This window comes from Vitis riparia, chromosome 19 (assembly GCF_004353265.1).
Source record: "Vitis riparia cultivar Riparia Gloire de Montpellier isolate 1030 chromosome 19, EGFV_Vit.rip_1.0, whole genome shotgun sequence".
NCBI lineage: Eukaryota > Viridiplantae > Streptophyta > Magnoliopsida > Vitales > Vitaceae > Vitis > Vitis riparia.
The window spans coordinates 1-140403 of NC_048449.1; the positions used below are offsets into that span (position 1 = coordinate 1).

Genomic DNA, 140403 nt, shown 5'->3' on the forward strand with positions numbered 1-140403 from the left:
GATCTACTTCTGGAATCATTTGTAAGCTTGATATTGAAAAGGCTTATAATCATATTAATTGGAATTTTTTTATGGCAGTTATGAAGAAAATAGGTTTTGGGCAAAAGTGGGTGGGTTGGATGAAGTGATGCATATCTTCAGCTTCTTTCTCAGTTTTAGCTAATGGGACCCCCACTAACTTCTTCCAAAGTTCTACAGTTCAAAGAAAAGGGGACCCACTCTCCCCTTATTCATTTGTTCTGGTGATGGAGGCTTTAAGTTAGTTGCTTGTTAAGGTAAGGAAATGAGGTTTCATCTCTTGTTTCTTGGTGGGTGGGAAGGGTAATTGAGGTGACTCACCTTTTGTATGTTGATAGTAGTATCATTTTCTGTGAGACAAATGAAGAGTAGTTGATGCATTTGAATCCCTTCATGTGGTTTGAAGTGATTTCAAGGTTGAAAGCATGGATTGAAAAATCGGGATATTTCGCCAAAATATTAGCGAAATATCGAATATCGGAGGTGGTTGATACAAAATCGGCCACCAATTATTTGCTAGAAGAAATTTCGAGTAAAAAATCGGTGATTTCGACAAAATATTGTTGATATATCAGTCAATGATTGATTTTTTGTTGAAAAATTGGAAGTGGAGAACACGTGCATTTGGAGGCAGATTTTCGATGAAAAATCGCCGATTTTTTCAAACAATCGGTGATATATCGCCAATAAATCAGCAAATAATCAGTGATTTATTCAAAAATTGTCAATAAATTGGTGATATTTTTAAAATCGTTGATAAATTGGCAATTTTTTTAAAATCGCTAATTTTTTTTAAAAGCCGTGTTTTTTTGTTTTTAAATTTATATTAACCTTTTATTTTATATTATCCTTTTATTTTAAATTATCTTTCATATTTATCTCATTTATCCTATTTTAAAAATTTACTGTCACTTCACTTTTAAATTTTTTTTATTTATCCTTTTAATTTTATTTAATTTTAAATGTTTTTATTTTAAAATCTGAAAAATATAAATTTATTCAAAAATTGTTAAAATATAAAAAAATTTAATGAAGTTCTAATATTTCATAAATTAAAATTAATTTAATAAGATAATTTATTAATATAATTTTTAATAATTTTTATTATTTAAATAAATTAATGTTAATAGCAAAAAGTTGTCACCACAAATTTGTAATAAAATTTTAGAAATTAAATGTTAAATAAAATATTTTATATAAATCGATTTAATTTTTTATTTAAAATATAATAAAACATGTTTTGATAAAAATAGTTTTTAATTTTTAAAATAAAGGAATATAAATATATTAAAGGAATTTAAGCTAATTTTTTCTAAAAAAAATTGATAAATATTATCTTTGATCATACCTATGTTAATTACACTTGCAAAATAACTTCAATATGTGTATTCTTGCTTATTTTATCTTTTTTTAAAAGTTTTTTCCAGCATTTTTATGAATTTTGAACAATTTCTATCTCACTGATATTTTTGTCTAGATATTCATTGATATTTTACCGATATTTCTTATATATTTATAAAATCCAAGTACCATATATCCGCGTTTACCAATATTTTCATCCTTGGTTAAAAGTCAATTTGGATAAGAGTGAGATCATCCCAGTGGGAAGGATTGACAATTTAGAAAAGCTAGCAATTGAGTTGGGTTGTCGGATGGGGAGTCTCCCATCTACTTATCTAGGTCTTCTTTTGGGAGCCTCACTCAAGTCAACAACAGTGTAGGAAGCGGTGGAGGGGAGAGTGCTAAAAAGATTAGCCTTATGGGAAAGGCAGTACTTGTTGAAAAGGGGGAGACTCACTCTCATTGAAAGCATTTTATCTAATCTCCTTATCTACCACATATCCCTCTTAGTGATTCCAAGAAGGGTAAGTTAAGGCTTTCAAAGTTCCAAAGAGATTTTTTGTGGGGTCGAAGTGCTTCAGAGAAAAAACCCCATCTAGTGAATTGTGTTAAAGTGTGTTTAAACAAGAAAATAGGGGGGTTAGGAATTAGGAATCTCACTATTCTTAACAAGGCACTTCTGTGTAAGTGAGTTGGAGATTTGCTTTGAAAATAGACTTTGTGGAGGTGTGTGATTGTTGGGAAGTTTGGGGAGAAAGATGGAGGTTGGACTGTGGGGGTGCTTAGGGAAGGTTATAGTGTAGGCTTTTGGAAAGCCATTAGGAAAAATAAGAAGGTTTTTAAAAGTAGGGTTGGCTTCATTATTGAGAATGGGTGGAGAATCAAGTTTTGGTTGGATAAGTGGTGTGGCAACACCTCACTAAAAGATTTTTTCCCCACCTTATTTGTCATCACCATTTCAAAGGATTTGTAGGTTGTAGACATGTGGAGAATTCAAAAGCATTCAATTAGGCGTGAGATGGAGGATAGAATGACTTGGTTAGCCTCAAGGAACGAAAGTTTTCCGCTAAAGCGTTCTACTCTTTCCTAACTTTAGGTGGTGCAGAGGCTTTTCCAATGAGAGTGGTTTGGAACCTGTGGGTTCCTACAATATTTGGCTTTTCTGCATGGGAAGCATCTTGGGGAACTTTAGATCGCTTGAAAAAAATGGGGGGTTTCTTTAGTAAATAGATGTTTTTTGTGTAAAAGGGAGGAGTCTATCGACCACTTCTACATTGTGTTACAACTGGTTATCTATGGCAGTTGATTTTTTTGTTATTTGGGTTGCAGTGGGTGATGCACTCTTCAGTTAGATTGATGTTGCTAAGTTGGAGTGGGGTGCAGGTAGGAAAAAAACGGAAGAAAGCTTGCCTAGTTGTCCCTTTGTGCCTTTTTTGGGTCATTTGGTGTGAAAGAAATTGGAGGGTTTCTGAAGATGTGGAAACTACGGACCAAGTGCTTAAATTTGCTCTTTTGCTTTCCTTATTGGACCATGTTAGGATTCATTTACAAGGAATTCCTATGTCTTTGATTGATTTTGTAGATTGGTTAGAAGCCCAAGCAGTTATGGCCAGGTGGTTTTATTTCTTTGCCCTTCTTTTTCTTTGTTCTTTCTACTTGGCTTCCTTTGTATATTTCTGGTGTGCATTGGTGAGTTTCAACCTTTCTTCTATCTATAATATTTTCTGCATACTTATAATATATATATATATAGCTGGGTTGCACCCAATTATTAAATACGAGGGTCTGGCTATTAAATGGGTTAAATGAGTTACACAATGTGTTGGTTGTTTAATAATTAGATAATATATGAGTTTATGTTTTTAACACGATTATTCTTCATGTTGTGTTTGGGTTGACCTATATAGTAGAATGCCCAAGTTTTGACATGACATGAACACAACCTACCAATATGAATTGCCACCCCTAAGAAAAACCCCTCCAACCATGGGCAATCCATTCGGGTGGGACTCCCTAACAAATTCAGAATCTTAGCTACCATGTCTGCTGTGATTCACTACTCTCTCTCTCTCTCTCATGCACCAAGAAGTTGGCTGCTCTCTTTGCTGGAAAATCTGCTTCCTCATTCACTGATTCTGAATCCCAACGGAGTTCCAACCTACCATAAACTTCCATGAATGAATCTCCTTTAATAAGCAAATCTAAAGAGTCCCAAATTTGTAGCTTCCCTTAGGCCAAAAAGGAGCACCAAAACCTCAGCCTTAAGAGCATTTCCCCTTTGCTGGTTGGCTGCTAAGACTGTGAACAGCCTCAGCAAAATGTTTCCAAAAGATATGGGCAAGCCTGACCCAAATCTGTCTTGAGTATTCCTTTTCTTCAGAGCTTCTTTAAGTGCAGGTACCTTATGTTGAAAACTACTTAATATTACTTATTGAAGTAGAGTAACTATGTTCTTTTAAACATACAAATCCTACATCAAGTTTTATTAAATAATATAATTGATAACTTCAATTACTACTTAGGAAATAAGTTTGTGTTAAATAACTTATGGCTTCATCAAGTAATTTAAGGTTATGATTTCATCTGGCTAGTGAAGAATGTTAGAACTAAAAATATCCAGATTACTGTAAATGCTGATATATTGGGAAATAGAACCATAGAAGCAAAACCTGATCTCTGGTGTTTGTTGTGATTTATTTTGCAACTAAAATTATGGGTTGTTAATGCATGTTATGGATTGAGTAAATGCATAGATGTAAATGGATATAGATGCTGTAGTGATTTCTCAAAAACTCTAATGTTTTTCTTTTTAATTTGCATTTTATTTGAAATGTAGCTTTCTGTATTTGAAACACTACCACTTTTTTTTACAGAAAACATGGCAACGGTTGAAGAATGTAAGCACAATTCATGATGCAATTCCTCATCCCAGTGATAGAGTGAAGCATCCAATGCATGTCAAGGTAAGGACTTCCTCTTATTAGATGAATGATTTGCAATTATTGGCAGAAGTCATACCACCAAGTCAGTGTGATGAGGTTTTATTTCTTTGTATGGCATTGTGGATTCAATGGATAGTTATGTTTTAAAAATATATTATTTTATAATAAAATTAGGGTTGAGAAAACCTGTATCCTTCTCTCTTTTTTCCTTTTTTCTCTCTTGCCTACATCCAAACCATTTGTTGCTTTTGGATCTCAAAAATATGAGAGAAATGAGACAGGAATGGAAAAAGGAAAGGAAAATAATAAAGTATAGGTTTGTACTCTATAATTTTTTTCTCCAAACTGTCTGCCATATTATTCTCCTTTTAAATAGAGGATGAAGAATTTGATAATGCATTTATTTTTCAAATAAATTTTATTATATTTCATTCCTACAAAATTTTCACCAGAAACCAAACAAGAAACCTTAAGATTTTTTCTTCCTTTTTATCTTTTTATTTCCTTGATGCTTCTGATGTCCAAATGGAGCCTAAAACAAGTTGTATCAAACCACTCGGCTCTTACGAAAGCATATTAAAAACTTGAGCTGGAGTCACTTGACAAATAGCTTAGCCATCAGTCTACTCAACTGCTTCAGCCGCAAAACTCTCTTCTTTAAGCCACATATTCCCAAGTTGAAAGTACCTTCCCATGCCATCATGCAATTGCCACCAATTTAGAGTGAGAATATAATCTGGTGGTGAACAGGGACTTTGATAACTTGCTGATTACCGACTTCCCTCTCATTTGATTCCTACTCACCACATTACTTCTGTTTCTCCTTAGCTTCTGAAAAGGTAGTACACAGTGGTACACAGTGTTGACTTAATTAAAATAGCATGCTTTCTGAGCAGGTGGCACAAAGATGCTTTCAGTCAAAAATGGATTCATCTTCCTTTGGGTGGGTCTATTGTGGGTCACATAACTTCAGTGCAGCTGCTTGGGGACGTCCAATTTCCAATCCTTTTGGAATAAAAACAACTGGAACTCACAAAGCTGACTCTTGCTTCGATCAGAGGCTTCACATTTGTAACTATGAACTTGGGATCATTTTCATTTTCCCCCCATCAGCTACAAAAGGTAACGGCAACCAAAGTAGTACAAACTTGGATGATGTGGTTTTGCCGTTTGTCATGCCTGCCCCAAAATATGGCCCCAGAGATAGACCTGCAACAACTCAAGCCATGACAGAGGCATTAGCTGAACTTACTGAGCAAGAGCATGAAAAACTTGTAGCAGCAACAAATACTGAAGAAATGATAGAAGAGGAGCTCCCAGATGAGGAAGAGGCAGTAGAGGTAACTGACCATGTTGCAGAGGAGAAGGAAGAAGAGAAGGCTTATGCTGAGCTGCTGTGGAGTCAGGTTGAGTCATCTCAAAGCTGTTGAATTCCGAATGAGGAATGCTGGGAGCAGTAGTCAGTCAATTAAGACATTGGCTCCTTTTATCTTAATCACCTGTTGGCGAGCCCTGTAGAGTATGTTGTCCTTGTATTACATTGATTCAGAGGGAGTCGTGTAAATTTGTTTTCATATTTCAAGATGGCAGCTTTGGGCCTGAAATGAATGAGTATTAAGGTCACATTTGGAACATTGAAACATAAAATGGGAATGAAGATCAATTCAACTTCCCTTCATTAATTTATTTGGATAATTTTTTAGAATGAGAATAGAAATAAAAATTTTATTGCTATGGAAACTAAATCCCATTCTCACTACGATTTTGATTCTTGTCTACACGAGATTATGATTCATTCTATTGCCACCCTATTTTCATTATCATTCTGATATACTCTCATTTAATTGTTTTAGACTACGAGCAAGTTTTCATTTGCCACCTGAATTTTCTTCCATCAGAGGAGCAAACAGAGAAGGGCAGAAGGAACACGAGGGCATTGAGATGGTGAGACAAAAGAGCTCAGGAAGTGTGGAATATAACTAACTTGCAGCCTTGAGTGGGACTGAGAGTCTAATTTTAAGATGAGTTAGAAGTGTTTCTTAATGTTTATAAGTTGTTTTATTTTTAATAACATACATCACATAAGTGATTTATCCACTATATGAGAAATAGAACACGTCACTTATCAATTTGAATGCATTCATATAGTTGCGTAAGTTATATTTTTCCATTTTTCTTCATTACTCATAAATATTATGTACAAATTAAACTTTATAATGATGAGATTACAAAAGTAACATCATATTTATATAATTTTTTTTTAATTACCTATTTATAATTTGAGTCTTTCCTACATAAAACTATTGATTGACCAATCAATTAATTCATCTACTTATAATTGATACTCTTAAATAATATTTACATATATAATTATATACGATTATATGGGAGGAAAACTAACAATCAAAAGAGTGAATGACAGTTATATAAAAAGTGTGTTATTTTTTATATCAAAGATGACAGCGATTGGATTTATAAAATTAGGTTGATGTAACCCTTTTAATCTATTAGTTCTAAAAGGAAACAGAGCATATTCCATTCATCATTTGGTACTGTGAGTCGTCCCAAAATTCCCCCACCTTTTCGGAGGAGAGAAATTTAAGAGCAACCTTAGAAATCTTTTCGTGTCACTATTAGAACGAATTACTTTTTAAAAGTTCTTAATTTAATAAAAATAAATAAATAAAATTTATATAGCTTTACAGTTTTCTCCTTTTTCATTTTTACTTGGCAGGACGGACGGGGACGACTTTGCAGTCGTTTGCAAGAAAACGTGGCTTGACGTGTTCTACTTCTCCTACTCCATTCCATTCCTTCCTTCTCCCTCTGTTCTTCCTTTCTTTGTTTTGGTGATTGCGGTCAGAAATAAAGACTCGGACGGAGCAGCAAAACCCAGAACAAGGACACAAAAATTTAACAGAAAATAAAAGGGAATCAATGGAAGTATCATCATCATCGTTGTCATCCTCCTCACCCCTATCAGTTCACTGGAGAAGGGATTTCTCCCCACTACTTGGTCGAGTTTCTCTCGACTGCCATGGCAGCCGCAAGCTCCCAAATCGCCCTTTCTCTTCTTCCACTTGTTCTTGCTTTGGAATTTCAATCTCCCAGCGGCCCCATTCCCATTCCCATTCCTTTGTGTTCAGAAAATCCTCTCCACGCATTTCCGCAGTCTTTGAGCGCTTCACTGAACGAGCCGTTAAGGCTGTCATCTTTTCCCAAAGAGAAGCGAAAGCTTTGGGCAGGAATATGGTATTCACCCAGCATCTTTTATTGGGTTTGGTCGCTGAGGATCGTAGTCTCGATGGCTTTCTTGGATCTGGCATCACCATAGACGATGCACGCGATGCTGTTCGCAGCATTTGGCATGATTATAACGATAGCAGCAGCATTTCTGGAATTCCCAGTTCCCAACCCTCTGTTGCCTCCTCCACTGACGTCCCCTTTTCCATTAGCACAAAGCGAGTGTTTGAAGCCGCAATTGAGTACTCTAGGACTATGGGTTATAATTTCATTGCTCCCGAGCATATCGCTATTGGGTTATTTACAGTTGATGACGGCAGTGCTGGTCGTGTCCTCAAGAGGTGCGTCTTCTTCTTGCTGATTTCATTTGTAGGCAGTGATTTTCTACTGATGCAATCCATTACCATCTTCTTGGTCAATTTCACATGATCCAGAACTTCAACCCTCAATTTTCAGAATCCACGACTACCCATTTTGCCGATCAATCGATATCTCTTTCATTGCAGTGTTAAACTTCAAGGCCACACTTTGGCAGAATCTAAAAGGGCAACAAGGAAAAACTGACCTAGAAAATGACCTTACTTTATAATTCAAGTAACATAAAGCCCCTAAACCATATGTATTATCACGCAAAAGGGAAAAATTGTTACCCTTCACTAGCTTGCCCTTCTAGATTCAAACTCTATATTAGAATCTAATCATCTTGCATGGATTTTTTTTTTTTTTTTTACAGTTTATTTTATGCCTTCCATTACTCATAGATTACCATGTCCTTTTGTGTTATCTCTCTCTCTGTATATATGCCTATTGATAAATGGTAAGAACAATCCATTACGCATGGAGTTGTGAATCTTGTGATGACGTGAAGAAGTCTTTTGTCCTGTCACAAAATAGTGGCTACCAACTCTTAGTTGACCTTAAATGCATGGTTTTGAAATGCCAAACATCATCTGTCACCAGTGAGTAGACGAATGGAATGTTCATATTGTTTGGTAGTTCTCTGGCAAATATGATAGAATATTGGCATTGAAGCATGGAATTCATTGCTCTATCCTTTTCTGGCAATCTTGGAGTGTTCTGTGTAGTATAATTGTGACATTTCTATAGGTTTTGGTTCTTTATGTCTTACCATTGACATGATCTTCTAATTCTATTAAGATTTTGGGATATATAATTCAGTTAAGATTCTCAAAAGATGCAATCTCTCTCAATAATAAACTTTTTTAATTAGAAGATTCAAGAAGTTTGTAACAGGTTAGTTCGGCATGACAGCCTTTTCTATGATTATTTGTTGTTCATGATCTATTGAGTAAAATTGCATCAGGATTTAAAATTGGAACATATACATTGCCAATTTGCCATTCATGGGGCTAGATCAATATGATTTCAGATTGGGGGCAAATGTTAATCACTTGGCAGCTGTGGCAGTCTCCAGGCTTCAAGGAGAGCTTGCCAAAGATGGTAGTGAACCATCTGCTACATTCAAAGGGATGCAGGGAAAATCTTTTTCTGGAAAAGCAGCCATTGTGAAATCCTCAGGAAGAAAGAAGGGTAAGAATTTTCTCAAGTTTTTGATTGTTCAATTGGTTTTCAGTTACAAGAACAGAGAGGACTAAATAGTACTGCAACTCTTTTTGTCAGAGAAAAGTGCTCTGGCTCAATTCTGTGTAGACCTTACTGCTCGTGCTACTGATGGACTCATTGATCCTGTAATTGGCCGAGACATGGAAGTTCAGAGGGTTGTTCAAATACTTTGCCGAAGAACTAAAAATAACCCCATTCTTCTAGGTGAAAGCGGGGTTGGGAAAACAGCTATTGCTGAAGGATTGGCAATTAGTATTGCAGAGGCAGATGTTCCCTCTTTTCTCTTGGTGTGTTACCTCCTTCTTGAGTGATCCTTATGCTACTTGCATATTTATCAGAGCTTAAGCCAAAATCAACCAATTCATGAGAGTGGGTGACTGTGTCACTGTTCAGCTAGTTAACAGAGTATAAGGAATTTGGATATGTTTGGGAGAACTTTTTACATAGATGAAAGTAAGAAATGTTAAATAATTAATGAGTAAAGCTACCACCACAAAAGTGCCATTATTTTAGCGGATGTATTAGCAAAAACCCTGGTCATTAGTCTCTAAATTACAGATTGAATAAGTTTCTGACACATGTAGAAACTACCCGTAATCCAATTGCCCCTGCTGCTAAAAACTGGCCCATTCAGGTGACCCAGATTGTCTATATTGGGCCCTATGTCTGTTTCACTAGTGTGACTCCCCACTCCAATCTAGTTCCCATGACAATCTCTACTCCCCAAACCCTAGGACATGGAACAGATGAATTTTATTTACAGTTTCATACCCTACTGAAAAATGAAGTGTTTATAGAGCATAACATGTTGCAAGGGTACTCACACATATTGAAATGTCCATTTACTAAAGGAGCAGTTAGAGAAAGTATCCTATGACACTTATATCGAAGATGGATGACATCCATCTCTTCCTTTTTCAGATCATGAATGTTGGTTATTTATAGGCTGCCAACACATTTTTACACCCATCTGTACATGTTGTGTGTGTAACAAGTATTTTATGCACTGAACTATCCATTTGTTATAGGTTGTACTACAGTTTCGTCATGTTGCTTCTCTTAAAATGATTGTCTTACCAATTTGATTAACTTTATTATCTTATACACAGACAAAACGCATAATGTCCTTGGATATAGGTCTATTAATGGCAGGCACAAAGGAGAGGGGAGAATTAGAGGCACGTGTTACTACTTTAATAAGTGATATTTTGAAATCAGGTGACAACTTTTTTAAAGTTATATTTTGGAACAAAAGGGGCTCTCTTTCTGGCTCATTCCTGACATGCTACTGTTGTAGGTAATATCATTCTTTTCATTGATGAAGTCCACATGCTTGTTGGGTCTGGCATTGCTGGACGAGGAAACAAGGGGTCAGGTCTAGACATTGCTAGTCTATTGAAGCCCTCTCTTGGGAGGGGACAGTTACAGGTGATGATTTCTTGGATTTACTTCATCATTGGATGGTTGTCAGCCTTGAAGACCTAACACTTAGGCTTGTCCATATTTCCTGTCAATTGAAGGATGGGTCTCAGATGAATTAAGTGTACATTTAACAATTAGGTGAATCCACAATTCAATAGTTATTGCCAATCACTAACTGGTTTCCACCAACTTTCCCTTCCCACTATTTCATTTCCCCTTCCAATTTGTCAAAAATTGTATAATCAGTTCTCATATCACCAGGAGCAGTTTATTGGTGTGGCCACACCATTGCCTCACAATGCTGTTGCAAAATGGATAGGAAGGTGTAGTTACCTAACGAGAATCCACTTTAGTGCACTCTATTTGACTTTTTGTTTTTCAATTGGATAATGGAGTTTGCTTTGGTTTACCATGTCAGAATACTATTTACATTGCTTAATACATCAGGTCTCTTGTTTACTGAAGTTCTTTTCATGCATTTCATAGGTTCTTCATTAAATGCGAAGTGTTCTAACATTCAACTTCTTGCAGTGTTTTGCATCCACTACCATAGATGAGTACGTGAAACTTTTTGAGAAGGATAAAGCATTAGCAAGAAGATTCCAACCTGTGTTGATCAATGAGCCAAGCCAGGTAATTTGTGATTTTTCTTCTTATTGTCTCTGTATGCAGTCATTTTCACTCCTATTTTTAGTCAGATATTGTGTAAAAATTCATAGGAGGAAGCTGTTAGGATACTGTTGGGCCTGCGGGAGAAATATGAGGCCCATCACAAATGCAGATTCACATTGGAGGCCATAAATGCTGCTGTGCACCTATCAGCAAGATATATTCCTGATAGGCGTCTTCCTGATAAAGCAATTGATCTTATTGATGAGGCAGGAAGTAAAGCTCGTATGGAAGCATACAAGAGGAAGAAGGAAAAGCAAACTTCTGTGCTCTTAAAATCACCAGATGATTATTGGCAAGAAATTAGGGCTGTTAAGGCCATGCATGAAATGGTAATGGCTTTGCTTCTATACTACCAATGGCTAGTTTTTAGATTAGCTAATCATATCTGCTCCATATATATATATATATATAATATATGCAGGTCATGGCTAGTAAACTGAAAAATTGTAATGGTGCTTCTTGCATGGAAGATGGTAGCACTGTCCTTTTTGAATCCCCTTTGCCTTCAATGTCAGATGATAATGAGTATGACTCTTAGTCCTTGGATTATGTTTAAAGTTAGAAGCAGTAGGCCTGAATTTTTTAGGTTTCAGGGTGATATTAAACAAAATATTGTGCTGTAATTCTTTTATAGACCTATAGTGGTGGGACCCAATGAAATAGCAGTAGTTGCATCACTCTGGTCAGGGATACCAGTTCAGCAGATCACTGCTGATGAAAGAATGCTCCTGGTGGGTCTTCATGAGCAGCTTAGGAAACGGGTGGTTGGTCAAGATAATGCTATTGCTTCCATTTCTCGTGCTGTTAAGAGATCCCGGGTTGGCTTGAAGGACCCCAACAGACCCATTGCAGCAATGCTTTTTTGTGGCCCAACTGGGGTTGGCAAAACTGAATTGGCAAAAGCTTTAGCGGCATGCTATTTTGGATCAGTAAGGCTTTATACCATATGTATACAAATTTTCCTTCTTTTCACAAAAGCTAATTTTAGAGGCTTTACTGATTAAATTTTTTTATAGAATTTGAATTTTAAAACTAAAGCAATGATAAACCTGTTTTTTGGATCTTCTTACAATATACCATTCATCAAGATCAGAACTTGTTTTAGAGATTTTATAGCTTACCTTGAAGATTCTGCTGAGTTACACACTACATATTAAGTTGCATGAGCACTTTGTGGAATTAATGGCCGTTTTTCTTCATTGTTCATTTATTTAATGTGTCTTATTGCTCTGTACTTATAAATCAATATGTAATTGAGACAATAGCCTTACCCAAGCCAATTATTAATTGGGTAGAAAACGTCAATGAGAATCTAGTCTCACCTAGACGATTCTTTAACTTAGTTTGATTGCATCCTTATACTATCTATATATAGCTTACAGGTTCCTACATGCTTTAGGAAATACTTCTTACTACATATTTGCATTCTGTTGTTCAAAGGGACAATGTCATCCTCTCAGCAGTTTCTCTGTCCTTTTTAGATCCTTCATTAATCTCTTACCCTTAAATTTTCATATTTGTAAAAATCTACAGGGAAAATTTAAAGTTAAAATAGCGGAGAGGTGAGATTTGAAGGCCCAAATTTGATGTAACCATGTTGTTGCAATGTCACAGGGAGGGTTTTGAAATACCTATCTAAAACAGGATAAAATGCCATGTTTTCAATGGTTTTTTACTGGCCCGTTGTGATTTGCATCTCACTAATACATGCATACTAAATTCTTCTTTACAGTGATGCTTATTGTCAATGATCAGTAGCAGGGGCTTCCAACATTGGAATTTAACTCTCATTTCTCTTGATTCTGTTATTGCAGGAGGCAGCAATGGTAAGATTGGACATGAGTGAATATATGGAGCAGCATAGTGTGAGTAAGTTGATAGGATCTCCCCCAGGTTATGTAGGCTATGGAGAGGGAGGCACTCTTACAGAAGCTATCAGAAGGCAACCTTTTACAGTTGTATTGCTTGATGAAATAGAGAAAGCCCATCCCGATATATTCAATATTCTCCTCCAAATGTTTGAAGATGGCCACTTAACAGATTCTCAGGTTTGCCTGTTGTTTTGTAATGCTATGTTTGGTTCTAGGAAAAAATGAAGGGAAAAAAAAATGTTTAGGAAAATGTTTTCTTATTTTAGTTTTACCATGGAAAATATAAAGAGAATAAAATATAATTAAAATTAATTAGATTGTATTTTCAAATTATTTAATCTTTATATAAAAAAGGAAAAATAAGTAATATAAGTTTCAAGAACCATGTAAAAATAATTTATTAACTTCAAATCTATTTTTTATTTTTCTTAACTTTTTTCTTTCCTTATATTTTTCTTCTATTTTTTTCCCTCACATTTTCTCTCAAAGTTTCCAAGAATCAAATACAGCTTAAGAGAAGGAAAAAAAAGGTGCTAAAGAGAAGGAAAAAAAAGTTGATAAAGAAAATGGTTTTCTTGTATTTGGATTACCTTGAAAATACAAAAAAATAAAAAATAAATAAATAAATAAATAAATATAATTACAATAGTTAAATAGAAGAGGAGAAAAAGTGAAATAAATTTTAAAAAATATATAAAAATAATTTATTAACTTCAAATCTATTTTTTTATTATTTTTCATTTTTTCTTTCCTTCTATTTTTCCTAACTTTTTTTTGCCTCAAATTTCCAAAACCAAAGAATCAAAACATTTTATTGATAAAACAATTAACACTGAAGTTCAGCCAACTCAAAGAAAAAAGGAAACTGCCATTTTATCTCATTTTGATTCTCCTTACAATTTTATAATGACTGCTCGATCTCTTATTTTACAAAAACTGGGTTCAACAGGGTCGGAGGGTGTTGTTTAGGAATGCATTGGTTGTCATGACCTCCAATGTGGGTTCTGGTGCCATTGCAAAGGGTAGACAAAGCTCCATTGGTTTCTCAATTGCAGATGATGAACCAACTTCATATGCTGGGATGAAAGCACTGGTAATGGAAGAACTGAAGGCATATTTTCGTCCTGAGTTACTCAACAGATTAGATGAAATAGTTGTGTTCCATCCCCTGGAAAAGGCTCAGGTTTGCTCCCTTCATTGAGGTGAGTCTGTAGGATTGGTGTTGATGAATGTTAACATCATCCATTTATTTCAGATACTGGAGATTCTGAATACCATGCTCCAGGAGGTGAAGGAAAGGCTCAGCTCTCTGGGAATTGGTATGGAAGTGTCAGTGTCGGTTATAGACCTCTTGTGCCAACAAGGCTATGACAAAAACTATGGTGCCCGTCCACTTAGGAGGGCTGTTACCTTAATTATAGAAGATCCCTTGAGTGAAGCACTTCTTACGGAAGAATACCAGCCTGGTGACATTGCTGTTGTTGATTTGGATGCTTCAGGAAACCCATTTGTAAGGAAGCAGTCAAATAGGAGAATCCACCTCTCTGATACAGCCTATGACGAAAAATTGTAAGAATGAAGAAATTTTGCAGTTTAAGCTATTGATTTATATGTAAATAATTTCAAAAAGTATTCACTGTGCCACTGGTAGACCCCAAAATTGGTGGTCTTTTATCCAAAATTTTTAATCCCTTTTTTATTTATAGATGTTGTACAGATTGGATTAGAAACTCTAGGTGGTCTTAAAAAATACAGATTGTATTTTTATTATTTATTTTATTTTATGTTATTTTGTTTTATTTTATTCTACTTTATTTTTTTATTTTGAGGAAAAAGATAGCATTGGAAAGAGGGAAAATCAGCATTTTTTGAGAAAAGAATCAGCATTTCCTCCTAAGCCCTAGAATCCCAATCCCACATCCGTAACAAGAGATCAAAATAAGTGATTCTTTATACAGCCAGCAACCACCCAATAGCTCAATTAAACAGACCATCAGAATTAAAGGACGGTATTAAAGTACTCTCAAATAATAGTTAATCAGTCAAGAAAGCAAGCAGATGTAAAAGTAAACGTGGGACATAGAATACAAGCCATTAGTTTCGGAATAATAATAAAATAAATAAATAAATCAGCCAAGCAACATCCTATCATTGTCGAGATTAATTTTCCTCAAAATTTCCCCTTATTTTATGAAAACCTAACCCTAGAGCGTAATCTAAATGTGAGATTGGGATTTTAGGGCTTAGGAGGAAAAACGAAAGACAAAGGGGAGATGTTGAGGCCTCGTATTCTCAGCAATCCTCGTAGTTGCCAAATGGATAAGCATACGATCTCAACGAACACGAATTCCTGATTCAGCTGCTCCTGCAAAAGGCGTCCGGACGGGGTGTCCGGACACACCCTCCGACGGTTTTGTCAGCCATGGAAAGAGAGATAAAAGTAGATGGCACAGTTGGCCTTTTTCTAGGTATTGAGGAGCTTACCTTCTTCTTTGTGCGAAGGTTCATATATATACCATTTAGAAACTCTCTCTCCTTCATAAATGATGGAAGGCTTTTTGGTTTACCATGATTGCCACTAGGTGGTGGCAGGGACATCCTCATCCTACGAACGGCTGTCAGAGATAACGGGAAGTGACTAGCTGTCACTTCTGTCTTTTCGCTCTGCAGGTATCAGGATATGATTTGTGACAGGATATCAGAATGACGTAGTGAGGCACGCTTAGTCTGGCCAGCGATCAGGATGAACATATCCGGGTGGAACATGAAAGGTCGCCGGATGCGTAATGGCGGTGGTCCGGGATGAACGTATCCGTGTGGGACATGAAAGGTCGCCGGATGAGTGATGGAGGTGGTCCGGATAGGAAAGCGCGCCACGTGTATTCTTGGGGGAATCCGGATGTGGGTATTCCGGGTAGGAACACGTGCCACGTGTCGTCAGGGGACGTGTGCCACGTGTCATCAGGGATGGGTCCCTACAATGCCCCCCTTTTTAAGTTGTCGATTTTGCCCTAGCAAAATGGGCGGGTTAAAAAAGAATGATTGCCTCTTAAAACCGGGGTTCGCTTTTTGTTCTTACTGGGCCACGTGGCGAGCTGGGGCGAAAAGACAGGAGAGCCTTTATGGCGAGCCGCCGTCTCTGGGTATTCCCTAGGCAAATGTGTCGGTTTAATGATAGCGTTTTTCTGAACGCTTGGGATACTGAGGTGCTGTCTCTTATAAATATCAGGCTGTGGACTCCCGTTGCTTTTTCTTACTGCATCTTCCTTGTCATCGCTTCATTTGTCTGCTGTTTTGTCTTTGCTTGTGAGCGTACCGGCAGCATTCAGGTGGTGACGGTGACTGCATTTGCGGTTTTCGACCCTGTTTTCGAGTTTACACTTGGTACGCAACTCTATTCTGATTTCTTTCTTTCTCACATGCTCTTTTCTTGGTTTGCCTTTGATTCGCTTGGGAAGCTCTCTCTTTTTTTTTTTTTTTTTTTTTTTTTTTTTTTTTGTGTATGTTTGGAGTTTCTGCTGCCCCCCTGCGCTTTTTTGCGTTTTGGTGGGGTATGGAATCTCCTGTGGGGTAGGGCTTGAGGTTTTGTGGGGTCGATTTCGCTTGTTTGACTTGCTGGGTTTCTTTCATGCAGATTGTGCTTCATCTTTGTACTGGAAAATGTCTGCTACCAAGGAAGTTACTTCAGCTCGCCCGTCTGGTGACGCTCGTGCTGAAAAGTCTGTAGAAAAGTTGGATGTAAAAGAATTTCGCGATCGGTTTTGCGTTCCTAATGGCGTGTCTGTAGAGCTGTTTGATGGAGAGGGCGTGTTGCCTGAGAAGCCGGAAAATAACGCGATACTCTTTACCAAGGAGCAGTTTAATGCTGGGCTTCGATTCCCTGTCCCGTCTCTGCTCAAGGAATTTCTGCATTTCACCCAGATTCCTCCAGTGTACGTACATCCCAACATGATCCGGGTGCTGATGGGGTGCAGCATCCTGAGCATGCTGTTCAACTTGGACCTCTCATTACTGGAGGTTCTTTTCGTTTACTCGATCAAGAAAGTGAAGAGTAACATCTTCAGCTTCGTCGCCAGCCTTCCATCCCTGCAACTGGTGACAAACCTACCAGATTCGAATAAAAAGGCCGCCAAGGGGCAGGTGCTGGTCAAGGGCGTATGGGCAGGTTTGTCTGAGCATCCGGACAGGCCCTTTGTTCCCAATCAGTCACTGAAGATTCCAGGTATAGCTAAGCTACTTTCTGCCTTTGCATAGTTTGTAAGTCAGCATTGTTTTTAGGTGGCTGACATATTCTGCTTTCTTGGGTGTAGACCAGGATAAGAGAGGAAAACTGGTGGAGTGGGTGGAGAAGGCTTCGTTCGATCGTTTGAACAAGCTTTTGAAATAACTTCAGCCGAGCGGAGATGCGAACTGCTTCTTTCTGCGCAGAACCTCCGCTTGATCGTCCAGCAGCCTCAGGCATACGTGCTGAACATACTTCCCAGGCGGCTGCCTGAAGAAGTGGTAGTCGGGGAGCACTTTATTCTTGAAGACCTTCCTTTCTATGAGGGGGTACGGAAGGCAGATGCCCGGAAACGCAAGGCCCTTCTCAACGATCGGGAGAAGAAAAGACAAGAAGGGCTTCTGCGGAAGGCTCCGGGTGGGAAACGGACTGCGTCCTCTCCGCCTGCTGGTGCTCCAGCAAAAAAGAAGAAGAAGCTGAGTAAAAAAAGTAAGGGTAAGGCAATAAAAATCCCAACTCCTCCAAAAGAGTTTGTACCCCCTCCCATTGGCTATGAAAAAGAATGTAATATTGAAGAGCCGGAAAATCCTCTCCCGTCCTCTGTCTCAACCACTTTCGAATTTATTAGGGGCCTTAATCTTTCAGGGCCCTCGGTGGCGCCAGACGTTCGGATGGCTCTTCTGGCTGAGGAAGCAGCTTCAATAAATCAACCCGGCTCAGCTCACCCGGATGAGGTTGCCGACTTGCCTCCTGTTACACCCCCAACAGGAGAGATGGGGGCAGATAGCCAGGAGTTGCCTGTACATGAGCCAAGCCCTCGTCCTCTTGTGCCTGTGAAGGGGCCAACTAGGAGAAGTTGCGTCTGGTACGCGACTTGAAGTCTGGCCTCGCTGGGCGGCTTCAGGGCCGGTTCACAGAAGGTATCGAAGTCAGCTGTTCATCCGTCCCGGAGGGTCATCCGGAAGGCGATGTAGTGGAGATGACGGAAGAGAGCCCGGCCGTCCAGCGCTGGTGCCGGCTGAGGTTCCAATTCTGGCTCCGGCTGAGGTTCCGGTTCTGGCTCCGGCTGAGGTTCCGGTTCTGGCTCCGGCTGAGGTTCCACCCAGAGAGGCCCAGCCGGTTGAGAATGTTGAAGGTGTGGTTCCGGAGGAGGAATCACTCTCTAATGCCTCCTTGGGAGAGGGTCCTTTTGATGATGCCACTTTCATCCCTGCTAACCCTTTCAGTTATGCGGAGATGGAAGAGAAGCTAAAACAGATTCCCTCTGTTGCAGACGCTGGGGTACCTTCAGCCCTGATGTTCGAGACAGTAGAGATGGTATAATTTACTTTTTAATTCCTTCGTCATGCTGATGCGCTTGTCGTGTGATTTGTAACTTGGTTTTTCTTTGTTTGAGTATTTTCCTACAGCTGGTGAGTGGCCTTCGCGGTATGGCTCTTCAACGCAATCTTCTTTCTGACCTGCTGGAGACTGCTGAGTATACAAAATCTTTTGTGTCTCAGCGAAAAAATGATGAAGAGAAATTGCGCTTGAGAGTGGAGCAGGCTGAAGCCAGTTCATCTACTGCTCGAGAGGAGAACAAGGTTCTTCGGGAGGAGAACGAGGTTCTTCGAGAGAAGAACGAGGTTCTTCGAGAGGAGGTTGCTGAGGTAAAGAGCCGGGAGGATTCTATGGAAGTTCGCCTGTTTGAGGCGGAGGAGGAGATGGCTCTTTTGAGGAGGGAGGTGAGGCACCTCCGGACAGAGGTGTCTATTGAGAGACGGCAGAGAGAAGAGTTGCAGTTGCGTTTGTCAACGCAAAAGGAAGAGCTGGAGGGTGAATTTGCTGCGGAGAGGGGGGAACTTGAAGCGGAGTACCAGAAGCAAGTTGATGAAATGTACTTGTTCGGCTACCGCTGTTGTATGAAGAAACATGGCATCAAACGGGACGTTCCTTCAATTCCTCCGGGTGAATTGGAGAAACTGCACAGCAAACCTGCTCAATGACAGCTTTTCCTTTTTGTGAAAGAAATCTACTATCTTCTTTCTATACCTTTGTAGTCCGGAGGTCTTTTGTGTATGATTCATTCCACAAATATCAATAAAAATACACCTATTCATTTTGTATTTCTATTTTTTGCCTCATCTTTCACTGGTAATACTGCTTTAAATTAGATACATTCCATGGTCGCTGTAATGGGGTTCCATCCAACTTCTGTAGATGATAGGCTCCACTTTCACTTGTTTTAGATACTATGTAGGGGCCTTCCCAATTGGCTTGGAACTTTCCTGCCCCTATGTCAGCAGTATTTTCAAAAACTTTTCTAAGGACTAGCGTACCATTTTTGAAGCTTCTGGGCTTTACTTTGCGATTGTAGTGAGCTGATGCCCTTTGCTGATAGTCTGCCATCCGGATGGCTGCAGTTTCTCTTATTTCGTCCGCCCAGTCCAAATTTCTTCCTAATTCTACATTTGCATCATCCTGCCTTCCTATTTCGGTTCGGATAGTGGGTAGGCCAATTTCGGTGGGAATGATTGCGTCCATTCCGTATGCGAGGGCGAAGGGAGTATTGCCTGTTGGACGTCCGGGTGTGGTTCGATAAGCCCATAGGACGCCGGGTAGCTCCTCCACCCATTTTCCTTTGGCTTGCTCGAGTCTTTTCTTCAAGGCAGTGACTAGAGTCTTGTTTGTGGCCTCCGCTTGCCCATTACTTTGAGGATAGCGTGGTGTAGAATATGAGTTCCGAATATTGAGTTCTGAACAGAACTTTCGGAAAATCTTGCTATCAAACTGTGGACCGTTGTCTGCTATGATTGTTTGGGGAATTCCGAAGCGACAAATGATGTTCTTCCATACGAATTTGGTGACATCCTTGTCTTTGATACTAGCATATGCTTCGGCTTCTACCCACTTACTGAAGTAGTCTGTGGCGACAAGCAGGAATTTCTTCTGGGCAGGTGCGGCTGGTAGAGGTCCTACTATGTCCATGCCCCACTGTGCAAAGGGCCATGGACCTGAGATCGTTTTCAACTCTCCCGATGGCATGTGTAGTATGGGGCGTGCCTTGACATTTGTCGCATTTTTTGACGTATGCTGCCGCGTCTTTTTCATCGTAGGCCAGTAATAACCTTGCGAATGGGCTCTATGTGCCAGTGATCGCCCTCCAGCATGGTTCCCACATACTCCCTCGTGCAACTCAGCTAATACATAAAGTACTTCTGAATGTTTCAAACATCTGAGGTAGGGGCCTGTAAAGGATCGCTTGTACAGGTGCCCTTTAACCAGGGTGAAGCGGGCGGCTTGCACCCGGATCTTGTGTGCTTGCTTAGATTCTTCAGGCAGGGTGCCTGTTCGGAGGTATTCAATGATATCTTTCATCCACCCTTCGTCATCTGTTTCGCCTGCCTTAATGGTGTTGCAAGTGGAGGTTTCCGTGATGGAAGGTTTGGCTTGTAAATATATAGGCAGTAGTATTGCTTCTTTGGTGGGAAGGGAGGCAGCTATACCTGCCAGGGCGTCGGCGCGCGCATTTTCGTTCCGCCTGATTTTTTCAATTGTCCACTCTGTGAATCGTTGCAAAGTATCTTTTACTTTGTTTAAGTATTGTGCCATGCGCTCATCTTTGGCTTCGTATTCGTTTTGAACGTGTCTTACCACGAGTTGGGAATCGCTATAGACTCGAAGCCTGGAGACGGATAAAGCCAGGGCGAGATCCAATCCGGATAGGATGGCCTCATACTCTGCTTCATTGTTAGAGGCTTGGAACCCCAGCCGGATGGCTTGCTCCAGCTGTTCTCCGGTTGGGGATTGTAGGAGGAGCCCTACTCCGGAGCCGGATGATCGTGAGGCTCCATCAACCCGCAATGTCCACCATTGTTTTTCGCTTGATTCGTCATGTTGGATGGGTTTTCGAGAGTATTCCAACACGAAGTCAGCCATTACTTGGCCTTTTATGGACAATCTGGGTTGGAACTCTATTCCAAATTCACTCAACTCTATGGCCCATTGAAGCATTCTCCCGGTTAGGTCCGGCTTGTGTAAGATATTGCGAAGGGGTTGGTCAGTTAATACGACCACTGGGTGTGCTTGAAAATAAGGGCGGAGTTTCTGGGCGGCACTTCGAAGAGCTAAGGCCGTCAATTCTATCTTTGAATATCTGGTTTCAACATCTGCCAACGCTCTGCTGATGTAGTAGATGGGTTTCTGCTCCTTGGGCGATGGGCAGCGGAATAAGACAGCGCTAACTGCCCACTCTGAGACAGCCAGGTACACATACAGTTTTTCTCTGGGGATGGGGCTGCTTAGGATGGGTGGTTGCATGAGGCGTTGCTTGATTTTTTCAAAAGCGTTTTGACAGCTGTCTGTCCATCCGCTGGGTCCTGCTTTACGGATTGCCAGGAAGAAGGGCTGTAGCTCATCGGTGAAACGGGCTATAAAACGTCCTAGAGCGACAAGCTTGCCTGTGAGGCGTTGTAATTCCTTTTTGTTCCTGGGGGGTGACGTCTCTACGACTGCCTTGACTTGTTCTGGGCTCACTTCTATTCCCCTTTGACTGACCATAAAGCCTAGGAATTTCCCAGCACTCACGCCAAAGGCGCATTTGGAAGGGTTCAACTTCATGTCGAACTTCCTTAAGAGGTGGAAAACTTCTTGTAAGTGGAGAACATGCTCTTCACGAGTTTTGCTTTTGACCACGACGTCATCAATATACACTTCCACTGTGCGGCCAATTAGAGGTTTGAATATCTTTGTCATCAGTCTTTGATAAGTGGCGCCAGCGTTTTTGAGACCAAATGGCATGACTTTGTAACAGTAAAGTCCATGTGGCGTTATGAAGGCTGTTTTTTCTTGATCATCTGGGGCCATGGGGATTTGGTGATATCCGGAGAAAGCGTCCAGAAAGGAGAGCATCCCTTGCCCGGCGGTAGAATCCACAATCTGATCTATTCGTGGCAAAGGGAAACTGTCTTTTGGGCATGCTTTATTGAGGTTGGTATAGTCGACGCAGACCCGCCATTTGCCCTCTTTCTTGGGTACGACTACTACATTTGCCAACCAGTCTGGATATTCCACTTCTTTGATGAATCTGGCCTCCAGTAGTTTGTCAATCTCCATCCGGATGACTTTTTGTCTGTCCGGGTGAAAACGTCTGACCTTTTGCCGGATGGGTTTTGCCATTGGTAAAATGTTAAGCTTATGCGAGACTATCGAGGGGTGAATTCCCTTCATATCAGAGTGTGTCCATGCGAAAACGTCATGGTTTTGTCGGAGGATGTCTTGGATGCTCTGGGTTTCTTCGGGCGTTAAAAGGGAACTTATACGAGTAAGATGAGAATCTTCTTCTGAAATTTGTACTGTTTGTAAGGGATCTGCTGCCGGGGGATCTCTGTCCGCCGGATACAGTGACTGCTATTGGTCGAGCGCATGGGTGGATTCGGGGAGGGGTTCATTCTCCCGACTGGTCCCTGCTTCTCTTGCTATCTGGTAGCATTGGCGAGCGGCTAGCTGGCTGCCGTATAGGTTGGTTTGCCCATCTTCAGTGAGAAAGCTCACCATCTGATGATATGTGGAGGGGATGGCCTTCATACAGTGTAGCCATGTACGTCCCAAGATAACATTGAAGGGTGATAGATCTTGGACTACCGAAAATTGAACGTTGAGAGTGACTGGGCCAGCTTGGACTGGTAGCACAATGTCTCCCAATGAGGTAGTTGATGCCCCGTTGAATCCGGACAAAATCCTTCCAGGGTTTTCGAGACCGACTAAGTTGTGTCCCATGTGGCTTATGACTGACGCTTGCACCAGATCAGCTGAGCTACCTGGGTCAATTAAGACGCGCCTTACGTCGAATTTGTCTATCCCCAAGGATAGAATGAGGGCATCACGGTGCGGACGTAATATCCGCGTGGGGTCTACTGGAGGAAAAATGATCGTTCCGTCTATGGGGTGCGGGCCTCCTTCGGTTATCCCAGGTCGGATGGAATTGATACGCTCACGCACCATCGCTTCCCGCAACAACCTCTGCCTCTTTCGCTTGGAATTGAACTCTTCATCCGACGGGCCTCCATTAATGTAATTTATGACGGCTTTGGGGGCGGCCGGAGCCATGGGGGCCCCAGAATCGCGGCCCCGGGAGGCATCTCCATCTCTAGCATCTGTACGGAGGTATTGCCTTAAATGACCCGCCTTTATAAGCCTTTCCACCAAATATTGGAGGCTTCTGCACGTCTCCGTTGTATGGCCGTGCTCCTTATGGTAAGCGCATTTTTTGCTATGGTCTCTCCTGGATGGATCCGATCCGAGGGGTCTGGGCCACCTGAAATCGGACATGCTCTGGATCATAGGGAGAAGCTTCTCATAAGTTATAGAGAGTGGTGTGAGGGGTGGCATTTCCGGGCGGCTTGGTCCTTCTTGCCTTCGATCGGATGGTCTTGGCCTGTCCGGAGGTTTAGTGCTTCCCTCTGTAGTACCCTTGGATGCCTGTCCGGCCACCAATACTTGCTGGGTGGCTGCCCGTACGTCATCTTCAAGCATTGAGTATTTGTTTGCACGTCGAAACAAGTCGTCCATTGTCATAGGAGGCTTTTTTGCTAGTGACTCAAAAAAGGGAGTGCCTGGGCAAATACATCGTTTGAAAATCTGTAGGACAGCGTCCATGCTGCAAGCTTCCACTTGTAGGACAGCCTGGCCAAATCGTTTCACGAACTCCCTCAAGGATTCGTTATCCTTCATTTTTATGTTTTGCAAGGTGCTGATGTTTTGCTTATGTCGGGCGGAGCATAAGTATTGTCCCACGAAAGCTTCTGAAAGGTCTCTGAAATTATCCACCGAATTAGGAGGTAGGCGATGGAACCATGAAAGAGCCTGTCCTTGCAGACTGGCAGGGAATACTTTGCACAGCAGTGGGTCGTTGCCTATGTCGAGGGTCATGAGCTGTCGATAGTGCATGATATGGTCAAAGGGGTCACTGCACCCATCGTATGTGGAAAACTTTGGTACGAGAAATCCCCTTGGGGGTTCGTAATGAATGATATGAGAGCAGAAAGGCGTGGAGAGCATGTCATCCAACCTTTTGCTAATGGAGCCCATGGGTGGCTCGCTCAGGAGATTTTTCCCAATGGTTCGTACCGCTTGGTGCGGTGGAGCGTTCTGCATCATGGGGGTGACCAAGGGGTCACGGTGCGAAAGAGCGTTCTGTGGCATGGGGGTGACCGTAGGATCATGGTGCACTCCCCCTGCGATGGTCGTCGGTGGCTTGGGCCTGCCAGTTTGCTGGGGGCCCAGTCTCGCGCGCATGGCGCCCGACAATTGGGATCTTTTGTCACGTCGTCTTTTTGACGAGAAGTGGGTGGAATCTGAGCTCTCTTCACGGGGAGCTCGAGGCATAGGCGTGTGTGGCTCATGCGGCCTAGCGCTGCGTGTTTCAGGGATTGCTTCCGCTGTTCCAGGGTAAATCGACTCCTGGTGAGCCCTTGAGTTGGCCACCTGGTCCCGGGAGTGTTGACGACGGGGAACTCCTGTCGACGATGCCTGGATACGTAGTATTGCATTTTCTTCTCTTAACCTCGTCGTCTCCTGGAGGAGAGTTTGTAGTTGGCGCTCACTCGCTAACTGCCTTCTTTCGATGGCTTGGCGCCATTCAGAATTATCTTCCTCTCTTCTTCCAGATGAATGGCTTTGGGAAGGCGTAGCCATTTCTGCTATTTACTGAATCAGCGAAAAACGTTTCCCACAGACGGCGCCAATGTTGAGGCCTCGTATTCTCAGCAATCCTCGTAGTTGCCAAATGGATAAGCATACGATCTCAACGAACACGAATTCCTGATTCAGCTGCTCCTGCAAAAGGCGTCCGGACGGGGTGTCCGGACACACCCTCCGACGGTTTTGTCAGCCATGGAAAGAGAGATAAAAGTAGATGGCACAGTTGGCCTTTTTCTAGGTATTGAGGAGCTTACCTTCTTCTTTGTGCGAAGGTTCATATATATACCATTTAGAAACTCTCTCTCCTTCATAAATGATGGAAGGCTTTTTGGTTTACCATGATTGCCACTAGGTGGTGGCAGGGACATCCTCATCCTACGAACGGCTGTCAGAGATAACGGGAAGTGACTAGCTGTCACTTCTGTCTTTTCGCTCTGCAGGTATCAGGATATGATTTGTGACAGGATATCAGAATGACGTAGTGAGGCACGCTTAGTCTGGCCAGCGATCAGGATGAACATATCCGGGTGGAACATGAAAGGTCGCCGGATGCGTAATGGCGGTGGTCCGGGATGAACGTATCCGTGTGGGACATGAAAGGTCGCCGGATGAGTGATGGAGGTGGTCCGGATAGGAAAGCGCGCCACGTGTATTCTTGGGGGAATCCGGATGTGGGTATTCCGGGTAGGAACACGTGCCACGTGTCGTCAGGGGACGTGTGCCACGTGTCATCAGGGATGGGTCCCTACAGGAGAGGAGGGCGGGAAGGGTTTTGGGGGTTTTAAAATGAAAATGACCATTTTATCTTTACTTAAAACGAGTAATACGGAGAACATATGCGTTTTCCATCCAATATAGGTAGCATTGTCATATTCTAAAAATATGCATTGTGTTGTAAAACAAGGACAAATATAATGCAAATCAAAGTAGTAGAAATAAAATATATCTTACTTTGATATATAATATGGAAGAAGGAATCAAGGAAGAGAATTGAGAAAGTGAAAGAAAGAGAGAGAGAAAGAATGAGAGGAAGAATTTTCTTTCTTTTCTCGGGATGTATATTACAGGAGACGGGAAGCCCTTTTATAGGCTTTCCAAATGGCTTCCATTAATATCCCCATTAATGAATATTAATGAAACTCATAAATAACATTAATGACTTCCATTAATGAGTATTAATGGAAGTCATAAATAATACTTAATTAATATTAATGTGGTGGCATTCATTACTACAATTATAACACTCCCCCTTAGATGTCCACCACATTGAAAGAATATGCCTCATTAAAACCTTGCTAGTAAAAAACCCTATAGGAAAAACCTAGCGAAGGAAAAAGAGTACAATATTCTTTTCTTGGCATATTAGGACTGCCTCGTTAAAAACCTTGCTAGTAAAACCTAGTAGGACAAAACCTGGACGAAGGAAAAAAGAGTACAGTACACTAACACCCTTTTACAAGCATACTCCCCCTCATGTCGATATCCTTGAGTTGACGCATTCAAATCCTGTGTATTAACTTCTTGAATGTTGAGGTTGGCAATGATTTTGTGAATAAATCTGCTAGATTATCACTTGAGCGTATTTGTTGCACATCAATTTCACCACTTTTCTGGAGTTCATGTGTATAAAAGAATTTTGGTGAAATGTGTTTAGTTCTATCTCCTTTAATATAACCCCCTGTTATTTGTGCAATGCATGCAGCATTATCTTCAAATAATGTTGTCGGGTCACCTTTGATAGAGGAGGGTCCACATGATTCCCGAATATGCTGGATCATAGATCTTAACCATATACATTCACGACTTGCTTCATGAATTGCCAGTATTTCTGAATGATTTGATGATGTGGCTACCATTGTTTATTTGACAGATCTTCATGAAATAGCAGTACCATTGCAATTAAACACATACCCTGTTTGTGACCTGCCTTTATGTGGATCTGAAAGATATCCTGCATCTGCATATCCAAGCAATTGTTGCTTTGATTCCCTTGAGTAAAATAAACTCATATCAGTAGTTCTGCGAAGATAACACAATATATGTTTGATACCATTCCAATGTCTTCGAGTTTGAGCGGAACTGTATCTTGCTAATAAATTGACAGAAAAAGCAATGTCTAGACGTGTACAATTGGCAAGATACATAAGTGCATTAATAGCACTAAGATATGATACTTCAGGACCAAGTAACTCTTCATCATTTTCGCAAGAACGAAATGGGTCCTTTTTCACATCAAGTGATCGGACAACCATTGAAGAACTTAAAGGATGCGCTTTATCCATATAAAAACGCTTCAAAACTTTCTTAATGTATGTTGATTGATGTACTAAAACTCCATTTGGAAAATACTCGATCTGTAGGCCGAGACAAAATTTTGTTTTTCCAAGATCTTTCATCTCAAATTCCTTTTTCAAGTAATTTGTTGTTCTTGTGAGCTCTTCAGGAGTTCCAACAAGATTTAAGTCATCAACATACACTGCAATAATTGCAAATCCGGTTTCTGATTTCTTAATGAAGATGCATGGGCATATAGGGTTATTCACATACCCTTCTTTTAGCAAGTATTCGCTAAGGCGATTGTACCACATACGTCCAGATTGCTTTAATCCATACAAGGATCGTTGTAACTTGATTGAGTACATGCTACGAGGCTTTGTATTATTTGCATCAGGAAATTTAAATCCTTCGGGGATTTTCATGTATATATCATTATCCATGGATCCGTATAAATATGTTGTAATAACATCCATGAGACGCATATCCAGTCCTTTTGAGACTGCCAAACTAATTAAGAAACGAAATGTGATTGCGTCCATGACGGGAGAATATGTTTCCTCGTAGTCAATACCAAGTCTCTGCGAGAAACCTTGTGCTACTAATCGCGCTTTATATCTTATGATCTCATTATTTTCACCGCGCTTTCGTACAAATACCCATTTGTACCCAACAGGCTTTACATCTTCAGGTGTTTGGACTACAGGTCCAAAAACTTCTCATTTTGTTAATGAGTTTAATTCTGCCCGTATAGCTTCTTTCCATTTTGGCCAATCATTTCTATGTCAACATTCTTCCACATTTCGTGGTTCGGGATCTTCATTATTTCTTATGATATCAGAGGCCACTTGGAAAGCAAAAATATTGTTAATAACAATATATTTCGATCCCATTTTTCTCCCGTTTGTACATAACTTACTGAAATCTCACAATTTTCAGGTACTTGTGCCTCTTCAGGGGCTTCTTGTTCAATATGTGCCTCTTCAAGGGCTTTCTGCATTATTTGTGCCTCTTCTAGGGCTACAAATTTATCAATTTTAAACTGATCAGTCATTTTGATGGTCTCTTCTAGAGTGCCAAGTTTTTCTTGGGTTCTCCTCTTTCGAGGAGTTACATCCTTTGAGCCGACAGGTCTACCACGCTTCAGGCGTATCTTAGATTCATTTGTTAACTGTCCTACATGGACATCAATCCGTGCTGGAGTATTTGCAGCCGGGATATGTGACCTTGTCACTTTCTTGGTATCAATGAATGCATCCGGTAATTGATTTGTAAGATTTTGCAAATGAATGATCCTTTGAACTTCTAGTTCACATTGATTTGTACGAGGATCAAGATGGGTCATAGTAGATGTTTTCCAACTAATTTCTCGTCGTTCTTCAGGAATCAACTTTTCTCCCCCTAATGACGGGAAAACACTCTCATTAAAATGATAATCCGCAAAGCGGGCTGTAAAAACATCGTCTGTCAAAGGTTCAAGATATCTTATGATAGATGGAGAATCAAAACCTACATAAACCCCAAGTTTTCGTTGGGGACCCATTTTAGTGCGTTGTGTAGGTGCAATTGGTACATATACTGCACAACCAAAGATTCGTAAGTGAGAGATATTTTGTTGTTTTCCAAACACAAGTTGTGAAGGAGAGTATTCATGGCAAGCTGTAGGTCGAATACGGACTAAAGCTGCAGCATGCATAATAGCATGACCCCAGGCGGAAGTAGGTAATTTGGTTTTCATTAGTAATGGTCGAGCTATTAACTAGAGACATTTGATGAAGGATTCTGCTAAACTATTTTGGGTATGAGTATGAGCAACAGGATGCTCAATATTTATCCCTACTGACATGCAATAGTCAATGAATGTTTGAGAAGTAAATTCACCAGCATTATCAAGACGTATTGTCTTAATTAGATAATCTGGAAATTGTGCTCGTAATCTGATTATTTGTGCAAGGAGTCTAGCAAAGGTTACGTTACGTGTAGAAAGGAGATAAACATGTGACCACCTAGTAGAAGCATCTATTAAGATCATAAAATAATGGAATGGTCCACATGGTGGATGGATAGGCCCACATATGTCCCCATGTATTTTTTCTAAAAAGAGTGGTGACTCAGATATGACTTTAGTAAATGATGGTCTGATTATCAATTTACCTTGTGAGCAGGCAGCACATGAGTATTCATTGGGCGAAAGAATCTTCTGGTTCTTTAGTGGATGCCCATGTGAGTGTTCGATTATTCGACGCATCATTGAAGACCCTGGGTGACCTAGTCTGTCATGCCAAAGGACAAAAACTTTTGGGTCGTTGAACTTCTGGTTCACGACAACATATAATTCAATAGGCTTTATAGTTGTATGATACAACCCAGAGGAGAAAGTCGGGAGTTTTTCCATTATAAGCTTCTGGCCAGATATAATGGAAGTAATGTAAAGATATTCTACATTATCTTCATTCATAGTTTCAATATGATATCCATTTCTGCGGATATCTTTAAAACTGAGCAATTTTCTTCTGGATTTGCTAGAATATAACGCGTCATTTATATGGAATCTAGTTCCATTTGGCAACGTTATGTTTGGTCTTCCAGAGCCTTCAACTAAGTTTGTAGTACCAGATATGGTACTTACATTAGCTTTTATTAATGTCAATTCGAGGAAATATCTTTTATCTCGAAGAATTGTGTGTGTGGTCGCATAGTTTGCGAGACATACATCATCCTCATTCATCTTGAGACCAAATAACACATGGATTTCAGATATAACAAAAAAAACAGGGCATAATGTAAATAACAAAGTAAATCAGATGTAAATATAAGACATAATAATATATTATTTTATATATAAAGTAACATCAATCAATGTTAATTTTTTTCATCATTTATCAAATGGTCTGTTTTTTCATTGGGACCTCCAAAGAAATCAATGTCATAGTAGTTTAGGTCCAATCCATCACCATCGGTAAAGTTCATCTCTATCTCTTTTCCTTTAGCTTTTATTGATGCTTAGTAAAGGTCGACCAAATGTTTGGGCGTACGACAGGTATGCGACCAATGCCCCTTCATACCACATCTATAACAATTATTCTCATGGTTCTTAGGAGGTTTATCTTGTAAACGCTTCCCATTTTCTTGTATTGTCTCAGTATTGTTCCACTTCTGGTGGTGCAATGAGGCTTTCATTTTCTGAGAATTATTACTATAAGAACCATGGTATCGGGGATTTTTTCCACGACCACAACCACGTCTTCATCCTCGTCCACGTCCACGAGTTTGGGACGATATTACATTCACTTCAGGGAATGGTTCAGATCCAGTTGGACGAGACTGGTGATTTCTCATCAAAAGCTCATTATTTTGTTCAGCAACAAGAAGACATGATATTAATTCAGAATATTTTGTAAATCTACGTTCTCGATATTGCTGTTGTAGGAGCACATTCGAGGCATGAAACGTAGTAAAAGTTTTCTCTAACATGTCTTCCTCTATGATTTTTTCTCCACACAGCTTTAATTGAGAGCTGATTTTGAAAAGTGCAGAGTTGTATTCACTAACAGTTTTAAAATCTTGCAACCTTAGGTGCATCCAATCATATCGAGCTTTTGGAAGAATCACAGTTTTCTGGTGGTCATATCTTTCCTTCAAATTACTCCATAGAGTAAAAGGGTCATTTACCGTAAAATACTCATTTTTTAAACCTTCATGGAGGTGATGGCGAAGGAAAATCAATGCTTTTGCGCGATCCTGCAGGGATGCTTGATTTCCTTGTTTGATCGTAGCTCCAAGGTTCATTGCATCAAGATGTAATTCAACATCAAGGATCCAAGATAAATAGTTTTTTCCTGAAATGTCAAGTGCCACAAATTAGAGTTTTTGTGATATTCGACATTGTCAAATAACTTCATATATATGACAAAACAATATTATTAGAATTAGTTATAATAACTTGATAGCATTGGTATAACTTTGATTATAAACAAAATCAAATAATTTGTTTATAACTTTTAACAATATGTAACAAAACAAATCAATAATAATGTAAATATGTAAAATTTTATTCTATATAAATAACTTCAAATTTAAGATACGAGAATTACCTTCAGAGCAATTCGTGCTGATAATGTGTTGTAAAACAAGGACAAATATAATGCAAATCAAAGTAGTAGAGATAAAATATATCTTACTTTGATATATAATATGGAAGAAGGAATCAAGGAAGAGAATTGAGAAAGTGAAAGAAAGAGAGAGAGAGAGAGAGAATGAGATGAAGAATTTTCTTTATTTTCTTGGGATGTATATTACAGGAGACGGGAAGCCCTTTTATAGGCTTTCCAAATGGCTTCCATTAATATCCCCATTAATGAATATTAATGAAACTCATAAATAACATTAATGGCTTCCATTAATGAGTATTAATGGAAGTCATAAATAATACTTAATTAACATTAATGTGGTGACATTCATTACTACAATTATAACACATTGCATGTAATTATAAAATATTATGATGGACAATGTGAAAAATAATATATAGATTGAGAGGTAAAGTGTAATAAATCTTGTTTTTAAATATAAATACTAATAAATTTATTTTTTATCAAATTATTTTTTCATGATGTTTCTTAAATGATTAAAAAAATATATAATATTAACTTTATTAGTTACTGTCATGCAGGAATACTAATATGTTTTAAAAATAAGGATGTTTTAATTATTGTATTTATTTATTTGTTTATATAATAATTAATAGATTAAAATGGATAAAAATATTTCATTTGTTAATCTGACCCCTTAAGTCTATATGTGTTTTAGAAGAAAAAATTATTTTTACAAGAAAATAATGTTTTTTGTTCATACGATTCTTTTCATTTTATTAAAAATTAAATTTTTTACACATGAAATTTCTTAAAAAAAACTATTTTTTTAAACGTAGCTTTACACTATTCTTCTCCCCATATCATAACCACGTAACCCGTAGCGATAGTGGATCGGGTTACACGTGGGCCTGGTTTAGCTCGAATCAGAGCTCCCAACACCAGGAAGACAACAGATTAGGGTTTTGTTCACACCCACAACCAATTCATCCAACCTCATGGCGAAGACCTCTATGACCCTCACCGTCAAGGAGGGGCAACCGCCTCCACCATTATGTGCGGCAGCAGTGTCAGGGGAAAGTGGTGGGGGCGATCCTATGAGATCCGTGAATGAACTTCGCAACCTCTCTACTGTTCTACACGCATTTAGACGAAGATGGGACGAGTTGCAGAAGCATCTGGATTTCATTCAAGATGCCATTGCCAGCAGGTCCAGAGAGTTGGATGCTTCCCCGCAACATCACCAAGCTCTAGCTTCCAATACCTTGGAAACATCTAGTCCGGAATCAGCTGATCTACATTCAGAACCAATGCCAGCGCAGACATCCGTGTCGGAGCTTGGATTTCTCTGCGGAATGATGCGTAGCCGAGGCCTCCGCAAGTACATCATCTCACATCTCTCGGACGTTGCCAAGCTCCGTGAAGAAGTCCCTGCAGCTTTAAAGGGCGCTCCAAAACCTGCCAAACTTGTACTTGAATGCATTGGGCGCTTTTTCCTCCAGGGAAGCAAGGCATTCGGCAAAGCCACCCACATGGTTCCTTCTCGACAAGCATCACTTCTAATTTTGGAATTTTTTCTACTCTCTGACTGCACCGAGATGGAGCCATCCGTGAAGGAAGAAGCTGATTTAGCTGCAGTTACTTGGAGGAAGAGGCTTATCAATGAAGGTGGAGTTTCCAATGCCAGTGACATTGACGCTCGGGGTTTGCTTCTTCTGGTTGCTTGTTTCGGCATCCCGGCTTTATTTAGGAATGAAGATCTCAGGAATTTGATCCGGCTAAGTTGTCCAAAGGAGATTTCTGATGCCTTGCGACGCTCCCGTTTTCTCCTCGCCAGGGTCCCAGGTAAATGTGATGACAGCCTTTAATGCATACCTATTCATATTTTCTTGATTTTATGTTTTTTATTTTGATCTCCCTAAAGTTTCAATTAGTCTCAGGTATATAATTTTGAATTAGATTATTCCTGCCGGGATGCTAAACACCATAAACTAGTACTTGCTATTTTCTTTTTTCTTTTTTTTTTTTCAAATTTAACTACTAATCTAGTACTGTCACATACTGTTCCCTGCTAAGTTTTGAGTTTAAGATTAATACAAACTAGAGGTTTGGATTGTGAGATAGTTTTATTACCAATGGCTTAATCTTTATGTTGCAATTTTTTTTGGGTCAGAATTAAAGGGCTTATTGTCTTCTTATTGATTGGAAGTGGCAATTTAATGACTCATTTTTTCTCACGCTTTGAGGCTATAGCCTCAAGGCTAATCCTCAAATATCCAAAAGGTTTTTGGTATTTATAGGCTTTTGGTATATATTTTATAAGTGGTTTAAGTTTCAATATTCAATGAGTTGTAATGAGTTCTATCATCTATTGCTTTACCTATCAAAAAAAAAAAAAAAGTTCTATCATCTATTGCTTTTGTGGACTTCTGTTATAAATTTCATGAATTTTGTACTGGGTCCTTACTTGGTTAAACCTTTTACAATACAAGGGCTTACTTGACTTTCAATTCACTTTTTAAATGGAAGGGAAAAAGGGAGACTGAGAAGAATAAGGGAATTGCTATTTGTCCTAGTGGTTGATCTCATATATAATCTAATTATTGATAGATTAAAAAGAAAAATACCACTACAATTGGTAGATGAAGAAGAATAATGGGTGGATATTAACACCATTGGGGAGGATAATATAGCAATTTGATTATATTTATTGGAGGATCCTAGTGATAAAAATAGTAATGTTGAAAATTATTTGATCAAACCATTTGAGAAAACTGATTTTTTTGTTAGAAAACGAGCTAAATTAGAACTATTAACAAATTAATTTTACCATTATGAAGTTTATGTCTTTTTAATATCTCTGTGTCGTTTCCAATCAAAAAAAAAGTTTATGTCTTTTTAATTCTTCAATTTTATTGTGACTTTATGAATAATTTTTTATTATTAATTTGTTTAAGTTGAAGCTTATGCCTCACCTCATTTAGGCAAAACACCTCAAGACTGCCATTAGCCTTTTAAAACTTTGACCCACTCCAAGCTAATCTTGAAGAAAAACTTCTATCTTGAACCCATTTCATCCCAATTTTAGCCCTTAGCTTAAACTTCCCTGTTTTATATGAAGACTGTGGACTGGATTTAGACAACTGTTGTTTAGCAACTGGTTTGATATATGCCATTAACCTTTTTTTTTTTTTTTTTGATAGAATAGGAGAACAATATATTAAAAAGAGGCACCACAAGAGCGACTCAAGGTATGCCATTAACCAAATTATACAAAATTCCTTGTTTTGCTGCTGGGCTAGGAGGGTGAGAAAAGGCTAGATTGAGTTCAGACTGAACTCAAATTGGGTTGGAAAGCTGAGTTTGTTTGTGGCCATGGGGAAGCCATTATTGTGGATTCTTGCTGTGGTTGTTCCATGCTGATTTCAATTTAGTGACTCGTATGTCAGGTTGTTGTTGCTTTTCTTCCTTCTACTCTTTCTCTCCTTTTGAGTTTTCCTCCTCTCCTTTACTTATTTCTTTCAATCAATTTTGATTTCCTTGAGGAAAAGAGGGAGAAAAAAAATCTGAGTGAAACTAAATAATTGATGTTTCCATACTTAGGATGGGAGGGGGAAAGTGTTGGTTTGCGATAGAGTCAAAGACGTATGAAGTTTCATTAGAGGAAGTTAGAGGGAAGCTAAGAGGTACCATTGTGGAGAGGAGTAGAGGTTTCTCCTCCTGGATCAGATTCGAGGTGACAAGTTTGAGAAAGTTTCTGGAAGGTCTTGAAGAATGCTGCAGGGAGGAAAGGAAAGGAAGATTAGTTAAAGTGTGGGAGGAAGAGGGTAGAAAGTTTAGAGTGGAAAGACGTGAAAATGGGGTGGGGAGATACATCCTTTGTTCTGTTGTTGATGTGGAGACAAAGAGATTTTGCTTAGTTGTCCCCAAAGGTAAGGGTTTACTAGGAGGTTGGGCCATTTTTGCTAAGAAACTTCGGGATTTAGGGGTAGTTATGCAAGAGGAAGTAAAGTTTGAAGAAGCTCTACAAGTTGAGTCAAAGCCGAAAGCGGTGACAGTAGAAGGGAAGGATGAACGTTCTTTGGAAAGAAAGTGGAGGGTGAGAAGAAGTCTTTTGTGGATGTGGCTAAGGAGCCGGCTGGAAGGCAAGGAGATGCTTTATGGCTTCAGGTTGGAGGGAGAGGGTTGAGAAATAGGGAGGAAGGACTAGGCCGGTGCCTTGTTGGAAGATGGGATGATGGGTCAGTGGTGGAGACGGAGTTGCTTTCGGTTAGAAAATGGGGGGAGCACAGTCGGAATATAAAAAATGGAATGAAAGTGTTGAGCATGGGAGGACCTTTCATGTTGCTGGAGTTCAAAGATGAAGAGGAGGCAGAGAGAGCGCTAAAGAGGGGGATGCGACGATTTAAAGACAAAGTGATGCTATTAGAGAGATGGAGCAAGGAGGCAGGATGCTTGAAGGTAGGAATCCAAGTAGAAGAAGTTTGGGTAAGAGTGGTGGGACTCCCGTTTCATTGTTGGAGTGAAGAAATGTTAAGAGAATTGGAGACTGTTGTGGAGGCTTTGTTGAGGTGGATGGAGAAACAAAGAATTGCTCTCAGCTCCTGTGGGCCAGAATTTTGGTGAAGAACAGGGGGAATTTTTTTCCAGGAACTATGCATTTAGTGGTTGATGATTATTGCTATGCATTACAGCTGTGGTGAGAGAGGCTGCCATGGATATCTAAGGTGGTGCTGATGAAGAAGTTGCAATGGGGAGAGGAGGCAAAGGCTAGGGAAGATTGGGATATGGGCTCATGCGCAGGGAGTAGCAGTAGCAAAGGGAAGGAGAGGTGGCGTGTAGCAGAGGCTATTGGGGGCAGATTCAATCAGAAAAGTTGGAGGGGAAGAAAAACATGATGGAGACGGGACATCTGGTACAGCTGAAGCTTTTTCAGCTTTTGGGAAGAAGGTCGAAGGCAAAGGGAGTGGAGAGGCGGGCTTAAGTGGTGGGGAGGATGCTAGGCTTGATCAATGCAAGCCCATTCATGTAGTTTCTCAAGCACATCTAGATTGGGCTTTAAAAGAAAGGGGGATTTTCAGTGGGCCAAGGGACTGTTGGGAAGAGGGGCAGTCCAGCAGAGGTTTGGGGCGGGCCTTTTGCGATGGCCATTCAAGCCCTCTTTGGGTCTAGCCGGGTGGGGTGGATAGCAGGCCCAGTTTGGGTTTAAAAGGACAGCCCACTGCAGAAGCTACGTGGGCTTTCTCTCTTTTTAGGTCCACAAAGGAAAGACCTTTGAAAGAAACTAGGGCTTCTTTCGGTCAGTCGCGATCAGAGAGGTGGTTTGACAAAGAGCTCTTGGCCGGTGGGATGGTTTCTTCAACGGAGAGAGGCGAGAAAGGAAGGGTTTCCATTGCGGACATGTGGCTGTTGGAGGAAGATGCCAGGTATTCCACTTTTGAGCCTTCCGTTGTTTGTTTTTGGGGGGGACGGGTCTCTTCTTCTTCTCCTTTCTCTGGGGTGGAGGGGGCTATAATCGAGGTGGAGGAGAGGTGCGGTTTTGATGCCTTGGTGAAGGAAAGTGAAGGGAAGTTAAACTTTAGTCCTATGAGAGTGTGTCCGGCTGTAGGAGGGGTGATCAGAAGGGAGAGGGTGATTTTTTTCTTGTTAGAAGAGGGGAGAGACGACAGGGCTGGGAAAGAGGGAGATGACGAGGAGTCTTGGAGGTATAGTTGCCTGGCAAGATTCTGTCAGTGTTTGGGAATGCCTTCGGAGGGCTTTGAAAGTGAGATCTTGAAACTCCTTAACAGAATAAGAGAAAGAAGGGATTGTTCTGAGAGGGTCACCGGAAAAAAGAGGAAAGGTCAGAGACCTTCGAGATTTGATCACGAGGTGAAGAAACTTGAGTGGTCGGTGAATTATGGTGGAATAGAAGGGGATCAGGGCCATCAAGAGTCTGTTAGATGAAGCTTAGAATTCTGTCGTGGAATGTAAGGGGGGCAAATGATAGAGACAAGAGAAGATTGATAAAGAATGTGATTAAGTCACAGAAGGCGGACTTAGTGTGCCTCCAGGAAACAAAAATCCAGAAGATGTCTAATGGAATGGTAAAAAGCCTTGGAGTTGGAAGAGTGGGGGGCTTTAAATTCCAGGGGGGCGGCGGGGGGAGTTGTGGTGTTTTGAGATAATAGGGTGTTGCAATTAGTGGAGATGGAGGTGGGCAAATTTACAGTTTCTTGTCGATTTAAGAACTTCAAGAATGGGTTATGTTGGTGTTTTTCAGGAGTTTATGGGCCCACAGTAAAAGTGGAGAGAGAAGATTTTTGGAGTGAGCTGGGGGCAATAAGAGGTTTATGGAATGGTCCATGGTGTGTAGCAGGGGATTTCAACATGTTAAGATTCCCTTATGAGAGAAGTAGAGGAGGTCGCTTGTCCCCGACGATGAGGAGATTCTCAGAGGGGTTGAGGGGTTAGAACTACAGGACTTGCCTCTTCATTTGGGGGGGGGGGTGGGGGGTGGGGGGGTGTTCACGTGGTGTGGAAGTCTCAATAATCGGTCAAAGTCAAGAATTGATCGTTTCCTTATTTCTGAGGATTGGGAAGCTCATTTTCAGGGGGCTATCCAAGTTGTACTGGCTAGGCTAGTTTCTGATCACTCTCCAATTCTTCTTGATGGGGGAGGAATGAGGAGAGGGCCCACGCCCTTTAAATTTGAGAATATGTGGCTGAAGGAGGAGGGTTTTAAAGAGGTGCTAAAATAGTGGTGGGAGGGGATTCAAGTGATCGGATCAACTAGCTTCATTTTGACTAAAAAATTGAAGGCTTTAAAACCGTTTTTGAGAAGTTGGAATAAAGAGGTTTTTGGGCAAATTGATTCCAAGAAGCAGAATGCATAGAATTTAATTGGTTACTGGGATAAGGAAGAGAGGGTTCGCTCTTTGTCAATGGAAGAAGAAGAGACCAGGAAGGAGGCAAGGGAGTTATATAAGAAGTGGGTCTTATTAGAAGAAGTGTCTTGGAGGCAGAAGTCTAGGGAAATCTGGTTGAAAGAGGGGTATAGAAACACCAAGTTTTTTCATCAGATGGCTAATGCTCATAGGAAGAGGAATCAGATGAATAGAATAAAGGTGAACGAGAGGTGTTTAACTGAGGAAAGTGAAATCAAAGAGGAGGTGAGCAGAACTTTCCAAGGCCCGTTGATAGATCCTGGTGACTGGAAGCCTAGTATAGATGGGTTAAATTTTGAGAGGCTGGAAGAGGTGAATGTGGAGAGGCTGGAGAAGCCCTTCTCAGAGGAGGAGGTTTTTGAAACGCTGGTAGGTTGTTGCGGAGAGAAAGCGCTAGGCCCGAACGATTTCTCAATGGCCTTCTGGCAGTTTTCTTGGGATTTTGTGAAGGAGGAGGTTATGAATTTTTTCAAACAATTTCATGAGACGGGGAGATTTGTCAGAAGCCTGAATGCAACCTGCTTAGTTATGATTCCTAAGAAAGGGGAAGCTGAGGACCTAAAGGACTTTAGGCCAATAAGCTTGGTGGGAGGGTTTTACAAAAGGTTAGCTAAGTTGTTGGCTAACAGATTAAAAGGAGTGTAAGCCAAGGTGATATCAATGTCTCAAAATGCTTGTGGAGGGGCGGCAGATCATGGACGCAGTGCTGATCGCTAATGTGGCAATAGATTCCATTTTGAAAAGTAATAGAGGGACAATACTTTGCAAATTAGACATTGAGAAAGCCTATGGTCATGTGGATTGTTCGTTTTTGTTAGCGGTGTTGGGGGAAATGGGATTTGGGGGGAAGGTGGTGTAGTTGGATAAAGTGGTGTTTGTCCACTGTTAGATTTTTAGTCCTGGTGAATGGCGGCCCAACAGGTTTTTTCCAAAGCTCAAGGGGTTTAAGACAAGGAGACCCTCTCTCGCCTTATTTATTCGTAGTAGTGATGGAAGCCTTTAGCTATTTGATAAAAAGAGCAGTTGCTGGAGGTTTTTTGACGCTTTGTATGGTTCAGGGAAGAAAGGGTGAAGGGGTCCAGATTTCACGCTTATTGTTTGCTGATGACATGTTGATTTTCTGTGAGGCTAAAGAGGATCAATTGACACATTTGTGCTGGCTGTTAATGTGGTTTGAGGCTTTGTCAGGGTTAAAAGTGAATCTAGTAAAAAGTGAACTGATCCTAGTTGGTAGAGTTGAAATTGTGGAAGAGTTGGCTGATGATTTCGGCTATAAAGTGGGAAATTTGCCCTCCACCTATCTAGGAATGCCTTTGGGTGCTCCTTTTAAATCTGTTGGTGTATGGGATGGGATAGAGGAAAGATTCCGAAAGAGATTGGCTATGTGGAAGCGACAGTACATCTCAAAGTGGGGGAGGATTACCTTGATTCGGAGTACTCTGTCTAACCTACTGATCTATTTCATGTCCATTTTCCAATTGCCTAGGGTGGTTAGGATTAGACTGGAAAAAATACAAAGGGATTTTCTGTGGGGAGGTGGGGCTCTTGAGCATAAACCTCACTTAATAAGGTGGCCGATTGTGTATGAAGACAAAAGTAAAGGCGGTTTGGGGGTTAAGAGCCTTGGTTTGTTCAATAAGGCTCTCCTTGGCATGTGGGTGTGGCGCTTTGCAAACGAAAAAAAGACCCTTTGGAATCAAGTGATTAGAAGGAAATACGGGGAGAAAAGAGGAGGGTGGAGATCTAGTGAGACTAGGGAGGCCTATGGAGTTGGTTTGTGGAAAGTTATAAATAAGATGGGACAGCTTGTGACCCCTTTTTTTGGCTTTGAGGTGGGGGATGACAAGAATGTGAGTTTTTGGAAAGATAAGTGGTGTGGAATTAGCCCTTTATGCGAGGCTTTCCCTTCATTATTTGTTTGTTATAGCAACGTCTAAAGAAGCTTGGGTAAATGAAGTTTGGACAGCCGAGGGGGAAAGGAGGGGAAGTTGGACCCCTACTTTCAATAGGCCCTTTAATGATTAGAAGATGGAAGAAGTGGGAAGGTTACTTTGTTGCTTGGATGGGAAGAAGGTGAGGGTGGATGAGGAGGATAGGGTGAGATGGGTGGAATCAAAGGATGGGGTATTTTCGGTAAAATCCTTGTATAGGGCGTTGCAGCGGGTGTCTTCAACTTCTTTCCCTTCAAAGATTATTTGGATGTCCTATGTTCAACCCAAGATAAGCTTCTTTACGTGGGAGGCTTCGTGGGGTAGAGTTTTAACTTTGGACTGTTTGCAAAAGAGGGGTTGAGCGTTGGCAAATAGGTGTTTTCTGTGCCAAAAGTGTGGGGAGTCGATTGACCACCTCCTCCTTCATTGTGAAAGAACGAGGGAGGTGTGGACGTTGCTCCTCTCTTTTTTTGGAGTTTCTTAGGTTTTTCCGCTTTCGGTTAAGGAAACTCTCATAGGTTGGAGAGGCTCTTTTGTGGGCAAGAAGAGGAAGGTGGCGTGGCTAATGGGTCCGTTATGCTTATTTTGGGTTATTTGGAAGGCTAGGAATTCTATTGCTTTTGAGGACGATGTGCTGTCCATCCAAAAGCTGAAAATTTCTTTTGTGTATTGACTGTGGTCGGAAACCAAATTGTGGATAAAGATGGTCCTTCGACCTTAATAGATTTTATAGAATGGGTGTGTATGCGTTAAGGGAGAGGGTTTTTTGTGCTTTCCTAGTGTCTTGGGTTGTAAGGGGAGGGAGTTGATCTATACTGTAACTCTTTGAGTCGCTTCTTTAGCGCCTCTTTGCTATACATATTATACTTATTGATCAAAAATAAATAAAATAATTGATGTTTCCAACCACTCATTTGTAGGTTGGCAAATCCTTAAAAATCTGGCCAAAGACTAATTCTATCAGAGTTCTAAAGAATTTCATTAAGGCAATTTAATTGGGAATGGATGTGAAAATTGTTCACTTCTTGTATCTGTTCTTATATTAATATATTCTTCTTCGTTTGTGATAAAAAAAAAAAAATTGTTCACTTCTTTATTGTAGAGGTGTCAAATTTCAAAATTCAAGGTTCTCATAAGTGAGAGGGTCATCTTCTAATCATTGAAAGGGTATAATAGATGTGATTAATTAATGAAGTTACAGGGTAACAATTTATAGGGTCACCTTATATAAATTTATAGGCAAACAATATATATAGGCAATCAGCAGTCACAAGGCCTAGCAAATGGGCACTAAATTAGACAAGCAGTATGCATCAGTCTCTAAGAAAAGACAAATAGACTTCCCTCCCTTCGACTGTAGCATGATCGATCAGTGAAGTCTAATACAAAAGATGCCTCGCTGGAGAATTTTGTATACCATAGAAAAAAGGTACAAGGAATGAATTTCTAAGTACATGGTTTTGCTTCACATTTTCAAACAATCAATGATTTGTCTATCTATACAATCCAGGATAAGCGTAATGCAGAAACCCTCCATGCCTACTACCAGTTCTGTCATACAAAACCCCCTTGCCAACTCAATAGAGTCTCTTTTATTGTAGAGGGCAACATTGACTTTGCTTTGAACGGGGAGAATAACCAATGCCACAAAGTTCTTTTTTTTGTGGTGTAAGAGAATGTGGTCAGTTGATTCTTTGGCACCTTGAAATGATAGCAGCTATTCACTATGATTCCTCGCTATTTTTATTTGAAGTCAAAATCCTCCTCCACACCGCATTACAAGCAAAGAACTCCACTTTTATAGGAACCCCAAGTTCCAAACCTCCTTCACTAGTCGCTATTAAGGGTCTCTTTTTGAAGCAACCTCCAACACCATTTGCCAAATTCCAAATAGCCAAAGCTTACAAGATGCTCCAAATGGAAGATCAATATAAGTGGTGGGAAGCTTTCCTATTCCACACATCAGACTCCCCTTTCATAGGAATTAAATTACTCTTTTCCAAGTTGTTTTTCAGCTCTTTCCAAAAACCTCCTTTAGCCCCTTTTATGTAAATAAGCAATATTGCATTTTTCGTGGAACATTCCAAAGTATTCCCATTTCTAGCTTGTCTGGGATGATACGCCAAAATGAAATTTCCTAATTGCGTGATTCAGAACATGGATAAATCTTTATGAATGAATCCTGGAATCACTTGAATTAAAAATTATTCCATCCATGGGCATAAGATATCATTGATATTTTACCGTTGGACTTGGATATCATCACTATTAGGAGCATCTATAAAGTTGGATAAGGTTAGGATGATATCAAGGACTGGGATCTAACTCTTTGTTGGCATCTCAATCTCTATGCTTGGAGGCTTATGAGACTATTTTGTTGCTTGGGTGTTTATTCTGTTTTATCATGAGAGAAAGACTGATATTGTTTATTTGCTTATAATGCTTAAACTTTATAAGATAGGTTTTGTTTGTTGCAGATGTAATTCAGGGGATGATAAAGAATCAAATGAATGTTGAAGCTGTTGACTTTGCTTATACTTTTGGGCTTGAAGAGAAGTTTCCTATTTGGAAAATTTTGACATCGTTCTTGCAAGAGCATAAAGAGGAATGGAAAAGAACAAGAGAAGAGGATTCACCTATTAGACTGGTATTACCCATTTTGCATTTCTCATGTTGAATTATATTACTATTTCCTTTTGTTGATCGTGCAGTTTTATGTTTTTTATCTACAGAAAAAAGCAAATGAAAACTATTTGTCAGCTATGAAATCTGTGACCAAGTGTTTGGAAGATCACAGGGTAGATCCTTCCAAGCTTCTTTCTGGATGGCATATTAATGAAAAGATAATCCAGTTGGAGAAAGAGATGGCTGATCTTGATAAGAAAATGGAAGGCAAGGTGATGCTGAAGAGAAAAGCAGATGAAATTGACTCATTGAAGAAGATGAAAACTCGAGAGATAAAACATTCACCGATTGCTGCACCATCCTCAGTGATTGGGTTGCAAGAGCAGAGGGTTGCTGATAACATGGCTAGCAGGAGCTTTTATGATAGTACAATGCCAATAAACTTCTCAGACAGTGGATTCCCTGGTCATATAAGTACTTATCCTGCTGCTTCAGCCATGCTGCATGGATCTGGTGGTGGGTCCTTGCCTGAAAATATTATTGGCACGATGTCAGGAAGTGGAAGTGGAACCAGGGTGCATGGAACTGGTACTGGACCTGGTATGGCTGGAACTGGTGGTGTTCCGTCGATGGCTTCATTTTCTGGGGCCCATGGGGAGATGCTATTTGATAGGACAGGGCAAATGATGAATAACAATGGTCCACCATATGCAGGGCGCAGGGACATGGGCTTCAATGACAGAGTAATTGGACAAAGTTTTGTAGCACATCCTGCATCCATGGGAGTCAATAGCATTTTTGGGCCATCAACATCCATGGAAAGCTTCCCAGGGATGCCAAACGCCCCATCTATTAATGCGGCTAATGGAAGCTCAGCCTCTGATCTCTATCAGTTTGCTGATGCTGTTTTTGGAAGGTGAGATCTGATGACAGCAATGGTTCTCGCAAGCGTGCCACCTAATTAGATGAATGCCTGATCACTTGATACATCGACCTTAAAACATTAATCATATTATTGCATATAGTAAAAAAAATTAATATACCTAAAATACCTTAATCGTTATTCTCTTCCACTCTGACCTTTTTCTTCCTTCGATTTTTTTTTTCTTAACAACAAATTTGTTTGTTAATAAAAAGCATGAGATAAGTTCAAAGCTAATTACAACTTTTTTATAGATTTTTTTAATCCACCTACGTGAATATATTTTAGAACTTATGATTTATGTAAATTTTGATAAAATTTGTTGTAAAGATGCTTAGAAATAATTTTAAAATGTATTAGAAATTTAAAAGTGAGAAATCTTAAAAAATTTAAAGAATAAATAGATAATGAAGTGAAAGAGAGAAAAAAAAACCTATTTCATGGTGTTGGACCTAGAAGACTAGTTTCAGATACCGTTAAGGATTTCTGGAAATATAGTTCCAGATAATATAAAATTTAAAAGTATTTGGGTTATTTCATTTAAGGTTTTTTATTTTAAAAAAATTCATAGATGTGTAATATTTGTTGAATATAAATATAAACACTCAATTTTTTAATGCATTGAAAGTCTTTTTCTTTTTTCCTTTTTTTGAAAATATGATTGTTATTCTTATCCCTTCTAAACAAAAACTTGGTAGATGAGAGTTGTCTATTCTTGCAAGTTATCAAGGACACTCTTCATTGTCCTCAATAAATAATGGGGAGATATGGAACTCTCAATGGTGTCTAAATCATAAATTCTTAATAAGCATCTTATTGTGAAGATGCAAAACTTTAGGCAAGGAGCAAGAATTATCTACTATCCATGCTGTATTGGAAAAATAGTTTTCTACCTTAAAAAGTATAATTTTTTGATAGAAAAATATTTTAAAAAAAATTATTCTAAGAATATATTGTTTTTCTTGTAACATATTCTAAATAATAATTAAAAGTCCAAAGAATACTTTAATAAGGAATGAAAATGAATATTTTGTTTCCATTCATATTTCTTAGTGGATAGAAATGAATTTGATAATTCCATTTCAAGCATTTGAATAAACTTAGGAATGCAAGATTGAAATGATTATTTGTTTCCATTCCAATGTTTGATAATAATAAGAATGGAAATGAAAAAGAAATAAATTTATAATAATATCCTTCCATATAATTTACAATATTTTTTTATTTAAAAAATAATTAAATTTTGGGAGTGTTTTGTTATTAAATAATAAGACTAAAAAATATATATATACTCAATAAATAAAAAATTAACCATAAAAAATCATATAACCCTAATGTATAAATATTCAATTATCATTTTTATTAAAAATTTGAATAATTTGTCATGCTTAAGTAGTTATAAAATTATATTTTACCAAATATATATATATATATATATATATATATATAATATTTAAATTCTCCAAACTAGCAAATGTTTTTCCTATTTCCAAAAAAGGAAATAAAAGAATTCAAATTTCATTCAAAACCCTAGAAGTTAGAAATTGAAATTTTTTTTTTTAAATGTCGTGAAAGATTTGATTGATTCAATTTGGGAGAATCATTTGTTGCATAGGAGTGGATGATAAATGGGTCTTTAGCAAAGAAAATAAATATGGGCTTGAAGAATGAGATAAGAGGGTAAAATAGTAAATTCAGGCTATTTTGTATTATCAAATAGGTTTAATGAATCAGAATACCACCCACTTTTGATGAATTCAAATCCGACTTATAAATTGAATTTGATTTCTACCTGAATAATTTTTTATTCCATTTCTGTTTTCTTAACATTTATCCAAACATAGGAATAAGGGAGAAAATGAATGAGATGTCTATTCTCACTCCCTATATTCCCGTCTACCAAACACCCACTAAAGACTTTTGGACCATGAGGGCAGATTACCCTTCATGTAAAATAAGTGGAGAAAACAAATTTTTCATATTTAACTTCCCAGGATAATTTTATTCCCCAAAAGTGTTGCCAAATTGATAGTAAATCTCACCATATCTCAAGTTCTTTCAACAGAGGTAGGCAATACTTTTTATTAATTATTTTAAAAATAAATTACATTTCATCTGCTGTCCAATAACTAAACCAACTTAGGCAAAAATAATTTTATAAATATAAAATATTAAAACACTTCAAATAAAAACTAAAGAACAATATTCAAAACATAAAAAACAAGTTAAAAAGATTTTAAATTTTCAAACAGGATTTTGTTTTATAAAACGTTAGAAAACAGTGTTCAAAATTTGTTTTAAAAAACTTATTTTCATAATTGTATTCGAAATTACTTTCCTAACAGAGCTCAAAAACTTCTTCACTGTTACAAAAACTAAAACTCAAATACACTGGTCTCTCCATCTCTGTCTATGAGTGGTAGAGAGATCACTACAACGCCCAAGGAAAAATAAAAAATAACAATAATACTGCTGGACAATATTAATGAATTCCAACAACTTCAAGTTTGGTGTACATCTAGAGTTCAAAAACAGTTTTCTATGCCAATTAGGGAGAAGATTTAAGTGAAACAGAGTATACCTTTTTTTTTTAATCAGAAGTGAAATAGAGTATACTAGGAGCTCAAATGGTAGCTCAGTACCTATTATGAATATACAAGGAATCACAAACAGCTCGTCTTCTGCAGAAGCTCTTGTTGTAGTGTGCAGAGAATGCTTGTTGGTACAATGGAGGCTTCAACTGGGTACCTTCATCCTTACACTTCAAGATTTCTGATCAACAATGGCTAACCATCAAACATAATCTTAAGACCAGAGACATTTCCGCCTAATCAATCCGCTCAAGATTGTATTTTACCATTTTCTCGAGTGCTAACCGAAAGGCACTCTGAGGAAGGCATTGTAGATTCTGGATAGCAAGATCAGCTTTTTGTTTTGCCAAGTCTTGTGCTTTCTCAATGCCACCACAACTCTTCACCAATTTGATGGCTTCATTGAGGGAACCGGTCTCACAGAATTCAGATTCAACTATTTCTCTCAGTTTTGGCTCCTTCTCTAGAGCAAAAATTACTGGGGCAGTCAAGTTCCCTTTTGCCAGGTCACTGCCAGCCGGTTTTCCCAGCTGCTCTGCAGATTGTGTGAAATCCAATATGTCATCAACAATTTGGAAGGATAGACCAAGATTCCTACCATATTCATACATTTGCTCGGCAATGTTGCTGTCAACCCCACTAAAAATTGCAGCTCCTTTGGTACTCGCAGCAATTAAGGATGCCGTCTTATAGAAGCTCTTGAGCAAGTACTCCTCAAGTTCAAGTTCACAGTCAAACAAACTAGATGCCTGCTTTATTTCACCACTTGCAAAATCTTTAATAACCTGTCATAAAAAAATGAATTACAAAAGGGAATCACAAGCTGCCCTTCACTTTCTGATGCTTGAATTTGAAATTATGAATGAAAAGGTCATTTAACTACAATGGAGCATAAGCATCTAAGAGTGGTTTTAAATTACTGTTGGATTTGGAATATTGCCCAGTAGTTCAGATATACCTGACTGATGAGCTTTATGACTTCAAGGTTTTCCAGATTCGCAAGATACCATGATGACTGTGCAAACATGAAGTCCCCAGCCAATACTGCGACTCGTGTACCATAGAGTTGATGAACTGTTTCCTTTCCTGAGAATAAGCAGAAAGCATTTCAAGAGGTTACCTTAAAATAAACAAATAATCAAGAGGGTTGATAAGAGAGGACATAAAGATGAATAGATTTGTTTGCAATAGTTGTCGACCAGGATGTAATTAGTCCTAAAGTAGTCAAGTAAAGCATCTGTCCTGCTTTCATTAATATGAATAAAATTACTGACCAGTCACCCAACGTTTGTTTAAATATTAGGGTGAGCAATGACATCTCATAAGCACAATTAAATAATTGTCACATGTTAAGCATTCATTTCTACGATTTCCTGAATGACACAGTTTAAGTTGCCTCCATTTGCTGTCATGACTCCAATTGGTAAAATGCAGTTGGTTTCTTTTACTCCTGCAGAAACAAAATGGAAGGACTCCATTCTTTTATTCCCACACAATTAAGTTGCCTCCATTTCACGTTTTGCAGGCTTACTAGGGTATGCAAAAAACCAGAGTTGGTCATTCATCATCCCGTTAGCTTACTGACACTCTTGCAGCCAGGTTATCAGTGTGTACAATTGCACATTTTAGCACAAAAAGCTATTTGTATGGCCAAGACAGATTACAAGTGGAATATGATGAAGAGAGTTCTTGATAGATTTGAAACTCAATGAATGAGAGGCCCAGGTACTTTTGCATGTTGAAACCTCTTCATCAAGCTCTCATGGATCTAGGACATGTCCAGATTCAAGCATTGGAGCAACCCATTATAAATTCATAAAGATCATCTGTTTGCAAAAGATCACTGTTATCAAACAGTCTCTCTAGAGTATTAAGTTATATCTATTCAATGTGATTTGATACAGTAAAGGGATTCATGGAATTTCTGAATTGCAAAGGATAAGGATGGTGTATACAGAAGAGGAGGAAAGAACAAGAAAAATGTAGATTTCCAGCACTTGTCTCTATAGCCATTGAAAAAGGCTTGAATAGTATAAATGTAGGAACAAGTTGGAGAAGGGAGACAGTGGAATCCCTGGTTTCACGGACAGTTGCATGATTGGGAATTGGAAGGAGTGGAGGCTTTTTTCAAAAGATAGCAATTAGCCTCAATTAGAAGGGACAAGGAGGATAGATTGGGTTGGAACTTGGAAAGAAAGAAAGTGCGGAAAATTTTCTATTAAATCTTACTACTCTTCATTATCATAGGGAATAAGTGAGGCTTTACCTTTAAGCATAGTGTGAAATCCTTGGGTTCCTATGAAGGTGAACTTCTTTGCTTGGGAATCCATAGGGGGAAGGATTTTAACAGTTGATCAACTCATAAGGAGGCATGCAATTTGCTGAATAGGTGCTACATGTATAAAGTGGAAGAAGAAACAACTAATCATTTGCTCCTACACTATTCCAAAGCGAAAATTCTATGACAATTAGTCTTTTCTCTTTTTGGAGCAACCTAGGTAATGAACTCTTCAAGAAGAGGTACCCTTCTAAGTTGGCATGGTTTTTTTTTTTTTTTATGGGAAAGAAGTGGAAGAAAGCTTAGAAGGCCACTCCTTTGTGTATATTTTGAATGCTACGGATGAAAAGATCATTTAAAGACACTAAATAGTCATATCAAGCAATCAAATCTTCCTTCATGTATATATTTTTTTATTGGGTTAGAGTATATATAAGTGACTAGTTGTCACAGGCGCAAAAACTCCCGTATAATCTTTCGCGTCCTTGTGGCAGTTAGACATCCCTCTAAACCAGCCTTATCAAAACCCACATGAAATTAAATCAAAGCAACCACACAAGCACACACCAAATTGCAAGGCATCAACCTTACCTTGTATTTTATTACTACACTAAATAAAAATACAAGACACAAATTAGCAAAACTCCCACAATAGCACTGGTGAGCTCATCATAAAATGGGCTTTCTAGAGATCCCCAATGACCAATCCTCGCGTGAATTGCTAAGGATCCAATAAGTCCAACATTGATTCCTTCAGACGTGTCAATTGGGCAAATGCGTCCATAGTGACTAGGATGGATATCTCGTATCCGAAAACTGGCAGTTCGCCCTGTCAATCCACCGGGGCCCAAATAACTCGATTTTCGCCCATGAACTATTTGTGTCAATGGATTAGTTCGATCCAAAACTTGAGATAATGGGTGTAAGCCGAAAAAAGATTCATAAGTAGTTGTTACTGGAGTTGAAGTTACCAAATTCTGAGGAGTCGGTATTAATTTATGCCTAATTGCTCCACATATAGTTCCTCGAACCACGTTTTCTAAACGAATTAGAGCCAGTCCGAATTGATCTTGTAAGAGATCCGCTACAGAACGAATACGTTTATTTTTCAAATGATTCATATCGTCAAGTATACCCATTCCAAATTTCATTCCAATCAAATGATCCGCAGCTGCCAATATATCTTGCGGTAACAAAAATGTATTGTTTTGAGGTATATCAAGATTCAATCTCCGGTTTATATTTCGTCGACCAATCCTTCCTAATTCACATCTTTGTTGAAAGAATTTCTTTTGAAATTCATAATGATTCAAAAAATACCAGATCCCCACCTACACAAGCAAATTGTTGCTAAAACTCCAAAATGACACTTTCTTTTGACCCAATTTTTTTTTTTTTCTCCTTATCATTCAGGAAAGACAAAAAAAATCTTAGGATAGCAAACATTCTCTAGAATTTCTCTTAGATTCAAACCCATAGCTGATGATAGAACTAGAATGGATATTTTTTGTTTCCTACTCACACGAGCCCATATCCTTGCTTTTCTATCAATCCCTAATTCTAATCTTCCTCCCCAATTTGACCATGGCGTCAGTATAGACCGAAATTCCGTTATGGTCCAATTTTGACTGGTAATAAATGTCGCATTCTCTATAAATCTCCCTCTCTAGATTCCTCTATATGTGTGTGTCAAGGAGGCTCACCTGTCCCTCTTTTGTAGAGTGCCAACCACCCTCTCCTTGTTAGACTAGGACTCCTCATCCTATTTCTACTAGGACTCTTCCTAATAGGTGTGGCACCAACCACTCCTACTAGGACTCTGAGTCCTACTCAAACTACAATTACAATAGGAATAAGACCCCTATTCATGTTGGGCTCACAATCCCACTTTGAGTCCAACTCTTCATGCCGCTGCCACATGCATCTATATATAGCTTGTGAACCTTCCAAGCTCTCTTTTGGTCCACACATCCTAATCACATCCATGCCAAGGCTACATGCTCTTGCACTCTTTGTGTTAGAGTTGCGTGCGCCCATGTGAGTAGCTCTTGTGTGTGCCAAGCCCTCTTCTTGGTCCACACGTCTAAGTCTCATCCAAGTCAAGGCAACCATTTGTCTTAATGCCCATGCCCCATTTCATTGTGCCCATGGGTCACATCACATCCTGGCTCCTTGTCCATGGCTGCATATGCTTTAACAAGGGTCACTACAACCCTTTGCTCATGTCTAAAGCCCACACATCTTCATGTTGCTGCTATGGCACCATGCCACGTTCCTTCCTTCTCTTGGTGCAGCAATGATTCATGGCATTGCACCCACCACTCCTCCTCCGCGCATAAGGCATTGCACCTTTACATGTCGCATCTCACATCATGTCTTAAGTTGGCTTCATTGCTAGTGCATCTCCATGTCGAATCCATGTAACAGGTCATGGCATTGCACCCATGGCTCTTCAAACTGCCTTGCACAAGGCATTGTGCCCTTGTGCCACTGTCTGGAGGGGGGTCCCCATCATGCCAAGCTTAAAGAAGGTAGAGAGAGGTTTTTTTTTTGTTTTCCCTATCATGGTTTCTTGCATAACCATGATAGGCTCTATGTATACTTCAATGTACCCTCTTTCAGGCGCTATTCATATATCCTCTATTTTGCCAATCAAAAAAATAAGGGTGGTGGGGGAAGGGGAAAAGTCCCTTAGTGTAGAGATCTTATAAGCTTCTATGAATTTACAAGCACAAAACTGTAGATGAACTGAAAAAAAACCTTAAAAACTATGAATCAAGTAATAAAACAAAGCTGCTATATATTACACATTTGACATCAATAAAAAATTTCATAATAACCATTGTTAAAGTCACTGATGGCACAGCCAAAATATCTTTTAAAAAATAAAAAAATAATAAAACCTTCTGATGGGATGGAGGAATATGTCATATATCAAAACCCTCAAAAATTTGCATCTGGCAATGATCCTAAAGCACTACATTCTATAGTCTAACTTCAACTATATTTTTATAACCATTAGTGAATCTACTTATAGGATGGAGAGAGATGTCTCGTCAACATTTACACCAAGCTATTGTTTCTTACACCCTGAAATTCCTCACAACAAACTACTAAAGAAGGATGAGCCATTTTGATACCTTGCCATGGAGTAACCATTCCAGCAAACCAACACAAAACCGAAGCAATCATATAACCCCGTAGATGGGTGTTTCTATAAATCTGTTTGTCCCAACAAACCAGCAAGAAATCATTGGCAAGTCAAATGCAGGGATGCCAACAGAGACCACTGTCCCTGAGCTCAACTATTCTGGACCTAAAGGTTTAAACCTTACCAGTAATTGAAAGAGAGGTAGACATACTACGCAATATTACAAAAAGAATAATAAAATAAAATTAAAAACCTCACACAATTGACTATTTGGTAAAGGAAATGAGAGGAAATAAAAGTGCTTACCCACAAATTTGAGGTACATCCAAGAATCATACCAATGCTTTGAGATCAAAAGCAAACAGGATACAATATATAAAGCAACTAGCCATTTATATCCTCCAAGTATTAAGGTTGGGTAAATGTAGAACTAAAGAAAAATACCCAACTCCCAAATTCTCTTTCTGTTTGGTGTTGGAGCAGTGCCATCCTTGGGAAGGACTTACATCCTCATTTACATCAGCAGTGGGAGCTGATATCAGCATAAATACAAACCTAGACCATGAAAGTGGTATCATTAGGGGCATGATTTGTTGCCAATTCCCTAGGTATCAGTACCCTTTTCTGGGTTGGAGTGGGGAAAAGGAGAGGAAAAAAATGGACTCTTTCATGTGAAAACCAGTATCTGGTCTTTTCTACTGTTGTACTACCTACATATCCATGCTAAATACATTCTTTTTCCTGAGAAAACTAGCATTAGCAGATACATTTGGGTTTTCATGGACCTGGTGTGTGCTGCCCGTATAGATAAAGAGCCCTGTTTGATGCTTTATCAGCTTGTGGTAGTGATATTGTTAATGTGGTTGGGACTTAATACTGAATGCATATCCATGCTTTTTCGTGACATGTAAGCTCCACGAATTGGAGGCTTTTGGCCCTTACATATAAAATAGAGGGAAGGGAAAAGCTCCCCCATACATTGACAATGTCAGATGCTTTCCCAAATCACAATTTTGCAACTTAGAAGCCACATGAATGAAGTTCATTTGTTGTTCATAGTTCATACCACACAACTTCTAATGCCATATAATTGCATGCATTTTAGAAGGGCTTCCAAAATGCATAATCAAATGATAGAAAAATCTCATCAACAGTCAAGACAGAAAATTTCCTTCCCATATTGATTACTACTCAAAAAGTGTTATTTTATAGTTTGTAATTAACTCTTTTAAACACTTTTGAGTAGTAGTTATTACCTTTTAACTCAATTGACATGTTAAGGACCCTTGCAATCGTTTCTAATCAAATTGTGTTAAGTTTTGGCGTTTTTGATAGTTTTTTTATCACCAAAGCAATCCCAGATTGAGGGAGAGCTCTGTATAATCTATGACAAAGCAAATGGAAGCTCATTTACATGAAGAATCCAAGCTTTGGAGCTTCGTAGTCTTTTGCCAAAGCCAAATCAAGAATGCAAGGAGGAAAAACAGAGAGAGAAATCTAACATGAAGAAATTCAAGAGGAGAGCAGCTGCAGGACACATTTCGAGCACTTCCTAGAGTCCATTTTATACATACTATATGTCGTTTCGAAGCTCGGGAAGTCAGGAGTCCAACGCTTCAAACGGTGTGCAAATTGGAGCTGAAATGAAGAAGTTATGGCCATTGGAAGACAACCGCACCAAGCTGAAAGACAATTTCGCAAGTTGCGAAATCACAAATTCAACTTGCGAAATCAAAGTTCAACTTGCAAATGGACACTTTCAACTTGCGAAATTTTCGCAAGTCATGTTTCAACTTGCGAAATCCACCTGTGTGATCCCAGATATTTGCGACCGACTCTGTTAGATTTTTTCTTCAGATATTTGTTGTTTAAATCCCTATTTTCTCCTTGTAATCCACCAATCATAGGATTTCTTAGTTAGGAAGTAAGAAGGAAGGGTGAATAACATTTCTATATAATCTATTGTAATTTTTCTTTTGGAAATATCTTGGGAGTTTTTTCTCAGAGACAAACTTTTGTATAGTTTTGAAGAAAGTAATACACAGAGCTTTGCTCTGTCTTACCTACTCATTTTGATTGTATTTTTCTCACTAGCCAAACAAACTCTGAGGATGTTTTCTCAGAGGATGAGTGGCTAGACTTTTTGTTTCTTGGAGTAAAGGAAGCTAGGTAAGGTTCCGAATGCAAAAATTGGAAGTTTTGTTGTTTCAGTTTTTAATGAAGAGAAAGTGTGACCCGTTAATGGTTTTTATCTTTTTAGTTAACTTAAAATGCCTTAAAATCACCTGGGCCAACACTTGGTAAGGTAAGTGGACTCCGTCCATTGAGTTACACTAGTTTATCTCTTGCGAGCCTTTGGGAGGTAGTTTAAAGGTAGGATTTTCTAGAATAACCAACACTTGGTAAACTTTTGGACTCTAAAGAGACATCCATTAGTTATCTCTTGCGAGCTTTTAATGGATAATCTAAGGTTAAGGATCACTTTGAATGGTCAATACTAGGTGAGAGGTATGAACCATTGCAAGATGATTCAGTGACAGGGAATTAGTGTTTGAATCCATTAAGGGGAAGCATCTGTACCACACCGGTTCGGAAAATAACTCTATGTTAAATCCCAAATGCAAGGAAAAGATTCAAGTGACAGGAATTCTCTTTTTGTATAAGGAACCTGAGCCCAGTGATCTAAAAACTCCAAGAAACACTTTTCTTTGTAAGTAATTTCCATTACTTTATTATTGGTTTCACTTAAAAACCAACATTTCCAAACATTTTTATGTTTTCTTTTAAAGCTAACCTTGAAAAGAAAAAGCACCAATTCAGTTTTGAACTAATATCAGTTGTAATTTGAAAACTCATCCCAGTGAACAATCTTAGAGCCACTATGCTATGCTAGCTAATGCTACCCTAGTACATGGTGAAATAGGTTTATAAATTTTGTTGATTACTCCCGTCTGAGGACCGAAATTAAGGCACACCAGTTAATTGAACACCAATCAACAGGACATACATCAGCTGGGTACGAATCACATATATTTAATAAATAAAAAAAGTGATTATATGCTCCATGTGCACTGAAAGTAGTGTTGGTGTTCAAGACTGATATGAGCAGATCAGCAGCGATCTCAAACTCAAATGAACTGTCACAAGAGTGTTCCTAATAAAAGTGTCTAACAAGCATTATATATTGATGTGTTTGAGACATTGTAAAATTCTAAAACCAACTGCGCAAGTGTCACATGGGGCAAATGGTGTTTTTCCAGGACAGTTCTGCTCATTACAACATCCTAAACAACCATATGTAAAGATCTGAAGATGTACCTCTTCGCATATCACTCTCATCTAAAACATCATCATGTATCAAGCTTGCAGTATGGATCATCTCAATGATCTCCGCTAAACGTCGATGTTTTATGGTCAGATCCCTGGATAGAATAGCATGGAATGAAATTTCCATCTTGTTCAACACCATAAATTTTTAACATTTTAAGAAAGATAATTACAGCACTTACTTCAACCCCGCTATTTCTGCAGTGGCTCTAGATACTAAGAATACCAAAGCTGGTCTCATCCTCTTCCCACCAGCACCAAAGATCTGCTCAGCTGCAGACATTAAAACTGGGTTTTCTGCGCCAACAATCTAGCAAACAATCTTTATCAGACACAACAAGCAGATCTTGAAAGATGACAGAAAATTCAAAGTCAGATTTGCAAAGCAGACTTATTAGCATTCGGAGTGAACAAGAATAAAGAAGTCATTTATCAGGAGCTGACAACCAATCAGAACAGATGGAAGAACAATATTGAAGATGCCATCAGCACACTTCTTTGAATTGAATCACTTTGTCACAAACCTCAGAGCACGTGAAGGACCTCATTTACTGCAACAACACCACTAATTTCAAGGAAAATGCTATAACTTTGTTTGACTGGGGAGATATTTCACTAAGATGGTAACCGATTGTCTTGTCAGGCTTCTTAGAGGTTACTATCCACATTTTTTAGTTTGTTACACACACATACAGATATATGCACACATACGGACATACACACACATGCAAACACAAGATGGATATATAAACAGATAGAGGAGAATTTCAATCCCTCTAATGCCATAATATTTCAAACATCATTTATGAATAATAGTGTCCAATATTCACTGATCACATTTTCAACTAAGGCCCCATTTTGATAGCATCAAGGAACTAGTTTCTTGATTTTGATCAAAATAAAACAAAAAAAGAGAAAATGAACAAAATTCTTGTTTAATAGTGCTCTGAAATACCTCCTGGAAAGGAATGAAAGCACCAAAAATGTCTTCAAACAAAGATGATAAAATACCTGAAAGCAGAAGGCTTGGCTTTCTCCATAGTATTATGACTATTATCATAAAGACACCAGAACTATCATCCATAATTGATGCATGACTACAATGAAATTAGGCATCAATACACTACTATTATCATCTCCACTATCATTAGGAGGGGTAGTGACACCGCAACAGCTGTGTGTGCAATTGGTGAGATTTAGTATGAATCAGACGTGGACAGTAGTTGGAGTAGGCAACTCTCCTAGAGTTCCCCCTTTTGGGATCCTGGGGAAGAAGATAAAGTTGGCTCTTGTGAACGGTTTGACTTCAACCCTTAAGCAAAATGCAGCAAAAGGAGGGGAAATCCAAGGAACACCCTATCGTCTCAACCTTGTAGGAGTTATGAGATAGCCTCAAAGGCAGTTTTGGCATCCAGGGGTTGGGGACTGACCATAGGACCTTTTTCAATTAGCAGAACATATTAGCTGTCAGCTCTCTGATTGGGCAGTCAGGGTTAGAGAAAGACAATCACTCATTTCTAAATCCAACATTCTTAAGACCAAGCAATCCTGAAAAGGAGGGAAACTCTTTGTTCTTAATTCTCCTGCAACTGGTTACTCAGGGACCACAAGAACTTCTGTCCCCACCAGCACCTCATCAGTGCCACCAAAACACGGCCATTGGCAGTCCACCAACCACACCCGAAAGAGAACGAGAAAAAAAAAAAAGAAGAAGAAAAAACAGAAATGAGCTTTCATTGCTATTCTACTACTAGTGTCACCACTTACCACCATCATCAAGACTACTCAAAACACACGCCTTCTTATTTCTAGTCAAAAATCACTTTCATGTAGCAGTTTAACAAACGAGCAATTTTCTACTTTTTCTTGTAGAGGAAAAAAAAAAGGGACACAAAGAATAATGAACTGTATTTCTTGATTCTCCAATACAAAACCACACCAACTAATCAGAAGCAATAATTTAGAAAAAAGCACACGAAATCATTTTGTTGCAGGTAACATTCAATTTTCAAAAACAACACAACACTTGAATTTCCCAAAGGAGTACTCACTGACTGGAGATTTTGGTTTAATATCTGGAGGTCATCAGCAACCACTTCAAAAAAACTTGCCAGGGATATTGAGCTGCTTGACTCTTTCTTCACATCCAAAGCTGGTGGAGGACCTTGACCAACACCTGTATCAGTAACCACAAGCAAACCAAAACTCCATCCTAAGTGATTGAACGCAAAACAATAACAGCAACTCCAGGAAATCAAAACCAAAAATCTAAAAGAGAAAAAAAATGCAAAAACAAAAACCAACCACAATTAGCTAAATAAACACAACAGTACCATTGAGCAAAGTCTCAGGGGCCCTAGTAGAAAACACCCTGCAACGACCAATGCGACGCTGACAATACACCATTTTTTTAGCAGCATCACCTCTGCTACTACTCTTAGACACCCCCTTTGCATAGTTCCTCCGTGAGAACCTATCAAATTGAGCATTGGAAGAACACCCACAAGCAACCAAATCAAACCCAGTTGGACCAAAATCAAGGCTCCGGCATGCCACTGACATCATTCTTGGAGAGACCTTAAAAGGAAAATCACCAAAACTTTCTCTGAAATATTAAATGAAAAAACACCCAGATGGAAAAATAGGCTGAATTTCTCAGGAAATAAACACCTACCAAGAAAATAATCCTTGGAAGCAAGAAAAAATCAAGTGGGGCTGAAATGGGTGTTCGAGCTTTGAAACTTTATGTGAGAGGGTATTGAGTGGACCCAAGAAGCCCACATATTTGTTGCTGTTTTCTTATCAGTTTGGAGAGGCCAGTGACGCTTGGAGAAATTCGTGAAATAGAGTTAGAAGCTCTCATACAGTTCCATTTGTACGGTTTGTTAGGTTTACATAATGGGCTGAACAATCAATGGGTGGCCACAACTGTTATTTTTAATTTAATGAATTATCTTCAAATATAAAACTGAATTTATTTTTATTTAAAAAAAAAACACCCACTAAATTGGTGTTTTAAAAAAAAAAGTGAATATTTGAACGTTTGAAAATAATTTTCAAAAGATATGTCCATCATTTTTAACTTTGAAAGTAATAATATACTGTGGAATATCAACTGCACATTGAAGCAAAAAAGTAAAAACATTTAATAGGCTATAAATGGTTGCTGAAAATTCAATATATCTTGTTCAATTTTTATTTTTGTTCAAGAATTTGGAAGGAAATATTAAAAAAAATTTGTCACACTACATAAACTTAACAGAAAAATATTAAATGTGGCCTGACCAATAGATGGCATGGGATGGTTATTTTTTTGGTGCCTTAATAAAAAGTAGTCACCAAATGTATTTAAGTAATATTATTTTGTATTTTGATTTATATATATTTCTATTTCATTCAATATTTCGAATTTTATAGAATAATTAAAGAGTTTAAATCATATGTTCAAGTTGGTATCATAAAAAAATTTCATCAAGTCCATTTATATTGAATTGGCATGTATAGCTGAAAAGGTACAATAAAATTTAATACGTGCTGCCATTTTCCATTCACGCGGTACCGGACACTTTGGAATTAAGTAACGGTGCCATGGCTTCATCTGTGGGTCAAATCCATTATTAGGAGTTAGTGGCCCAAATGAGAGGCAGGTGACACCACAAAACTGGGTGATCATGGCGATCTGATGCTGCCCCCTTATATTATCATAATTACAAATCCTACACGTCCCACAAAAAAAAAAGGGGGGGAACGTGGCAGCGCAATGGCCCCATCTGTGGATCCAATACAGACAGAGAAGTTGGTGACCAAATCCAAAATGGCAGCTGGTAGCATTATGAAAATGGTGACCATGACGTCCATTGTACTGGCACTGACAGACAGTCTGAGATTTTTATGAGATTTATAAGGGTTTAGGGTTGGGGAATGAGTCATATTTAAAACATGCCTGACCTACTCAAAAATGCAAGAAAAGTAATAAAAAATTTTATATTGTTACTACAATTCTACAAAATATCAAGTTCTCACCTTGCATTTCATACGGTCCTAATTCATTGTAACAAGTTGCACCAAACAAAAAAATAAAATTCACGAGATCGATACAGAACCACCCCTTTTGATATTTCCCATACTCAATGATCAGGAACAAGTCACATTTTTTATTGGTCCTGTGAAGCAATGACAAATTTATGCTTATCATCTCGGTGCTTTGACCCACTCGTGAAAAGATGCCCTTCACTTCCTTGCCCACGATAAATGCATGTGCAATCCATAATCTCCTTGTCACGTGTAAGATATTATTCATTCTAGATTACTAAGCGCCTTCATTGTGATGATGTGAGACAAAGCTCTCCTAAAGTAATACTTTGTATCCGTGAGTGCCCACTGCCCATGACATGTGAAATAATGTCATAACTAAGACGAGCTAAAAAGTGTGGATGCTTAAAAGGCCCTTGTTTATATATCGACACATGACACTGAATGTTAAAAACTGTCGAGTTTTATTTTGCCGACAACTTAGGGGTGGCAATATGAGTGATTGCCCACACAAGCCACCAATTAGTTGGCTTAACTTAGTAAAAAAGTCAAGTGAGATTTAGGTGGTATTTGTTTTTTTACTTAATTCTAAATAGAACCTTAATACTTAATAATATTAAATATTAGGTTGTTTGTTTTTGTAGTATTTTATTTCTATTAAGTATTAAAAAGTAAAAAAAACTATTGTGTTATTTTTTCTATTTAGAAAAAGCCACATATTTTGGCTTTTTCTATTTAGTAAAAAGTTTATAATAAGTTATGAAAAAGTAAAAAAACAAACAACCTAAATTCTAAAACTAAATGGTTTTCAGTAAAAAGCCAAAAAAACAAACACCACCTAATTGGGTTGGGGTTTTTCATTCATAGTGAATGCAGTAAGAGGGAGTTTCCAAGTGGTGGAAAATTTTCAAAATTTTTCTATAATTAAAGAAAATCCATCTTTTGTTGTTGAAGTACCTATTATGTCTCTTTTTCTTAGAATGGAAAATGGTTGAAAAGCTCTTTAATGGGATGAGGTGACTTTCTAGAAAACTGTTGACAGAATGTGAGTAGTGATGTTTTGTTATTCCAAAGACATGAATGGAATCTTATATATAAGCCGGGTGTGAGGTGACCCTTATTAACACACACATAGTTGTAACACCATAGTGTGGACTAACCATGGGCGAAAGGGTTATGGCTGAGGCAAAATTTGGAATACATGGGCTATGTTGCAATGAGGATGTAGGCTAAGAAAGGACTGTGCATACATTTGATTGCCTATAAAATCAATGGGCTAAAAGAATATATGAGATTAATGTTGGGATAATGCTTTTAAAAGCATGACATGGTGTAATAATAAATTAATTTCATTAGTATTTATATTATGATTTTAATTTTTTTTATTTATCTTATTTATACATTATATATGTTGGACAATTAGGCTTTCATCACTTGTATTGTACATGACTTATGTGTTTTAGGAGTGGTACAAAAGACTCAAGTCATGTATTCCTTATACATGGATGTTCATAACCAGTTCATTGACTTAGACAATCTATCTAAAGTTGTAATATGTTATCTCCTAATTAGAGAGATAATTTATCTTAGTTATCAAGATAATTTTCTTATGGTGAGTACATTAATATATATAACTATGGATTAGACAAGACTTATGGAGAGTCATGACATTGGCTACCGAATGGTGGTGACTTCATCAAGTTGTTATGTTGTAGAATCTCTCAATAATGAGATAATATTGAGTGTGGGTTGATCATGTTGATCTTATGGTAAATAGTCAAAAGGTGGTGAATAAGACCAATGTTGTGGCTAAAGAGGTATCAATTCAATTGGATAGTTGCAAAGATACGCTCAGTTTACTCAGTATCTCTTGGGTGATTTGGATTTGATACTTATCAATAAATTCTTTATAAAAACTAAGGTGGTTTTGTTGCCATACTTAAATGGATTACTAGTGATATATGAAACCAACAATATTTTCTGTGCAGTTTCAATAAGGTTTAGAATGCAAGCAAGTCATCAAAGGCTAGAATGCACTCTATAGCGCCACTAAGGAAAGAATAGTGTACTTATATAACCATGTTAATGGAAATCAAACAAAATCAGATTGTGGAGGTCCAACATCATGTTTAAGGTATTGTAAGAGTTTACCGATGTGATGCCCATGTTGTCAAAGCTTTTAAAGAAGTTATTAAATACTTGCACCTAAGCTAGCTAAACTTAGAAAATAGTTAACTGAGCTACTGGATGTAGGTTTGATCCAACCTTCATGAGTGTCATATTGGGCACCAATGTCATTCCAAAAATAAAAAACAAGATGGTTCGTTGAGGATCGATGACTTTGAATTATCATGCCTTAAATAAGACAATCATAAAACACAAATATATTTTTCCTCTTAGTGAAAATTTATTTGATAAACTATCTAAAAGTTCTTATTTCTCAAAGTTGGACTTGTAATCTAGGTATTAGTAAGTTTGAATAATAGCATAAGGGAATAAAGTATAGGAGTTGCAAATTCCTTATGGGGCCATTTGGTCTTATTAAATTTCTACAATTTTTTATAATTTGATGAATAATGCATTATTTGAATACGTGGGTTGTTTATCTCAATGATATAGTGGTGTATAATCAAACACTTGAAGATCATGTAGCCTATTTGTGCAAGGTACTATAGGGACTAAAGCAATATCATATGTATGTACGAAAGGAGAAATGCCAGTTTAACAAAATTGAGATTAAGTTTTTAAGTCACCTAATATCACAGGATTGGATTTTGATGGATAAAGAGAAGGTGAAGGCAATAAGCGATTAGCAAACATCCATCAAGGTAACTGAATTGCACTCCTTTCTTTAGCTAGACCATTGTTGCTTCATAAAGAACTTTCAAAAGAAAAGGGAAAATAACATATATAACTTTTGAACACTTAATCCATGTTTCTCTTCTTTTAATATTTACATCTTTATCCTTGAGTCATATTCCAGAGTTATATTGTATTAAATACTTTTTACTCATCCTCACATCTTTACTTATTATTAGTTTAAATTTTATATATGTCAATTTGTTTCATAATTTTTTATTTTTTATTTGCTCTCATGTCCTAAGATCAATTGGTTGAGCTATACCTTTTGTAATCCCACAAGGTAATATTCTTTATTGATTTCGTAACAAAATCTATTTCTACAAAGAAACATTAATATATCATAAATTACTCTATATAGTACTTTTTTTATTGGAATAAATATGCATGAAATAGGAATTAAAAAAAACATTACTTAGGGAATATTAATATATAAAATGCTCTAGGCTCTATCCTAATATGGGATGTCATGCATTTTTAATGAATTTGATGATGCCTTTAGAAATAAATTAATGTAATTGTGAAATTATCCAAAATTTCAATAGAATGAATTAAAAGAGAATCAGAGAATTTTTATTTATTTATTTATTTTTGAAAAAGAAATCATTTTGATTTTTGGGCAAAAAAGTGAAGGAAAAGCCCAAACCACAAACTTTGACGATTAAAGCAATGCCATATGGCAGGCAACACGAGGCAAAAGTGTTCCAAACGTGGATAAATGTGAGCCTCTTCCACTAGAAAAACATGATGAGGTTCCAGCAACAAATCATCCCTGTGTTCTTACAAGGGAATATGCGTGCTCAAATGTACGACACATTGACGCTGCATATATAGAGTTTGCACGAGTGAGGAGAAAATGTTTCTGAGATTTGTTTTTCCACCACCTCCTTCTCTAGTGGTGACAGCAATGTCAGTGGTGAGTTTTGCATCAATGGCAAATGCAGGGCTATCAGAGTTGAGAGGAAAACACATGGAATACTCCAAGTTCTGGGAGGTCAAGTCTGGGAGAAAGTACAAAGTGGATAGTAGAACAGGCATGGTCGTGTGTTATACTCCAGCATTTCTTGCTGGTGTGGCCTCTTTTGCCCTTTTCCCAGATGAAAGTTTCAGGTTTTTGCTGCTCACTTCGGCTCTCTCCATCCACTTCTTCAAGAGGATATTTGAGGTGCTTTCTCTATCTCATCTCAAAAATTAATCAAACATTTTCCCACTCCCCATTCCCTCTTTCAAACCTGTCATTTCTCTCTTACATCTCATATTCCATCAACTCTTTTCTCTGTAAATATTATTTTGGGGAAGTCCATCATAAGAATAGCTAAGGTGCAAAACCCACTCAAAAACATTGTCTTAAACCATGTTTTTGTAGGTGCTCTTCGTTCACAAATACAGTGGTGGGATGGCTCTCGATGCTGCCATTGTTATCTCTCTTAGCTACTTCATCTCTACTGCAACTATGATCTATGGCCAACACCTCTCTCGAGATTTTCCGGAGCCGCTAATGGATCTCAAGTATCCAGGAATTGCGTTGTTTTTGGTGGGAATACTTGGTAACTTGTACCACCATTGCCAACTTTCCAAGCTGAGGAGCAAGGGTGAGAGAGAGTACAAGATTCCCAAGGGTGGTCTCTTCAACCTGGTAGTATGCCCACACTACCTTTTCGAAATATTAGGTTTTATTGGCTTCTCCTTCATTTCCCAGACGGTGTATGCATTCTCTCTTGCAACAGGCACAGCCTTGTATTTGATGGGAAGAAGTTATTCTACTAGGAGATGGTATGTTTCCAAGTTTGAAAACTTTCCCAATAATGTCAAGGCGCTTATTCCGTACATTCTCTAATGTATGCAAGTGTTTGAAAGATTAAGATAAATTCAATTGGATTCTGTTGTTTCTTTTAGTTGTGTGGCTCAGTGAGAGCCTTGGCTCTGCTTCAGCTGTTTGGAAGCCCACTCATTCATGCTAAACAGCCACTACACTACATAATTCAATTTCTTTATTAATTTTGACAGGCTTCCTGTTTTTTATTTTATTTTTTAAAAATATATATAATTACTTTATGTGTTTAAGAATTACTTTTAAAATTTTTAAAATTTGAGATGATAAAAAATTTTAAATGCCTCAATTTTTTTTTTACCTCACACTTGGTTACTTTATACTTCATAATTTTATATGCAGGGATTACGTTTTATAGTCGATTTGAGTTGATTCCTTATTGCTTTGATGCCTTTTCCTTCCATATTTATACTTTAATCCATCTCTTTGTAGCCTTGTCGTTCATTGCTCCAACCCCTATATTTTTCGGTAGACAACGGTATCTATGAGGTACCGCACTGGAACGTTCACACGGTAGCAACTAGCAATGACGTGCCACTTTTGAGGGGAGGCAATTTTGTTCTCTCCGTAAAATTTCTTCCTTGACAAAACATTTGGAAAATTTTGATCAAAGGTCAGCTTTAAATTCCATGTTGTCTTTGAAAAATGAAAAAGCATTGGGTGGACAAGGCATAAGTGAGAACTTGAGATTGACCTTAACCCATCCTGAATTAAAATTAATTATATTTAATTCATCGGGATGGTCGGGATGAGGATAACCGTCCTGAATTGGGTGCTGACAATTGTGGGGAAAAAAAGGTTGGAACGGAAATGCCAAAGAGAAGTAGAGAACAGAATATTGCCAAAAATACTAGAAGTGAATGAAAATTGCCAAATAACACTCGGTTTTGCTGTATTTCTGCAGCAGAATATTGCACTCTTATGTAACAGATTAGCACTAGCAGAGAATTACAAGCTACATAAGGACCAAAAAAACAAATAGGTGCATACTACCAGATCATCCAAATCGTTACGCATAGGTGCAGCTGCCATAACCTGCAAAAAAATTGATTCAGAAACTTCTGTTGCTTAGCAAAAAATACACTGGCCACACGGGGTTATTTGATTAAAAGATCATTATTGTAAATCTAATTTTGAAAATCTAACATTTTGTCCTTTTTCTTTTCTTTTTTTATTATCTTATTTTTCTTATTTTTTTTTGTAAAAATATTTTTTTCTTATAAAACATATTGTAAATATTTAAAATAGTTAAAGATATTTATATACTTTTCAAACAAAAAACATTAGAAGGGATAAATTCACAAATATGAAGAATATTTTACCTCTTTTAACCAATTATTTCTTTACAAAACTTGTATAAAACTTCTTTTGAAAACAATTTGAAATATTTTTAGTTATTATGGAATATTGAATATTCTAAGTAATAGTTGACAATATAAATAATGCTTAGGAAAGTTTTCCATTTAAATTGTCAAACAGAATTTTGAAGAAACAAATTAATTGGTAAAACTATATCACAGTTGAATGGGCTTGTTGGAATTGGTAGAAATGTGACTTACTTGGATCGGTCATGACAATGACGGCAGAGTTCTGAAAATAGCAGTTCCAGTGGTTCCTTCCCCTTGACTGGTAGTAAAGATTCATGGCTATTGAGGCATGGTTCATGAGATTATCTGGGGAGAAGCAAGGGCAGCCCCTCTGCAGAACCCGGCAATCTACTTGTGAACATGCATAATTGATGTTGGCTAAAAGAGTAGCCTGATCGGATGATGGCTTGGCCACACACCAAGTTTTCTGCGTTCACATTACAAAATTTCCCCAAAATCAATTCGAATAAGAAAAGCAAGATTTTGATAACAAAATGAAATGGGGCTTGTCTAGATCTTGGCTCTACCTCTCCATTCACCATTTTCAAAGGTCCTCCTGCAAAATTAGAGGCACCCTAGAGTTAATGAATTTCATGCAGTGATCAAATTGTAAATCTATATGATAAAATTTACACGGTTGAATCAGAGGACAAAGTCAAAAACATATGATATATGTGAGATATAATCTAACTTGACTCGAGTTACACTAATGACACCACCTAATTGGTATAGGTACCAAGAAGTACCTTTCAATCCAAATAATCAAAAGTGCATATTAGGTGATACTTGGATCTGCTGAGATTATGGGACCATATCAGTGAAATACAGCATCATTGAGTGTCATGCACAAGCATTTCAAGAAAAAACACAGGGATATCCCAATCCACGACAAGTTTCAGATCCGAGGGAAACAGAAAACCAAAGTACCCATGAAAATCAGGTTAATAATTGATGGCCGGTGAGAATCTAGTTCAGATCCAATGAAGGAGGCATAGTTGTTTGAGAATTAAGACGGGTAATCCATGGAAACCCATTTCAGATCCAAAGAAAAAGCGACAAAATTGAGAGAAATTCAAGTTTGTATTTACTCCAAAGCTAACAAACTGGTCAAGTTGCTGCAAGCCCAGTTCAAATCACCAGAAAATGGAGAAAATAAGCAAGGACCAGTGTGAGTAAATGCAAGGAAAAGGCCAAGAAAATGTAGAGGAATGAGAACAAATCTGCCTTGTTTTTCTAAACAAGGTACTGAAGAATGCAGAACCACTGAAAACTAGAAGAAGATGATACCTGAAATGAAGGACAAAAGCAGGAGAAAGAGAGAGAGAGCAGCTGCTTTAGCCATGGTGGTGTGTGATCGTACAGCAGTGAAGAAAAGTGAAGTGATTGTTGGGCACTCTAAATTCTCAAGAAAGGTGGACCTTTAAGGATGAGCTAAATGCATATAACGTAACGGCTACATTCATTTGCTTAGCCGTTGGAGAGAATCTTTGATTAAAAAAAGGCCAGAGAAAGCAGCTGAGAGGGCGGACATGTGGTGGGATTTATGACTTGTTTGACACTCATTGGCCTTTCTACCTGCTCTTTCCCATTCACTCTTTCTCTTCTCTTATCATTGGGTAATGGATATTTCATATTTGACATTTGAACCATCATGGCTGGCTGATGGGTATGGCGGACCGGAGCCGTACCTATTTCTCTCCACCGACAAGTTTTTCCTTGGACTTCAAATTTTCTAAAATATTAAAGCTTAAACAGGTTACGATCCTCACTAAGCAAAAGATCATAAATAGAGTTATTATAGTTTGGATGGTTGTTTTCAACTTTAATGTGTTCAATTATTTCTACGTAAAGTTGATTAATTATTTTTTAAAGCTAATAAAATCCTAATTTAAAATAAATAAAAATAAAATATAGATAACAATTTTCTAAAACATTTAATAAAATCACTAACATTATCAAATTCATGATCTTGGATGAAGTGAATTCAAGATTAAAAATGGAATCTTAAAATCAATTTGCATTTAAAACTTAAATTTTTATTTTTGAAAGTGAATTTCTTAAATCAATTAAATATGATAGATAAATTGAATTTTCAATGTTATTTAATCAAAAACTTATATTCGACCCTTAAATTCATTAACAATATAATCTAATTAAATTAATTAATGTATTCCTAAAAACTTTGTGAGAATCCATTAGGTCTTATTTAGAGTAAATTAACACAAAAAAAAAATATTTCTACCGATTCAAATATGGAACATAAAGAAATTCAATCAATACATTACTTTTTTACTATTTTTTAAAAAAAATTATTATTTCACAATTCATAAAATTAACTAAACATGGTTTTGTGTGGGGACATGGAAGGAAAAAATTCTTCCCATTGTCAACTCCACTTCTAGGTCATACCTAGGCATCTTTATGAGCCAGACTTAGGCCCTCCTGACTTGGAACCAAACTAGGCTAAAAACCACCCTTATTGCTAGGCAAATATTTGGAGAAAACTTATCATCAAATTAAAAATTTAGATCTGTGGGAATTGTAAATGAAAAATAGTTTTCCATCTTAAAAACCAGGATAGAGCAATTTCATTTTTTTGGCATGTAGATACTAATGATGTGCCAGAGTCATTAAGGGTATTGTTGCTCATTAATACCCTTGTTCCACATTTTCCTCCTGATATAAAATGTTTCTACTCCCAATGAGTGGCCACAATATTCTTTGTCCAGACATCTACAAGAAGTTAAACTTTGCTTAAGCCACTTTCATAATTGAAATTAGTAAGATAAAAACATGTTCCCATGGTGTTCCTTCTAATATTTCATTCAATAAGGCATTCAGCCAACCACAGTCCCAACCCTCTTTTCTCTATCCACATGGCATTACTGGGCTGGTGACAGGCTGGCAAATTCAATGCAAATAAATGGCAAAAATATCCGCTCCCAAAACTGTCGAGGGAAAAATAAAAGCCCTTTTTTGGTTTCTCATTTTTTATTTAGTAATCCTACTGTGTATTGATTATTGAATTTTCAGAAAATGCTTGGAACTGTAGCAATTCAACCACCAATTTGGCTTCCATCATCAAAACCCACAATCTGTTTTCCAGGAAAACTTCCAAATTCAGGAGTCACAGAGTACAAAATCCACACTTGTTCACTCTTATCCACATTCGCACATCATTTCTCCCTCCAAAGAAAGGACAGATTTCAGACCCATGTCTCTCCAAATGCTTCCTCTTCTTCTTCTTCTGCTTCAGGTGAGCTCATGCCATTGCTCTTTTATGTAGATTGAAGCTCCTGTACTGCACACAATTTTCTTACTTGATTGTATAATATCAGGAGCTGAAAGTATTGTTATAATGTACTGGATTACTATGACCTCGCGCGGTTGTTTTTCTTTCTCTTGGTTTTCTTCAAAGATTTTTAAAGCAAATATTTTGCATTGTGTTTGAATTTCTGGCTTTGGGTCTTGTCGTAAGTACATTTTGAGAACTTGTAATGAATCTCAAGGCTGAAAATCTTGGAAAATAGAATTGAAAACTGGGATTTCAGCATGGATATATTTCAGGTAGAAATGTAGGATTCTTCAACAGTGGGCTGGCTTACTACAATGATTTAAAGGTTTTAAATCATGGTAAAATGGCATAGAGTTGGTTGAATTTGGATCCTAACAGGGTGCTCCAATTGTGTTGTGAAAGGAATTCTTTTTATAGCAGATAATTCAACCCAAAAAGGGAAATTTGGAAAATTGAAACTAGCTTGGACGAAACAAAAGTTGATGACTGCGCTGATTTTAAATCATAATCCAACATCTTTTAGATATGAGAGACACATCTGTATAGTGGTTTCCTCTATACTAATGTTGTGGGCTTAAATGTGAGACACTTTCTTCAAGAGGCATCTTAAATGAAGTCTAAATAATCTAGAACAGCTGAAGTTTTGCCAAAATAACATTTAGAAGGAAAAGATTTAAGAACAGAAAAAGAGGAATGGTAGATTTTCCAGAAGTGATTTTTTATCTTGTTCATTGGCTTTCTTGTTTACCTATTTGGGTTAATTTCACTCACCTACCTTGAAGTTTGGACTAAATACACTTAATCCCCACTAGTTTGAAATTTCGTTAAATAGCTCCCTTACTTTGAGTCAAAGGAGAGGTGAGTGAAATTAACAATAAGAAGAGCAAAGGAGGTATTTGATGAAATTTCAAACTAGTAGTGGTTAAGTGTATTTAGTTCAAACCTTAGAGGAGGTGAATAGAATTAACCCTTACTTATCTAGGAAGGTGTTTGATTAACATATTGAATGATCAAAGGTGGAAATTATGATATAATAAACTTGACAAAAACTAATAACTTGACTCATAGCATCAAAAGCATAAAGATTTGCTTCATGCAATCTACATGACAGCATATGGGGTTTTATTTGCAACATTCAATGAACAGAAAGTTTAGGTATGCATTCAAAGTTTGAGATGTTATGGTAGACATAATATTCAAAATATGAAATTTTGTAGAGGATCTTGGATTCCTCAAAAGTAGCCAATAGAATTTGGTGGAATTGCTATATTGTGTTTGCGCACTTCTTTCCATGTAGAAGGTATTGGTTTGAGGGCAGTATATTGGGGTAGGCTTTTATCACACACACACACACAGAATTATTTTAGGAAGATTCATTCTTTTAATCATCAAGGATTTTGGTTCTTGATGGCATGGCTAACCTAATGCATAATGCAAGGGTGCATTGATTTTTCAGACCAGACTTTGGAAAGCTATGCACCAAAACTGTTGAAAATGACCCAATAGCCAAATCCAATTAGAGAAAGTTGAAACCACAATTTAGCCATCAAGGATTGTGGTTCTTGATGACATGACTAACCTAATGCACATACAGAAAGCAGGAATTTTGCATTAAAACTGTTGAGAATGTACTCATTAGTCCACTCCAACTAGAGAAAGTTGAAACACATTCAGGCTTCGAACAAAAGATCACCAATCTTTAATAGTAATAGCATCTTATGATCTATTGATGGCATCTTTTTTATACTAATAATTTCGATGTTAACCAAACTATCAAGTTTTAGTAGTTTTCTTGACAGCAGACATTGAAATAACCATAGTAGAGGTTTGAGAATTGCTCAAGGGGTTAATCTTCCAGTTTCAAGCCACTTAATAGATGGTTTTGGTTTGGATTGAGAATGTTGGGATTTACATGGACTTGGTTACTTAATACGAAGTATTGCATCTACTTGAAATCTTTGAAAATACAGATTTATTTGAATGGAAAAGGTTGAAAGTAAGTGGAAACCAAACTGTATTTTATCACATTCTATCTCTGTATGTATGCATGTTAAAAGACTGACATCTTTGGTCCTCTGATTTCATCACTGCAGTTGGAAGTGCAGAATACATAGAAGAACCTTCAACAAATGTGAAATTTCAGACATCACTGACCCTGCCAGAGTGCTCAAGTCCATTATCTCTTCTTGGAACTGGTAAGTTTCCCTATTATCAGTAGAAAAACTCAGAACCCTCAGACCACAATTAATACTTCGCAAAGTAGAACCAGAAGATTGTCTCAGAAAAATCCCATTGCTCTCATACCTTGGACATGGGAAAATTGGATATATTATTGAAAACTATTTATGTATTCCTCACATTTCCTTAGAGATACACATTTTACATGGTGACATTTATCTCATATATGTTTGGTGCTTTATTTCACCAAGAATTGGACTGCCACCATATAATATTCCTCTATAACAAGTGTGAGATGTTTCTTCACCCGATTTTGTTTCCTTTTCTTTTTCTCATTGAACAAGCAAAGCATTAATTAAAATGTAATCTAGTAGCTCTACTTAAAGCCATGTAAAGATTTATTTCACTTTGCATAACTCTGATGCAGTCTTTGAACATCCTAAGCTAACCAAAGCATTTATTTTTATGGTTTGCAATAATTCAGGGTACAGGGAAAAGGTTTTTGCAATCATTGGTGTTAAGGTCTATGCTGCGGGATTATACTTGAATCAGTCTATCTCAAATAAATTGAATGCCTGGAAAGGACGATCAGCGACTGAGATTCAAGGGGATTCATCCTTGTTTGATTCAATTTTTCAGAGTAATTGTGTTGTCAATCTGCCTTTTTCATTTGCCAGATAGAGGGAGGATGCTAACATTAATTTTCTGAATTGCAGTTCCTCAGGAGAAATCATTACAGATTGTACTAGTCAGAGACGTTGATGGTAAAACCTTCTGGGATGCTTTGGATGAGGCTATCTCCCCAAGAATCAAAGCACCCAGTCCTGTTGATGAATCTGCTCTCTCCACATTCCGTAGCATCTTCCAAGGGCGATCTCTAAGGAAAGGAACTTTCATATTTTTGACTTGGATGGAACCATCCAAAATGCTTGTGAGTGTGCAATTAATTGAAATAGGATGGTTTTGCCAAAGCAATTATTGGTACTAAAAGTTTATGCACATAATATATAACTGGCTATTTGCATTTTTTTTCTTGTTTTTCCTTTCATTTTCCCAATTTATTCTCATTTTTTGGGTTTATGGACAAATGAAATATGATGACTGTATTGTGATTTTCAGGTTTGCATCTCATCTGATGGTCTGCCTTCTTCTGTGGATGCTACAATCAAGTCAATGAATGTGACAATGGCCCTCTTTGATGTATTTTTTGGAAATTCTCCGGTTTCTCCTTCCCTCAAAGCTTCTGTCGCTAATGGTTTGGCAACAGTTCTCAAATAAAGTCCACTTCAAGTTAGCTTCTTATATTGGCCTTTTCTTTTTCTTCTTCTTTTTTTTTTTTTCAATTTTTTTCATGAATGAGTGGATAACTCCATGATTTGGTTTAGATGCCTGCCCATCTGTTCATATAAAACCATAAACATGGAAGCCCGTCAAATAGTTTAAGGTCCAAACTGCCTTCTCTTTTCTTTTTCTTTGCATTCTGAATAAGCAACTATTGACTGATGGCATCTGGGGAAGCAAAGGAATTGCCACTTGAATAATTTCTAAACAATGAATGCCCTGTTAATGGTGAAAATGTGGCTAATAGGTTGTTTCATTTCAACTGAAGTGCAATGAACCTCTAAGAAGAGGCACTTTCTGACCTCTCAATAAGCAGGTGCAACCAAATGGAAATCTGCTTATGTCCTGATAGTATAATTGCTCCTGCTGCCAGGCTGCAGTCTTGCTGATAAGACCTGGATATTAGGACAGGTACCATAACAACAGCTTCGTAGATGATTCACTTCCAGTGCACCTGCCTTGTTGTAAGCTACTCAACAGTGCCATTTCCTGAAGTTACTCAGGAATGTGGTTTATTACCCAAGAGAAGGAAGATGGCCTTGCCTTCATGTTATTGTGAAGAAAAGCTTAACTACAAGTCATACTTTCTTGTATTTTTTTCTCTCAGATATCCTAACCCACAGGTTAGTTGCATTTAAGGTCCTTCGATTGCTGCATGTCGTAGTAGCAGCCACCATCTATTGATGGTTTAAAAACATTAATCTGCATGTTTAAGCTTCTGAACTTAATCTGGATAGTATACTGATAACAATTCAGTGTGAATGAAACATTTACAGATCTTGGTTACCCTAGATTCTTGAACCAAAAGTACATTTACAAAATATTCTCTTTTCTTACACCACTCTACAAGGCCAAGTTTCCTCTTCTTTCATTAGTCAGTCTTCCCTTGTTCACAACTTCTTCAAGCCATTACTTTTTTCTACTTTCCTTTATCCTTTTTGTGGCTTCAACCCAACCAGTTTGTTTAGATCCCAACAAGAAGATTAAAAATGTGTTTCTCCATTCTTAACTACCTGCAAAAGTAAGATGCTTGAAGAATCTCCCTTATTAGAACGTGTTGATATGGTGATTTTATCTTTCAGACATTTTTTCCCATTCAGATTTTTTATTGAGGATTAATATAGTTTCAACTAGGGATAAAATTGCAAATGAACCTGGCTTTGTGTCTCCAAACAACAGAAATAAGCTAAATTGCATACCCCACCTGTGGAAAATTGGATTGGCTGGTTAAAACTAAGATAGGATGTAACACACCATTGATGGGAAAAAAAGAAAAGAACAACTGTTAAGCAAAGATTAGGATTCTTTTACAAGTTTGTCTGATTTTATTTGCTCAAGCATCTTGAGAACCTCAGCCATGGTAGGCCTCTTTGAGGGCTCTGACTCAAGGCACATTGTAGCAATACTGAAGACATTGTTAACCTCATCAAGAGAACAACATTCTAAACTGCTGTCAAGTACATGCTCTTCCTTCTTCTCTAGAACAACGGCTTTCACCTGTTCCAACATAGAAGGATCATTGGTTAGTGAAAGATGTACTAGGAAAATCTTCATATTCATCCAAAACTGGGCATGACCCAGTACAGATGGATGGATTCTCACTTCTGATTGTTCAACCATCTGAACCAGAAAGAAAGATTTGAAAGGTGGTAAAATAGAATGTTTCTCTGGAATTCCAGTTTGTAGAAGTCAAGATCTTCAGTTGTAATTGAGGTTTTAAATCATTTACTACTAATTCTATCCACATCTTATACTATTTTGCTCCAGTTTGTTGTCTAGTGATGCACAGGCTTCTTCATGAAGCAATTGTAGGTGTGGAAGGTTTTTTCAGGCATGCAGGGGTATTGGTGGAAGACCCTAACATGGGGGCTAGGCTTAGTGTTCTCTCGCCCAAAGTAAAATTGAAGTAAGGCTTGTGCTCCTAAATGCTCATGACATGAAGTTTAGAGGAACAAAGTTCTACATGCTGAAGTGCCAATCTCACTTGAGTTTGGGGAAATAACCAACTCGCCATTCAACTATGAGGCAGAGAAAAATGCTTCAATGATAGCTTATTGATATTAACCTACAGAGGACTATGAAAAGCATATTAAAAATGGAATTAGAATCCATTGAGAAGTTCATTGGGTTTGAAGCTTACCCATGTCACAAGCCTGGTTCCCTCCTCTATAAATGCTTCATCTGATGGTCTTTTTCCTGTTAAAAGCTCAAGTAAAACAACACCAAAGCTGTAAACATCCCCTTTTGCAGTTGCTCTTCCTGTGTCAAAATACTCTGCAGAATAGCAATATTCCTTGTACATTAGTAGCTGAACAAAAGGGGGAGATGGACTATATTTTTTGTGGTCCAGAAGCCAGTACCTGGAGCCAAGTATCCAAAAGTCCCGGCTACAAATGTTGAAACGTGAGTCTTATCTGGTTCCATTAACGTTGCTAGTCCAAAGTCTGAGACTCTAGCCTCCATGTTCTGATCCAGTAATATGTTACTAGACTTGATATCTCTGTGGATTATGTGTGGGATGCAATCATGATGAAGGTATGCAATTCCTCTTGCAGCACCTACTGCTATTTTGTATCTTGAAGGCCAATCCAGGAGCTTCTTTTCTTTCAGTCTTCCTGCAGTAAGTTCTTCCTTCAGATTAAAGATAAATTCAACAATTGGGGGGTTTCTAAGTGGATGAACTTGAGCATGAAATTCCTTAGTTTGAACATGATTGAAAATAATGTCACATACTTGGAAGGTATATATGTATTACCATGGAGGTAGGCATCCAAACTCCCATTAGGCATTAGCTCATATATGAGAAGATTATAATGAGGGGCAGTGTAATATCCATGAAGGGTTACAATATTTCGGTGCTTTATGTCTCCCATGGCCTCCAACTCTCGCTCAAAGCCTCGATCCTGATCTGCACTTCCCCTGTTTAGTCTTTTTACAGCAAAGGCTACGGAGCCATCTACTGTCAGTCTATAGACAGTACCATGGCCTCCAGACCCAATGACATCTTTGTTGCTCAACCTTGTTGCCTTCTTCAACAACGCATCGGAATTGAGAGATTGCATCATTGTAGACGTAAACATCACCATCTTCCCACCTGAAATTGCAAGTAAAAATTTCTAAATATTCCCTTTCTCAGGAGCCTAGTTCAGAAATTCTCAATATAGTTTTAGCTATTACCTGAGAAGCTATCTTTGTAAATCGAGTGCTTTCTTTTCCATCTCTTATACAGGAGGACTGAGATGATGACCTTTGATGTAACAAAAGCAATACAACATACTGTGATATAAAGCACTATGATCCGAGCATTTCCCATTTACTGCTAAAAGGAATATTGAAATCCAGAGAATGTGAATCAGATTACTGAACAAAAGGGTGTTCCTGGCATCAAATTCTTAGAAGAATCATTTATAATGATTGGTTGAGATGGTTCCGAACAAACCCTTTCATTTTTTGCTTTTGATGATATTGTAAGGGTTCAGCAAAAGACAAGGGAAAAAAACACATTAAGGTAATTCAAAGTTCAGCTCAAATCTTCCTTTTTTTGTCACTTTCAGAGGAATTGCTTGAAATCTATAGAACTAGAACTTGACATAGAAACACAACGAAGTCTTCTAAAACTTTGAACTCTAAATCTTAATGATTAATCCAACCAATCAAACATTTCCCTACAAAAAAGAAAAAAGAAAAACAGAAGTCCACTGTAACAGAAACATGAAAGCAAAGGAGATACATGGCTAGTTTTGCTTACCAGATAGAAAATCTTAAAAAAGAAGAAAAAACAGATCCTAGAAGATTAAGGGAAGGATAGAGCTTAGTGTAGAGAAGCAATTACGAAAGTAATGAGAAGAGAAAGATGAGGATATGAAGAAGACAAACTCTAAGGTGTACAAAAAGACAGCTCATGTGGGGAAGGAGTGTTTCCTTTTTTATCATGCTATCATTTGACATCGGCGTACACAGAAACTGTTCATTTGCATATGCACATTGGTTGACGACCCGATGGGGACTGTGGGGGCACACATGTTCGATTGGGTTTGGATTGCAATAGGAACAACATGGGTGAATTCTCAATGGGCTAGCTGAGTTTAACTCATCAAATTGGCCATGCCAACTTTTTGATATGCAATGCACAGTATCCCTGCTTTGGACACATCTTTTCCACCTTGGTAGGTCTGGTGTGATGCGTAACGGTGGCTGTGAAAATGGTGGACTTTGCAGTGGTCTATGACTCGTGTCATGACCCGTCCATATTGGGTTCAATATTGTTGGGTTTGGATCACCCTAGCCTTCAAAGCCCCTCACATTTTCAAAACATGTCCACTCCATTCAGACTTATTAAGAAAAAAATATATTCTCCTGTGTAAAAATAATTATAAAATAAAATTTCTCTAAAAATATTTCAAGTTTTACTCAAGGTGATACCAAAGATAGTCAAAAATAATATTTATATTACTAAAAAATAATACTTAAATAGTCAAATATAATACATTTGATTAATAAAAGCATGAAATACCCATTATTTTTTTTTATAATTAATTAAAATTTATATTATATACTCTTGAATTCCTATTTTATGATTTTTTTTAATTATTTATTTATGTAAGCATATGGAAATATACTTTTCTTGTTATGAGATGCATCGATTCTCATACCATATGTCATCACTCATCCACGAATATTGGGCATTTTGGACCGACAACCTTTAAGCTGTCGGTGGAGTTTGGCAGCAGTGATGGTGGTGGTGTGATGCTTTTGGTTGACAAAATGTGATGCTTGGCTTTACGGCCTGTAGCTGTGAACAAAAATCAAAGCAAAGGATTCATACAGGTAGGAATGGAGGAATCATGTGAAAATCTCTACCATTTCAACCAATTATATGCCAACTGTCGTTCGCCTTTATATGGAGGTTGAAATTTCAAAAGCTTGGTTGACATCCTCTTGTTGGGAAGAAGAAAGCCTGGTGGGAAAGGGACTCTCATTCTGCTCCCAACCAAAAAAACAAAAAACGCATGTTAACTCTTGCCCAATTTTGGTATGGGAGTGTTAAAAGAGTATTTTTCAATGTAAATGCTATCCTAATAAATAAATAAAAAGTGGGGCTAATTTTGACATTAACATGATATAAATACAAATAAATTAACCTAGGTTTACTGAATCAAGTTAAAGTCGTTTAAATAGTTGAACAAAATATTTACCAATATTTTGAAAATCTAGTTTGATAATTTGTTTTGAACCAGTCTATGATTAAGCCGTTCAAGAATCAATGACCCCATCAGTTGAAATGACTACCAAATTGAACAGTTCGATTAGAGAGAAAGGACTCCCTTTTTCTTCAACCCATTTTATTGAAATCGGCCAGCTCTTTCTCCCGGCTTTTTGCTCTTTGAACTCTTTATTTAATAGCCCCTTATTAATAACTTTCTAGTTCAATAATTTATCTGATTGCAATAAACAATGATATTTATTGGTTTTTTTTTTTGCCTTGTTTAAGTAAATATTTCTATATTTTTTAGAATATTTAGTTAAAATTTTCAAAAATTTTCATAATATTACCATTATAATAGAAATAGATATATTTTAGTGTACAAATTAATAATGTAACTTGAGCAGGTAATTTGTCCAACTTAAGATTTATATTAGTATGGATAGGGATTGCATAGGTTATATTGGACTTACGCTAGAAAATGCAGAATTTGAAAATATTAAAATTGGTGTTTCAAGGCAATCCATTGTCATTTATTCATTATTTTGTTAATTATTTTATATATATTAATATTATTTTGTTAAAAATATGAAAAATATAAAACAATGCGGAAAGAGCTTCATCCCTTCTCACTTTTTTAACCACGCTCATCAATAAATTTATAATTTTTTTTTTTTGTTTAATTTTTAAAGCATCTTTGAATATTGAAACTTAGAGATTATAACATATGGTAAATCAATTATTAAAGATATATTTCATGATTTTCGAAACTTATTATAAAATATGGTTTATATTTTATATATTTAAAATAATTATTTTACTTATTAAAAGCCTTCCTTCTAAACTTTTTGTTTGGTAATTTCGAGTTGGATATATTGATATGTGGATTTAGTCGAATTAGCCTTCTAATCTTTCCACCTCATCCAAGTTGTAGCTCACCACCCTCAGCCCGTAGGGGTAGGGCTTGGCTGAATGGGCGGGCGGATGCTGCCTATTGGGCCTAAATTGCCCGGATGATTAACCCCTTGACCCGGGTCGAGGTTCGGTTATCCCAAAATCAGGCCTCCGGGGATGAAATGTCGGCGTTCGGAGGGAAAGGAGAGGAAGACATGGGAGCTCTGAGCAAGCTAAGCCAATGGAAGACGCTAGCAAGAGAAGCAGCCGAACGAACAGCCATTCTCGCCAAGTTCCTCTGCATCCTCCACGTCACCAACACCTACATTTGTACCCCTACTCTCGTCCGCACTCAATCCCCTCCTCCTCCTTCTCCTTCCTCTTTTCTCTTCCAATTCAATACTCCATCCAGCTGCAAACTGAGTTTAATCCCTGTGCTTGCAGGTGTACGGTCCGAGCATGCTCCCGACGTTCAATCTGACGGGTGACGTGCTGTTGGTAGAGAACCTGACGGTGCGGATGGGGAAGGTGCGACCGGGAGACGTAGTTCTGGTTCGATCACCTGAAAACCCTAGAAAGACTGTGAGTAAGCGCATTTTGGGAATGGAAGGTGATAGGGTCACTTTCATGATCGATCCCAAGAACAGTAACAGATGTCAATCCGTCGTGGTATGCACCTTGAATTTCATTTTTTGGTTTTTGCATTTTTATTAAATGATCATGGAGACTTGAACAGTGATTTCCATCGCCAAGAATATCTGCTACTAAATTGTCCAAGAGTTTAAGCCTCGATGGACTATTATGTAATTTGGATCTCACATAAAGCTTTTGGGTGTGTTGGGTTGACACTTGTTTGTGTGGAATCAACTGAGTAGTGAATTTAAGCACAGGCCCATGATTATGACGAAGTTTCAAATGTGAAGGTAAATCTTATTTATGGATTAGCACCTATAGAGGATGAGTAGGTGATTTGAAAAATTTTATCCTCAAGTTTTGTCATCCTCTGATTTTTCTTTCCACATGCAACACGAGCATTAATGAATGCTGCAACACTCCCCCAATAATTAAAATATGCTAGTCACATGCAAATAAATTCAACAATCTCCCAATATAATAGCGATTCCATCTAGTTTTCATTCTCAATCACACAACGTACTCTAATGCAAATTTTACTATTTCAATACTCCCCCAGTGATAGCAAATTAATCAATAATCACAGTTATGATATTCAGTTAGAATAAAATGAAATTGAGATAGTATAGAGAGGGATGAAAGTCAAATATCTGAAGAAATAAAAACCATGGGCCCCCAATGATTACAAAATCCAATATAATAAAAGACAATGAGTATGAGATTTTACTAGGGGTGCAATTTGGGCAGACAGGCTTAACCCAACCTGGCATTTGGGCGAGTTTGGGCGATCATTTTTAATACTAGGGTTGGGCTTGTGTTGAGTTTTTTCAACCCGAGCTCAATTTAGATTGGGCTAGGATAATGTTCAGACAACCTGAGCCTAGAACAAATTTGAAGCTCGAGAACACTCTCAAGATTGCTCTCTCTTCTTAAACCCTAATTTGGAAAAAGAATGGCTTAATTCGTAGAGTATAATTCCATCTAATGATCCCAATCATTTCAGAAAAATGTAAAATTTGTATGTTGTGATCGAAGCTTGATTGATCCATTAATTAGTTAGAAACTTTCTGGATAATCGTTGATTTTAAAGTTTGCACCCATCCACAATTTTGCACTGATCCTTTTATTTTCTCACAACCTCTAGCCACTTTCAAGAGCATTGATCTTCAACATGATAAGAGTCTAAACGAAGATTTGAAGTATTTGAACTAGGAGTTCACAATGGAATTTTGATCTAGAATTGCCAACACAGACATTCACAAAATGAATGATGCCCAAATGGTTTGTGTATAGTGTTTTAAGGAAAAATTAGGTAGATGTCCCTGATTGTGCAATGGATTACATGTTATGTCAATGAGTATATCAGATAAGCAAATTGGAGAAGTTGTTTGCAGCACAAATCATTTTTTGTTTTCTTTGCTGAAATGCTTGGCTGGTTTTTCTTTTTTCAAACTTAATGACATGTGACGAAAATTTTGCAAAATTGGGTCCATTAATGCAGTTGAAGAGGCAAATTGGGAAGCTCAATACTCGAATAGCATTCCTCCTTTAGGAGAAGGCTATGTGGATAACCGTTGTCATGGGTTCTGGTTATAGACAAAGTGCTAGCCATATTATTGGTTGAGAAGGAACCCATATGTGGAACAACCTTCTAAGTTTGAAGTCCAAACTCATTTGAAAATGGTTTATTTGTGCCTCTCTAAATTTCCTTTTTCCTTTTTTCTCTTCAATCTCACTTAATCAGATGTGCTAACTTTAATCAGAGGTGTAGTTAGGCAGTTATGTTTTGGGAGCTCAAATTTTACTGTTGAAATGGATTTGTGTTCCTCAATAATATGAGGTTGTGTGAATTGAAACATGTGCCACAATTATGGGAAATCAAGAAGATAGCTTATAGCAACGTTATAATGTCAATTTTTATAGTTTTTCATCATTTTAGATGTTCGCTACTTCTAATCCAGGAGCTTGTAGCTGTTCTTTATCACACTCAAATCATTGTTGAACTTTCAACATCCAATTTGTATTTATTTATTTTATTTTTTGATAGGCAACAAGAATTTTATTGTAAAAAGTGCTCAACAAAAGGAGCCATACCCATGTTATACAATGAGGGTGCCTAAGGCACCAACAACACCTTCCCCTTTACCTAAACGGTCTGAGAGATCCATAGATTACATAAACGAGCACATTCATCCACAAATCTGGTACTAGGATTCGTTGGATTGTTGAGAGATAATTCTGGTTTGTGGCTAGTGTATGCTATTCAGTACATCTTAAAGGCCTTCTGACTGTGAAGTTTTAACAACTACAATACTTTGATGCTGATCCATAATAGTTGCCTGAACTTCCAAATATCATTACTATAGGAAAAGACAAGCTCTTATTTTTTAACTTGCAAACTTTCAATTATGATCCATGATAGTTGCATAAACTTTCAAATATCAATGCTGGTAGCAACTCTTGTCTAATCAAGGTGCCATTATTTTTTATTTTAATTTTTTTTTTGATAGGTAATCAGAAACATTTTATAAAAAAGAAAGGTAAAAAAAAAAGCGTTTTAAAGTACATAGGACATATACAAAGAAACACCTCAAAACAACACAAAAACAAAGAGGAACACCATCAGCAACCCCCTTAGCCCAAACCCAACCACTCACAAAGTCTACAAAGGATAGAGGACTAGGAACTATGTACAACTTACACCAAGCCCCAAGATTACAAAAGAAGGAGAATTTCAACCCTTGAATTGACCGCCCCTTATTGTCAAACGCCCTACTATTTCTTTCTTTTCAAACAGTCCAAAAAAGGCATAAAGGAGCAATCCACCACGCTTTTTTCCTTTTCTTACCCACGAAAAAACCATGTCACCCAAACAAAGCCTCTCTAACCAAGGAGTGGAGCACCCATGACATACCAAAAAGAGAGAACAGAAGATACTATAAAACTCTTATTCTATTACAATGAAGGAGAATGTGATCAACGGGTTCTTCCTCCTTGAGGCATGGGAAGCATCTATTCGCCAAAGACCACTCTCTCCTCTGAATGTGATTTAAAGTTAGAACCTTCCTCCAAGTAGCCTCCCAAACAAATAAGACCATCCTCAGTGACACCCACGGATTTCAAATCACACTTGTTGGGAAAACGCCCTGCCTTACTAGTTCCAACACCTTGTACAAGGTCTTGACAGAGAAAGCTTCATTCTTAGACGTGGTCCACAAAATTTCACCATCCCTATCCCTAGACACCATCCTCCCATGCAGTCTCAAAAGGATGCGCTCCATGGTTTTCATCTCCTAATCGTTGATTTGCTTAGTGAAGTGAGGGGCCCAACATCCTTCCTCAAATGAATGATTCCAAACCTCCTCCACCCATGCCTCTTTGGAGGAAGCTACAACAAATAAGGAAGGAAAAGAGATGCACAAAGGCTCATCACCACACCACTTGTCCTTCCAAAACCTCACCCTCCTACCATTTCCCCACCAAAAAGACAACATTGTAGCTTAACAAGTCTCCCTCATTCTTGATGACTTTCCATAACCCTACCCTGTATGCTTCCCTCACTTCACGGGAGTGCCACCCTCTTTCCTCCTCCTCATATTTTCCGCTGATAACTTGCCTTTAAAAGGCCCCCTTCTCCTTAGCAAAACACCAATTCCATTTGCATAGAAGAGATCTATTGAGCAGTAAGAGATTCCTAACCCCCGATCCACCTTTACTTTTGTCTAAGCAAACAATAAACCAACTAACCAAGTGAAGTTTCCTCTCAAGGGCCCCTCATTCCTTAAGAAAGTCTCTTTGAATTTGCTTCAATCTCAACCCAACCGATCTTGGCATGCAAAATAAGGACATAAAATAAATAGGAAAGCTAGACAAAGTGCTACAAATTAGGGTAAGTTTCCCTCCCTTAGAAATATACTGTCTTTTCCAAAGAGTCAGTTTTTTCCAAAACCTCTTATCCACACCGTCCCAAACTGCTATAGACTTAGAAGGAACACCCAAAGGGAGGCCTAAATAAGTGGATGGGAGTGCCCCAACCTTGCATCCAAACTTGTGAGCCAACTCCCTTATATTCTCCACCCTTCTCACTAGCATTAGCTTGTTTTTTTCCAAATTAACTCTCAACCCTAATATGATCTCAAATTGCATAAGCACCCAAATCAAGTAAGTCAATTGGTCTAAGGAAGGCTCATAGAACACTAACATATTATTAGCAAACAGTAAATGAGAAATATCCACCCCCCCTCGTCCCCTTCCTCTCACCTACCACCTCGGTGGAAAACCACCAACCTTGGCCCTTTTTAGCAAGCAACTGTGGGCCTCCATGACAATCATAAACAGATAAGAAGAAAGAGGTTCCCCTTGTTTTGACCCCTTAGAGCTCTGAATAAAGCTTGAAGAAGAACCATTAACAAGACAAAGAAGCTTACGGTAGAAATGCACCACTTGATCCACTTGATCCACCTATCACCAAAACCCATCTTTCTTAGCAACATGAGTAAGAAGCTCCAATTGACATGATTAGACGCTTTCTCTATATCAAGTTTGCAAATTATCTTACATTTCAAAAGCGAATCAATGGCCTCATTAGCTATCAAAGAAGCATCTAGAATTTGCCTCCCCTACACAAGCATTTTGAGATTAGGATATTACCTTACCCACCACCTTCTTGAGTCTATTGGCTAACACTTAACTAACAACTTGTCAAGGCTACTCACTGAGCTTATGGGCTTAAAGTCCCTAAAATCTTCAGCAGCCGCGCCCGCGCCCGCGCCCGCGCCACCCCCCCCTTCTTAGGAATCAACACCAAAAAAGTAGCATGCATTCAAACTCTTTACGAATCTTCCACAAGGTGCCATTATGCTTGTAATAACTTTTTCCCCCTTACAATGGCTGCACTCTGGCCCATGTTACCCCTTATATAAGTTGAATGAAGGATTTGCAGTAGGATGAGAATCCATATGTTATGAACCAAACAAATTATCAAAACCCTGAAGATTGATGATTCATGTCAAATCAAGCCCTTTTTAGCTTTTTGGGATTGTGATTTGTGACAAATGCATCTTATCTAGGAAGCATGTCTCCAACTGGGAAGCAGTGTGGGGTAGGACCTCAACTATAGACTTGTTAATGATGAGGAGGTGGACGATGGTTAATGGATGTAGTCTTTGCAAAGAATCTGAAGAGTCTGCTGACCACATTTAGATTCATTGTGCGAGGACAAAGGTGCTATGGTCATTTCTTTTAATCAATTTTTGGTCAGTAAGGAATCTGCTCCTCAAGTGGAAGTTCAAGGGATTGGCTAAGAAGAGTTGCCATGTTTGGCAAATGGCGTCCCTATGCTTGTTCTGGTGTATATGGAAAGAGCGAAACTACAAAATCTTTAATGGAGAAGAGCTTGCAGATCAGAGGTTGAAGGAGTGCTTCATTAAATCCCCCTTTGATTGGTTCAAAGTTTCATTAGAAATGGAAAATATCTGGATTATGGCCTTCATAGATAGTCTTAGTTGCAGATAGTTTGGTTTTGCGGCTGTTTTTTCTGTAAATGCCTACTAGTATTTTCTGTTTTGATTTTTGTGCATACTTCCTATATATATAGGGTACTCCCCATTTCTTTGCTGCTCTTTTAATAGATTTCTCTGTTTTCTTTTCAACAAAACAAAACAGGAAAAAAAAAGAAAACTGGGGAATTTTTTGGTGGTAATGTTTAAAATGTTGAAAGTGCTTCAGAGAAACTTGGCAAGTGTTAAATGATATGACTAGCAAAGCACATTTTCTGTAATAGTTCTTATATGTGTTTTTAACCAATGTTTGTGGATCTTCCAACTGATCAAAGTGCAATAACTACTCTAGTACTACCTACTTTTTAAGACAGCAATAAGCAATCCAGCCACAGAAAAAAATTTCCTACAATGCCGACTTTTATTTAAATAAGAATTAAGAAGACAATAACCTTTTAAAGCACTTCTCTAACATTGTATATATTATTCTTTATATTTTAGAAGAATAACAATTATCATGCTTTCTGTTTATGTTACATTTTGAACATTTAGATCATTATAAGCTTTTTGATTCTAAAATGATTTATTCTTGTTTTTGACTCTGGATGAATAGATTCCAAAGGGGCATGTCTGGATTCAGGGGGATAATATTTATGCTTCTCATGATTCACGGAATTTTGGGCCTGTTCCCTACGGCCTTATTCAAGGCAAAGTTTTCTTCAGGGTAAGTATCTTTTCTTTGAAAATGTGGCTGTTATAGTTTTTAATTGGAAGTAGTTACTGCTCACCATTTTAATACAGATTTATCCTTAACATGATGAAAGTTGCAAGTGTTATGCAGTTAGTCCTCTCTGCTTATTGGGTTCAATAGGAATATAGGATGATAGAGGCCCTAGTCCTAAATCTAAAGTTAATTTACACATTAGGTCTTTGAATTTCTTGATTTTTTACTTTCTTTTAAATTCATTGCCAGCCCTTTCATGAACATCAGTGAAAGTTCATAATATGTATAAAACAAGAGACTCTTGTTAGTTTAGAAGCTGGAATGAAATCAAATGAATGGAATAGGTTTGTTTTGGGTTTTAAGAATTAATTATAATATATAATTTTGTTAAGGGTAGTGAAGATGAATCTCACCTATGGATAACACCGCGAGGGGGGTGAATATGTGTTTTAAAAACAATTTGAGATAGTACCCACAAATGCTACACACTCCCCTGATTTTTCAATTGTTTTCTCTTTCTCATTCAATCCTTCGAATAAGCAAGCAAAGCACACAAGCAATATGGATGCACCAACACTCCCAACAAAATAATCAATGCAATTTACATGCAAATGGGTCAACATTCTCTAACCAAGATATATATAAAACATTTCATCAACTCAAATTCACATTTTCACATGTCCATTAACATCAAAACCAAAATAAAAATATTTCATCGTCTTTTAAAGCTTAAATGATCCAATTTCAGCTCATAACCTCAATCTCTCAACAAAATAAATCAATGGAGATTTCATAAGCCAATAAAAAATTAATCAAAAGATGAGATAGAATAGAGAGACAATGACACCAATATTTTAACAAGGAAAACCTCTGAAGAGATAAAAAACCATGGGCCTCAAGCGATCAAATAATCCACTATGAAGAAAATTAACTGAGTACAAGGATTTACCTAGCCCAAGCCTTTAATCCTCTCTCAGACCACTTGATAGAACCTTCAAACTTCAACTACTCACTTTTTTTCTTTTGGAGCACACTTGAAATCCACATCAAGCTTGATCTCGACCTGTTCTTGAATCCACACAAGAACAAATTTTGGTTTTACCCCAAAAATGTTGAATATGAGAGTAAGGATGAAGAACACACTGAATCAACTCATTTTGAAAGAAATTTTCTCACTCAAAAAATGATTTTCAACTCAAAACCCATAAAATTTTCTTTCAAACCAAACACCCCTAAAATAGATAAGAAACTTGAAGCTTAAAGAGGGTTTTCTCAGTTCTAACAGCCGCCTCTACTCATCTAGAAAGAAGACTTAAATATTAGGGTTTTAAAACCCATCAAACAGTTGAGATTTGTTTGAAAAAGCTGAAGACATGCAGATGTGATTGAAGCCTGATCGATCAGACAAGAAAAAAAAGAATTGGGTACAACAAAAACTATTACTCTTAAGTTCAATCAATTAGAAATCGATCCAAATGATTTAAACACTATGTTTTACACTCCTTAAGCAGTCACGCCATGTTTCAATAAAATGATAAGAGTTTAAACATGGTTGATCAATGTTTGCCATCATTCAACCCCTCAAAAGCACTTACCATTTCCTCTAACCATCTTTAAACACGAACAATTTGGAAAAGGAAAGTGTCCAAGAGAGGATTTAAAAAGTATGAGCTAAGAAACACAATGGGAATTTTGACCCAGAATTGCCAATACACAAATGCGGTTATTATTGAACCACGACTTTAAGATCTAGGTTATTGATACTATTTCATGCAGTTATCAACTGCAAACTGCAACTCACAAAATTTCCCCTTTCATCAGTATTTGCTTGGCATGTTACTCATCTGGAATCTACTATAGATTTTTCATTGTTGGCTCTAAGTTCTTTGTAAATCGTGATCAAAGTTGTCCTTTTGCTTGTAGGTATGGCCACTTAACGGCTTTGGATCATTGAGGCAATGAGAATGGTGAAGATTTAGTTTAAGGTATATAATTGGTACTTTTGAACCATTTTTTCCCCTAAATCTAACCATTGTACAATGTATGTTTTTTTTTTTTTTTATCCATTATAGTGTGATGCATTTATCCTGTATAGAATGCTTACAGAAAAAGCATGCTAGATTTATTCATAAAAATGTTTGTGCTTTGTGGATTTGATTATGAGCTTTTGTAATTTTTTTGTAACTGTTCCTCGTTTGCTTCATCCCCTCAAGATTGAAGTGTCACTGGGTGAGACTTTTATAAGAAGCTCTTTGATCCAGCATACCTTTCCACCACTTTTATGAGATCTTTAATCTCCCTCATAAGGTAGGGCATAATGCCAAGCTCATCCTCCCCTGCTTCACATAGAAAACAATTTACAACTGAGTCTCCCTCTGCTGCATAACCTCTATTCTCCATGCTAATCAGAATAATGGGCTTAATCTTAGAACTGACACGTATTGATATTCTACAAAGGGCTTGAAACAATAAAGGCTATGTGGGTTTATGGTCATTAGTTATTTTACCAACTTTTTTATGTGTTTGCTTTTTTGGGTGCATAGATTTTTCTTTTTCATTCATGACATTTTTTACCATTTTTAAAAGTTTTGTTTTTGAAAATTTTGTTATATTAGTGCATGGTGGTTTGCATGCCATGATGTGGAGGATTTCCCCATCCTCCACTTCTAAATCGTCACAAAACTTGCATGTGAATATTTCAATGTCAATGTGTTCCACTTAAGTTGTCTTATCCTGTTAAGCAGGGTACAAACCAATTATAGCAGATGTTGAAATTCAATATATCTAGGATTATCTATGGGTAAAGCTTGCTTGAATATCAAAGATTGCACATAAAACCCCGGATATCAACCTTCATAGACTAGTGTATTGAGAATGTTTGAAGAAATGGACATCAACTGTCTCATTCCTTTAATTTTTCCAATTTTACCATCTTCTTCTCTTTTTCTTCCCTGAACTCCTACTACAGTGATTAAAAAATTAGGGCCATTTTTATCTTGACTGAAGTGTAAACAACAAGTGGAGGAAAAAAATAAAAAATTAGAGGGCGGTGATCAGTAATCTTAAAGCTTATAACCTTAGATCCTTGCATTGGCTTGACTATCTATGCCTCAACATTGTTTTTAGTTGCTCTCGGAACCCAAGCTAATTGTGTCTTAGAACAAAACAAAAAAAGTTTCCAAAGCTGGTTGTTTGATTTTGTAGAAGGGATGTCTTCCATCAGCTTGCAGTAGTCTTCAAGCTCAGTGGATAATGGTATGGCTGAATGAAGCCTTTGGTGGGATGTTATAATTAAAGTAGGGTTGTAATGGTAAAAGAACTTTCATTTCAATTATCTTCCATGTCAAACATGATGATGAAAACGAATTCCAATCCTGTTTGTCTCGTGTATTTGGCCCCAAAGTTGAATATAACCATAATACTCGATTGTGACTTTCTGTTAAAGAAAAAAAAAGAAAGGGAGAATATAAGGCTGTAAGATTGGGGAAGTGCTGTTACCTACCATTTCTCTCTCAACACTCATCAATAGGCTATAACTTGGACGGGTTTGGTAGATTAAAAGGTTATCCAACAACAAACCTATATATCAATATGTTCAAACTCATGCCAAACTTAACCCAAGGTCGGATTGAGAATTTTTAATTCACACCAAAACCATGGTCATTTTAGAGTGACTAAAATATGTCATGTTGCAAACAACATGTGAAAAGCTAAATCTATCAATGTGATAAAATATAATATTAACTACTAATTTAACATAAATAGATGTACATAAACTTAAATTTTTATTATCAAATGTATTTTAATAATTAAAAAATGATCAAAAGTGAGAAAAGTTTGATTTATTTCTTATCCTTTTTATGTTCTTAATATTTGAATAAAAAAATATATAATATAATTGAAAATAAATAATAATGTTTGAGTTTGGGCTTGGTTGAATTGCCTGTGACTTTAACCTATGTTAATCAATATTTTCAGGTTGGTGTTTCCCTAACCATGTCCAAAATTAACATGTTGAAACAGACCAACTTGGAGGTTGGATGGATTGGATTTACCCAAATTGCTACCTTACCTATCTTTGGTCCGGCCTTACTAAACAATGTAGATGGGGAGTCAAAAAGTAAAAGGTACCCATGTTTAACATTATATCAGGGAAAAAAAAAAACCTGCAAGAACTTTCTTTTATTTCTGATCTAAATTGCGGAGAATACAAGAAAGCTACATATCATGAGCATGGTGATGGTTTGTAACCTGTAACTAACTTGTAACAAGTTTCCAGGTCAGATATAAGCTTATTATAACAATTTAACAAGAAAAACAGAAACAAAAGCAATCAGCTTAATACATTATATAAAATTTCAAATACTAATAGTGGGGCTCATCCTGGACCTAGTTTGACATTTGAGTAGGTCTGAGTAATTAATTTTCAAGATCAGATTCTGTTTGGATTGAAAGTTTTCTATCAGTCTGTATTTGGGGTAAGGTTTTTGTAAAAATAGATGCCTTGAAATAAACAGCTGTAGTGCCCTCTTTGCTAATATATAGTGTTTTGCTTTTCCAATAAAAAATGGTAATTATTTTTCATTTTACTATTTTTAGTTGAAATAAGAAAAATAATTATATTTTAAAATTTTGTTTTTATTGGAATACATCTCACCAGACTTTCTAGTCTGGATTAAATAATTAAATGGTTTTTAAGTTTGGATTGAACAAGATATGGATTTGCATTTCCACAAAAGATGAAACTGGGCTCATTGGTGCTTTGCCATTTTATCTTTTATGGATTGGTGTATTTTTCATATTTTGGGTGCTTTTATTTGCAAATCAAGCTATTTTAGTCATGGAGTGAAACTTACTTTCGGATGTGTTTGCTTGGCAAAGAAAGTAGGGAGAGAAAAATACAAGGACATAAATAACGTAAAAAAAAAAATTATAATTTTTTATTTGATGGTTTATGAAAAAAATGGAAAAGAACTATATAGTTAAATAAGATTTTTTTTTTCCTAACTATTCTAAAAAAATGACAATTTTTTTTTACAATATATATATATATATATTTTTTTCTTTTCATTTGTTTTTATTTTTAATGTTATTATTACATAATTATGGATAATATAACTAGTTCATCATATCAACCTCTGAATTAATCAAAAACATTATATACATAATTATACGGCATAGACAATTATTCATTTTTTAATCTTTTATTAGTTTTTAAATGGTACTTCTTTAAAAAGAATACTCTCAAAGTTTCAAATAAAAATTTTATAAGAAGATTAAAAGTATTTTACAATATTTTAAAATATACTTCTTATAAAAATGGGATATTTGACAAAGTTTTTAAAAAATCCAAAAAATTATCTAATGACTTTTGGATTAATGAGTAATGGGACTTTTTTCCAAAAATAACAATTTTGTTATGTATATAATCATCAAAAAATGCTTTTTGAAGTACTTTCCTTTATTAAAAAGGAAAAAGAAAAATTAGCTAAATCTACGTAAAACTCTATGAGATAAATGTTTTTTCATTTATAGTAATAATAAATATAGTTTATTTGCTCTTTAATTTAAGTATTAAGCTAAATTTATACCTATTTTATTGTAATCAAAATTGTAAAAGAAGTTTTTGCAAATAACTTAAGAGTGTTTTAAAACTAATTTTGAAAATCAAGCTCCCAAGTATTGCACTCAAATGCAAATGCATTATTGACATGAATTTAGAAATTTATAAACTTGGATTGGGTTGAGTACTCTCCATAAATTTTGAAAACCCATACTTAATTTTAGTGAATTTTTCTACTCTCCCATATAAACATAATTTGTAAGCTTTTAGTCTTTTACCAATAACCATTACAAGCTTATCTTAATTTGTTTACATTTAGCTAAGTATTTAGTTTAAACACACGAAATAAAATAAAGTTGCAAGGACACAGAATAGAAAAGAGAAAAAAGTTAAAAGAAAAGGAAATTCTTAATTGAAAATAATTTTGAAAATAGGTTATTTTTTTTACAATTAATTTAAATATTTTATAAAATATTTAACAAAATAACAGAAAAAAAAAATTAAGAATTTCTATATTATATACAAATTTATAATATTTTTATGGAGAAAAAGTTTTAAAATTATTTTTTATATTTGAATTTTCAAATAGATTTTGTTATTATAAATATTTTTAAAAATTGTTTATTAAGATAACTCATGTTCCATAATTATTTTTAAAAACACTTTTTTTTTTTTAAATTTGAAAATATATTTACAAGACTTTTCACAAAAACATTATATATAGTTTGTTATAAAAATGGGCTATTGTTTAAAATAAATTTAGGGTATTTTCAGTTAATTTTTTTTATAGTAACTAAGCAATAATTTAAAATGACAAATAGTATTTTAGATATTTTGATATTGTAAGATTGTTTTCTATACTTCAGTTCTTAAATAAAATTTTATTTTTAAAAGTGATTAAGAATTATTTTTTGACAACATGTGGAAAAGCTATTAAGATATAAAAAAAGAAATTATGGATTAGTGATGGTTTTCTTGTATAGCGCGAAACAGAGGATGTTTGCCCATTTCCAAAAACATTCAACACCAACCGTTAATTAACAGCCGTCACAATACAGAGAAAGACGCGCTCGGAAGTCGGAAGAGGGGTTTTCAAAGAAGAGTCCCTGTAGTTATACACAGAGCAGGAGAGTAAAGAGAGTAGAGACGAGCAGGGAAGACAAGGCACTGACAAAAGCCCAGAAAACCCAGTTATCAGAAGGCAGTAATCATGGCTGAAAATGTATCAGAAGACGCCCACGACTATTCTTTACTCAAGGATCTCAGATTGCAAATCGGTGTTGAAGATTCATCTTTCTCCCTCTGCTTTTGGGTTTACCTCATGAACTCCACTCCATTTCCTGCTACAATAATCGGACAGGTCTTAAACTACCCCGTTTCTTGTTTTCTTGGTTGCTTTTCTATTTTCCTGTCAATTTCATTGTTGTATATGATGCCCGTTTATCCCCTTCTTTTTTGGTGTTCTTGAGGTTTTGGTGTGCTTGTCGTGGGTGTTCTGGGTATGGTTGTTGGATCTTCTTTTGTGGGTTGGTTGTGGAAACTGGGACAAGTTTCAGTTTTTTTAAGGTTCCAAAATGTGTCTGAAGTTCACTGAGTCTGTAATTATCTTTGTTAATCAATTGAAGCAAAATACCCATTTGTCAAATTTGTTGTTTTCTGTTTGTGTGGTTATTATATGCTGTTTGTTGATATTTTTCTGCGGATTGGGGGTAAAAATATAGCATAAGTTTCAAGTTTTTTGGGTGCCAAAAAGTGTGAAGTCAATTGCAATATGTAATCTCTATACCATTGGTTGGAAAGGTGTCAAATTCTCATTTATGTGTTTTTATAATTTGATTTATCATTTGCAATATTAAATCATATACGGTAAATAATCCCCATTGTTATCTCTCTGTTTCTCTGTTTATCTCATTTTAGTGATATATATATATATTGGATAGATTTCTCTCATTTTAATGAAATTATTTGTCATGTGGAATGCTTTTGTGATGTTTTGTCATTATCAGTTTGTAAGATGATTGGGGGTTTTGCATTTAGTAGGTACTAGGTGCATCTAAAATCTGTGGCATTTGCGGTTGGTAAGAACAGAAGTTATCTATGATAAGATCATCTCTCTGCAGTCCATTTTCAACCTCTAATTACCTCCTTTTCATCCTCATTGTGGTCTTCAATTGTTCTCTCTTCTATCTCCTCCTCATTGGCTGCATCAAACATCTTTTTTTGTATCAGCATTGCCCAATGTACCATAGAGGTGATATGCAGATAATGGTTGCTGTCAAAATTGGGTCCCCTAGCAACACTCCTCTAGCATTTGCTTTATCACCTCCATTTTTGTATATCTAGTTGGACCTGATAAGAGATGCATTTGTTCAATTGAGTTCTTTCAGTGGTGATTGAAAGATTAATGGGTCAGCTTTGATGATGGGAAGTCAAGTTGAATCAGTTGTTTAACTTTTTTCTTGTGGTCAGTGGTTTATATTTCTAAAGTTTTGCTAGACCAACTTTTTTTTTTTTGATAAGTTTTGCTTGACCAACTTATTATTTCTAGTCTTACAAACCGAGCTTGTGTGTATAGCTCTATTAATGTTATCCTTGATGGATTAATAGGTTTTAAGCTGAGATTTTTTTTTTAATAATTATTAATGCATTTTTATATAAATTGTTAATATTATGCAAACAATTGTAAATATTGGAACTGCAAATTATTAATTGAATGGCTCATGTCCTCTCTATCTTGCATGCACTTGCCACCATCCACTTTGATATCAGAGCTTGGTCATTATCTTCTTCAGACCTATTTTCAGTAAAATCTCTCTTTAGCCCTATCCAACCTTTCAAATCTTGCTTATTTCTTTCCAGTAAAATTCATTTGGAAATCTAAAGCCCCATCTAAGATCAAGGCCTTTGCATGACTAGTGGCCAACAAGAAGGCTAATATCAATGACTTGCTACAAGTGAGAAGACCTTACAAAGCCTTTAGTTTTGATTGTTGCACTATGTGTGTGGAGAGTAGGGAATTGGTTGACCATCTTTTCTTACATTGCCCTATGACTTTAGGGCTATAGCATAGGCTTTTCAAACTAGCTAGACTCGATTAGGTTCCTCCTAGAAGCACAAGTGATTTAATGACTATCTTTTAAGGATTTAGGTAGTACAATTAGAGGCAAAATTTAGTGGCAAATTGCTTACCTCACTTTGATTTGGATAGAATGGAAGGAAAGAAATGCAAAGATTTATGAGGATATATAGAGAACTACAAAATCCATTTGGGGCCTTTGCATGGCTTTTGACAAATGAGAAGGTCAATATTAATGACTTGCTCTGATGGAAAAGACCATACACAATGCTTAGCCCAAAATGGTGTGTTATGTGCAAGCGGAATGGTGAGTTTATGGTATTATGGTATAACCTTTTTTGACTTGCAGGAGTTGATTGGGTTTCCACCTAGAAAGATGGAGGAGATATTGATTATAACATTTAGAGGTTTTGAGAGACTTTTTCAAGGCAAGACACTTTGATGCATTGCTAGACTATCTTTGATTTGGACCATTTGGCAGGAAAGGAACACAATAATTTTTATTTGTTCGTCACAAGTTTGAGTCGAGTAAGGATAGGTGGACTTTAGAAGCGCATTGGGACTTATTTTACTTCTCTTCTTCACTGTAGGCTTCTACTAGTGAAGCTTTGCAAGCATTTATTTGAGCCTTATTTTGCTAGATTGGAACCTTGTTTGTAGAACCACGAGATCGACAAAGGATTAACCTTGTGAATGGCTACCACTATTAGTAGGTTTTATCAAGCTAAATTTTGATGGATGTTTATTTGGCAACCCTGGGCAATTTGGGATTGGAGGGTTGATTAGAGTTCATTTTGGTAGAGTGTTAAAGAGCATTATCTAAACCTACAAGCTAAGGTTTAGCCATTGAGACAGAGATTCTAGCCCTTCTAGAAGGGTTGTTACTAGCAAAAACTTAGGGTTTTTCCAATTTTCTAGTAAAAGGTGATTTTGATGTTGTCATATTGTGAACGAATAAGAAAGAAAGAAGACTACGGAAGTTTGACTTGTGGTTGTTCTAGACTATTGACATTTCTTCATATATAGGATGCTCATTCTCTTAGACTCCTTGCTTAGGCAATGACATGACAAATGCATTAGCTGATCCTTCTTTGTGTAGAGGATTAGGTACTTCTTGGAAGGATTGCTTGTCCTTCTTTGGACATAATACTTCATCACACTGAAATCATTGTTTTCTTATAAAAAAAAAAAAGAAAAAAAATGTGGGACCTAATTTATTTTTCTTCTTCTTGTTTAGCCTTTACAACTACAACTTGCGAGGGAACTCCTTTCAATGTCATTAAGCTCAATTGGAATATTGTGTCTGAATCATAAGGGTTAAAATAGTAAAGCTAGGAGCAAAGCTCTGATCTATAGAGAGTAGAGTCGCCTTCTTGTGTATGTTTCTTTTGGCAATATATTAAGGTATAGGTCTTGTTTTGTACTTTGGGGAATTTATCCACTTGCTCTGTTTATCTAGGGTTTTGTATCTTAAGGGGGGATTCCTTGTCCTTCACATTACTTTCAATTTCTTATCAATGACTGGTTGTTTCTTGTAAAAAAGAAACTGTAAATAGTGGAACTGTTTTTTGTTTTTTCCCTACTCTTTATATAGTGAACCTTAGTGACTAAATCTATTGGATATGAAAAATAACAGAATAATCTGAATAACAAATAGCTTTGAAGATCCAAATCATGCATATAAAGGCTACTCTTCTCATCATAGCTTTCTTCATTTATCCATGATTAGTTGTTGACAACAATTGAATGGGTTAGCATTTTAATGGATTCTGAAATAAAGGCTATACCCTTTTTTTTTTTTTTTTTATCAGAAACGAAGAAAAATATATTAAAAGAAGAAAAGATATAAGAGAAGGAAGAGATATAAGAGAAGGAGAAGAAACAAGAGAAGGATGAGAGGTCTTTCCCACAAAAACAAAAACTGAATAAAAGAGAAAACACCCAACTTTAGAAAACTAAATACAAAGAAAAACCCCAACACTCTCAAACTTTTGAAACGCAAACCGCAGTCCAGTTGAGTTGTAAAACACTAAGAGGAACTCCGTTAAAAGCTGTAGTACAAGAGGCCCAAAGAGAGGAATAGAAAAGAAGCAAGTCCCATAACATCTCTTCCGTTCTCCCCTTATCCTCAAAAATCCTATTATTTCTCTCTTGCCACACCATCCATAACAAAGTGAGGCAAGCGATTTGCCAAAGTGTCTTGCCTCTTAATGAATTCCCCAAACCTTTAAAAGCAATAACCATTGTGTCCACAATACTCCTTGGAGGGACCCAAGCCAACCCTGCTAGATTAAATAGCTCGTGCTAGAGTCCAATGGTAGCAGGACAATGAAGAAAAAGGTGGTCGATCGATTATCCATTTCCTTTGCAAAGAATGCACCATTGAGGACAAAGGGATTTGTAGGGTCTTCTCAATTACAACTTGTCATTGGTGTTTACCTTCCCATGTACTACTAACCAAGTGAGGGCCTTAACCTTTGAGGGAAGTTTTGAACTCCACAAAAACTTGGCCGGAAGGAACAAGATAGGATTTGAGACTTTTGACAAGGCCAAGAAAAAAGATTTCACTGAAAACAAGCCTGATGATGATAAAGACCAAACTCTTGAATTTGCCAAAGAAAGCGAGAAAAACACTGAACTAAGGGAAGACATGATTCTCTGAAGGAGATCAATTTCTGTATCAGTAAGATTGCGATGAAAATTAAAATTCCAAGACAGTATAAAAGAATTGCCAAGGACATTTGAGACATTGGGGTTTTTCACAGAAATAACTCTATAAAGACCAACAATTGAGAGCACAAAGTTTGGTTACCCCACCAAAGATCTTCCCAAAAACGCATTCTCTCCCCATTCCCCACCACTAGGCGAACAAAAGGGGAGAAATCGTGGAAAACTTGAGCAATAGCCTTCCAAGGACATTTGTGTGACCATCTAACCACCATGTTGGCGTTCCATCCATTAGGATGTGTCCCATAAATACTCGTAATAACCTTATGCCAAAGACCATTCCTTTTTCTAGGGAACCTCCAAAGCCATTTCCCTAAGAGAACAATATTTCTCAAAGAAATCTTCCCGAAACCCAAACCTCCCAACTTCTTTGGCCTACAAACAACATCCCATTTGATAAGATGATCTTTCTTTCCTTTCCCCGCCCCAGACCAAAGAAAATCCCTTTGCAGCTTCTCAATCTTTGAGGCTATTGATACTGGGATTTTGAAGAGGGAGAGGAAGTAGCTAGGGATGTGAGACAGACTTGACTGAATTAAAGTAATCCTCCCTCCCAAAGACAAAAATGCCTTTTTCCAACCATCCAACCTCCTCGATATTCTCTCAACCACCGGGTCCCAAAAGCCTATTGTCTTTGGGTTCCCTCCCAATGGAAGACCTAAATAAGACAAAGGCCACTCTGACACTTTGCAATAAAAAACTGAGGTCAAACTAGACAACAACTCTTGCCTTGTATTAATACCTGAAATGATGTTTTTTTCTAAGTTGATTTTTAATCCTGATACTTGCCCAAAAACCAAAAGGATAAGCTTGAGGTTTTGAAGATGTTCCAAAGAGGCTTTAGAGAAAAAGATGGTGTCATTTGCAAACTGTAGCAAAGACACTCTAGTCTTGTCCTTTCCCACAAGAAGCCCTCAGTTAGCCCAGTTTCCTCTGCTCTGATCATCAACCATCTGCTACTAAAGTAAAAAGAAAGGAGAAAGGGGGTCTCCTTGTCTCAAACCTCTAAAGGCTATACTCTCTTGGTCTCCCGCTTCCTCTCCTTTCCTTCTCTCTCTCTCTCTCTCTCTCTTTGTTTGAGGGATGATTGATGCACTTTTTATTTTCATAACACTCAGGTGTATTTCACACAAAGGATATTTTCTTTCATTCTTGACTAAGATTGGTGCATCGTTATAAATTGTTTTTTCACTTTTTCTGTAGTTTCGTATCTCTTCTGTTTTTCCCTTTTCCATGATTTCAAGATGGCTAAGTTCATGTGTTTTTGGATTTGCAGGTGCATTCAGACATCACAGGCAGTGCCCCTTTTCTTGTTTTAAATGAAAAGAAAAAAATGATGCTTTTACCATTGGTTTATCTACACAGAGAAGCTCTCTATCCTGGAAATTCCACTTCATGGACTGAAGTTCCCTCTGCATCTGCAGAGGTTGACTTTCCCCTCAAGAGATGGGTTCATGTGGGATGTGAGGTACATTACAAACACCCTTCAAATCACACAATTATCCATATATGGATTAGTTTAAGGCTTATTTTCTGTCATCAATTTTCTCATAAAAATTGAGATTATTATATAACAGTTTTTTCTTAAATTCTTCAACAGTTGTACAAATAAATTAACTGAACTGATGGTGTATTAAATCCATGTTGCTTGAACTTGGGTCCTAGGATTTTGTTCATCTTGTGCTACACCCTTTATGTTTTGGATCTTTGATGCATAACATTTTAGGGGCAACTATACTTTCTGAAAATGTTTTATGGGGCGGCTCTTTAAGTAACTATGAACTCAAGTGCATACAGATTTATGATTCACAAATTGGGTGTAGATTTCCAATAAACGAAGCTTTATATATACAGAATGGCCTTTGTTAGCCTTCATGGATAGAAATAGTAGATTTATTTTTTCTTTTAATTTTTTTGGGTGTGTGTGCACAAGCCTGTATGTGGGGTTGGCTGTAAAGCTTTTCTCTATGGTGCATGCTATTTTCTAGTGAAAGATCATGGTTGATGCACCAAAGTTGGTCTCCTAAGGTAAGTGGGACAAGGACAGAATATATACAGTGTGATTTCAGTAAACCTAAGGGATAGAATGAGGATACTGAAAATTGATGGTTGGGAGATACCATCTTTATTTATTCTTTTGGATTGATTATTTGTCCTTCAGGGAAGATTGAGAAGTGTGTTGCACATAGAATTAGAGCAGTATTCATATAAAACAGTATTAGTATGTAAATAGTGCTGTCTATAATTGGGTTTAAGGCTTGGCATGATTTTTAGGCTACATGTTGGTCATAGAATGAGATAGTTGTTGTATTCCATTTCACCCATTCCAATGTTTGGATACAGGAAGGCATTTTATCGTCAAATTCTAATAGGTCTGCAACACCTATGAAGCATAGTGGTAGAAATCCATCTAGAGATGTGAGTTTGCAAAAATGATTCCTTAATTAAAAGTGACAAGTTTATCCTTATAGTTGTCATGCAAATCACAATGCTATTTTATTTTATTTTTTCAAAAGAATCTTGCAAAAAGGGGCATAACCCGTAAGCACAAGAGGTATGATGAAAGCTCCTGTCTAAGAAGAAAATAAATATAAAGACAAGAAAATAACTTTCGCTGATAAAATAATAAAGGTCCAACAAAGAGCAAGAATCCAACCCTATAGGATCTCTAGGCCATTGTAATGATGACTTGAAAAAGACGTCTTTCAACCTCTGAGCGAATCTCCACACCTTTCACCTCCTTTTATCCAAGTCTTTCACATGCCAATTCAGAAGGAGATCTTTACCTGTCTAGAGAAGAACCTATTGAAACCCAAAAAATGTGAGTAAAAGATCTTATAACAAATTTGCTTTGTCACAAAGAATAATGATCTGGTTTGTGATCTCCTTTGCCATCTTACATAAATTGCATTTGTTAATTAAGGATCACTCTCTCTTCATCAACTGATGTAGACTAGTGTTTAAAGTTTATGGAAATTTCCCCTATATTTTCACAAAATTTCCGTGTTTCAAAGGTACCGAAAGGATATTATAGTGGAAATTTCTGTCAAATGACTATTGCCGAAACCCCAAGCCATAGTAGGGGAAAGCTAGATTTTTTGTCTTATTATTTATGCTTGCATATGCTATATTTAAGTAAATATCTATGCACAAAATTAATTATTAAAATAGAACTTTAACCTAACACTATAATATATTAATGCATAAAATTAAATATCAAAATAAAACTTTGGTAAATAAATTAATTTTAATTATCTTATTTTCAAATTTGATTTAATTGATTGTTAAAAATATAAAACCATCATAATAATTTTTCTAAGAAGTATTTTTTATATCTTTTGTGTAGTAATTAAATATGGCGAGAATATAAAGTTTTAAATAAAATTCTAAATATTTTTAAATATAAGTAATTATACTTATTTATTATTTCTTTTATATCCTTGAATATTTTTAGATTAGATAAATCATCATTTTAGCATTAAATATGTTTTCAAGTTATACAAATTATTGTCAAATTTCACAACTATTATCATACATATATTGTTTTCTTCAATAAAATGGCTTTAATATGCATGTTATTGCTTATTTTATTATTTCTTGGAGTTTTTCCCAACATTTCTATGAGTTTGATCAATTTTTGTCCAACGATATTTTTTTGTTTGAATTTCCTTTTAATAGTTCCAATATTTCTGTAAAGTTCAACCATTGATATTTCCATAATTTTTTATATTCTAATCCTTGATCTAGAATAAGGATTTTTGACCTGGTAGTCTCCCAAACAAAGAAGAAGAACCCCACAGGTGCACTAGAACTCCATGCCTCCCTTGTAGGAAAGATATTTGCTCTTGTAGTGTAGAAAAAATTGTAATAAGACTTGCCTGAAGAAGACCCCTCCTTCGCTTCCCTCTAAACCATCTTGTCCACCCTCATCTCTAACACTCCCATGGAATGAATGAACTCCATAAAAGGATCCATCATCTCTAGCTCCCAATCTTGAAAAGGCCTATGAAAATAGGGTTGTAATGAACTGCATTCTTAAGTACTGTAAGATTCTTAAAGTCATGGCTTCCCTCTAATGGCTTTCTGTAGTCCCATCCTAAAAGCCTCTCTTGCCTCCTATTACCCTTGCGATTCTCCTCCACAAGTTATTTGTCTCGGTTGCACATATCTCTAAAGCCACCTAGCAAATAAGGCCTTACTTATGGAAGAGAGCCTTCTGATTCAAAATCATCCCTTTTTTTACCCAACACCTCATTAATCCACTTATGAGGTGAAGCTTTCTCCCCTCAACTTGATTCTTACACAAGAAGTGTCTTTGTATCTTCTCCAAAATGCTTTTAATCACCCTTGGAATGACCATCAATGCATGAAATAAATTGGAAAGTGTTGAAATTTGGCATTCAAAGTTAGGATTTTAATTTAGGAAAGTATTTTAGGAATAAAAAAGGAGAGATCATTTAGGATATTTCCTTAAGATTCAGTTTCCTATTTTTAGGAGAGAATCAAGCCAGATTGATATTTTCTTATTCAGTCATTTGTGTATATATATGTGTATGGTGTGTAGCGAAAAAATCAATAAAGGAATTAAGAAATTCTTCATGGTATCAGAGCCAGTTTTCTGAAACCCTAATCCCTTATGGCCGCCTCTTATTCAGGCCATCATTCATTCCGGCCAAGTCTCTCTGGCCATCTCTCAATCCGACCATCTCTCTCTCTGGCCATCTCTCATTCCGGCCATCACTTCCGGTCATCAATTCCGGGAAACGACTTTCCGGTCGGTCGAATCGTCCTCAGAAAACATTCATCGCCGGCGACTTTTCCGATGACGTCTTTTTCCCACACCGCAAGGAGCGCCTGGAGGAGATCTCCAATTTTTTCCAAAGCACCGGAGCTAGAAAACCACCCACGCGCCGACCACGCGCATTTTTCCGACCGGCGACTGCATCTCACGCATCGGCATGTGAGGGCGCATGAGCCACTTTCCGGCGACGCGCTTCCTCTTCCAGCCTCGCCTGATGCCGACTAGTCACCCTTCATACTTGTTTCTGCCATCCGAGACCTGCATGTGCCTCTTTTGGGGTTCTTTTGCCTCCGCGAGCCCTCCGAACAGTTTTTCCGGTGTCCTCCGACTATTTTTTCTCAACCCCAATCCCTGCACGTGCCTTGGGAAGTGTTCTTCTACCTTTCCGGTGGTGCCACAGTTGTTTTTCTTTTCCATTAGGCCGGTATCTCTGGTTTTCTATCTTCCCAATTTCTAGCAACCATATTCGGCTGTCTTCCTCATCTCCATGACAAAATACGGAATGACATCATCACAAGTATCCAACGTCACGACACCAGAATCAGGGGGCAGTTCTGAAATTCCAAACCTTGGTGGCAGTGATTCCTCTCCTATTCTCATCACAGGACACAAATTAAATGACCATAACTATTTACAACAGTCACAATCTGTGTTGCTGTTCATTTGCGGTAAAGGAAAGGATGAGTACCTCACTGGAGAAGCAGCCATGCCAGAAACTACAGAACCGGGTTTCAGGAAGTGGAAGATTGAAAACAGCATGATCATGTCATGGCTTATCGATTCCATGAACAATGACATAGGTGAAAATTTCTTACTGTTTGGGACTGCAAAGGACATATGGGATGCAATCAAAGAAACTTACTCAAGTTCTGAAAATACTTCAGAACTTTTTCAGGTTGAATCAGCCCTACATGACTTCCGCCAAGGAGAGCAGTCAGTTACTCAGTATTACAACACACTCACAAGGTATTGGCAGCAACTTGACTTATTCGAGACTCACTCATGGAAATGTTCGGATGATGCAACAACATACAGGCAACTTGTGGAACAAAAAAGACTGTTCAAGTTTTTCCTAGGACTAAATAGAGAATTGGATGATGTTAGAGGCCGAATCATGGGCATTAAACCCCTGCCAAGTCTCAAAGAGGCTTTTTCAGAGGTTAGGCGTGAAGAAAGTAGAAAGAAAGTGATGATGGGATCCAAAGAGCAACTTGCCCCAACATTGGATGCCTCTGCCCTTGCTGCTCGGTCATTTAATAGTAGTGGTGGAGATCGTCAGAAACGGGATAGGCCTTGGTGTGATTATTGTAAGAAACTAGGCCATTATAAGGAGGCTTGCTGGAAGCTTCATGGCAAACCGGCTGATTGGAAATCAAAGCCACGGTTTGACAGAGATGGCAGAGCACACGTGGCTGCCAACTCTGAGAGCACATCTGTTCTCGAGCCGAGTCCATTCAACAAAGAGCAGATGGAGATGCTACAGAAACTATTAAGCCAAGTTGGCAGTGGCAATACTACCGGGATAGCCTTCACTGCTAATCGAGGAGGAATGAAGCCGTGGATAGTGGACACAGGTGCTTCTGATCACATGACAGGAGATGCTGCCATTCTTCAAAATTACAAGCCAAGTAATGGTCATTCATTCGTCCATATTGCTGATGGTTCAAAGTCAAAAATTGCCGGGACAGGTTCCATAAAACTTACTAAAGACTTGTATCTTGACTCTGTTCTCCATGTTCCAAACTTGGATTGTAATCTTTTGTCCATTAGCAAATTGGCCTGTGATCTCCAATGTGTTACTAAATTTTATCCAAACTCGTGTGTTTTTCAGGACTTGAAATCGGGGAAGATGATTGGCAGTGCTGAACTGTGTTCTGGGCTCTACCTCCTCCCATGTGGCCAATTCTCAAACCAAGTCTCTCAAGCAAGTTGCGTACAGTCTCAGAGTATGGTAGAGTCTTTCAATTCTGTGTCAAATTCTAAGGTCAATAAAGATAGTGAGATTATAATGTTACACTATCGCCTTGGTCATCCTAGCTTTGTTTACCTTGCAAAATTGTTTCCCAAATTATTTATCAATAAAATCCAGCATCTTATCACTGTGAAATTTGTCAGTTTGCAAAGCATACTCGAACAGTATATCCTCAAATCCCATACAAACCTTCGACTGTTTTTTCTTTAGTACATAGTGATGTGTGGGGTCCCTCACGGATAAAAAATATTTCTGGCACTCGATGGTTTGTGACATTCGTTGATGATCATACACGGGTAACATGGGTTTTCCTTATGAAAGAAAAGTCAGAGGTCGGGCACATTTTTCAAACCTTCAATCTTATGGTTCAAAATCAATTCAATTCCAAAATTCAAGTCCTCAAGTCAGATAATGCAAAGGAATACTTTACTAGTAGTCTCAGTACTTATCTTCAAAATCATGGCATTATCCACATAAGTTCTTGTGTTGACACCCCACAACAAAATGGGGTGATTGAACGCAAGAATAGACATCTCTTGGAGGTTGCCCGGTGCCTTATGTTTTCCTCTAATGTTCCAAACTATTTCTAGGGGGAAGCCATTCTCACAGCTACCTATTTGATTAACCGTATGCCATCCAGAGTGTTTACCTTTCAATCCCCACGTCAACTTCTCTTAAAAAAATTCCCTCACACCCGTGCAGCCTCTTCTGATTTACCACTCAAAGTATTTGGTTGCACGGCATTCGTTCATGTGTATTCTCAAAATCGTAGCAAATTTGCTCCTCGAGCCAATAAGTGCATTTTCCTAGGGTATTCTCCAACCCAAAAAGGGTACAAATGTTATTTTCCAACCAACAAAGATTTTACACCACCATGGACGTCTTTTTCTTTGAACATGTCTTCTTCTATCCCAAATCTCATGTTCAGGGGGAGAGCATGAGTGAACATCAAGTTTGGGAGTCTTTTCTTGAGGTTGTACCTTTTTCTCACTCAGAGTCACCAAATCCTTCCCAATCCGCGCCCACTGAGTTGTCCACACCCATGCCGTCATCAGTTCAGCCAGCCCAGCCCACAAATGTTCCTTCTCCCGTGACCATCTGGTCTCCCATGCCTATTCAACCTATAGCCCCACAACTTGCTAATGAGAACTTACAAGTTTACATTAGGAGAAGGAAAAGACAGGAATTAGAGCACGGATCATAGCCAACATGTGGCCAATATATTGACTCCATTTCAAGTCTACTTGAAGAGAACATAGGTGAGGATAGGGCTGGAGAGGTGTTAATTCCCAGCATTGATGATTCTATTCTGCCGATTGCATTGAGGAAGGGTGTTAGGAGATGTACAGATCATCCAATTGGGAATTATGTTACGTATGAAGGGCTATCACCATCTTACAGAGCATTTGCTACTTCTCTTGATGATACTCAGGTTCCCAACACAATACAAGAGGCATTCAAAATTTCAGAATGGAAGAAGGCAGTATAAGATGAGATTGATGCACTTGAGAAGAATGGGACATGGACTATCACAGATTTGCCGGTTGGGAAGAGGCCTGTGGGGTGCAAGTGGATTTTCACCATAAAATACAAAGCAGATGGATCAGTCGAGAGATTCAAGGCTCGTTTGGTAGCTAGAGGCTTTACACAATCCTATGGGATAGACTATCAGGAGACTTTTGCTCCTGTTGCAAAATTGAACACTATCAGGATTCTTCTATCATTGGTTGTCAATCAAGATTGGTGCTTGCAACAACTGGACATAAAAAATGCGTTTCTAAATGGTGACCTAGAAGAGGAAGTCTACATGGAAATACCACCTGGTTTCGAAGGAAGTATGGCAAAGAATCAGGTTTGCAAACTCCAAAAATCCTTGTACGGCCTTAAACAATCTCCCCGAGCCTGGTTTGATAGATTCACAAAGGCAGTCTTGAAGCTGGGCTACAAACAAGGTCAGGCTGATCATACTCTATTTATCAAGAAGTCTCATGCCGGGAAAATGACCATATTGATAGTTTATGTCGATGATATTATTCTATCTGGGAATGATATGGAGGAATTACAGAATTTGAAGAAGTATTTGTCAGAAGAGTTTGAAGTTAAAGACCTTGGAAATTTGAAATATTTCCTTGGTATGGAAGTGGCTAGATCAAGGAAGGGAATTGTAGTCTCTCAAAGAAAATACATACTCGATCTTCTTAAGGAGACCGGTATGCTTAGATGCAAACCAATTGATACTCCTATGGATAGTCAGAAGAAACTTGGTATCGAGAAAGAGAGTACACCGATAGACAGGGGGAGATATCAGCGACTCGTCGGGCGCCTGATTTATCTCTCACACACTCGGCCAGATATTGACTTTGTAGTGAGTGCTGTAAGTCAATTCATGCACAGCCCCACTGAGGAACACATGAAAGCAGTCTACAGGATTCTTAGATATTTAAAAATGACACCAGGGAAAGGTCTATTCTTCAGAAAGACAGAAAATCGTGACACTGAAGTATACTCAGATGCGGATTGGGCAGGAAACATCATTGACAGGCGGTCCACTTCTGGATACTGTTCTTTTGTCTGGGGAAATCTTGTTACCTAGAGGAGTAAGAAGCAATCAGTTGTAGCCAGAAGTAGTGCAGAAGCTGAGTACAGAGCTTTAACACAGGGAATCTGTGAAGGGATTTGGATAAAGAGGGTTCTTAGTGAACTGGGACAAACGAGTTCATCTCCGATTCTGATGATGTGTGATAATCAGGCAGCTATAAGCATAGCAAAGAACCCCGTGCATCATGATAGGGCCAAGCATGTTGAGATTGACAGACACTTCATCACAGAGAAGGTGACTAGTGAGACGGTTAAATTGAACTACGTTTCTACCAAGCACCAAACCGCAGACATCCTCACCAAAGCTTTACCTAGGCCTAACTTCGAAGACTTAACTTGCAAGCTGAGATTATATGATATACATTCTCCAGCTTGAGGGGGAGTGTTGAAATTTGGCATTCAAAGTTAGGATTTTAATTTAGGAAAGTATTTTAGGAATAAAAAAGGAGAGATCATTTAGGATATTTCCTTAGGATTCAGTTTCCTATTTTTAGGAGAGAATCAAGCCAGATTGATATTTTCTTATTCGGTCATTTGTGTATATATATGTGTATGGTGTGTACCGAAAAAATCAATAAAGGAATTTAGAAATTCTTCAGAAAGTTTGAAAGCGTATTTTTAATAAGTGTCAATCCACTTCCCTTAGACAAATCTTGATGGAAGCTAACTTCTTCCTAAAATATTCCTTTACTGAATCCCCAATAGAAGGTTAACAACATGATGGTAATGGTTAACAACACAATCTCCAGATTTTGATTGACTTTTTTGACTTGTAAAGCTATTAACTTTCCTAAACACTTACGTTATTAAGATCCATGATGTGTACTGGATTAACACTCTTCCTAATGTGTGGCCCCTTACCCTCATGTAGACACAGATTAGCAGTTATGGATTATGGTAAATAGAAGGGGGACTAAATAGTAAGAGAGACTCAAATTTGAGACCTCTAGTTAATGGTAACTCCGATACCATGTTAAGTTACAAATTGACTAAAAAGCTTGAGGTGTTTGGATATCGCCCTACAATGTTTACCGGGAAAACGTAACTAATTACATGCTTTAGCTACGTTTGTCTTTTGTGATGTTTTGTGTTCTTTTCTGGAGCGGCTTATGATTTATTTGTTGATATGTTCATGTTAGGTTGCTACAGATTTTATGCGGCTTCACATTGATGGCAAGATTGTGGGAGAGAAGCCTCTATCTTCCTTGTCTAACAATGAATCTGATTCAAATGGTTCAGGGAGAGTAACTTTGGTTGGTATTGGTGGAGATGATGCTGTACAGGGTTATATCCATAACGCAAAAATCTTGCCTTTAACATTTTCTATCAAGGATCACTATGTTCAGGTCCATAGAGAGTTGTAATACTTGATATTCTTAGAATGTCTTCTTGTCAGACTGTAGAATCACTTAATATCTTACTTGCTAAATATATTTATCTGATGCCAGGACCCGCCTTTACAACTATCTATTGATAGTTCAACTGCCTTAGATATTGAAGAGGACAGTGATGGTGTTTGGAGCATTGTTGGTGGCAAGGTATGACTGTATGAGAGGTTCTTTCTGAATAGTCCTGTCAGTTGTGTCCATTTCTTATGTTTGGATTAGAGGTATACTTCCTTGTTTCTTTTGCATTATTATTTGTGGAGTATCTAACAAACTGCATTTTGTCTCTGCACTTACACTAACTTCTGTATCTCTTATTATAATTGAGTGAACCCATTGAATTTGCTTTCAGTGGTGTTTTTTTCCGTGTTTTGACCTGTTTTAGTTGTTTCAACTCATCTAGCTTTAACATCATGGACTTACAAATTTAACAGTCTTAATAGTGTTTTCCCAGTGTAATTGTTTGGTTTTCAACCATTCAAGGAAGGTTATTTGGAAAATCTGTAGTTGTGTGTGATTGAGATTTTGCCTATCAAACTAAACGGAAAGTTTTATAAGGCAGATATTGGACCAGCATTGATCAATGAAATGGAGACACAGTATTGGGCAGCCAAGAATGAAAAAATCAGTTGACCTGGTTTTAGGCCATATTGAGATGGATTAGTGGTGGGACAGGAACAGAAAAATTTAGAAATGAATGCATTTGTGAAGAGTTCATAGCTGCAATTGGCAAGGCAATGAGAAAATCAGTTGACCTGTTTTGGCCCATGGTATCTAGATGCCTACTGAGACCAAAATATTTTTTGCTGTGCTTTATTTGAGTTTGGGCTGAGCTGAGTTTGGGTTACAGTTAGCTAAGGTTAAAGCCTGTCTAAAGCGTGAAGTATGATAATACTTATGTTTTACATTTATGGTGTACATGTATCATATTCATAAAGTTAGCACAGGCTACAGAAATGGTCAACATCTTGAAAAGTTGACATCAACTGGGAAAAGTAACACTTTTATTCATTGTTAGTGTAATATATTGCTTGTAACCTAGAATCAAGGTTGCCTGAACTTGGTTGAAGCTCTTCCCTTGAATGAGCTGGTTTCTGGCTGATGCCTATGGGCTGAGATTAGTGTTAAGTTGAGCTTGTAAATATTGTTTATTATTTGTGCTGAGCTTGGACAAACCTAGGCCTGCCTCAGGCTGTTGAAGTTGAGAATCCTCTTTGTTCCTGTGAAAAGAAGACATGTAAATGCTTCACTGAGGAGTGGCATAATTCAGGTTAAATATGCTGTAAGGACAAGGAGTGGCACAATTCAGGTTAGAGGTGCTGTAAGGACAAGGAGAAGACAAAAATGGATGTGGAATAATGGTCGATGACAAAGGATGAATCTGGATGGAGTGAAATGGTGAAATGGATTTGGATGTCCATGGGACTCCAAATAATTTGGAGAAAGTTCTGTAGCAAAGAAAGAAAATAACAATCAGCAATAGAAGAGATGCAAATGACTTCTAGTAAGACTGATTAAAAGGAAACAAGATAAACAGGCAAGCAACAAGTGAAAGGTCAGAGCAGTAACCAGCTTTCAGTATTCAGTCTTTGTAAATCCTAAATTGATTTTTTTCCCCTAGATTGCACTCAGAGGATGATTCTATCCTCCTAAAACACTCAAAACCTTTTAAAAGATAATAGTCTGGAAACTAACTGAAACAGATAAGGAAAAATAAATAAATTAGTAGGTTGGCCTTGTCCTTTCGTTGATTCACTTTATGTGTGGGTTGTTCTTTAGCTGTATCAGAAAAACTTTATCAAGTTGTAGTGATGGTAATGGCAATGGTAATGGTGAGGAGGTGGTGAAGCATACTGTGGGTAATGGTTTTAGTGGATGGGTTAAGGTAGCAGCAGAATGCCAGTGATGCTTCTGGTTGTGATTTGTTGCTGGAGGCAGTGGCAGTGGCCCCATGATGGCAGGCTGCTAGTAGCTCTGGTAGTTGCAATGATTTTGGCATGGTGTTAAGGTAGAGATGATGATTGACCAAATACTGAATGTGGTTATGGTTGCACTCTCTCTTTCGCTCTCTATACAAATGCAAACACAAAAATATCTATATATATGTTCATATATTGGTTTTCCTTTCTCCAATATCAACTGCAGAATTACCTGAAATGCACCAGAAACTTTAATGAACCTTGGCATAAAAAAAATGCCTTTTGAAATCCTGAGAATAAAAGATTTTTAAGTTTCGAATGCTGACAATTGATCTTAATCTTTTTTCTTGATATAATTTCATTAATTGATATGTTTACCCGGGGAAGATTCTAAATTTCATTCATAACTGAAGCCTTGAATTTTGACAAAGTGGATTGGTGATGAAGAATAGCATTATAAAACTGAGTTATTGCTGTCTAGAAGCATTGCTGGTGACTGAAGTTTACCAACTGATACGGTCTTCAGGTTTGTGAAGATGAAGGCCAATTATTAAGGTTTAAGGTAAAGTATTGAGAGCATAAGTTGATGGAATTCCAGCAAGAAGGTTGTAAGAATTTTTTGGGTAGCCACTAATATGGGGCTTTGGGGTGTCAGTGAATGGCTAAAGAGGTGGAAAGAGGTTTCTGATTATGAAACAGGTTTTAGGTTAGAGAATTAAAGAAATGATGGTAGGATTTATGGGGTTAAACGGATAAAGTAGTGCAAATAGACGAAAGAAGTTAGGCAGTCATTCCTTTAATAATTGAACCTTCTAAAAAAGAAGATAAACCAATATGTAAACAACACTCAGGTTATGTAAACCAGGGAGTTTTTAAAAGTCTAATAGGCTGGTTTTCAATGCAAGAGGACACTTGTAACTGGACTTGGAGGAGAAAATAAACAAACTCATGTAGACCCTAGTGACAACAATCCAATAGCCAAACACATTCTAACCTAGATTCTAAACTATGCTAATATGTGAAATTACTAAACTGCACCAATATGGATTGTATTAATATATATATATATATAACCTTTCATGGCAAATCCCTTAGGACTCTCTATGGGGACTCAAACCTCGGGGTGTTGACTGTGCCCACAACAACTAACACCAAGTAAATCAGGGTATTTAACCAGCTGCAGGATTCGAACCTGGGACTGTGCATCTTTAATATGGATTGTATTAATTCCACCACAAGGAAAATAAAATTTCTCTTCTATTAATGTGCTTTAACATCAAGCAGAAGGTTACTCCGTAAGTTGGGAAAAGAAAGAAATGACGAGTTTCACTTGCTATTACACATCAAGTGTTACTTCATTGCCTATAGATGGAAATTTAGATGCCAGATACTAAAATGTTATACAAGTTATTTTCTTGAGATATGATTATTATTTCTTCTAATGATTTTACTTGTTTCTGTTCACCAAATGGCAGGCATCTTGCCGCAGGAATTTTTCCTTGGATGTTATTTTATTAGATGCCTTGGGCCAGCCTGTGAACAAGGAAATAGAGGTCATTGACTTTAGTATCATTGTCTGCTGATCGCATTTTTTCTCCTCAGTAAATAATTTACTTACTTTGCATGGCTTCTTATATCAGGTTGATGCTTCACTCTTGTATGCTGATAATGGGGAACCGGTTGAGAAGCCAAATGATTCAGAAGCTCCTCTTCTAACGAGCTATGATGGGATAGAATTTTCTTCTTCTGATAGGCCAAGTAAACTATCAAATGGACGTGCATCCTTTAAGCTCAAGATATCTCAGGTGCTAATATTATTATGCAAATGTACCTTCTGGATCTTACTGCAACTTAAATGACTGATGTTAGTGTTTATCCAATATTGCTAGGAAGGTCCAGAACAATATTCTTGTTTGCTTGATTTCTAGTCGTTTGTGATCATCAGTCATTGGTTCCTATAAAGAGGATCGGAGTGACCAGATCTTGGCTTTCCGAGGATACAAAGATTAAGGTTGGTGTTGTGAATGCTTTCTGTAGTCGCTTCTTTGAGGAAGGGGATTAGAGGCCTAGTATTAGTGGTATGGTCTTTTCTTGTTGAGAAAGTGTATATGTGAGGGTTTTGAAGGCTTCTTTCTCGTAGGAAGAGGTTTTTTATGCTTTGTCTAGCTTAGAAGGGGACAAAGCTCCTAGGCCATATGGTTACATTTTGGCTTTTTGGTAGCAAAACAGGGATTTTGTAAAGGTGGAGGTGATGGATTTCTTCAAAGAGTTCTTCTTTGAAAGAAGTTCCTTTGTGAGGAGTTTGAATGCTATATCTTTGGTCTTGATTCCAAAGAAAGGAGGTGCAAAGGATTTAAAGGATTTTAGACCCATTGGTAGGGTTGTCAGCAAAATAGTTTATGATTTTCAGCATGTGAGGGTAGAGGTGTCCAAGCCCGGCACGGCCCAATGTGTTGAGCCAGCACGACCCACTTTAAAATTATGTTGGGCCGGCCCGGCCCATGCATGCTAAATAGTTGGCTCGACGTGACCCATAAGCCCGCGGCCTAATCGTGCCAACGGGCCGTGGCCCATGGGCCACTCACTTTGTTAAAAATTTTAATTTAATTTTTTAAGTCATTTTGTCTTATGTTTTTTTCATTATTAAATAAAATTTCTTTTTGTTGCTTTAAACACCTCTAATAATTATGCTTTTTATTTTTTATATTTATATTTATCGAGTTTGTAATAGTAAAATTTATAGAAATTTTAGTTTTTGTTTTTAAAAATAGCAAAAAAATTATATTTGTATTTGTTTATTTTTTATCAATATAACATTAAATTTAAAATAATGGAATATAAAAGGAAATGAAATATAAAAAAAAGTAATTCTTTTATTCAATATTTCAACAAATTACATGAAAAAATAAGGAGAAAAAAAAGGTGAGAATTGCATCACTATAGTTTGAGTACATCCCAACTAGTTTGGCACCCACCCAACTATCAATATTATGCATTACTCAACCTTTAAAAATTAGCTACATTTAATAGATTTAAAAGAAACGAACAATAGCTATTGATTTACTTTTTTACGCCTCAAACTAGCTGTTATATAGTTATTGAAAGGGGTACTATAAACAATTAACATGTAATGAAAAGGAAAAAGTAAAAAGTGAAAAGCGGAATTTAAAAAGGCTAGGTGGGCTGGCATGGGCTGTTTCCTTTGGCACAGCACGACCCGCTCCTTTGGGTTGTGCCAGCCCAGTCCGCTACAATATTGGGTCGTGCTAGCTCAGCTCAGTCTTTTGGCGTGCCGGGCCATGGGCCAAAATGGGTGGCCCAGCCTATTGGACACCTCTATGCCAGGGAAGGCAAATCTTAGACATGGCTCTAATTGCAAATGAGGCTATCGATTCAAGGTTAAAGAGCTCCGCTTCAGGAATCATTTGTAAGCTTGATATTGAGAAGACTTATGATCATGTTGATTAGAGTTTTCTATTGGCAATATGAAGAAAATGGGTTTTGGGCAAAAGTGGGTGGGTTGGATGAAGTGGTGCATTTTTTCAACTTCTTTCTCAATTCTAGTGAATGGGACCTCTATTGGCTTCTTCCATAGTTCTAGAGGTCCAAGACAAGGGGATGCACTCTCCTTTTATTTATTAGTGCCGGTGACGAAGGCTTTAAGTCAGTTGCTTGTTAAGGCAAGGGAATGAGGTTTCATCTTTAGGTTCTTGGTGGGTTAGAGGGGTAGTAGCTTAGTTGAGGTGACCCACCTGTTGTATGTTGAGGATACTATCATTTTCTATGAGGCAAATGAAGAGCAATTTATGTATTTGAACTAGATTCTCATGGGGTTTGAAGTGATTTATGGGTTGAAAGTTAATTTGGATTAGAGTAAGATCATCCCAATATGGAGGATTGACAATTTGGAGAGTTGGTAGTTAAGTTGGGTTGTCGGATGGGGAGTCTCCCTTCTACTTATTTAGATCTTACTCTTGGAGCCCTGTTCAAGTCAATGACGATGTGGGAAGTGATGGAGGAGATTGTGCAAGAAAGATTAGCCTTGTGGAAAAGATAGTACTTATCGAAAGGGGGGAGACTCACTCTCATTAAAACACTTTATCTAGTCTCCCTATTTATTGCGTGCCCCTTTTAGTGATTCCAAGAAGGGTAAGTTCAAGGCTTGCAAAGTTCCAAAGAGATATTTTTTTGGGTGAAGGTGCTTTAGAGAAAAAAAAACTCACTTAGTAAACTGGGTTAAAGTGTGCTTAGACAATAATAGAGGGGGATTAGGCATTAGGAATCTTATTGTTCTCAACATGGCGCTTCTAGGTAAGTGGGGTTTAAGATTTGCTTCGGAGAGAGACTCTTTGTGGAGGCATGTGATTGCTGGGAAGTTTGGGGAGGAAGGCGGAGGTTGGACTTCGGTCGTACTTAGGAAAGGTTATGGTGTAGGCTTTTGGAAAGCCATTAGGAAAACTTGGGAGGTTTTTAAAAGCAATGTTTGCTTCATTATCGGGAATGAAAGGAGAATCAAGTTTTGGTTGGACAAGTGTGGCGACACCTTGTTGTTTCTTAAGACAATTCCATGATTGGGAATTAGAAATGGTGGAGGCTTTTTTGTGCAGAATTCAAAAGCATTTGATTTGGTGTAAGATGGAGGATAGAATGATTTGGTCAGCCTCAAGGAATGGAAAGTTCCCTGTTAAAGCTTTCCATTCTTTTCTAACTTCAAGGGGTATAGAGGCTTTCCCATAGTGGTTTAGTTTTTTTGCATGGGAAGCATCTTAGGGAAGGATCCTAACTTTAGACTGCTTGAAAAGAAGGGTTTATTTATTTATTTATTTTTTAGTAAATAGATGTTTTTTTTTTGTGTGTAAAAGGGAGGAGGAGTTCATCGACCACTTGCTTCTACATTATGTTACATTTCGATATTTATGACAGTTGATTTTCTCGTTATTTGGCTTGTAGTGGGTGATGCATTCTTCGGTTAGATTGATGTTGCTAAGTTGGAGTGGGGTTCAAGTAGGAAACAACAGAAGAAAGCTTGGTTAGCTTCCTTTTTGCGCCTTATCTAGGTAATTTGGCATGAAAGAAATCAAGGGGCTTGAAGATGTGAAAACTTAGGATGAAGCACTTAAATATGCTCTTTTTGTTTTCCTTTTTGGACCATGTTAGGATTCATTTAGAAGGAAATCCTATGTCTTTGATTGATATTGTAGATTGGTTAAGAGCCAAGTAGTTGTAGGCAGGTGATTTTGTTTTTGTGCCTTTCTTTATTTGTTCTTTCCACTTGGCTCTCTTTGTATACTCCTAATGTACGTTGGCAAACTTTAGCCTATCTTCTATCTATAATATTTTTCTGCTTGCTTATAAATAATAATAATAATAATAATAATAATAATAAATAAATAAATAAATAAATAAATAAATAAAGAAGATATCCTTTTTGAGAAGATAAACTTATTGCGGATAGCTAATTTAGTCTAAAGAATGCAGCAATCACTTGGTTAAATCATGTCATTGGGTCAAGTTTAGCCTAGGCCTCTTATATGGGACATTGAGATGACAACCCTATACAAGCATGGGAACAACTAGCAATGTAAAGTTGTTTTTTTAATAGGCATAATAGGAATATAATATGCGCAGCCCCAACGACACAGGTAGCCCAACTACAAAAAGTACCCAAAGGTAATTACAAACCTACAGACATAGCCCTAATAGGACATAAGCACGTCCAATCAATAAACTGTAACAATGAAAGGTTATTGACCCCATAGGAACAGGGATTTGAAGAAAGACTCTTTCAAAACTTGATCAGGACATCCTAAGTCTTTAGAAAAAATCATCTGATTTTGCTTTTGCCAAATACACCAAAACATGCATGTAAGGATCAAAAAGGGGGGAACATTATACAAGAAGTATACAAGAAGTGGCCAAAGGTAACATTATAAACCTATAAACATAGTCTTATTGGGAATAAGCATGCCCCATTTCTGAATCTAAGAATGACAGGTCATCAGCTCCAAATGAATCCCTAGATCATGCTAACCAACAAGCATATTCTTTATTGAGCAAGGAAGCACCCAAGTGACCTTAAATAAGGAGAACCAGAAGTGCCACAACATGTGAATGTTTCCATAATGGATGAAGATACGATTGGCTTACTTATTTTGGTGTAGAAATAACACCTATTAACTGGAGACCTACCTTTTTCTTACATTGGCTGGTCATCACAAAGAGGCCAACCTTCAAAGAATCCCTTGAGCCCCATCCTCCTTTGGAGGAAACAAACACGAAAAGGCATGAAAGTAAGGTTTGGAATAAGGTCTAACAACAAAGCCCCACACAAAATTGTCCTTATAATTTCCTCTAACGGCATTTGATTGAATGTGTTCAACAGATACCTCCATCCAATCTTGAAAGCTCCACAAAGAACAAAGGTTCCAATAACCTTGAGCACACCCCCCTGCTTGCTTTCATCCTAAAAATATGCTACCCAAGCAGTCTTTTGCTAATCAATACAAAAAGGATGGGGAAGCTTTGTTTCAATGAAGAATCTCCAAACCACACATCCAAACAAAACTTACACCTGTGACCATCAACCACTGAAACTCTAGTTATAAAGCATCCCACCCTTTGTTATAAACCTTGTTATAAAACTTACACCTGTCCCACACTAATTTCTCTTTCCCCTCCCTGGAAAACCAAACCCCCTCATCCCTCACAAACTTTCCTTTTATGATGTGCCTGCATTAACAATCCCACTCCACCACAAACCTTTGCATCCATTTACTAAGAAGAGCTTTACTCAACGCTAAGAGGCATCTAAAACCCAAGCCTTCCTTACCTTCATTGAAAAAAATAATTGGCCACTTAACCATGTGTAATTTCCTCTCTATGTGCCCTCTTAGGACAAGTACTGTCTTTCTCAATTAGCAAGCCTTTTATTGAATCTCTTCTCAACTGTCTGAGACCTAGTAGGACTTGAATGGATCTCCCAATGGAAGACCTGAACAGTTACTGGCAGTTGGCAACTTCCCCACCCTATATCCAAACTGTGATGCCAACAAGTCCACATTAGTTTCATTCCCCTCTGGAACAGGTTCACTCTTCTCTAGAGTTGCTTTAACACCAGACACCCTCTCCAGACAGAGAAGAATCCATTTCAAGCACATCAACTGATAGCAGCTAGTTGGCTAGTGTTCTTATGTCATACTCAGCTTACCTCACCCTATGTGTTAACTTAATATTTTTCTTGTAAATGTTCTTATTTGGTATTGGGATTATCTCAGCTAATCTACCTATCTTCACTTTCTGGCGTGCATATAAAAGTTATTCTTCTGCATTATAGTAAATAATAGTAACACAAATTCCCCGGTAGTGATGGTAGTAAAATTATGCTTAAATGTAATAATTTAGTGAGACTTCAAGTTATAATTTTTGTGTACTCGGGATAAAAGTCTCTTAGAGATATTTTCTTGCTTAAAGAAAATGGATGTACCTCTGTTAGTTTGATGGTACATACTTGGTCTGCCCGATTGTATATTTTTGGTCTCAGGCAATAATAATCTGCTTTCGCACAGTCAAAATTTAGATTGTGGGTATGATTACATCCTGTTACCTGTTTAATCTGGAGCATATAGAAAGAGAATCTGTTATCAAGCAAGATCAGTTGGAAAAAGGTGTGAACTTCATTGATTCAGAAAGTCTAAAATTCTAAAATATAGATGCACTCTTGGATTGTTGGAGCAAGATAAACACTGTTCAAATCCTACCTGTCCATTCAATGGCCACTTTTTGGTCTCAACCATAACCTTCCAATGAAGTGTTGAGGTTTGCTTGTCTACCTGTCAATGGCATGACTATGATTGGCTTAGTTTTGGTTAACTGGGGAAGTAATCTCAAATTTGTAGTTTATCTTTAGACCCTTCCTTCAGGAAGCGTCTCAAGTATCTGAACTAGTAAAATTATTAATGTGCTTGCATAGGCGAACGCTGTCCAAACTGTTTATAGTCTAAATTCTGCACCCTGCTGTCAAACAATGGACTTCATTTGATTGTCATGTGCCTCACAGCCTTCATGTCATAGATTTATACTCCTGTTTAATTGGTGAAGATGTGTCCGTGATAATATGACAACTATTGAGAACTATATGCTCTATTGTGAAAATAGGTCATCTCATACTTGACTGATTAACTTTGATGTGCGCACCTCACTTAATATTTGGCTGTTTGCAACTTAAAGGAATCTTGTGATGGAACACACATAGAGACAATCTTTTGATTTTCCTTGTTGCTTTGGTACGAACTTTACTTTCAGTTTTCAAAAGTTGACAATTGAGATGTTTTCCCATTTTTACCAGAATATATCAATGATTCCTATTTCTTTTGCATATTTCAGCTCTCTTCCAAGTGTGATAATAGATTGTTCCACATTAAGTTTTCCATACCAAAAATTGGAACATATCCTTTCCTAGAGACCATCTCCCATTCAATTCGTTGTATCTCACGGAATCGTAATACCCGGTCCTCCTCTCTGATGTGTAAAAGATCTTCCTCTGTTGTCCATCCTCTCAGTGGATCTCAGTCATCTGGGCTGGATGACCTATCATCTGATATTCAGCACAGTAATTTACGTGAATTAAAGCCAAGTCCATCATTAAAGCGGATCAAATCAGGACAAGAAAAATCATCTGCAACATTTATGGTTGATCCAACCATGGACCAACCTGATGAGGAATGCAATTCACATGCCTGGACTTCTAATCAGGTAATTCCTATCCCTTGTTTCTTCATTTTTCAAAAATAATTTTTAGCATCAAGCTGACTTCAACTACCTACTGATATATTGTTAAAGCACTAGAACTAGTTGTGGTATATTGCATGGACAACTGGTTGGGCTACCCATCTTTTAATTAATTATACCTAGGTTGGATTCCTGTCCTAATGTCTAGCATATGTCCTATATGGTTGTAGCAATTCAATTTTGTGGCTTTTGCACATGCACACACATCCACAAACACAAAGGCATATGCATATGGTTGTTGTTTTTTTTTTTTTTTTTCCTTGCTAATAAATCTGAGAAATTGGTTCCATTATTTATTTATTTACTTATTCTGAAATTGGTCCAATTTCAGCCTAAGGTTACAAAAACTCATCTCCTGGTAATTTCTTATTTATATTGTATTTTCTGGAATAGAGCTATATTTCCTTTTCTTTGCCCTTGGCCTTTGCTCTTAAAATTGGCATTCCATGCATAGTTTCTGTCTACCAGGGCAATTCCTTTCATGTTTTCTTTAATGTATAGTCTGTTTGCTTTTTAAAAACTCATCTTCCAAGCAGTGGATGTTCAATGAGTTAAATATTGGTATTATGTTTAATGTGCCAACTCCTCTTTGATGTGAGCTTTCATTGTATCTTTGAACTTGCAATTGACAATAAGACCAAGGTTCTTGAACTATAGAGAACTTTCTAGGGTGAGGAATTTCTGAATTCTGAGGTTCCTAAGGGATTTTAATGATTTAATTACAATTAGTTGTTGTGAATGATGATTTTCTTGGATTACAATTGGATGTTATGAATGAGGACAAAGAAGGTTGGAGAAGGCCAAACATGGATGCCCTTTGGTAAAGCCTTACCTCAAGGCAGTGGCCCAGACTTTGGATGGTGATAAGCACTGGAACGGTTGCATTCTATATGGACAGAGCTTTGGGCAAGGATCCTCACTATCAATTACCTCTGAGGAGAGGGAAAGTTTTGACAAACTGTGCTGCATGAGCATTGGGAGGCGAGGAATTAGAAAATTTCCTAGTCACACACTACATGGCAGCTTAAGAGTTTTTGTTGTTGGTTTTCTTTCTATTTAGGTTAAGGTGGGTGCTCTTGGAAAGAAATAAGGTGTTTCTGTCCAGTTGGCATGGGCATGGTTTTAACTACCAAATTGGCTGAGTTGTATAGCCTCAGCCATGAAGACGAAAAGTTTGATACATGAGTCAGTACTGTGCAGTTCAGCAATAACTCAATCCTGACTTGATTATGAAATGTTTGACTCGTCCAATTTACAAGACAATTGGAAGTCTCAACTACACAACTCAGATTTGATGAAAATGGAAGGAAAAATATATAATATCTACACTTCTCACATATTTCCAAATAAATCAAGAAAAAAAAAACCTCAATACATGATTAAGAACAAAAAATTCAAACTTGTTTATTTTCAAGTGATTCTTGACATGTCATAAATCACATTTCTTTTTATTAATTTCATTTTTTGTTTTCAAGATATACTAATTATAAAAAATTGGTATTGTCAGTAAAAATGCTTCCATAAGGTTTGGAGAGTTTTGAAATCCAACACTATCACAAACCAATTTAAATGCTTGCCTTTACAACTATTTAGACAATGTTAAATGTGATAGATATTTCTTAAACTAAAAGTTCTGTTTTATTGGACCTTCTAAAACTATAAATTATGTGTGGTGTATTTGGTGAATTTGGAAAGGAAGTTGAACCTAAGGATGTATTTGCAGATTATATAAAAAAAAATAGATATTAAAACCACGTCAAGGTCTAGTGGCTTTTCCATAAATAATCATAAAATTTAAGAAAATAATGAAACTTTTTATTTATTTATGTATTTTATAAAAGGAGACTATGAAGTAAAATACCTATAAATTCAATTAAAAGATGAACCACAATAATCTTCAAACCAAACTTTATAACAACTTTAGGAAAATTTGACCACCAAATGATCGACTTTATGTTACAAATACATTTCTTAGCTAAACAATCTGTTGTTCTATTTGTTTCCTTAAGTTGAATTAACAATTTGCATGTTAGTATTGCTGCAAGCCTCCATCGGAGTTTCCTCTAGCTTCGCCCTGCTCAGGCATACTTCACTATCTTTTAGGTTCTGATAGACATGCTCTCACTTGAACCTGTCTTATAAGATTAAGGTTGGTTGATGGTGCACCCGAGGATCCTGCCGATCAGCTTCCTTGTGCCTTACGGGTTTTTATTGGCCTATTGACTCGCACACATATCAGACTCCTTGGTTTGTGTTTCAAAACAGGCCGAATAGGGGGCCTACGGGTCGACACCATGAGCATGCAGGTGTCGAGGCATGCCAAGACAACACATGTTGCATTCCATGATCAAGGCAATGATATCTCTATGGGCATGACAACAGCCCGAGCTTGGGTCATCGCCTTAAACTGCATTGGTCCACGCCCCAGTCGATTGGCAGACTGGCTTGTTGTCATTCCATATCCGACCAAGGCGCATCGTCGGCCCATCCACTTTCTTTCCGACAATTTCAAACACTCTTTGACTTTTTTTTCAAAATCCTTTTCATTTTTTCCTCACGATACTTGTTTGCTATTAGTCTCTTACCCATATTTCGCCTTGGATTGAATTTACTGCCCGATTAGGGCTACATTCCCAAACAACCTGACTCGCCGACAACACTTTGTGGTGCGAATGGGTTCAAGCACGACAGGTATACACAAATAATTAATGAGTGTGTATACACAAAAATTCTTGCATACATATATTTATGTGTGTAACTAAAGAAGTTAAAAATTGTGGGTATATAATTTGGATCATGGAAATGGTGCTTAATTTTGGTTTTAGCACATTAGATTAGATTTTTAGAATTTTTAGCTCAAATTCTTGTGTTTGTGCATAATTAGCAATTCTATTTGAACCAAAAACTTCGGTGTTTTTCATAATGCACTGAGACTTTCTCGAATTCAAGGGTGAGCTACAATTTCAGTCATTTTCGTGGTGTGCATATTCATTGCCATTTTAGATAAGTACTATGGTTATGTGTTTCAATATGATTGATGCACAAGTATAAGATAAATTAAAAAGGAAAAGAAGTTGGTTCTTGATTAAAAAAAAATGTAGAATAGGTTTTGCAAAAGGACCCATCTATTGCCCTCAAAGATGGTTGATCATCATTCTAGCATTAGTTTTTGGCCTTAGATTTGGTGTAGGGACTGATCAATCTACCCCTTGGACTGATCTGTTGCTCCACTAACAAAATCTATATTGGCCTTGGCCTTTTAAGATTCATTGATTGGTTGATTGTTGTCATGCCAGATCAATTGCTCATGATTTTTTGGAAAAATAAAATTGTATAAAAAAAATTTTGATTGGCCAATTACAATATTTATGTTAGGGGATTACTTCTATTTGACTTGGGGGGTTTTTACTATTATAAAAGGTTTTCAAAGATTGAAGAAATCTAAGTACAAAATTGGAGGGGAGCAAAGAGGAAAAAACTTTTGTGCATCTTTCATACAACAAACTCCAAAACTAAAATCATCTGAAATTAGTTCTTGATTCACTTTTTGAGAACGATGAGGCTTTTGTTCATTTGCTTTGGAAAGGAATTTGAAGTGGAAGTTCACTTAGGAGTGTGAGATTGTCACATGGAGGATATGAAGGAGAGTGCAAGTGCGATCTAAGTAAGTCCCTTAGGAGTATGCATCTCTGTACTACATTTGAGATTTAGTGGATTGCTTTTGCAGTTGATGAAACTGGTGGATTTTACTCCATGAAAGAAATTTTCATTAGGGGTTTTCTATGTAAATTTGGTGTTTATTAGATTATTTCATTTTATTATACATCACAAATGGATCTTTAAACATCAAAATTTATCTGGAGTTCATAAATACTAATTTGAATTTAAAAAGCAGGACTACCTATTCACCCTCTTTGTAGGTAATTTCATATAATGAGAACACATTTTCACCCCTCAATTTTTGTCCAATCCCTTTATAGAGGACATATTTTCCTTTCCTAATGCTTCCTCATATGCTCTCTTTGGAATTTTTTTCTTTTAGCATTTAGAAATTTGTTTATATTCTCCCTATTTATTGTATTTTTATATCTGAGGTTAGGTCAATAATGTGTGTCAGACACATTTGGAGGGCAGACCAGAAAATGTTGAAGAAACGGAAAATTCTTCATCTCATTCGGAGAGCACTGAAGAAGGAAACCCATTTTTCAACAATATGTCGAGTTATAAAAATCAAATTTCAGATTTAACCATTTTCAAGTATTGCTTGGGAGGCAATGCTGATAGGTGTCTTCTGCTCAAAGAGATTGCATCCTTTGCTTCTGAACAAGAGTTGGAAGACTTTGCACAGATGGTTGCTCTATACTCGGGATGTTCCCACCACCGGTAATCTAAAATACTTTTACCAGGCCTGATCGTTATCAGTTTTATAATTGTACTTCTTCTGGAATTTTAGTTGGCACATAAGAGAAATGATCTATCATGATTGTAATGACAGAAAAATCATGGTTGCTTAACCTATGAAGAAAATGTTTTGGGTCTAAATTTCATTCTGAATTTTTCTACAAGGACAGACTGTTGCACTAGCCTTTTCCAATATAATATGTACCTAAACAAATGTAAGAAGACTTGAGAGTAATGCACATGCTTCATATCCAGGGAGGAGAACCTACCACTCAAGAGGGACACAAATAGGGGAACTCTTATGCAAATTGACCCAAGGATTTGAATACTTCATCTTGTTCATTAAATTTTATGTTCATTTCTGACTGTAAAAAAAGAAGCAACTAGATTAGGTGGCTTCATTTTGAGTATGTTTCCATGTTGTGGCCCTTGGTTGGACATAGATCAAGTGGATGATCCCTTGATTCTCCATCTTTGTGTCAGGGGTATCACATTGTGGGTTGGTCCTTGAATCTGAACTTTAGGTAGTGTCATATTTTCTTATCCTTTTATTGAAGGGTATATCTTTTTTATAGGTGCCAAATAATAATCACAAGGAAATTGATAGAGGAGGGAACAAAAGCTTGGAATTTGATCTCTCAAAACAATCACCAGGTGCATTGGGAGAATGTGGTTTTTGAAATTGATGAATTATTCATGAAGATTGCTCACTGCAGTACTAGATCTCTAACACATCAGGTTCTCTCTCATTCTCTCTCTCTCTCCTAAATTTATCGTTGATGATTCATTATTAAATCTCAAATATGCTGACTTGGAATTGATTTTATAGGCTGTAGCCTAAAACAGTGCCATTAATGAGGCATATGTCTTATTCTTGAACTGTACAGTTAACCAAACTTACTTGTCTGAGAAAGGTGAATGGGTATTGCTTTGAAAAGATGCCCTGATTCAGCCTAACTTGAAATGCTCAAGTCCCATCAAGTATGAAATCATGTAAACCTCACACTAATAAATTTGAAACACAGTTCTCATGCTTGGTTACCTTCCTTTAAATATCCACATGAAAGAGGCTTTCTGAGATCGAGATGTGTGCTCATCTCTGTTGTTTCCTTTTATGCTGCTGAACTATGCGTACCTTGTATAGTGAGACATATCCCCTAAGGTAAGGAGTCCACGAGTCATTGAACAAAGTGAACATGACTGTCTTAGAAAGGTAGCATTCCTCACTGATGCATTCTAGATCAAAATCTGAAAGAAAAGTGTCTATATTCCTTATCTATTATTCCCTATCCCTTAAATAAGGTAGCCTAATTATTAATTCTCTGTGGATTGTTTTAGTATAAAATAGATGAGAGGGTTTTAGCAGCTACGACTTCTTCCTTCTGGGCTTACTTATCATTTTGTTGATTGAAAGAGGATAAGCACTATCCATCGAGTAAAGAAATTGAATTGAATCTCTTACCCCTCTTATCATGATCTGTGAAAGCTTCTGTCAATGAACCTTTAGTTGGTGAGTGGTGATAAGGCAGGCTGTGGCTAATGGATTATTTGCAACTGAAAAAGTACTTTTAGGTTTTTGTGCCATAACTATTCCCATGCAACTTATTCTGAATCATGTGATATTCCATTACCTGATTTAGGTTGTGGGAAATTACATTTTCCCTTGAGAGGAATTACAGCAACAGAAAATATCATCATACTAAAGGAAAAATCAGTTGTTTGCTATGTGGATGAGTTTAGTCATGGCAGAAGTTATATGACCTGAAGCATCATCGTAAATGATGAAGGAGCAGTACATCATGTGTGCAGTTATCATTGACTGGGCATCATAATATCTGCTGTTAATCGAAGTTGTTGAGTTACATGGCATTTTCTGATTGTTGATGCAGTTGTATGAGAAAAACTTACAGATAAGCTTATGAATCAATTATTGGTTGGTATCAGTGTATCTCAATATAAGAAATGGTGAGACACTCTTGTTCTAGCAATCATGAGGAAGTGCTGATCCATATTATATCCACCTAACAACCAAAACTAATGCTCCAATCTTAGTGACAAGTTGCCAACTACTAAATTAGGACAAATTGCTCATAAGATTACAGCAATTACATCCATATATACATTTTTCTAAACTTTATGTTTTGAAGACACATTGGACCCTATTTTATGTTAGAGTCTGACATTCTCATTCTTCTCTCTGAGTTCTAGTGATTTAGGTGCATTTACCATTCATTTGGGCAAATCACTGCATCATCCGAACTTGGCAATTCATGCAAGTCAGAGCATCTTGGTTTCTAGTGGGTCAATTTATTTTGGTTGATTTCAATCTCTATACTGAATAAATGGCTTGAGTTTTCATAGCAAACTTTTATTATTTTCTTTAGCATGAAGTTAAATTGGGAAAGCTTGATGTTTCAGGACTTAGAGCTTTTGAGGAGAATTTCTGGATGCCAGGAGTACCTTGACCGGGAAAATTTTGATAAAATGTGGTATTGGCTATATCCTGTTGCTTTTACATTATCAAGAGATTGGATAAATGCAACTTGGTGTTCTGCCTCACCAAAGTGGATAGAAGGGTTTGTTACGAAAGAAGAAGCAGAGTCTTCACTTCAAGGTCCAAGGGGCCTTCAACAACCTGGGACATTTATACTGCGGTTTCCGACTTCAAGGAGCTGGCCCCACCCAGACGCTGGTAGCTTAATTGTGACATACATTGGCAGTGATTACAATCTTCACCACAGGATGCTTTCCCTTGATAATATTTACAGGTTAGTGTTTTGTTTCATTATACCTTTGAAAAAAAAAGGTTAGTGTTTTGTTTCATTATCTCCATGCACTTATGTAAAGAGAATTTGTTGAAAATAGATATGCTTTTGCTTATAATTGTTGTGGTATGAAATGCCAAACATAGTTATGTAAGAAACACGGAATTCTGGGTAAGAAAAGCATTGGAAATGGTTAGACTCTTTATGGGAAAGGAACAAATAGGAACAAGAGGATCACAATAGCACGGTAGAATCTCCTTTATTCCTTGATGAGGTAATAGGGGTAAATGCTACCTATTCGAATGGTTTTTCTGTAAGAACCTTAACCAGGTAAGTAAGAAAAATAATAAATCTTGCAAAAACAAGTGTAATGGGAAAATATCTAGAAATAGTGCTCCAATTTCACTTGTGAAAATTCTCTTAAAAGATTCCTATAGAAAATATAGGCTTTCAGAGGTAAGCTTCGACTAGGTCTGATCTTAATCACAATGGTGGTTGAAATCCGTCATTCAATAATTTCACTTCCATTTTCATGTTCTTAAAATGCTTGCTAATATTTAATAATTTGATTTGGTTGGGAGAAAGATTGTCACTGATGTATGTGAAAGCTCTGATATTTTGTGGTTTCAGTCCTATTGATCTATATAATAGAACCAATATGGCAATATGTCAACTTACATTTATCAAATTGCCAATCATTCCATCACATTGTATACCACAAGTGACAGATTTTATGTAGCAGAAAGAAAGCCACTCAAAGATACATGATAACCAAGAAAATAAATTCCTTTTATATTTTGCTCATTTTGACTGTACTATTGATTTGTTGCTACTTTTCTATTAATGAAAAGGGTGAAGGTCCAATACTATGGAATAACTGACAGAAATCAAATTTCTCTTTGTAGTTCTGATGAAACGGTGAGAAACATGAAACCTCTAGAAGATATGCTACTGGCAGAGCCCGAGCTCTCTCGACTTGGAAGGCAAGATAAATCTCTAACAGTTTCTTACATTTGATCAACCCAATATTTGGCAGTCATTGAGATGAATGATTTATACATTCTGCTCTTGAAAATTGCAGGATAATAAGAAACCACTGAGCTTACTTCAAACACACTATGAACCTCGTCCCCAAGGGAAAGATGTGTTTGGCATTGCCCAATCTCTACATTATATTGGGGTGGAGTGTTGAGGGAGATCCTAATTCTTATTTTAGTGGCCTGTATTCCTGTAGTCATATTAAGAAAGTAAATGTCCAACATATAGAAGCTCAGGATGTCTTTATCAAGAAATGTTTCATTTACAAGACAGAGATGCTGAAATTGAAAAGCATTGTTTTAGAATTGGATGTGTGTGTGAGAAAGAGAGAGGGTGCTGGGCTATTCAAGTGGTAGAAGAATTTAGATATACAACATCATTCATAATGGCCTTCAAACATTGTGAATAGAATGTGATGCCCTTTCCCCCACTACTTTTACATGAAAACATTATATCAAAGCTAGTGTATGATGCATTGCAAAAAAATTGAAGATGCTGTTGAGTTCAGTTTAGATATAAAATGAGGCTGCCAACTTTAAATGAGTATTTTGAGAAAGGCTTGAATTGAAAAAATAGACATTGTAAAAAGTATTATATTGTGAATCTTTGTTTACCATTTTTTTTAATGTATTACGTTAATTATTAATTTATATTTTTTTGGACTTTAAAATTTTTTAAAAGAAATTATTATCTTATTCATTTATAGAGAATACTAATTTAGTACATTGTCCCAAATCAGTACTAAAAGAATTTATTAGTTAAGTAAAATTATAAATTTATCAAACATTTTATGTATCCCCCCGCCCCCTACTTGAGTCTCTAAATTTCATGATTTTTCGATTGTAAATTTTCAATTTAAGATGGTATTTCTTGTTATTTGTTTAGGGCAATTGTAATTATCTTGTCAATAGAAATGAACTCGAAATTCTAAAATAAAAAAGTAGTAGTCCATTTGATATGGTGGACCAAGGTTAGTGATCTTTCAAAGATGGTTCTCACGTATACTCGGTGGACCCATGTCCCGTCCCATCCATATGTTCAACCATTTTAATGCCCCGCTCGGTTGGTTAAAACCCATGTTATAAGATTTGATGGTTTCATGAACTCCTAAAAGCATTTAAAAATTTATGCACTTTTTAAATTATTTGTCAAAAGTGGTCACTCATGTTAATGATAATTAACTTGATACATCATAATGCTTTAATTTTCATTCATTTTTTTATAATTGGATTACAAATTAATTATGGTTCTTTAATTTGTAATTTGACAATTAAGAAATTCTTAATCATATTGTATGTAGAAATTTTACAAATAATATATATCACTCGAATCATAAGATAAAATGAGGGCTATTGAAAAATAATATAAAGAAATGAGACAAAGACTTCAATAAAACTTGAAATGTAAGATAATAGATTTTGTCAAAGACATGACATTCCTTCATTAGTGGATATTTTTGGGTATGGTATCAAAAAGTAGCCCATTGCTACCTAACACATGCTACTTCAGAATATCTTATGATAGGAAAGATAGGAAAACGCTATGTCATCAAGTGAATGCCATATCCAACGCATGATCTAAATCATTGAACCATACCATAAAATTAAGACTACTGAATGAATATAAAGAAATTAGATAATATACAAAGCAATCAACCTAATACAAAATTGTCATTAGTGGATATTTTTGGGTATGGTACCAGAAAGTAGGCCACTGGTACTAGCCAAACAGCTTACGATATTAGGTGTAATAGCATTAATGAAAAGTTTTGGTTGTTGCTTTCATGTCCTAAAATAACAAGAAATTGGGGAGGAGGCTCCTCCTCACGGGTGGTCTCGGGTACTGATGTGAGCTATACGCATACCCAGTTGGCAGTTGCATTGATTCTCAAATGACAGCCAAACTTGCTGCAGCAGTTGGCAAAAGATGTCAAAACACAAGTGTCCATACATTTTCCTCCATCGAGGACAAAACAAATTAACGCATATCGCAAGCCAAAGCTTCATGCCATTGGAAGTTAACAGACCTCAGCACCTAAGAAGAGATTCCAGAAACAGAAGCTGCTCCTACTGCTCCATTTGTTTTCTCAGACCTCAGCACCTAAGAAGAGATTCCAGAAACAGAAACTTCTCCTACTGCTCCATTTGTTTTCTCCTGGGTTTGTTCAAATGAATGAAGATCAAGCTCCGCAATACAGATTGCTAGGCATCTCTCTAAACTCTCTCTCTTCAAAGCCTTTTTGTATCTTCCCTTTTCCTTCCTTTTTGGACAAATCATTTTAGAGTGGAACCAGTCATTAGTTCGATGGCTGCGGATTCCTTTGATGAAATGAAAGAGGACACAAAACAAATGTTTGAAAACTATAATTTAATTTCTGTTGATCAATCTTGACCAGAAATAGTCAGACTATGCATCTTTTTTTTTTCCTCGTCTCCATTAAACACTGTTTTATTTGGTTGTGAGTTTACTGTTAAATGATCTTCATCTTATCTTCTGAATACCCATTTCTTTGTTTGCTTGTTTTCCCTGTTTTGGTCAAATAAAATTTATGAAATTGGAACAGGGGACCCAATCACTCTCTTAAAGTAAACAAGAACTGGGTTTTCACATAAATAGCCCACAATCCATGGCTCCTCACTTGGGATTCTTGTAAGTTCTTGTGTTTGGCCCAATTTTACCATGTAGTTTAATGCTCTTCCTGAGCAATTTTAGTCTCATACATGTGTGTTTCTGATTATAAAAAAACCCCAATTTAGTTCTCACAATTGCTGTCTGACTGCCACTGATTGTTGGAATTCCAAATTGGATTCTTTTCCCCTTGATGATTGCAGAAACCAAATTGGGTATATGAATTTTGATGGGTTTTCTTCATTTTTCAGTATATTAATTTGATTCCATTCTGCTATATTGTTTCCCTTAGACAGCCGGTTCCCTTCAAATTCAAAACAATGTATTATGCACTACAACAAATATCCCTGATTTATATTGTGTATGCAGTTAAAGAAGTTGAAGAGCCTGAGCTAGTGAAGGGAACAACAATTCTTGATCAACCACCATCTCTTAGACTCAGACCTTGGCAATGGTGGATCTTGGTCACCCTCAACATCACCTTCCTTCTCATCGGACAATGTGGTGCCGTCATCCTAGGTAGATTCTATTATGACCAAGGTGGAACAAGTAAATGGATGGCAACACTAGTCCAAACCGCAGCATTCCCCATCTTCTATATCCCATTCTTCTTCTTTCCTTCCCCCAAAAATCTTCCTGTTACCACAACCGCTGCAGCCATCCTTGACAGGCCTTCTATTCCTATGCTCTCCTTGATTTACTTCTTCCTTGGTGCTCTCCTAGCTGGTGACAACATGTTGTATTCGATTGGCCTTCTGTACCTTCCTGTATCTACTTACTCTCTCATATGCACAACTCAGTTGGCCTTCAATGCAATTTTTTCTTTCTTCATCAATTCTCAGAAGTTCACCCCTTGGATAATCAATTCTCTAGTCCTCCTGACTTTATCAGCTTCCCTTGTCGCAGTAAATTCCGATCCCATTGAGCATAAAGGGGTGTCAAAAGGAAAGTATGCGCTTGGTTTCATCTGCACTCTAGGTGCATCAGCATGTTACTCGCTATTGCTTTCTCTAATGCAGTTATCCTTTGAAAAAGTTTTGAAGAGGGAAACGTTGTCAGTGGTACTGGAAATGCAGATCTATACATCCCTTGTTGCTACATTTATTTCCATAGGAGGCTTATTTGCCAGTGGGGAATGGAGGGACTTGAGGGATGAAATGGAGAGTTTCAAGGAGGGGAGAGTTCTTTATTTTATGACTTTGGTTGGGGCATCTTTGGCTTGGCAGGTTTCATCTATTGGAGTAGTGGGGCTAATTTTTGTGGTGTCCTCCCTTTTCGCCAATGTTATTAGTACATTGGCGTTGCCTCTTGTTCCAGTTGCTGCAGTGCTCTTTTACCGTGAGACAATGAATGGGGCAAAGGTGGTGGCAATGTTATTGGCAATTTGGGGATTCGCCTGGTATCTGTACCAGCATTATCTTGATGGGAATGAACCAAGGGTGAAAGAGATGAGTTCTAATGAAGTCTTCGATGAGTCTAGTTCTTGACTGCAGTGCTGTTTGTTCACGAGTTCTGCAGCAGGTTGAAGCTTGGGAAAAACATAGTTTCTCTATGGAAGTGGCAATAAAACCTAGTTAATTATTTCTAGGCCAGCCACATTATATACATAGCTATATATGCTGCCTGTCAACTACATATTCAATATTGTACATTGGAGGATATGTATATTTACAACCTCTGCAGCTTAGAAGCTTCAACAAATATATTTTCTCCATTAGTCTTCCAATCTTGTCCCTGCAGTTCAATCGGCAAGTTTCATCTCCATGATATAACAAAGCCCAGGGATGTTACTGCAGACGGACCCATCAGAATGCCCATTTATCTAGTTTTCTATTCTATATCTTTTGAAGTTTGAAGATGAGAAAAGAGGAAGATGAGAAAAGAGGAAACTGAATGTTACCACACCCAAGCAACATCACTGTAAGCATGCGTTGTGGTCACATCCGCAGCCATAGGCCTCAAAGGGGGACGAACTGGGGGTAGCTTGATTGAGAAGGTCTATATCCTACAATTGAGGAGAATGGATCTTGCGACAATCCTCAATAACATCTTTTCAATTATTGACTTTTTCCATCTTCCCTTTCATGGCCACCACGTCTGAACAAATTTTCTTTAAAAGCAGACTAGACCCTTTTGGACCCTTGTCATGTATCTTCTCTTGCAATGTTTTAGGCTACTTTGCCCTCATCCTGATGCTTCCCTAACCGGGTACTTTCCACAAGCTTCTTTGAATAGGGGAAAAAGGCAAATAAGGATTTGTTTAACACTATTAATTTTTAAGGACAGTTCTCCAAAAACACTTTTTTTAGGACTAGTTCTTCAAAATAGTTTTTAATGGTTTTCAAGAATAATTTTCCAATATTAAAAATTGCATTTTAATCCTTATCGAATATCAATTGGCTTTCGGATAAAATGTTCAAAGCTGAATTCCCGTACATTTATATACCAATGATATATGGTAAGGATTAATAACATTCGACCACTACCATTTTGGTGACCTACCATCGGGATTTAAGAGCGATAGTGTTGCACCATAAACCACACCATACAAAAACAAACTTCAACTTTGTTTTTCTTTTTCTTTTTTTTTTAAAAAAACCAATTTTCTAAATAAATCTCACAAAACCGTTTTCAATTAAAAACTTTTCAAAAGTGTTTTTTTTTAATTAGAACATGTTTTTTTTTATACAAAATGATGGAAATGCACAACGGTGACACCCTCGTCTCCTCATTCTCTACATCGTAGCAGAACAAAAACTTGAAATTAAGTCATTCCATTTCTCTTAATCTCACAAACTTCATCATCCAAAGTGAAAAAGGCGGCTTAGGAGGTTGCTCCCATGGAGATTCCTCCATTACGATTTTGCAATAATATACATATCCACATACAAATCTCATGCAAATTCTCCCGACTCCCTCACACAACTACTGTATCCCTCACTTTCCAGGGACAAAGTTGGTGGCATAAGCCCAAGCATTGTTGTTAACAGGGTCAGCCAAGTGATCAGCCAGGTTCTCCAATGGCCCCTTCCCAGTCACTATGGCCTGCACAAAGAACCCGAACATGGAGAACATAGCCAACCTCCCATTCTTTATCTCCTTCACCTTCAGCTCCGCAAAGGCCTCGGGGTCATCTGCCAACCCCAATGGATCAAAGCTGCCTCCCGGATACAGCGGGTCCACCACTTCTCCTAGCGGTCCACCGCCAATTCTGTACCCCTCTACTGCACCCATCAGTATCACCTGAGATGCCCATATGGCCAAAATGCTCTGCGCATGCACCAGGTTAGGATTGCCCAGATAATCAAGTCCCCCCTCGCTGAAGATCTGCGCCCCGGCCTTGAACCACACGGCTTCGCCAAATTTCACGCCATTGCGCGCCAGAAGCTCCGGGAACACGCAGCCGAGGGCGCCCAGCATGGCCCATCGGCAGTGGATGACCTCAAGCTCCCTGTTCTTCGCAAAAGTCTCGGGGTCGGCCGAGAGACCGGCGGTGTCCCACCCGTAGTCCCCGGGGAATTCACCAGTCAGGTAGGACGGCGGCTCACCCGAGAACGGGCCCAAGTACTTGACCCGGTCGGTGCCATACCAGGGGCTCCCGGAGGAGACAGGCTTGGTCCGGCCGCCAGTCTTCCGCATAGTCACCCGCCCTTCTCCTAGGAGGTCGGAGGCAGAGGGGGCAAGCTTGAGGGCCTTGCCGGCTAGGGAGGGGGAGGAGAGAGCCATTGTGGAGGCAGCCATTGGAAGTGAGAAGGGAAGGACAGATTGAAGACGAGGAGAAAGTGGGATTGTGTGGAGAGATGATGGGGTTGGGGGGGCATTAAATAGGGTGGGAGGTGGTGGCTATTGTTATCTTTGGGATATAGAGCATATCTCAATCTGTGTTCCAATTGGATATGTAGGAGTAGTATGAGATTTTTTGATGAGTGAGCTTTACAGTTGGATGTCTCTACTCCACCAGTCCTCCATGCATGATTTTCGCTTTCAAAGCTTCTGCACCACTCATTTCTCCTTCCGCGTTGGCTGGCACCTGCTGCCTCTTCTTCGGCTACATCTCGATGTATCATGTGAAGTCAAAATTGCGATTGATTTGACATGCATCCACTACTGTTAATGTTTTAAAAAAATACTTCCAAAACACTAATTTTTGAGAGTTAATATGACAACTACAATTTTTTATTTTTTATTTTTTTTTATGTCATATGAAAATGCTTTAAATTTATATATAATATAAAAGTTTTAAAAATATTATTAAAAAACGTCTCAAATTTAGTTTTTCCTAAATTAAAAAACCGTTCTTTGTTTAAAGACTAAAAAACAAAACTCTTTTTAAAAACAATTTTCAAATAAATCTATCATTCAACGAATAGGGAGAATTGTGTTTTGGGTCCAGTTGAGCCCAAAAATTAAGAGAAGGTCCATGTAACTGACCTAATTAATGATAAAGATATCAGATGTTAACAGACAAAAATGTCCTTTATATTTCCAACTCAAATGGTTGTAAATTAATGAGTTTCACAACTGGTAAACTTGAAATGCCATGTCACCAAAGTGAAAATTCTGAATCTTCCTACCCCTTTCTCTCCCTTTGTAAACAACATACGCACAAACGATGCCAACTGTGACTGTCTCCCAATCACTTTCTTCAGCAACCGAGGATTGTGAGCATTTCAGAAAAGCTTTTGTAGGTATTTTATCATGATCATTCCAAAATCCAAATGACGGGGGTCTAAATTATTTGCTGACATTTTGATTTGATCAGGTTGAGGCATTTGTAGGTATTTTATCATCATCGTCCAGAGATAATAAATGGGTTTCGTCCAAACGGTGAGCCTTGGGGAAAAAGATTGTCTGGTGATGATGCAATTAATCCAGAATAGCTATCATTCGGATCAAAAATATTTTGAAAGCAGAAAAGTTGGTCAACTCGACGAAACAGAGAAAATGAAGAACTCCAATGAAGATATAAATCGGGCACAATTGTGGTCGTGATGATGGCAGTGACCCAACAACCTCGTGTGAAGATGGAAATATGTTAAATAGGGTATATGCCCTATTGTGGGGTAAGTTTCCATTTTATAAATTGATGGCTTCCACCAACTGCTATGTCCACCAATTGACTACTCATTGTTAGCATATCAAACATCTATGTAGTCCATCAACTTCAGTTTTAGTGGGTTGTGGGCCATATGGTGCACCAGTAGGACAATGCAAGATCTCCGTTCTGTTTGATGAGTCCAGACCTCTAAAAAGCCTCAAATGTAACTATTATTTTGTGGCTCACAAACACTGGGCAAGATATATATGCATAAGGTGTTGTGTTCCTCTGGAACATTCTAGGTTATTCCATTTTTTACATTTTCCCTTTTTGTTTTGTATACCTTGACCTGGTTACATGATGCATGCGCAGTTAATGCTACTTTTGATCCTATTGTCTTTCTATGTGGCTGGAGACTTTTGTAATAAGGTTTTATAAGCTCTATAGGCTTGGGGCTCATAGAAACTGATATCATGAGATTAATTTAGGATCCATTCTCTCATAATTTCTCTTGCTCTTTGTGTTAGCTGTAAGTTCATGACTATTTCACATTCTATTAAAAATTCTATTAGCTATCTTGATTTTATCAAAATCATGAGTTTTTGTTTTCTGCTTGAATTCCTAAATTTTATTTTTGAAGAATTTTCTTGTCTTAGCCCACTCCACCCAACTTTTCCTTTCTCGTTCTTTTGATTAGTAATTGAAACAATTCTTATTTCATTGATCAATGTATATTCTTGCAACAAATGAATTAAAAATTTAATTTGTGCCCAATTAGTTTGGTGTAAATTTCATCCACATTTATCTCATGTAATTTTAATTGGAAATATTTGGTGTTTATGGGAATAAACAGGAAGCTTGAAATTGCTAATCATTGGCATTAAATTGAAGCAGGTTTAGAAATGAAAGTTTTGGATCAGGAGAGAATGGATGAGAAGGAGAATTGCTTGGAGGAGAAAAGGGTGACTACTCTAAAAGTTAGCCACAATTAGAAGCATTTTGGTCTTCTTCAGAGTTTCCTCGTAAATTATAGACAATTGTTAGGCCTGGTGCCACATGTGATGTTTAAAAAGTTGTTCACTAGTTGAATGGAACCCATCTTTAGACATGCTTTTTATTGAATAAAATATATGTTTGAATAATAATTTGCCATGCTTAACATATAATCTTCTTTTGAATTCTAACTAGAAAGTTGGAATTAGCTTCGAATAGCTTCACATTAATGGACAGATTGCTATTTTTTTAATTTGCTTGTATTGTTACAAAAGTATAAGAAACAAATTGATACTTCAGTTTTCCCTTATTTTATGAACCAAAAGATTGCAAACATGATTAACCTATGCATGAGCAGACATTCAATAGTGGTTGTATGGAATTTCTGTCTGTGTACAAGACATTTACACTAAGTGTACAAGGTACATGTGCTTAATGTACAAGGGTGTACAAAGGTACCTATGTTGAAGTATTTGCAATTGTTTTAAAATCATTTCCATTTTGAAAGGATGAAGAACATTCCTTCACACACATTCCTTGATCACGCACTTATCCCGTTCAATTTTATTATTTCATACATGTTGATTGGATGACCAACCACAGTTATGATGAATAGGAACCTATATTGGGTTTCATTTCCCCCTTTTCCCTTAGACATCACATTGAAACATGGTAGCTCACCCATATGCACGCTTTTAGTTTTAGGTATGTCAAATTTTTGCCATTGTATAAGACATTTACACTAAGTGTACAATGCCAATGTGCTAACTGTACAAGTGTGTACAATGCTACCTATGTTGAAGGATTTCAAATGGTTTTGAATAAATTGCTTGCTCATTTATTTTTTCTAAGGAGGACATTCCTCACAGTCATTCCTCATTTCCCTTCGTACACATTCATTGGATGAGATAACACACTTATGATGAATAGGAACCTAAATTGGGTTTCATTTTCCCACTTTTAACTGAGCCATGACATTGGAATGTGGTTAACCCGTCGATATGCACTAGTTCTGTTCTAGCTAGGTCGAATTTCTGCAACTGTACAAGGCAGTTACACCAAGTGTACAAGGCCAATTTACTAAATGTACATAAGTGTACAAAGGTGTTTATCTTAGGGGATTTCAAGTGATTTTGAAGAACTTCCTATCTTACTATTTCCAATCGTGGGGGACATTCCTCGCACATATTGCTTAACAACACACTCATTGTATGCATTTTATTTGATGTCTACTATATTAATTCCTTCTATTAGCTTCCTTAGTAATGATGAATATGACCCGAAATTAGGGTAAAGTTTTTGTTCATTTTCTCTAATCCATGAGAATGGAAACATTGGTTACCCACTTATATGCACTCGTTAGGTTGTGTCTATATGGGATTTTGTGACTGTACAAGGCATTTACATTAAGTGTATAATGCAAATGTGCTAACTGTACAAGTGTGTACAAGGCTGACATCTTGAAGGATTTGAAATGCTTTTGAAAAATTTGCTTGCTCATTTATTTTTTCTAAGGGGGACATTCCTCATTTCCCTTCGTACACATTTATTGGATGAGATAGCACTCTTATGATGAATAGGAGCCTAAATTTGGTGTCATTTTTCCCCAACTCAGTGAGCCATGACATTGGAACATGGTTAACCTGGCCATATGCACTACTTCTATTGTATCTAGGTCGAAGTCCTGCAACTGTACAAGACATTTACACTAAGTGTACAAGGCCAATGTACTAAAAGTACAAGGGTGTACAAGGGTGTCTATCTTACTTTTTCCAATCGTGGGGAACAATCCTCACACATGTTGCTTGATAACACACTCATTGCATGCATTTTATTTGATGTTTACCATGTTCATTCATCCTATTAGCTTCCCTAGTAATGATGAATATGAACCGAAATTAAAATTTTTTTGTCATTTTCCCTGGTCCATGGTAATGGAAACATTGGTTACCCACCCATATTCACTTGAAAATATGTACCTATTAGGGATTTGGTGACTGGACAAGGCATTTACACTAAGTGTACAGAGCAAATGTGTTAACTGTACAAGTGTGTACAAGGCTGCCTATCTTGAAGGATTTGAAATGTTTTTGAAGAATTTGCTTGCTCATTTCTCAACTGAAATGATAATAACCTTTCATTGATTGATATCCACGTGGGCCCGCCTTATGATTGTTTTCAACCTGATAAAGGGTATGTGTTTTTTTTTTCCCCAATGAGAAAACAAATAAAGGCATACTAGAGAGACGAGTGTGTTGGCTGCCAAGTAGGTACTGGTTGGTGTTTGATGATGTTAAAAGCCTTTCTAAAGCAGCCTCTAGTAAGCATTGATTTTGAGATTTAAGTTTTTTTGAATTTGATAATTTTTCCCTTTCTATTCCAAGGTTTTTTTTTCCACCTTGGTTTTGTGAAGAAAGCTTGCATTATTGGAATGATTTTTATTTAATGTCGTTGCAGTTGCAAAGGACACAACTATTCACCAAAGCCCAACCTCTGTTCTAAATCTGAGACAAGGTTAACAATTCATACAATTCAAGTCCTTGAAGGCCTTCTGGAGAGTGAGCATGTAGCACGTGCATAAGCAAACAACAGGACAAAAGTTCTTTCTGTTCAACTACAATCCACACAAGGAAAACTTGATTTACTTCAGCAACAATTAACATCAGTTTCTCTGAATAAAACAACAATGGACGGTAAGCTCAACACTACTTCCCATGGGAAACGTTCGAGAGTAGATGACTTTGACCGAGCTATTAAATCTGTTGAAGATATGGATGTTAATGAAAGAATAACAAGAGAAAATAAGATGTCAACGATCATAACTAGCCCTCTAAAGTTCACGTAGTTAGAATATGGTGTTTAAATATTCAAGGCCAACGAGGACAACAATAGCCAACATACGAACCCAGAGGACTATACAAAATCCATTGTGCTAAAACTTATGGAAGAACTCACAAAACATCATTATGGGGCTGAGCTGCTTCAGTTCAGGAATCCCAACAAGAGAGACATCTTGCTTTGTATGAGAAACACGTGCTTCAAAAATTGTAACAGTTGTAAGTTAGGAATTATAGAGGTAACCTACCTGTAATCTAACGAGAATTGACTTGATAGATTAGCTTTTTAACCAAGTACTTAGTGCTGAAGAAGGTGTTTTGTGCTTGAACGGTGTCATTCCCATTAGTCCAAAATTTTGGGATGATGATCGCCATTTTTCGATGTGCCAAATGATTACTTTTAAGGTGTGGAGCTACTGCATTCTGAGAATGGTTAATAATAATTTTTAAAATCATACATAATAACTTCGAAAATAAAGACTAATAATTTTCAAGTGATTATGGATTATTCTTAAGTTCCTCTTTTCTTTTGTTTGAACTTGTAGTTCCCAATACTAAAGTAGGAGTCCAAGGATAATTTCAACACAAATATTGACTATAAGTCTCTAACAAACCTTATTCTTATAATCAATCAAGCTAATATCCACCCAACTAACCCAAGGGCAAAGTGGGTTCTCATTACCAAGCCATGAGCAATTTTGACTACCAAAAAACCTAGGAAAAAAAAAAAGAAAAAGCCACACCTACATGTATGATAACTAATAAGATCAACCATACACTCTATTAGGCATAGGCATCTGGGTTGGCGTGGAGGTACTCTTCCACAACCTTGTACATCCCCATGGCCTTATATTTTCCGGTCTTGATGTCCTCGTCCTTGAGCTCAATATTTGAGTGATAATGGTTGGTCATCTTGCACACAGAGCCTGAGCCCCATGCCTCGAACTTTACCTCGTTTGAGATGGCCTTGTTTTTACACTCTTAATTGCCTAATTTTCCTTTCTAAGAGGCTTCATTTTCCAATTCTATTTCCTTCCACACCTCCAATGGGAATTCGGGAGACAACTTTTAGTATTGTGTCTTAGTTTGATTGAAGGTAAAATTGAAACCCATAACAACCCTGACTTGTTTGAACTCCATGTCAGAAAAAGTCAAAAGAAAAACAATGAAGTGTATAGATTCTTCAAATAGATGTATCTGTAATTGAAACAAAATAGGTGGAACACACCTGTGAACTCACCACTAACATTACAAGCAACTGGAATTATTGCTGCGTTGAACTATATATCATAAAGAACACCAAAAGGAAATATCTATATATAAAACATAAAATCTTTGAGTAATCACAGTGCTACTTCTATTCCTAATTTTTCGCTTCCCATACGCGGGAACTGGGTGCCTTCCATTCCTGTGCTGTCGGGTCCTAACCCCATTTGATAGTTTCTGTGATGGTGAATGGCCCACAATAGAATTCAAATTCCTGTAGGAAAATTTTGATAACATTTTGTCAGTATACATGGGAACTTCCTAGGTAACAATAGTTGAAATGAAGAATAAATTAGTTTGCATTACCTTAGTTCTAGACTATTTGCTGGCTTTGTATTAGGTTTCTTGATTTTTGACTCAATCCCATTAGTCATGCTAGTTATTTTTGCATTATTGAATTGCCAAAGCAAATTGGCATAAGAAGAAGCACTGATGGCAGCATCCTCATGCAAATCATCATTATTGGCAATGTCATAACGATTGTTTGCCATGAATATGTTATATGATTGATCTGGGAATAGCTTTGAAGAATCTGAAATAAGTTTTTGGTAGAAAGCATCAGGCAAGTTCCTATTCTCTGTTTCCCAACATCCTAAAGGGTTTCGAACTCTAGGTACAACATCTTGCTTATTCACTATAACCTTATATACCCACTGGCCAGAGCCAATGTCTTTGTCATCCTCCACATAATTTTGTACAGTACTACTGACTGGAGGCCAAGGAGGTGAGTTCCCTAGTAACTCCTCAAGATCAAAGCTTTGGTTCTTTTGCCTCATCATGGAATTGTTGCGTGCCTACATAATCAGAACATCAAACTTGAATTCTGGTTTCACAAAGACTTGGATGCATAATAATCAGTCAACTAAAATGAAGCCATTATTTGACGTCTACCTAGACCACATCTATGTGGAACCTAATCATACATGAGCTAGAAATTACTTTTTATGAAAATTTCCAATGAATGTGATATAATACATAGTTTATGATCATCTTCAAACTTAGGCATGATGTGTCATGATTATCAAGAAAAAAAGGTTCCCTCACCATCATCAATTTGCTATCATTCAAGTTTAAATACACTTATGTTATTATTCAAAGCCAAATATCAATGATTGGGGTCAAGAAAGAGGAATATCTCATCATGATTAAAAAAAATATTTACCTCGATGTTGCCTACATCCCACATTGGTTGCCTGTAGCTATTTTGATCATCTAACATATCTCCAACATGCTTGTTACAATGAAAAGGTGATAAATCACTGGTTTTTGTTCTGTATCTTTTAGAACTGTTGGAAAATGAATGTTGCATGTCCTCTGGTTCTCCTCTTTCCTTGCTAGAGTTGCCTTTAGAGTAGCAATCTAAAATAATAGTTCAAAGTTTTCAGAAGAATAAATAAGAATTGAGAAGAATGATAAATAATGAGAGCATTGAGAACCTGTTCTTTCAACTCTTTCACATCTGCACTATCCTTGTTTACACGAGCAGCACCAAGTTCTACAGTGGCAAATCGCTCTGCAAATTTAACTATGCTAATTGTTTCTCCATCAGCATCCGGTTCAGGGCTAATGTGAACAAACATTAGTGTCTTGGCTTGCCCCCCTAAAGAGAATTACAATCCAAAAGCCATATTATAATTTAAAAA

At 37.3% G+C, this 140403-nt stretch overlaps 15 protein-coding genes and 1 pseudogene across 24 annotated transcripts; 10 read left to right on the forward strand and 6 right to left on the reverse strand.

The window, feature by feature from the left end:
• Positions 1 to 4142: 4142 nt before the first annotated feature.
• LOC117908067 lies at positions 4143 to 5987 on the forward strand. 2 transcript variants are annotated; one of them, XM_034821723.1, is made up of 2 exons: positions 4143 to 4322; positions 5182 to 5987. In XM_034821723.1, exons 1-2 carry the CDS (start codon positions 4315 to 4317, stop codon positions 5729 to 5731), a joined length of 558 nt encoding a protein of 185 aa, XP_034677614.1. In that variant the 5' UTR covers positions 4143 to 4314; the 3' UTR covers positions 5732 to 5987. The 2 variants fall into 2 exon arrangements, with proteins under 2 accessions (XP_034677614.1, XP_034677615.1); XM_034821724.1 differs by having other exon boundaries at positions 4150 to 4322; positions 5198 to 5987.
• Positions 5988 to 7035: 1048 nt separating this feature from the next.
• On the forward strand, positions 7036 to 14865 carry LOC117909442 (chaperone protein ClpD, chloroplastic). Of its 2 annotated transcripts, XM_034823484.1 has the most exons (12): positions 7036 to 7885; positions 8935 to 9095; positions 9186 to 9415; positions 10238 to 10346; positions 10426 to 10556; positions 11082 to 11183; positions 11270 to 11551; positions 11644 to 11747; positions 11857 to 12151; positions 13037 to 13270; positions 14043 to 14276; positions 14349 to 14865. In XM_034823484.1, exons 1-12 carry the CDS (start codon positions 7239 to 7241, stop codon positions 14664 to 14666), a joined length of 2847 nt encoding a protein of 948 aa, XP_034679375.1. In that variant the 5' UTR covers positions 7036 to 7238; the 3' UTR covers positions 14667 to 14865. The 2 variants fall into 2 exon arrangements, with proteins under 2 accessions (XP_034679375.1, XP_034679376.1); XM_034823485.1 differs by lacking the exons at positions 11644 to 11747; positions 11857 to 12151.
• An 892-nt stretch (positions 14866 to 15757) lies between these two features.
• Positions 15758 to 17480, forward strand: LOC117909012. Its single transcript, XM_034822911.1, has 3 exons — positions 15758 to 16477; positions 16728 to 17315; positions 17404 to 17480. Exons 1-3 carry the CDS (start codon positions 16216 to 16218, stop codon positions 17478 to 17480), a joined length of 927 nt encoding a protein of 308 aa, XP_034678802.1. The 5' UTR covers positions 15758 to 16215.
• A 16-nt stretch (positions 17481 to 17496) lies between these two features.
• Positions 17497 to 19300, forward strand: LOC117909013. Its single transcript, XM_034822912.1, has 4 exons — positions 17497 to 17551; positions 17625 to 18180; positions 18236 to 18632; positions 18725 to 19300. Exons 1-4 carry the CDS (start codon positions 17497 to 17499, stop codon positions 19298 to 19300), a joined length of 1584 nt encoding a protein of 527 aa, XP_034678803.1.
• A 3342-nt stretch (positions 19301 to 22642) lies between these two features.
• On the reverse strand, positions 22643 to 24592 carry LOC117908746. Its single transcript, XM_034822447.1, has one exon. It carries the CDS (start codon positions 24588 to 24590, stop codon positions 22704 to 22706), a length of 1887 nt encoding a protein of 628 aa, XP_034678338.1. The 5' UTR covers positions 24591 to 24592; the 3' UTR covers positions 22643 to 22703.
• Positions 24593 to 32252: 7660 nt separating this feature from the next.
• LOC117909247 (protein FRIGIDA) lies at positions 32253 to 43905 on the forward strand. The gene is made up of 3 exons (XM_034823200.1): positions 32253 to 33205; positions 42695 to 42864; positions 42950 to 43905. Exons 1-3 carry the CDS (start codon positions 32359 to 32361, stop codon positions 43760 to 43762), a joined length of 1830 nt encoding a protein of 609 aa, XP_034679091.1. The 5' UTR covers positions 32253 to 32358; the 3' UTR covers positions 43763 to 43905.
• A 2305-nt stretch (positions 43906 to 46210) lies between these two features.
• LOC117908989 (solanesyl diphosphate synthase 1, chloroplastic-like) lies at positions 46211 to 57926 on the reverse strand. Of its 3 annotated transcripts, none has more exons than XM_034822870.1 (7): positions 57786 to 57926; positions 57445 to 57688; positions 57163 to 57287; positions 55294 to 55421; positions 55103 to 55206; positions 47314 to 47441; positions 46211 to 47140 (listed from the first exon to the last, which is right to left on the reverse strand). In XM_034822870.1, exons 2-7 carry the CDS (start codon positions 57674 to 57676, stop codon positions 46592 to 46594), a joined length of 1266 nt encoding a protein of 421 aa, XP_034678761.1. In that variant the 5' UTR covers positions 57677 to 57688; positions 57786 to 57926; the 3' UTR covers positions 46211 to 46591. The 3 variants fall into 3 exon arrangements, with proteins under 3 accessions (XP_034678761.1, XP_034678762.1, XP_034678760.1); XM_034822871.1 differs by having other exon boundaries at positions 57445 to 57710; XM_034822869.1 differs by lacking the exon at positions 57786 to 57926 and having other exon boundaries at positions 57445 to 57778.
• A 4810-nt stretch (positions 57927 to 62736) lies between these two features.
• LOC117909300 (very-long-chain enoyl-CoA reductase-like) lies at positions 62737 to 64000 on the forward strand. The gene is made up of 2 exons (XM_034823267.1): positions 62737 to 63167; positions 63369 to 64000. Exons 1-2 carry the CDS (start codon positions 62859 to 62861, stop codon positions 63837 to 63839), a joined length of 780 nt encoding a protein of 259 aa, XP_034679158.1. The 5' UTR covers positions 62737 to 62858; the 3' UTR covers positions 63840 to 64000.
• A 671-nt stretch (positions 64001 to 64671) lies between these two features.
• On the reverse strand, positions 64672 to 66747 carry LOC117908656 (major pollen allergen Ole e 10). Its single transcript, XM_034822321.1, has 4 exons — positions 66488 to 66747; positions 65728 to 65756; positions 65393 to 65627; positions 64672 to 64868 (listed from the first exon to the last, which is right to left on the reverse strand). The coding sequence occupies exons 1-4, from the start codon at positions 66540 to 66542 to the stop codon at positions 64843 to 64845; spliced, it is 345 nt and encodes a 114-aa protein (XP_034678212.1). The 5' UTR covers positions 66543 to 66747; the 3' UTR covers positions 64672 to 64842.
• Positions 66748 to 68164: 1417 nt separating this feature from the next.
• On the forward strand, positions 68165 to 72249 carry LOC117909636 (fatty-acid-binding protein 3, chloroplastic). The gene is made up of 5 exons (XM_034823722.1): positions 68165 to 68456; positions 70589 to 70690; positions 71158 to 71313; positions 71390 to 71604; positions 71793 to 72249. The coding sequence occupies exons 1-5, from the start codon at positions 68237 to 68239 to the stop codon at positions 71949 to 71951; spliced, it is 852 nt and encodes a 283-aa protein (XP_034679613.1). The 5' UTR covers positions 68165 to 68236; the 3' UTR covers positions 71952 to 72249.
• Positions 72250 to 73241: 992 nt separating this feature from the next.
• On the reverse strand, positions 73242 to 75906 carry LOC117909635 (receptor-like serine/threonine-protein kinase At1g78530). 3 transcript variants are annotated; one of them, XM_034823719.1, is made up of 6 exons: positions 75763 to 75906; positions 75192 to 75330; positions 74770 to 75108; positions 74375 to 74629; positions 74155 to 74288; positions 73242 to 73511 (listed from the first exon to the last, which is right to left on the reverse strand). In XM_034823719.1, exons 2-6 carry the CDS (start codon positions 75325 to 75327, stop codon positions 73311 to 73313), a joined length of 1065 nt encoding a protein of 354 aa, XP_034679610.1. In that variant the 5' UTR covers positions 75328 to 75330; positions 75763 to 75906; the 3' UTR covers positions 73242 to 73310. The 3 variants fall into 3 exon arrangements, with proteins under 3 accessions (XP_034679610.1, XP_034679611.1, XP_034679609.1); XM_034823720.1 differs by having other exon boundaries at positions 75192 to 75333; XM_034823718.1 differs by having other exon boundaries at positions 75192 to 75906.
• Positions 75907 to 78212: 2306 nt separating this feature from the next.
• Positions 78213 to 89447, forward strand: LOC117908621 (mitochondrial inner membrane protease subunit 1-like). Of its 3 annotated transcripts, none has more exons than XM_034822280.1 (5): positions 78213 to 78455; positions 78556 to 78780; positions 84856 to 84966; positions 86890 to 86951; positions 88945 to 89447. In XM_034822280.1, the coding sequence occupies exons 1-4, from the start codon at positions 78231 to 78233 to the stop codon at positions 86926 to 86928; spliced, it is 600 nt and encodes a 199-aa protein (XP_034678171.1). In that variant the 5' UTR covers positions 78213 to 78230; the 3' UTR covers positions 86929 to 86951; positions 88945 to 89447. The 3 variants fall into 3 exon arrangements, with proteins under 3 accessions (XP_034678171.1, XP_034678170.1, XP_034678169.1); XM_034822279.1 differs by lacking the exon at positions 88945 to 89447 and adding an exon at positions 88171 to 88341; XM_034822278.1 differs by lacking the exon at positions 88945 to 89447 and having other exon boundaries at positions 86890 to 87229.
• A 2113-nt stretch (positions 89448 to 91560) lies between these two features.
• LOC117909319 (SH2 domain-containing protein A-like) lies at positions 91561 to 126541 on the forward strand. Of its 2 annotated transcripts, XM_034823314.1 has the most exons (12): positions 91562 to 91889; positions 97609 to 97800; positions 106843 to 107049; positions 107152 to 107241; positions 110483 to 110560; positions 110648 to 110812; positions 117390 to 117758; positions 121894 to 122177; positions 122771 to 122933; positions 124614 to 124963; positions 125866 to 125943; positions 126042 to 126541. In XM_034823314.1, the coding sequence occupies exons 1-12, from the start codon at positions 91740 to 91742 to the stop codon at positions 126058 to 126060; spliced, it is 2145 nt and encodes a 714-aa protein (XP_034679205.1). In that variant the 5' UTR covers positions 91562 to 91739; the 3' UTR covers positions 126061 to 126541. The 2 variants fall into 2 exon arrangements, with proteins under 2 accessions (XP_034679206.1, XP_034679205.1); XM_034823315.1 differs by lacking the exon at positions 110483 to 110560 and having other exon boundaries at positions 91561 to 91889.
• Positions 126542 to 127805: 1264 nt separating this feature from the next.
• On the forward strand, positions 127806 to 130766 carry LOC117909196 (probable purine permease 11). Its single transcript, XM_034823118.1, has 2 exons — positions 127806 to 128203; positions 128996 to 130766. Exons 1-2 carry the CDS (start codon positions 128167 to 128169, stop codon positions 130111 to 130113), a joined length of 1155 nt encoding a protein of 384 aa, XP_034679009.1. The 5' UTR covers positions 127806 to 128166; the 3' UTR covers positions 130114 to 130766.
• A 603-nt stretch (positions 130767 to 131369) lies between these two features.
• Positions 131370 to 132431, reverse strand: LOC117909197 (chlorophyll a-b binding protein of LHCII type 1-like). The gene has a single exon (XM_034823119.1). It carries the CDS (start codon positions 132365 to 132367, stop codon positions 131564 to 131566), a length of 804 nt encoding a protein of 267 aa, XP_034679010.1. The 5' UTR covers positions 132368 to 132431; the 3' UTR covers positions 131370 to 131563.
• Positions 132432 to 138277: 5846 nt separating this feature from the next.
• Positions 138278 to 140403, reverse strand: part of LOC117909015 — a 2443-nt pseudogene continuing 317 nt past the window's right edge.

Coding starts and splice junctions, on each gene's coding strand:
- LOC117908656 (XM_034822321.1), bottom strand. CDS start 66,542: ATGGCTAAAGCAGCTGCTCTCTCTCTCTTTCTCCTGCTTTTGTCCTTC. Junction 65,628..65,727: donor TGAAAATGGTGAATGGAGAG/GTAGAGCCAAGA, acceptor ATGTGAACGCAG/AAAACTTGGTGTGTGGCCAA. Junction 64,869..65,392: donor CATTGTCATGACCGATCCAA/GTAAGTCACATT, acceptor ATTTTTTTGCAG/GTTATGGCAGCTGCACCTAT.
- LOC117909319 (XM_034823314.1), top strand. CDS start 91,740: ATGGCTGAAAATGTATCAGAAGACGCCCACGACTATTCTTTACTCAAG. Junction 107,242..110,482: donor GGAGCATTGTTGGTGGCAAG/GTATGACTGTAT, acceptor ACCAAATGGCAG/GCATCTTGCCGCAGGAATTT. Junction 122,178..122,770: donor TCGGGATGTTCCCACCACCG/GTAATCTAAAAT, acceptor TCTTTTTTATAG/GTGCCAAATAATAATCACAA.
- LOC117908746 (XM_034822447.1), bottom strand. CDS start 24,590: ATGCGCGCGAGACTGGGCCCCCAGCAAACTGGCAGGCCCAAGCCACCG.
- LOC117909197 (XM_034823119.1), bottom strand. CDS start 132,367: ATGGCTGCCTCCACAATGGCTCTCTCCTCCCCCTCCCTAGCCGGCAAG.
- LOC117909013 (XM_034822912.1), top strand. CDS start 17,497: ATGCGAACTGCTTCTTTCTGCGCAGAACCTCCGCTTGATCGTCCAGCA. Junction 17,552..17,624: donor TGATCGTCCAGCAGCCTCAG/GCATACGTGCTG, acceptor TTATTCTTGAAG/ACCTTCCTTTCTATGAGGGG. Junction 18,633..18,724: donor TGTTCGAGACAGTAGAGATG/GTATAATTTACT, acceptor ATTTTCCTACAG/CTGGTGAGTGGCCTTCGCGG.
- LOC117909012 (XM_034822911.1), top strand. CDS start 16,216: ATGGCGAGCCGCCGTCTCTGGGTATTCCCTAGGCAAATGTGTCGGTTT. Junction 16,478..16,727: donor TGTTTTCGAGTTTACACTTG/GTACGCAACTCT, acceptor TCTTTCATGCAG/ATTGTGCTTCATCTTTGTAC. Junction 17,316..17,403: donor TCAGTCACTGAAGATTCCAG/GTATAGCTAAGC, acceptor TCTTGGGTGTAG/ACCAGGATAAGAGAGGAAAA.
- LOC117909636 (XM_034823722.1), top strand. CDS start 68,237: ATGCTTGGAACTGTAGCAATTCAACCACCAATTTGGCTTCCATCATCA. Junction 70,691..71,157: donor ATTATCTCTTCTTGGAACTG/GTAAGTTTCCCT, acceptor GCAATAATTCAG/GGTACAGGGAAAAGGTTTTT. Junction 71,314..71,389: donor GTTTGATTCAATTTTTCAGA/GTAATTGTGTTG, acceptor TCTGAATTGCAG/TTCCTCAGGAGAAATCATTA.
- LOC117909247 (XM_034823200.1), top strand. CDS start 32,359: ATGGCGAAGACCTCTATGACCCTCACCGTCAAGGAGGGGCAACCGCCT. Junction 33,206..42,694: donor TCTCCTCGCCAGGGTCCCAG/GTAAATGTGATG, acceptor TGTTTGTTGCAG/ATGTAATTCAGGGGATGATA. Junction 42,865..42,949: donor AGGATTCACCTATTAGACTG/GTATTACCCATT, acceptor TTTTATCTACAG/AAAAAAGCAAATGAAAACTA.
- LOC117909442 (XM_034823484.1), top strand. CDS start 7,239: ATGGAAGTATCATCATCATCGTTGTCATCCTCCTCACCCCTATCAGTT. Junction 7,886..8,934: donor GCTGGTCGTGTCCTCAAGAG/GTGCGTCTTCTT, acceptor ATATGATTTCAG/ATTGGGGGCAAATGTTAATC. Junction 10,557..11,081: donor TTGGGAGGGGACAGTTACAG/GTGATGATTTCT, acceptor AACTTCTTGCAG/TGTTTTGCATCCACTACCAT.
- LOC117909635 (XM_034823719.1), bottom strand. CDS start 75,327: ATGGGAAATGCTCGGATCATAGTGCTTTATATCACAGTATGTTGTATT. Junction 74,630..74,769: donor TTTGGATGCCTACCTCCATG/GTAATACATATA, acceptor AACTTACTGCAG/GAAGACTGAAAGAAAAGAAG. Junction 73,512..74,154: donor GAACCAGGCTTGTGACATGG/GTAAGCTTCAAA, acceptor ATGTTGGAACAG/GTGAAAGCCGTTGTTCTAGA.
- LOC117908989 (XM_034822870.1), bottom strand. CDS start 57,676: ATGATGTCAGTGGCATGCCGGAGCCTTGATTTTGGTCCAACTGGGTTT. Junction 57,288..57,444: donor CCCTGAGACTTTGCTCAATG/GTACTGTTGTGT, acceptor TTACTGATACAG/GTGTTGGTCAAGGTCCTCCA. Junction 47,442..55,102: donor TGAGAGTGATATGCGAAGAG/GTACATCTTCAG, acceptor GCTTATTCTCAG/GAAAGGAAACAGTTCATCAA.
- LOC117909196 (XM_034823118.1), top strand. CDS start 128,167: ATGAATGAAGATCAAGCTCCGCAATACAGATTGCTAG. Junction 128,204..128,995: donor TCCGCAATACAGATTGCTAG/GCATCTCTCTAA, acceptor TTGTGTATGCAG/TTAAAGAAGTTGAAGAGCCT.
- LOC117909300 (XM_034823267.1), top strand. CDS start 62,859: ATGTTTCTGAGATTTGTTTTTCCACCACCTCCTTCTCTAGTGGTGACA. Junction 63,168..63,368: donor TCTTCAAGAGGATATTTGAG/GTGCTTTCTCTA, acceptor ATGTTTTTGTAG/GTGCTCTTCGTTCACAAATA.
- LOC117908621 (XM_034822280.1), top strand. CDS start 78,231: ATGATTAACCCCTTGACCCGGGTCGAGGTTCGGTTATCCCAAAATCAG. Junction 78,456..78,555: donor ACATTTGTACCCCTACTCTC/GTCCGCACTCAA, acceptor CTGTGCTTGCAG/GTGTACGGTCCGAGCATGCT. Junction 84,967..86,889: donor AAGGCAAAGTTTTCTTCAGG/GTAAGTATCTTT, acceptor TTTTGCTTGTAG/GTATGGCCACTTAACGGCTT.